At 39.0% G+C, this 137217-nt stretch overlaps 5 protein-coding genes across 7 annotated transcripts; 1 reads left to right on the forward strand and 4 right to left on the reverse strand.

The window, feature by feature from the left end:
• Nucleotides 1-3222: 3222 nt before the first annotated feature.
• Nucleotides 3223-8451, reverse strand: LOC140233455 (transmembrane protein 64-like). Its single transcript, XM_072313572.1, has 4 exons — nt 8104-8451; nt 4463-4825; nt 3863-4012; nt 3223-3459 (listed from the first exon to the last, which is right to left on the reverse strand). Exons 1-4 carry the CDS (start codon nt 8449-8451, stop codon nt 3223-3225), a joined length of 1098 nt encoding a protein of 365 aa, XP_072169673.1.
• Nucleotides 8452-23331: 14880 nt separating this feature from the next.
• LOC140233037 (tRNA-dihydrouridine(20) synthase [NAD(P)+]-like) lies at nt 23332-40139 on the forward strand. Its single transcript, XM_072313145.1, has 12 exons — nt 23332-23463; nt 23994-24039; nt 27843-27978; nt 30552-30660; nt 31159-31224; nt 31816-31973; nt 32723-32891; nt 33635-33756; nt 35310-35456; nt 37424-37514; nt 38566-38639; nt 39779-40139. Exons 1-12 carry the CDS (start codon nt 23341-23343, stop codon nt 40137-40139), a joined length of 1602 nt encoding a protein of 533 aa, XP_072169246.1. The 5' UTR covers nt 23332-23340.
• Nucleotides 40140-41474: 1335 nt separating this feature from the next.
• Nucleotides 41475-73370, reverse strand: LOC140232689 (neuronal acetylcholine receptor subunit alpha-6-like). 3 transcript variants are annotated; one of them, XM_072312804.1, is made up of 9 exons: nt 73285-73370; nt 70240-70314; nt 64897-64984; nt 62723-62838; nt 61966-62010; nt 60659-60768; nt 50556-50688; nt 46790-47278; nt 41475-44177 (listed from the first exon to the last, which is right to left on the reverse strand). In XM_072312804.1, the coding sequence occupies exons 3-9, from the start codon at nt 64955-64957 to the stop codon at nt 44058-44060; spliced, it is 1074 nt and encodes a 357-aa protein (XP_072168905.1). In that variant the 5' UTR covers nt 64958-64984; nt 70240-70314; nt 73285-73370; the 3' UTR covers nt 41475-44057. The 3 variants fall into 3 exon arrangements, with proteins under 3 accessions (XP_072168905.1, XP_072168904.1, XP_072168903.1); XM_072312803.1 differs by having other exon boundaries at nt 70240-70343; nt 73285-73357; XM_072312802.1 differs by lacking the exon at nt 70240-70314.
• A 2009-nt stretch (nt 73371-75379) lies between these two features.
• LOC140232798 (UDP-glucuronosyltransferase 2C1-like) lies at nt 75380-85532 on the reverse strand. The gene is made up of 5 exons (XM_072312914.1): nt 84307-85532; nt 83878-83934; nt 83399-83564; nt 81941-82160; nt 75380-76824 (listed from the first exon to the last, which is right to left on the reverse strand). Exons 1-5 carry the CDS (start codon nt 85279-85281, stop codon nt 76545-76547), a joined length of 1698 nt encoding a protein of 565 aa, XP_072169015.1. The 5' UTR covers nt 85282-85532; the 3' UTR covers nt 75380-76544.
• A 14072-nt stretch (nt 85533-99604) lies between these two features.
• LOC140233282 (UDP-glucuronosyltransferase 2A3-like) lies at nt 99605-100498 on the reverse strand. Its single transcript, XM_072313389.1, has one exon. The coding sequence runs from the start codon at nt 100496-100498 to the stop codon at nt 99605-99607; it is 894 nt and encodes a 297-aa protein (XP_072169490.1).
• Nucleotides 100499-137217: the final 36719 nt, after the last annotated feature.

Below are 137217 nucleotides of genomic sequence, written 5' to 3' on the forward strand. Positions count from 1 at the left end.
AGGCATCTTTGCTTTCTTAGATATTGAAACAGTCACTAAAATACAAGGGATTGTTTCAGCAAGTCTCCTTTGGTTCAATCTGGAATGTCAATGCATGGAATACAGTTAAAACAATAAACAGGAAGTGATCATGTAGGATCATTATTTCAACAAGCAAGACAATAAATCAAAACACAACAAATGTGACTAAGCAGAAAACCTACTAATGTTAGTATAGTACATTGTATTTAACCATCACTTTATCTTTTTTTTTTTCACTCTGGTTTTAAACCTTAGGTCTACCATGCTGTTTAGAGACTCACAGTCTTTGCCAATAAATTTTGCTGCCTTTGAAATGATTAACAATCAAATTTTTTCACATGTGGATTCAACAAAGTATGAGAATTAGAAATGCCCCACACAATTGTGCAACTGCGATCTCTCAATTCAATTCAAGATTTGCAAAGGTTTTAGCTAAATATCTGATTTATATGAATCTGTAATGTGATGCATTTATAACCCTCACAAGGCTTTTCAGCGTTGGAAAACCCAAGAAGACGATACTATGAAAAGTGATTCAACCATCTTCAATGCATCATAAAAGCCATGTTAAACACAAGTGAAAGCTGCATTGGTGTTGAATACAATGCCAGCGTGCACTGCCTACATTGCTTGTTTACTATCATCTTGTACCCAACACCATTTGACAATAAGTTAAAGGCAAGGCAAAAGAAAAACTTGATAGCAATTTAACCATTTTTCCAGATTTAGAGCTCAATCTGGAGTTCTATCAGTGTGTACGAATGAAGCAATGTAATAATTGTTAAAAATTATCACTACTGCCAAGTACTTCAAAGACGTGAACAACCTGAGAGTGACCAGGTTTACCATACCCAATAGTGACCACTGGTAGTAGTGTTAGATAAACCATTCAGTAGGTGGTTTCTATCTCCATAGCAACATTTGTTCATAGATAAAACTGCAGACTGATAGTGGCATCATCATTTTCAAAACTTCCCCAATCTTCAGTGATCTTGCATCCATTTGAACATCAGTTTACAGCTCAGCATAGTGCAACTATATCTAAATTGAGCCACCAGGATGGGAAAAAAAAGGAGTGTCTTCATGCATTTGTAATATATACAGTGCATATAGCTGTTTGTGAACAAAATATCAACTTTGGATAAAACAACATTGGCAATCCAATATCAACTTTGGATAAAACAACACTGGCAATCCAAAAGACTAGTTGAAGAGTACTATAAGTAGCAGGATACATTTTTTCCAAGAATATCAAAGAGACCATGAACATGGAGTAGTAATGAAGCTGAATTCAAGAGGAGATCACTTCCTCAACTGATCACACTGAACTGATGAAAAATTTCATAAATGATGTTTCTGAGATCATACATGCACTTGGTATAAATCTTTTTATTTCTAGTTAGCTTGTTTTTTCATGGAGGAAACAACTAGATGATATCTTTGGCATCTCATTTCAAATCATTCTTTTTTTAACACTGAAAAGGGGCAATTTACTGTGTATAAAACATAAAGATGGAAAGCTATTCCTTTTTATTTGCAGCAAATACAAACCTCTACAGAACTGCCTAAAGACTACTTTTATTTGCACATCTATGATCTTTATCATATTTTGAATAAAACATTATCTAAATCATATTTCTTTTGTGTACCATGGTTGATGAAGTACTGTCCAACACGACTTGAATCAATGCGTAGAAAATTACATTCCAAACTTTGCCATGACCTTTGAGCCTTACCTTCATAGGACTTGACCCAATTCTAAGAAGCAAGCTGCATGGTAGTACATGATCAAACATGTTCAAAGTCATACAAAAACAAAACAATACTAAAAAAAAAAAAAAAAAAAAACCTCCCACGTAAATGTTTGCGGAGATTGCCACACACATATATATCTTTACACCTTTGTAATAGTGCCAGAAGCTTAGAATTTGAATGTGACCAATGTCTTTCAAACTTCTGTTGTTTTTTTCCATAAACTCAATAGTAAGTAGGACGAGCAATATCACATTTCAACCTTATAACAAGCTTTATGAAAAAAAAAAAAAAAAAAAAAAAAAACCAAACTACCTTCATGAACCATGATGTAATTCAGAAAATATCAATCACAGACACATGAAAAGCAGTGCAAAAGCTTCAAATGAAATGTAGCATGATACTAAAATGTAGCATGTATAATAGCTTGCAATATAAATGTCCAGCTTTCAAAGCATTCCTTCATGGGACTCCAGCACAACAAGAAATACTAATGATAATTCTTATTCACCTCATGCACTGCTCAGCGCTGACTAATGTAATATCTTGACAAAAAAAAAAAAAAAATCACTCTTTTGTTCTAGCTAGGCAAATTCAAAATGTGTTCTTCATTCTCCAGTATAATGACTTTTAATGTTTACTCAAAGGATTATTTTCTGACAATTCATCAATATCTTTTCACTGAACATGGCAAGGCCATATTTCAATCAATAAATCACCGTCAGGCACCTATGACAACACTGAATAATACTGTTTGAAATTCCATTAGGCAAATAGCCCTGTCAATATTACAGGAGCCATTAGCCCACCATAATCATCTTCTCAGTGATTAACTCTTAAAAATATACCCTGATCAGATAAGTAGATCATTAAATTTGCAGCAATTAGTCTGACACACTCCACTACAATCAGAATTCAAACAGACAGACAGACGGGCAGGAATACAGCCAAATGACATCATACATTCAAGATATGAACCCAGGTACAGTACATCCACATTGTTATGATGTGAAAACATAAGCAGTTTTACAAGTACTTGCATATATTGCAATGTAAGAGCAAACACTGCCCCTTGATTGCCTAAACAAAGTGAGGGCTGTTGAGCCCTGAATGCCGGAAAGGAAAATAGTGAGACAGAAAATTTATGATAGATTGTTGATAACATTTTTAAAATGACAGTGGTGCCTGGACGGAATTCTACACTACCGCAACTCTCCACCCTCAATACATTGTGAAAACATGCTAAGAGGGTGAATCTGAGAGTACATTTATTGCAATCACTACCAATTGAGGAAAAAACAGAGGAAAGGGGAATCGATAGTCCTGTTCATAAGAGGATTAGGGTAGACTGGTAGTAACACTTTTATTTTGTGATTTTTGCATTAATACTTCACTTCACTGTGGATGGGCCAATATGAGGTTCTGGCTGAAATTCCTGCCACAATATTTTCATACAATGTACACCTCGTGGGGTATACTGTGACCTGAATCTGCAGTGGTCTTTATTATTGCTGACAAGCTCTCCGTGCGCTGCTGGCATACTGGCTGGCTGTCCAGGCTGAGGCTGGCTCTGCACTGGGGCTCGGGGAGCGCAGCCTTCTCTGGGCAGTGTCTGTGGAGGCGATGTTGGAGTTCTCGTTGGGCCAACTTCAGGACGTACACTGATAGAAGGAAGCTGAGAAATACCTGCACAAAAATAACAACGCAATCATACAAACAATATTGCCTCTACAGGGAATGTAAACATTCTTTAATTTTTCTGTTTGATAGGATTGTAAAACAGTACTAGGTTATGAAAACCTCATTTACAGCTTGCAAACTGACAGGCTGTCTCAAGTTGCATTTAAGCATTATCTAGTTGCTGAATCTTTGATACTATTAGACAGATGTTAATGTGAACATGCTTCTCTTTCTCTATGAAAAGGACAAATACAATTGTGCGCTATAAAAAAAGGATGAATATTGCAAAAATGTATCAAACAAGTCAACAAAACACAAGTAAAACATGAAGATAGTGTGCCAAGAAAGGAGCAGAAAAAAAAAAAGAGCTAAGAAACAAACAAGCAGACAGACAAACTGTACAATGTACCTGAGCAATTAGAAGGAGAGAAGATGACTGTTGCTGCTTAATGTCCTGTACGGATCGCAGGGAAGAACCCATGTAGCAGTTTAGGAACTGAGTCGGTAAGAGGCCAATGGACGATGCCGACACAAAAGTTGACAACTTCACTTTCGCTAACTACACACAAAAAGAAGGATAACCAAAGACTCTCTCTAAAATGTTACTTGTAGAAACATTCTTGGTATCAGATCCACGAAATGGAAGGGGGGGGGGGGTGTGAAGGAAAGGGTAGACGAAAGAAAAATTTTGGCATGACAGAAGTGATCACACAAGCTACATCATATCAAACTGTGCTGTACAAAATCTAGCATTGCAACATCTAAATTGACAAAAGGTTTGGCAGTACTCTGACATTTTGTTTCACAAAGTTCTGCAAAGCGTCATTAGACACACTGATGCACGAAATAACCTACTTGATATAGAGTCTGACACTTCTGCAAGATCCTGATGAAAAACTAATACAAGAAGGGGTAGCGGGTAACAAAGAAGACAATGTAGAGTTTATTATAAACAAAGTAACATCATGTGGATGATGACATGCTGAAAGATACAATTTTCTCCACTCACCGCAAAGACTCCATTCTGAATCCCAAACGGTATGGGGGTCAACCTAGTGAGGGCGATGACCTGGAAACCATGGCTACTCTCCACCACACCCACGATCATCTCCAGCCGCTCCGTCATGAGGCTGCGGCGGATCCAGGAGCTCAGGAGGGTGCGGCAGACGAGGAAGGCGAATGCTGAGCCGATCGCCACGGCGATGGCCACCACGAAGGTGCCAAAGAGGGGGCCAAAGCGGTAGCCAGCCACGACGTTGACCAGGATGTAGCCCCAGGTCATGGGGAAGGAGAGGAAGGTGAAGAGGATGAGGAAGACCAGGAAACTCTCCGCATCGCCAGATTCTAACAGCCACGCAAGAATGAACTCAACCTGGAAATTAAGAAGCAGCAGATTTAAACATCCACTATAAATACATACATGGCCGTCATGAATAAGATACGACTAATATCCAAGCACACATATTTTATGAAGTGCTTGTTAAATTCAAATATATTATATACAGTGTATGTTCCACCATGCCAATGAAGTTTTAATTAATAGAATTTGGATCTTATATGTAAATGGAATAAGTTGTACAATGTAGTGCTAATGATGAGAATGATTATCAAATAGTAAGAAAATTGATAATAACAATATAAAAAATAATGATCAACATTTATTATCTGCTTCACACACCATGTTTCAATGTGTGTAATATCACAAACAATACACTTTATGCTTCAATGATATACCGGTATGATATTATTTATGTTTGCAAACATACATACAAGATTTATAACATAATACAGTGTATGTACTGTAGCTACTTTAAAACATTTATAAGTATACATTCATTGTGTCTACTATCTAAATAACCCATAATATCAAAGACTAACAGATGGAAACTGGAAATGGAAGGTTGTTCCATGTTTAAGGAGTGCAAACAGAATATGCTCTATCACAATAGCTGGTACTATAATAAAAGCAAAAGACCAGGAGCAAGTTTACGGTGGATTACAAATCATAACTCTTCATTCATCATTCTGTTCATCCCTGTACCATATTGGTTCCTTATCACCTTAAAGGTCCAGTTTACCTTTGGGAGCAGTGATTTAAAAGATGTCACATTTGATGCATATGTATAGGTCTGTTGCATCACAAAAACATCCATATACATTTTTTTTTCAATAAAGCCTAAAATATAAGGAGATATCAGTATTTTTCTCAATAAACCACAACTGTAGACGGTTTAGTCTGGAAGCATTCTTATTATTGTTCACATTTTGTGTATTTAACAATACTTAAATCAATCATACAGATTCAAATCTTTACAGTGGTTGTTTATGTCCCAAACTCACATTTAAGAACTATTTCAAAGCACTAATGCTGGGTTTTTATTTCATCTGCAAATGGTAAATCATGCCTTTAAGGGGATGGTATAGTATTGGTTGAGGTGAGGATTCAGCCTTTAACTTTTTGCAAGATACTAAGAATGACTTTATGAAATGTTCAAGAGCATACAATTATAAGAGGAGTTAAATGTTTATTTGATGAAAATCTGTTTTGAAATGGCCGAGATATCCAAAAACAAAGTATTTTAAAACAAAGAGATCCTAATAAAAGGTTGGTCCCACATTTTATTTGGATTGCTTTGTCAGCCATTGATATGTCAGCCATTTTAAAATCAAGTTTCATCAAATAAACTTTGAGTTCCTCTTAGAATTCTATGCTCTTTCATATTTCATATTAAAGAGGTTTCTCATTATCTCAAAAAATAATGACCAAAAAATGTTGGAAACCTGTAGTCCCATCTCAACCAAAACTGTACCATCCCTTTAAATACAAATTTCTTGACTAATTGCTGTGATTTCACTTTGGATGGGTGGTTTTTAACCTTTACTGGACTTTATTCACTAATCTGCATAGCTCTTCTGGAACTGTCAATGAAAAGAGATCTAATACAGCATATAATCCTCCTAATCGTTGTCGGATCAAAGGGGCATTTGTGTAGAGCACATTGCAATTTTACTCCCCTGGGTTGTCTCATTTACAAAATGGAATTTCTTTCTCTTTGGCATATAATGTGTGTGTGTGTGTGTGTGTGTGTGTGTGTGTGTGTGTGTGTGTGTGTGTGTGTGTGTGTGAGGAGGGGTGTTAGGAAACAATAGTACCAATAACCTCGGTGGAAAAAATGCCCTCCATGGTCTCAATGAAGCCGACAGATAAACAATTTACAGCAAAATGAGAAACAGTACATACATTTATGAACAAATGTCATGAAATATTTACATGGTGCACATACACTGTACACAATTTTGGTGATACAAAACAATCTTTTCTGGTTGCCCAATTTCAATCATTTCATTGCCAATCATGGCCAACAAAGTGTCCACAAATTTTGATCCTGACATGAAATTACAACATACAGCAGATCTAAGAAAAACACTTCATACTGAGATGTTTGAGACATTGCATAATGCTGAATATCAATTAAGAGTATTAAAATCTGATTTGACATGATTATCAAAGCAACAGGAACAAGGCAAACAGAAACTAAGCACAACGTACATGAGTTCATTCAAAAAAATGAAGCCCCTCTCCCTTGGTTCCGCAGCCCCTGACAATGCCACATTACCTATTTCATGACATGAACTACATGTATCAATGTTCTCAAGGTCATAGAAACATAGAAAGAATGATTTCCTATATTTTGCAAATTTACTAGACAGTAGATTGACTTTGTATTTAACAAATGGTTTTACAAATGGCACTACAAATTATGACATTACAAATGACTTTCCTAACACAGAAACTAAAAAAAAAAGGACCAATAACAACAACATCAACAACATCCAACTCCAAACCCATCCTTTGGAATAGTTCTACAGTGTGACTGATATCTTATCATTTCAGGAAGCCATACAGGGAGATTCAGCAAGGGTAATTTCTACAAAGTCTGGTCAGACTACGGCAAAGAAATCTTATCTTCATGGACACTTACTCACTTCAGAAGTCTTAAATGCAGTATCTATCTACTTTTTCAAATGGCATTGAAGTCAATTGACATTGTTGGTACAGATTACATGATAGCATAAACTGCACTCTGCAGTGTAGGTGAGATATTACCGTAATCAAAGTTTGTGAATGCACTCATGCGTTGTACGCTGATATGAACACACAAAAACAAAGAATAGTACATGTATGTGGGGAGTAATTTCAACACTGCAGGAATAAGATCCCTTTATAATTGAGTTACAGTGAACCAAACGTGAAAAACCACCTAACAAAATGTTGAGAAGGATCTTTATAGATCTTTATAAAACATTCAGATACATGCAGTCATTTTGCATACTTATCCTTAAGTTGTTACTATAGTGACATGCCAACAAGCATCATATTCAAGAACATGTCTATATCATATCACCTTACATACTTGTACTTACAGAGGACTGAGTTTCAATTACGAATGTAAGCTTCTTAATGGTATCTAATCAGGAACTTATTCACTTCCAGGTCTAAACTTGTGCACCATCTGAATCTTCACAATATAGTAGTTAAAGAATTTCTACATTGTAATTTCTCTGAATATGATGGTACACTCTTCACAAGGCATTTTATAGGCATTCACACCTCATAATAAAACAAAATATGAGAACAAGAGGACTCACTTCTTGATGAAAAAGCAGAAAGGTGGACAATCCGACCAGCGAGATGGCAGAAATGGTGGTTGTCCTCGGGCAGACAGTAAAACAAGGCAGACTTCCAGGGCTGGTGCAGCAGCATGACCCCTGACCCACTGCCCCAGCCCCAGTGCTAGACCCCACAGCTCCACAGCAGCGGACCAGGCGGCTACAGCAGGCCAGTTTCTCGCAACAGGCTAGTCGTCCGCAGCAAGCCAGTCGGCCGCAGTGACAGGCAGTACCCGATGCCCCTGCACAGCCGTGGCAGGAGGGCTGGAGGCATGTCTGGGAACACTGGCTCGCCCCCAAATACAAGCATGCGCCCTTGAGTACCATCCTGACAAGTTCAAAGGTTCAAAGGTCAACTCTCCGTTGCCAGTCCTGTCATCTCAGAGGCATGGATGCTGGCATTTAAACAGCTGCGCCCAAGCCAGCACTTATTAGCAGTCTGCTATCCCTATAGATATCCTACAAGCACGTCAAAGGTGTCCAATTTGGAGATGTGCCAGCAATCAATCAGCCCAAATCTGTCAAGGCTGTAGTCCAACAACACTTGGTAAATGATTAACAGTCAGCACGGCATGTAGTACAAGCCTCAACACCCACATGTTGCGTTTTGCTCCCTGCTATCCACTCCTATTGCTCTGGAAATCGTGCACGATAGCAGTAGTCTTCAAGCTCACTGAAAGTAAATTTGTAATTGGTGTGATGCACAGCAAAGTATGCTGAAATCACAAGTCATGAGAACAATAAATGGCTACCATGTTCCCTGTGGCACAGAAAAGGTGGGTGAATGCACAAGCCCTCAGAGAAAGAGTTTAATGCTGAGGTGATCAGGTTAGGAGAAGCCAGCACAAAACAGCGCATTCCTTCCTGTGGTGCCCACATTACATTTCACATTTCGGCATGAGAACACAACACCATGTACAATGTAGCACCACAGTACCACAAGGAAACTCTGAAAGTGGGTGTGCAGGCTCTAACAACTGGCACTATGATGTCGTGATGTAACACACAGTCTGCGGCAGTCTTTTCAAAGCAAAGAAGAACCTGAAAGAAACAAAGGGAACATACAAGAATGTACAAGGAAAAGAGAGTCGACGCCAGTTGTGCAATGAATTGGAAGAGCTAGACAACTGAAATACCCCAACACTTCACTAGATTGCTTTACTGTAAAAGTTGTTGTTTTCATGAATGAGGTCACAGACATTATCACGAGACATTGTTTTCAGATTTCGACTTCAAGGCTATTGCAAGTGCTCTAAATAATGCCTATCCGTTCATGATATTTTTGCAAGTTGTTAAATTCATGTCCCAACCGTGATTTGCAAAATTCATGAAAATCAAACCCTCAGAAAAATAACAGCTTTTACAGTATTACTGGTATTGGTCATACTTTTATAGCACCAGCAATCACAGTACAGGGGAGACATTGTATCATAAACTGTCTCCTCAGCACCATCACTGAAGATAAATGTAATTGACACGCCTTATGACACTATAATGTATGCATCATACTGCACATACCAGTATACAAAATATATCTCATGCATCCACTTTCTACTTTGGGGTTGTTGAAGACTTTATTGGTCCCCGTGTTACACTTACGTTGTAGCACTGTATGTATGTTCACTATTATGTGACTCATCCAAATTTGGTTACAGTGTATCTAAATTTTATGTCGCCCGAGTTCCACAAGAGCATTCATGCATACTGTGCGTTTGTTGTGTGTGTGCGAGTGTATGGGGATAAATGGGGAGGAGCATGACATGAAATACCATAGTACAATCACTTTGTGCAGGAGATCCATTAACCCTTTTCGTGCCAGTGTGTTTGAACAGTGTGCAATGCTATGGGGTTTCCTGAGCCAATCCACACTCCAAAGGGTTAACATCATTGCTATTCAATCATGTACATTTTTGTACATTGTACACACACAAGTTTGTAAAATACCAACTATAGAGCTTGAACAAACATGATCACATAACTTAGGAATCCAAATCATTTTGTTACTGTATATCCTCCTCTTGAGAAGACTATTTTGCTACATCTCCCACTCCCACATGAAAATGGGTAAATGGCAAAGGATACCAAACATTAAAAGGATGACATCATACCAGGAACCTTATTTAGGGAAATTGACAAGACAAATTTATCTGTCCTATTCAACACAGAAAAGAAGACCCATGAATAATCAGAAACCAATGTTTGATTTTTCAACAAAAGGTACACTAGTTTGTAGTCACAGATGCTGCATCATAAAAGTGAAAGTCTTCTGAGTGTCTGAAAGCAATCTCTACATCAGCCTCTGAAGCATCTATAAAACATGGTTCAAGTGACTTTACATATCGACCAATTCGGTTTGGGTACAGTGTTTTTTTTTTTTTTTAAATGGTAATTTCTAGCTGGGATTCCAAGTAGGGCCTATGCCTAACAAATGCACCTGGCTCATTGAATAACCCATTGAAAGTGCTTAAAGGGACTGTACAGTACTGGTTGAGGTAGGGATTCATGTTTTGAACATTCCTAAGTGAGATAATGAAAAGCCTCTTATGAAATATGAAAGAGCATGTAATTTTAAGAAGGATTCAACGTTTATTTGACGAAAATTGGTTTTCAAATGGCTGAGATATCTCAAAAAGTGCTAATAATAAAAGGCGACATGCCCCAACTTTATTAGTATCTCTTTGTTTCACCTTGTTTTTGGATATCTCAGCCATTTCAAAACGGATTTTCATCGAATAAACTTTTGATACCCCTTAGAAGCACATGCTCTTTGACATCTCATAGAGTGGTTTCTGAATATCTCACAAAACGTTAAAAGCTAAATCTTCACCTCGACCAGAACTGTACACACCCTTTAAAATTGATCTTCTTTGGACCCCCCCCCCCCCCAAGTTACGACTGCTATAGGTTACAGTGCTCGGAAGTCAGATTCATTAATATTAGCATGGTACAGTATGATAAGTGTCATGTGTTGCACGTTCAATATATCTGCAAACAGTGTTCAGTGTTCTGAGCGTTATGGTAAGGGTGTCCTGAGTCATGAAAAGTTCATCAAACCATGTAAATACCATACACAATGAATAAATTAAGCATACAATCAAGTTCTAGCTTATCACGCACACACACACCAAGGCACACTCCAGTTGTTGTTTTTTTAAGTCTTTTTTTTTTTGTCACATGCTTAATCCACTCCATTGTTTCAGTCGAGAGCAATTGCAAGCTGAAAGGTCAAGCTCTCTGAAGCCTAGATAAATGTACAGTAGGAGCTAAAGGGCAAGCATGATACACGTTACTAATCCTAAACATAAACAGCTGTTTGATCTCTGATTGAGAGAATTCATTGATTACTTTTGCAATGTCCACAGACCCTGTTTAAAGGGGAAATCCAGTCCAAATAAAAGTTAGTCTGATAAAAAAAGGATAAAATCTTACGAGTTCAACGGTAGAAAATTGACTGAAATCGGATGAAAAACATTACAAGAAAATTATGACATTTTGAAGTTTTGCTAATTTCTGCAATGATAGTTCTTGTACAGGGGACGTGAATATATGCAAATGAGTGAGCTAACCATGTCATAACCTCACAATTTTCTATTGATCATGTACAAAAAAAAAATCTGAAAATTCAATATTTCTGTCACTGAAGTCTGAAACATGATATCATGTCCTAGTTGAATAACTTCAGAATAGTGTTCAGTTAGATACCAGGATTTGAGCCTCGGGCATAATTACGTTTGACTGAAAAACTGGAAATTTCAAAATTTTATGTACAAACTATATGGCAAGTTTTGAGGGGATGACATGCTCACCTCGCCATTTGCAGATTCACGGTAATTGACTGTTCAAGACCTGTTTTCTGAAGAATTAGTGAAACTTCAAAATGTTATCTAACTTCCTTATTTTTTCACCAATTTCAATCAAAATTTTACTGTTGAACTTGTAATATTTTACTCTGTTTTTTATCAGACTTAATATTTGGGCTGAATTTCCCCTTTAACATCATGGTATCTCACTTTTACTGATAGTAGAACTTGATAATGGCATTAAAAAGATCAAATGGATTCAAACTCTCGAATACATTCAAGGAGCTACATAAGCACTTGCCCGATTGGCCTGGGTAAGTGAAAATCAGTCTGGCAAGTGGTTTTAAGGAGCAATAAAATCAAGAGACCCGCGGGTCTAGCGCTCACCTGAGTATCGCAAGTTCACCTTTCACGCAGTCACTAATCTAGATTATTCGCAGCTCTACTAAAATTTGACCAGGCATTCTCAAGTAGAGGATGAAAATGTACAATAAGGGCCCAAATTTTTAAAGATTCCTTAATTTGGGGGGATTCGGGCTCCCTGGGGCCCTCTGGGTGGGGCATGGTGCCCATTTTGATACATTGAGATCCTGACCCCCTATGGATGCTACCTGCCAAGTTTGACGAAAATCCATCATGAGGTTTTCAGGAAGAAGATGAAAAAGTACAATTCAGGCCCCCATTTGGACTTTCCCAACCCCCCCCCCCCCCCCACCCCCAAGAGGGGCACCCCTGGATCTGCTATGAACAAACTTGAAACTACAGTCATTAATGTACTCACTCATAGTATTATCCTAGCTCTATAACTTCTGATTCTAGAGAAGATTTTTAAAGATTCCTTCATTTCAGGAAGTTTGGGCCCCCTGGGGGCCCCTGGGTGGGGCATGGTGCCCATTTTAACAAATTGAGATCCTAACCCCCTAGGGATGCTAATTGCCAAGTTTGGTGAAAATGGGTCATGGGGTTCTCAAGAAAAAGATGAAAATTTACAATTTAAGCCCCATTAGGACCCCTCCCCACCCCCACCCCTGGGTCCCAAGGGGGGCACCCCTTATTCTGCCATGAACAAACTTGAAACTACAGTCGTCAATGTACTAACTCATAGTATTAACTTAGCTCTATCACTTCTGGTTCTAGAGAAGAAGATTTTTACAGATTCCTTAATTTTGGGGGGTTTGGGCCCCCCTGGGGGCCTCCTGGGTGGGGCATGGTGCCAATTTTAACAAATTGAGTTCCTAACCCCCTAGCGGTGCTACCTGCCAAGTTTGATGAAAATCGGTCTTGGGGTTTTCAAGAAGAAGATGAAAATGTAAAAAGTTTACGCACGATGGACGACGGACGCCGGACGAAGGGCGATCGCAATAGCTCACTTGAGCCTTTGGCTCAGGTGAGCTAAAAATGCTTGCAAGCCCATATATTGGGCAAGCAAAAGTTTTGAAGCACCTTTCTTTTTCACTTTCTCCTCCACAAACCCACAAATTCAACCTTGGTGTAGAAGTCCAGAGATAATAATTGTTTAGTGCAGCAACACACTTTAATTTTATTTCAACAACTTTCCAATACTTATGTGAAGAAGCCCTAATGTAATGCAACACAAACACTTGATACAAATGTTCTCCAATGTGTTTAAGTGTGGGAATGAACATGTGCCGCTTGTTCAAATTATTGGTGTATTGGTGTTACCAAACTTTTATTCCTGATGCCCCCTAATATTCAATAAACTGATCTATGCACTTTACATCCAATACACTATACACTGTAATATGGTCTCACATTTACAAAAATTGGGAATTCATCACGCAATCGGAGCTGCACTTAAAGGGACATTCCAGACGATTTTCATAATTTCACATCATGCAGTACATAAGTCGACAACTCCATGTATAGATTTGTGGAATTTATTGTTGTTCTTGAGCAGAGAAACAATACTCTGAAAAACCTTAAAACAAATTACACTGAACAAGGATGATGACATAGGAGGTTCACATATTTCAAAAATGTAGCAGTATATTTCCATTACAATACTATTTGGTTGCGAGTTCACCTGTGTATAATCTATGCATGCCTTCTTCTTTTGTTCTACTTCCTTGAGCTCAAACTTATGCATTCTTATGGTGACTCTGCCATGTCATCATCCTTGTTCATTGCAATTTGTTCTAAATTTTGAAAATATTCTTATTCTTCATCCCATTTATCACAAATTCTGAAACTCTGTCCTCAGTGTAGCTAATTCATAGTTGTTCAAATGTCAAAATCTGAAAATCATCCGGAGGTCTCCTTAAAGTGCAGCTCAGATCGCATGAACTCCCGATGTATTCAAAATGGCTGTCAGAGCAAGACGATGTACCGTTTGCACACGCTTCATATAATCTTCGTTTTCAATAAGTTGTAAATTGCGTATGTCAATATCGATAATGTAGAAATGAAATCTAATTTATGATTGTCTTTGATGAGTTTGAGGTGACAAAAATGATGTGAAGTATCAAAACTCAATGCGATCACCATGTTCGCTAGGTGTGTTTGCTTTGTGTTGTGCACCACCCTGTCGCATTTTTACAGCAACTGGGCTGTGTATAGTTATAAAATGTACATTTGTATTGTCAATAGAGGGTGGGGGTGTTGGTTTCAAAATACAGCGCAACTGAGCGCGTCAAAATAACAACCCACACATTTGAAGCAGTTATCTCCAGAGATGCCAAGTTCAAAATATTTTTATGAGTGAGATTTTCATGACTTGACGCCTCAGTGCACGCGCATGCGCGCAATCAAGGGAGCAAAGCGACCGAGCAGGGGGAGGGTGTGGGAGAGGGGTGTCCCCCCTCCGACAGTAGTTGCAGACTTCGCCATCTTGAGTAGATCTTTGCCCGGCTCAAAGGTGTGGGCAGGAGCTCCATAGGCCAGCGTGACGGTGAGTCAGTGAGGATGCTGGAGAGCGTTCTATTGGGGTTGAGCTTTGGTCTGAATGCCGTCTTATTTTTCCTCACCATCGAAGAGACATATTCTTCCTGAGCATTCACCAGTGCCAGTGCCACCACTTTCGCTAGGCGTGGAAGAAGGGGGGTGTCATCTGGGTATCAACGCACGATCCATGGCCATACGTAGGCCTACATTAAGAACCATGCGATGCGCGTGCGCGGTTCATCATACTAGTATATCATGTACGTACCGTGTACATACCGGTAGTAGCTGATATGTGCATTCATTGCTGCTGCACATTGTGCGTCCTCGATTTGTCACGTGTGCAAGGCTAGATGGCTCGTGCGAAGGCGGTCAGCCAGTGCATAGTCTAGGGGTTACGCCATTTCCTGACCCACTTTATCTGACACACTCTTTCTGACACACTTTTTTTGCCATTCACTTTGTACACGGGGCAGTTTTCATGAGACGGCCTCTGTTATTGGCTACTGTGCTAATGAATATTCAAGACTATGGTATGGCTTGGAAGATCACGTGCACGCGGCAGGTTAAGCAACGCTATACAACGTAGTACTCGTAGTCTACGTACCAAAGAGATTTTTCTCCTCACTACGGAAAATCTCTTTGGTATGTACAAAATCCGCCGCTGTACAGTATCTGCCGTAACTTATCGCGGCAGATTTTAGCCCATGTCGGAACGATAACTGCCGATTGAAACGATAACCGCCGGCGGATACTGTTTTAGAGCAAAAAACTGCCGCTACACCGGTGGCTTGTGTGTGTTTACAACATGTGTGCATATGGAGGAAGCATGGGGTTGAAAAAACAGCACACGTGCAACGTGGTGAGGTAAAAAACAAATCGGACGTAAGAAGTCGTACATTCAAGAGCTAAACAGACAAATAGCGAAATCAAAGTCCACTGAAAAGGTCTTGACACTGTAATGTACTAGTATGTTCCAAATTCATGTCTGGCTTAGTTTCGAGAGAATTTTCTGCACTTGTGAAGGTTTTCTTTGCAAGAGATCAGGAGTGAGATCGGTGAAGTAGCTAAACGTGTACTCTATGTGACTGTTGCATGCATGCGTGTACGTGGCTGGGAGAGTGCGGCAAGAACGCTAGGAATGCACCACCAGCAGGTACGGTGGGCGGCAAATTCTTGGAGCAAAATTAGCCTTCATTGTTCAGCCCGTCTAGTATTTATATATTCATAATAATTCTAATTCTTCATGAAATCACAATAAAAATACTTCATATATTCATGATACATTTTAGAAGCGTAATATGAAATATTTTGACTTTTTTTTTTGCAATCCAAAGAAAAAATATTTTGAATAAAAAATTAATAATAAATAATAGTTCTTGACTCAAGTCTAAACTTCGTGCGTCTTCTTGCAGTCACCCCGCAGTTGCCCATGGATACGACGCATAAATAATCAGCTGTTTGCTGAGTCATTCCTACCCTACTGCCTCTGTTCAAATTGAGATCGATTGTGATTTTATCGGTGGCATATAGTTTCATGACCTAATCCAATAAAACTAGACAAATTTAAACAAAAATCCCTATCAATATCACTTTTTGCCACGATAGTTTTCAGATTTCACTAGCTTCATTATCGAAGCTGTTCTGAGGCTGTTGGACATTTGAAAGAACTGCTTTGTAAGAAATCACCTTTTATTTATTATCTATTTTCACACACAAGAATTTTGATGACTTACATAATCTTTTAAAACTATTCTAATGTTATAATATTTCATGATGGTATGTATTCTGTCTTTACATGGCAAGATGGCATTTTTTTTTCTTCCATCCAGGGTCAAAGAACTAGGAAGTGACAGGAAGGAAACCAAAACAATAGGGAGGAAATGATAAGGATAGAATGAAACACCTGCTCAGCGGGCTCTTTTTTATTGATACATGTATTTACAATGGTGAATGCAGTACATCAGAATTTAAGTACAGTTCTAAATAATTTATTATTTGAAAAATGAGCAAAGAAAATGGGATATCATCGAGTTCTAAATCTAAATGAAAACTAAATTAGCATCACCATTTAGATCTAATATTTACTAAAGAATAGCCCTGATGCAACCTTTTCGTTGAGTTTCTTTAGAGAAACGAATTTTTGGAGCAGTAACCCAAGTGAACAACCAAAAGGTTTAAAAAAAATGATGAAATGCAGGTCTCTAGACCACTCCTGTGCATGAGCGAGCAACAGCCCCCGTGGACAGTGTCACTTTCGTCCTTGGCCTAGGGCTAGGCTACTCGTGTCGTTCTCGCCATCATCAACGTCATGGTCACACGAAATAAATTGCATCATCAAAAGGGTTCGTATATCATCACCAGAATCATTGTGATCATCATCACTATCATCTCAACCACAGCAAAACCCTGAATATCATTCCCACCATAGTCACTCCCAGCTCACAAAAACACATCATCAGCAAACGTACAGACATTGCAGACTTTGTAGCTAACTACGTTAGACTTTAGATCAATGTTGGTTGTACACAAAATGAAACGGAGGTGGAAAACTAGTAATGAATACACGGAGATCTCAACGATGGCATTTTACCGTAGAAAAAATACACTGAATATCTTGCACCGCAAAAAAAAATTGAGGTAAAAAACTACGTTGAGGGAAACCAGGGTGAAAACCCGCTGCTTGGAAGACGAACGATGAAGACACTGTACGGTAAAAATGCACACGGAAACAAACGAGTGGGTACCATACAAAGTTAGCTACACGCAGCCGCTGTAGGGACAGTTCGCGACAGCGGCTGCGTGTCCTACAGCGGCTGCGTGTAGTTACATACAAAGTATGAATGTTCTCTCACACACGTAGATAATCTACATCGTGTTCAATAAAAAAAACTCAACAAACACTCGAACAAAAACTCACCTCTAAATTGTTGCAAACGAGATAATCACTTCAAAAAACGGGGGAAAAACACTTGTGGTAGTACGATTGTACTCTAAGAATAACAGAGATGAGATGATACGAAAGCAAAAGAGAGAAAAAGAGAGAGAAATGGACAGGAAACCTGCAGAAGTTATGCCACACTCACTGGCACCATGGACCTACAAAACGCAATTCGACACATACAGGTAATCAGATATCGTCATGGACCCCCTTCCTTCAGGAGATCTATCACGATACCACGCGTAAGTCAATAGCATCAGACCGAGTGACTCATTATGAAAAAAAAATCGTAAGGCTGTTGAATATTCATTAGCACAGTAGCCAATAACAGAGGCCGTCTCATGAAAACTGCCCCGTGTACAAAATGAATGGCAAAAAAAGTGTGTCAGAAAGAGTGTGTCAGATGAAGTGGGTCAGGAAATGGCGTAACCCATAGTCTAGCAAATAATGCTACTTTTTTTTTTCCCCCCCTGTCAGGTTCTGATCACTAATCTCAGAGATCAGTGGTCCCCATGCATGAGAAAAAAGGGTGCCATGTGTGAGATCGTGACACGGACCCTAAGTAAATGCGTGAGACTTGGTAACTCTGTATCTTGGAGTGTGTACCGCAAATCGCATTTTCATTGCGTGCTTATGAATTCAGTGTTGATGCCTATTTTCTTTAGACTCTACATGCGAGTAAAATTTCAGACAAATTGTGTGATATTTTAAGTATCTGTTGATAGAAAAACATTAGGCCATAGAGTGTCGATGTTTCGGACACCCAACTACAAACTGGTAAGACTAGCCTTGGAGAAATGGTTTCTATATTCTACTAGACCTTTTTTATTCGGTTAGTTTAGACACTTTGGCCTTCAGGGGCGGATCTAGCTTTTTATAAAGGGGGGGTTGGGGGCGGTATGCGAGGGAGCGTAGCGACCAAGCAAGCGGATTTTTGAAAATCTGTGTGTGAAAATGGCGTTTTCTTGCATCTACACAGCCCAGTCGCCGCATGGCATCTAGTTGAACATTTATCATAAATACGGGTACACAGCCAGAAAATTTGTATAAAAGTAAAACATCAATCTATCAATGCGGACATCAAATCTGGAAGTGGTTTGTGAGAAGACTCTAGATTCTAACTGTGGTCTAGAGTAAAATTTAGACTGTTCGTACGTGTTAGATAACTAATGTTACTCAGTAATTCTAACTTGTTAAAGAACAACGTGTAGGCCTATCACTGTAATACTATTAACATTGATTAACGTTACCGTTGACCGATAACTTGGGCGACAAGTAAATTTATGTCTAATTCCGCGAAAAACTTTTCATTTATAGTACCATAATGACATTTGCTGGGTCAGCAAAGCGAAAAAACTGACCCAGCAAATGTCATTACTATAAATGAGAATTTTTTTTTGCGGAATTAGACATACTTGTCGGTCAATCACTACTGGAGTACTGTATCCACTGCACTGTCCTCCAGGCTCCAGCCTTCTTGAAATTCAGAATTCTTTAAATGATGTGAAGTCTACACAAGATTCAATAAAGGTCAGCTCAGCTCCACATTACCTCTTGACCGAAAGATCGGTCTGTATCTGGTGGTCGGGGAAATGTTCCGCGGAGACTGCGTCTGGCTTCACCGATCCCCTCCTGAGGAAAGCGATAACGGGGTACCTGGTAACGTCAAAAAAATAAAAGACTCCTCCGCTGTCCGGACAGACGGATTTTTCTGTCTACGTACAATAAACCACCACTCACACCAGCCACCATCCCACCAAGCACAGCACAAGACAGCCGCCTAGTCTGAGTTTTACGACAACAAACGCACTAAATATTCCATACTCAGATACTGTACTGAGTAACATTATAGAAATAGTCTTTGGACCTACCTCCAGCAGCGGCCTGCTTTGTTTTCCAATACCAAATTTTGGCTCAACAAGTGCGACGACAGCAAGGTTCAATACGTAAGTCGTTATCGCTCCACTGACTTCCCGAGTCAGCTCTCCGCACACCGTACCGTGTCACATACCCAGTGTCGGCGATCCGACAGGGCAGGAGCCTGCCGGGATACTTATCTGCGATCCAACAGTGCATCCGACAGGAGCATCCATGCAATGCGCGCGATTGACTCGCCTCTTGTGTGGTGCAACATAACAGTACAGAGTGCAGTGGAGATAAAAACAGTGCAGTCGGATTGTGTCGCAATCGTATCAATATCTGACAGCTTAGCCTATTGTCATACACGTGGATATTGAAAATAAATGAGACAGCTCACCCCTGCAGCAGCGCGCAGGAACCGAACCGTCGTCTCACCGCACAGCACAGCTCAGGCGAGTTACAAGTAAATTTTACTGAGTTAAATTTTCCGTTCTTCTGTGAGTATTGGGTGATTTGTGGGCGTTAACTGAAACTTTGTCGTCTGCATGTGAGAGTTAAAACACATTTTATTCAATGCCACGTACCACGCACGTTACTATCATCCATATTACTGGAGTATGTATGCATGCTGGGACTGGGTAGACTCCTTTATTACAGTCCGACGTATTGTTATTTGTGTTACATGATTCTGAATTTTATTTGATTACGTTTTTATAGGGTGGCACATCCAATTACCGGACGCTTTCTTTCGTGGCTTTGAATTCCGTACTCAGAGGATGAAATTTGGACTAAAAATAACATCACTTATTCACAGACTCCTGGAAATTACGAATTCAGCCAACTGATGTCAATTATTCACTCCAGTTTTTAGAAAATATGCTTCAAACATAACCCTCTACAAAAGTTGTCTTTTTGCGCGGTGCAAAATCGCATTGTATTACCGGACACGATTTTCGCAATGAAATAATCGACATCTTTCGCACCTAATCCTTGCACAAGAATCACAATTTATCCCACAAATCATCGTACACATTATCACTAAGCGGATGACAAAGAAAAAATTGGCAAATGAGGCTAAAATTTCGTATTTTACGGTTAAATGTCTGTCTTGAACATTTCGAACAGTTCACAGAATAAAACCTTGTGAAAAAATCGACAACTGGTTAGACTCTACTTCTAGTTTACATGCTTTGTCTATGGGAGCTGCACGCGCGGCTGATGAGTTGCGGGCCCCTTAGCGCACAACTATTCCGCATCGTTTGCGTTTGAGGACGATAGCTACAAATTTCCGATATCGATCAGTGAACTTTTGGTTCTATTGGAATCTTCAGCATTTTTCCTGTATGTGAGTGGGATTTCATAGAATTTCAGTCGCGAAATGTGATTCAAACATGCATGCATATTAGCTATCTCGAGGTGCGGGTCACTCAACTATAAAATTGAGGTAAAATGTGAATTTTTTCGTGTTTTTACATTTTTATGTGGCGTTTTTTGCTATTTCGGTCCACACAAAGTTCTGTGAGGCTAATCTAGGAAGTCTCGCGCGCACAGAATGTCATTAGTACGCAAAAATGTGCGTGTCCGGTAATACCATGCGTCCGGTAATACCATGCTTGCCCCTACTCAATGAGTCAGTTAGATTTTATACATTTTTTTTTATTTTATTTTTTTACAGATGGTGGAATGTTATGTAAATCTATCTGAATTACTTCTACATGAATTACCTAGATTTCCTGTATGGCATCCTGTATATTACCTATTTTTGCTATTTAACAATGTTTAAGTAAGTCAAAGACTCGTATCATAGATTAGACCTTATTTAGGCCCCCTAGAGGTGTCGAGCTAAAATAAAAGAAGGCCCGCCCTCAAGTCAGATGCTCAAGGGCCATTTTACTAAGGGAGGTTTAGATTTGCGGCTTGGACATTTGAGATGACGAGTGCGTCGGCCGTTCTCCTCGCTCTATGCGTCGTGCTGAAAAGTAGCTTTAGATTACACTGTGACGCAACATATAAAAAATAAAATGGCGCCCCCATACCATGCCATATGATTGGTGGTGCATCAGTAGATGGCTCTCGACACTATGTCGTGAATTGAGCGGACGTTCATGTAAAAATAGCCCAGAATGCGTAGTGAAAAACTCAGATGAGGCGAGCTATAAATAGATCGACTTGATCAAGTTGATGCGTGCTTTTGCACATGCTCAGAACACATATTTTTCTTCTGTACTGTATCCCTTGGGTGGCAAAAATCTAAAGCTCCCTATTAAACATGGGGCATATAATTTAGTCAAGTTGATTGTAACTGTGAATGTATAAAGTAGGTCTATGAAATACCGTAGTTATGGGTAAACTCGGCCTAGTGGTTAAACTCGGGCCCCCAGCGCGCACAATAAAATTACAGCTAGTTGCAATGCGCGCGCTGAGAGCCAAGTTTACGCGCTAGGCCGAGTTTACCCATATACCATAGAAGCCTTTAAGGGTGCACTCCCATCACTCAACCACTAAATGATGTGGCCTTTTTTTACTTGCACCTTGTACCATAAGCACCGTCTGTCTGCACTGCACGGGACACTCACTGGTCCCCTCGACGCTACATTCAGAGTGATGGATCCTGTCAAGTACCGAAGTAGAAGTAGATCTAAAATTTATATCATGAGATGTGATCTAACTCCTTAGAGGGGATAAACTAAAGAGGCTGACCCTCCCTGTGCTTGGGCAGATGATTTGCTGGGAGGAAGGGGGTCATGTCACAATGAAATTTTCAATTTTCAGTAGCAGTAGATTCTAAGGTGTCTTCTGCTATTATAAATTTCATGACATCACAATATCATATGGGCACAGGCTAAAGGTGTTGAGTATGAAAATTTGTCATTAAACATGTCCACAGGCACAGAACATTCCACAACTGATGGCACAGTACAAAGATAGAAGGTAAATCCAGCTCAGGATAGAGGTTTAAGGCCATGTTATCATCACATATTTTTTTAGATATATTTTTAGATCCTACTTTGGCTGTGAATATCAAGAAATTGTCAAAAACATTGCCAGATGCATCATTGGGAAGCAGTGCTCTTCTCACTCACTTGAGTTCTCCAGGTGTTTAGGAGGAATGTCTACCTTAAACTAGTCACACTCACAGGGAATTGGGCCTTTAAAACTCTAGAATGATGGATGAAGGCAAAAGCTTCCCATATTGTCTATTCTTCTGTTCTTATTTCCTTATTTCTGTCATAGCTACAATGAAAAGACAGAAAAATTATTAAACTGTAAAAGTGGAAATTTTTTGCGGTGTTGAAATTTTTGTGCATTTTGCGCAGTCAGAAACTAGCGCAAATATTTTTGCTTGCCATAGGTCCCTGTAGTTTTCCCACAGGGTCCTGCCATTTTTATTCCCAAGCATTAATAGGTACTTGTTTTCACACCTGGGTCATTAGGAATATTGTGCCCAGGTGTTGTCCTGGTGCATATTCAGGGGTGTTATTTTTCATGAGTAGATTGTGTAATCTCTCTTCTTTCCATGGCAGTGTGGTCTGTATAGCAGCCGATTGTTGGAGTTTTGAAGGTAAAAACCTTGGTAGATGATCATTAACCCTCTGCTCAGAATTACAACAATTGAGCAAACACTATTATTGTTCTGTTGTTGTTTTGTTTTTGTTTTTTTTTTCAATAAAATGACCTTTTATTGCTGTGTTTCTCATGATGCAGATTTTGATCAGCATGGCAGCCGCAGGGAGACTGAGTTATGCCAACAAAGTCATCTTGGCTCCTATGGTGCGGATCGGCACTCTGCCAACCAGGCTGCTAACCCTAGAATATGGTGCTGACATTGTTTACTGTGAGGTAACTTCATCCGTTGCTGCTGCCTGTAGGAATGTAAAAGCATATAATTTTATTTTTTAAATAATTACATGGATGATGTACTGAAAACCCATCTATGCTGTAGTGAATTAAACTTTGTCTAAATAGTTGCCCAAGTATACTCGGGCAAGTGTCAGTGGGAAATGTGTGTTGTAGCAAAATCAGCCTGTCCTCACTTGGTTAAATAACATCCTTGCATGCTATTATTATAATAATTATTTATAATAATAATAATTAGACAAATTTGTATAGCGCAGCTACTATGTAAATATACTCTACTGCGCTGTGATGTAACAGAGCTCCTGTCACTGATTAGACACACGAAAAATAAATAACAAATTAATCAAAGGCTTCTGAAAAAAGGTAAGTCTTCAAGAAAGATTTGAAGACAACAAGTGATGATGCCTTCCTCAGTTTCTCAGGTAATTTATTCCAAAGTTTTGGAGCAGCACAGCTTTGGAGCAGCACAGCTCAATATGTGTGATATTGTCATTTTCCTGCCCATTTATTAGGAGTTGATTGACTTCAAGATGTTGTCGTGCAGGAGACAGACAAACGGTAAGTTTGTAGAAACTGATTTGAATAGAATATTTAGTATGCAAAATGTTGAACAAATTAAAGATAATAAAAAAGTTTTGGTACCTCAAAAGTTCTCCTGAATTTCCTTGTCTTGGTTTGTGTTTCAGGTTAAAGTACGTTGTCTGTGAGAATTACTCGCCCCAAAGTGCTCTCATGTCTTAGTAATCATGCAGTAATGGTTTCGTACCAGGGCCGTCGTGGTGCCGCGGCGAAAATTATAGTACAATGCATGTATGTGTATTGTACGAAACCACTGACTGCGACCAGCACCGTGCAGCCCCATACGCATAGCTAGCAGCGACCAGCAGCCCCATACGCATAGCGTAATGGGGCTTCGCATTGTAGCATTCAGGATCATGAAAGAATTAGTATCGCGGGTAACAGTCAGTTTAAAATCCACAAATTTCTTCAATTTGAAGACTTACCAATTAAGTTGAAGTATTGAAAACAGGCTTCAGACAACGTTTGGTTCTGCCAATAGTCCCTTTCTGTTCGAATTGATGACTGAATGTGACTCGGTCGAGAGGACCTTGGGAGAGCTACATATACTGAATACTACGGTTAGCGCATGCACACACAAACATCTTATCCGTTCATGGATTTGAAATCTGTGTGCATGCATGTGATGTGTTCTCATGCACTGGCTGTAGTATTCAGTGTACGTAGTTCTCCCAAGGTCCTCTCGTCGACCGAGTCACATTCAGTCATCAATTCGAACAGAAAGGGACTATTGGCAGAACCAAACGTTGCCCTAAGCCTGTTTTCAATACTTCAACTTAATTGGTAAGTCTTCAAATTGAAGAAATTTTGGGATTTTAACTTGACATGTACCCGCGATACTAAATCTGTCATGATCCTGAATGCTAGAATGCGAAGCCCGATTACGCTATGCGTATGGGGCTGCTGGTCACTATGCGTATGGCGCTGCTGGTCGCAGTTAATTGCATGATTACTAAGACAAGAGAGCACTTTGGGGCGAGTAAGTCTCACAGTGTTAGTTATATGAAAGGTACTTTAACCTGAAACACAAACTAAGACAAGGAAATTCAGGGAAACTTTTGAGGTACCATAACTTTTTATTATCTTTAAGTACCAAAAAAAAATAGAGATTGTAATTTGTCATCACTGACAAATTAAGGTGATCCGATTTTTTTTTTTTAATCAGTGATTCAAGTCCTGATCGCAATAGCCATGACCATGCAGGTTTCATCTGTGTTCAGAGACATTGGCCGTGTGATGTTTGGATTCTCATTTAGAAAAGGGAGTCATATCTGCCATATTTGGTACCAAATCTGTATACACTATAATGAAGATACAGCAATAAGTACATATGACCTTTGACCCCACTTTGCACAACCTAGATGGCATCTGAGCAAAAAGTGGTTATTTTGTGAAATGATTCTTGTAACATGATCTTTGCGTGTGTAAAATATGGGAAAGATAAGACATGTATTCACAAAGATACAGGATAAAACATTTATGACCTTTGACCCTAATTTACATACCCAAGATGGCGTCTGATCAAGTAATTGTTATTTTATCAAATAATGTAAGTGACATGAACTAAACATGTGCAAAATATGGGGGTGATAGGGGCTGTTTTTCTTGAGTTATTGCAAAGAAAGTTGCAGAAACATAGAAATATCTCAATACATCGAAGATAAGCTGTAATTTCAACCAAGTATTTTAACATGATTCCGACATCATATGAAAAAAGAAAGGGCACGTAACGATAGCGCAATGTCTCAGTTACAACATATTGAAATCTGAGAAAAATTCACCGAAGGGCAAGTGAGCTAGTGCTCCATAAAGACAATCATGTCAATTTTCACATCTAGAAAAATTCCCTCCCATAGAGATAACACGTCATAACGAAGAAACAGAAAGAAGTACATATGACCTTTTGACCCCACTTTGCACAGACAAGATGGCATCTGAGCAAAGAGTGGTTATTTTGTGAAATGATTCTTGTAACATGATCTTTGCGTGTGCAAAATATGGGAAAGATAGGACATGTATTCACAAAGATACAGGATAAAACATTTATGACCTTTGACCCTAATTTACATACCCAAGATGGCGTCTGATCAAGTGATTGTTATTTTATCAAATATTGTACGTGACATGAACTAAACATGTGCAAAGTATGGGGGTGATAGGATATGTTTTTCTTGAGTTATTGCACGGAAAGTTGCAGAAAGAAAGAAATATTTCAATACATCGAAGATAAGCTTTAATTTCAACCAAGTTTTTTGACGTGATGCAGACATCGTATGAAAAAACAAAGGTCACACTTACGATAGCACAAAGTCTCAGCTACAACATATTAAAATCTGGGAGAAATTCACCGAAGCATAAGTGAGCTAGTGCTCGATAAAGATAGTCATGTCAAATTTCATTTCCAGAAAAACTGCACTCCCATAGAGATAACACGTAAACTGGTCAAATTTGACAAGATTACTTTTAATCCATTTTTACGAGGTGATGCCGTCATCTAATCAAAATATTGTTATCACATTAATGAAAGAGCATTTAATAAGCTACAACATACTGAAATCTGGGTGAAAATTGACAAAGGATTAGTGAGATATGCCCGAATAAACTTGAAATTTGATGACGTCATTTTGAAAATTTACTTTTTTTACTTTATTAAGAAATTTGATATCTTTTAATCATTTTGCCAGCATTTCCACCCCATGAAATGACATGTACAACTCATCAGCTTTCAAAATATGTAAAGAAAATTGGGGGTCACCGTCCATCCCGACGAGTAAAATCGGATTTAAAATTGGCGGTTTTTTGGCATAGTTGCACTGTATATCGCCATTGACGCGCGCGCGGAATTTCAACTTTGACGGGCCCGTATGACGTTATATTGAGTCGGATTGACTTGAAACTTGGTAGAAATATTCCTTGACATTTCAGACATCCGATCAAAGTGTAAAAACGGGAAATTTCTATTGCATATGAGCTGTGCGTGTGTATATGTGCGCGCGCGTACGCGTCCGTCCAAATTTTTCAATTTTTCAAAAAATGCTCCAAATGGTCTGAAACGTGTGCAAAAAAATTTTGAGCTCGATTGGAGCATACAAATATTTCAACGCGCGCATACGCGCACGTTTTAAGGGTATATATGAATTTTGAGAATATGTGTAGAATTCACTTGACTTGAAATATATGTGACGTAAATTTCATTGAAAAATTCCATTCCATTAATGAGATATGAATGAAAATGTGTTTTCATATAATGACGTCATCGTGACGTCACGGTCGACTGATCACAATGATTTCACTTGATCTGTCGTCTTTGGGACACGATACATATATGGTATAAGTTTGAAATTGATAGGAAGAGCACTTTCTGAGCTAATCGAAACACAACTTTTGTCCAGAAAGAAAGAAGAAGAACAAAGAATCCGTACAGATACAGAAGGTGATCCGAGAGGATACTCGGATCACCTAAAAAGGTACCAAATCGCTTACATGCAGATTGCAGTGTGCTTTCCTGATTCACAGGAAGTTAGGAAATGATAGTTGGATTGAATAATTGATGTAGACATCACTATTTCATGAAGTACTTTACAGTGTTATCTTACTATTTGGATTCTTTATAACAAGGAATTGTATGGTCCTGAAATTTCGTCCTGAAATTTCAGTTCATAATGCATTAATGATTATAAAATATTTGCTGTCAAACCTGACATTTGTTTTGTGTGTGACGCACTAGTGCAGATTGCATCAGCCAAGAAAGGCCATAATAGATCTTTATGTACTTCTTCTAGATATTCTTGGGACTGTAGATTACATCACTAAAGATGACATAGTGGTCTTCCGCACCTGTGCAAGAGAGAAGGACAAACTTGTCTTCCAGATGGGCACAGCTGATGCCCAGAGAGCCTTAAGGGTGGCCAAAATGATGTAAGTTAACCAATGGATTGATTCTCTTCAAACCCTGTTCCATGACATTCGCTCCTGCAACAATTGCTCCCACAAAATATCTGCATGCTAAGCTGCACAAATTCTGCCCGCCAACATAAACCTAACCCTAATCCTAAATCCTAATCCTCACATCAAACTAAACCTAAAACCCCATCCTAACCCTCACCCTAAGTCCTTGGAGAAATTAAGACTGGAGCAATTGTCGCAGGAGCAAATGTTGTGTCACCTTCAAGCCCACACTATTCCCCTCCTGGCAACAGTGGTATAGATTGGTTCCTTAAAGTGACCTATTACGTTTTGACTTTTCTTTCAAAGTTTAATGAAACCTTAATCATTTTGTCCATCTGATTTTTGTCCCCGCCGAACGAGTTCGAGCAGGGGACTATGAAACGGGCTCCGTACGTGTGTGTGTCCGTCCGTCCGTGTGTCCGTGTGTGCGTCCGTGTGTGATCAAAATCTTCAATTTGCTACTTCTCTGTCATTTATGAGCCAATTTTGATTCTGTTTGCTTTATATGATAGCACTACATGGGAGCTTTGAAACGTCTACACAGAATTTCAGTCGTGACCTTTGACCTTGACCTTTGACCTATATTGTACATTTTGCTACAAAATGCTACTCCTTCGCCATTTCTAACCCGATTTCGATTCCGTTTGCTTTATATGATGGCACTAGGTGAGGGCTTCAAAACTTCAACACAGAATTTGGACCTTTGACTTCTTTGACCTTTGACCTTGATTTTTGACCTATATTGTACATTTTGCTACAAAATGCTACTCCTTCGCCATTTCTAACCCGATTTCGATTCTGTTTGCTTTATGTGATGGCACTAGGTGAGGGCTTCAAAACTTCTACACAGAATTTTGACCTTTGCCTTCTTTGACCTTTGACCTTGATTTTTGACCTATATTGTACATTTTGCTACAAAATGCTACTCCTTCGCCATTTCTAACCCGATTTCGATTCCGTTTGCTTTATGTGATGGCACTAGGTGAGGGCTTCAAAACTTCTACACAGAATTTTGACCTTTGACTTCTTTGACCTTTGACCTTGATTTTTGACCTGTATTGTACATTGGCTACAAAATGCTACTCCTTCGCCATTTCTAACCCGATTTCGATTCCGTTTGCTTTATGTGATGGCACTAGGTGAGGGCTTCAAAACTTTTACACAGAATTTTGACCTTTGACTTCTTTGACCTTTGACCTTGATTTTTGACCTATATTGTACATTGGCTACAAAATGCTACTCCTTCGCCATTTCTAACCCGATTTCGATTCCGTTTGCTTTATGTGATGGCACTAGGTGAGGGCTTCAAAACTTCTACACAGAATTTTGACCTTTGACTTCTTTGACCTTTGACCTTGATTTTTGACCTGTATTGTACATTGGCTATAAAATGCTACTCCTTCGCCATTTCTAACCCGATTTCGATTCCGTTTGCTTTATGTCATGGCACTAGGCGAGGGCTTCAAAACTTTTACACAGAATTTTGACCTTTGACTTCTTTGACCTTTGACCTTGATTTTTTACATATATTGCACATTTTGCTACAAAATGCTACTTCCGGTGGGGACATATATTACACACCGCGTAATTTCTACTTTTCCTTGTATTATTTGTAGTGACATAAATTTAAGTCACTTTGAGAATGGTGTGAAATGACTCTTTAATGTACTGCATTGCAGAGTCAAACAACAAATCCTTTTCATTCTAAGGTGCTAATGATATGATGCTAAACAGAGTCATATTATGGAGAATGTATTAGTAAAATTGAAGCGTCTTAATTTGATGAGGATTTGTGTAGAATATAAAGACAGTGTAAACAATTACAAGGCTGATTACTATTTTCCACTACTAGAGTATGAAATGATTTTAAAATATTGGATGTGCTACTCTGTGTTAATACATCTAACCATGTCCACACATGATTTTAAGCAGAAACATAGGATGTAGTACGGGCATTTGAGAATTACATTCGGGAGATTGTTTTGTGTCAAACTGATGAAAGAAAAGCAGTAGAGCAGTAAGATAGCTTAAAAAAATGAGCAGTTGAAATTGAAATGTTGCAAGTATATAGTCCTGGTAAATCAATAAAAAAGTACACATAGGAATGTAAGAAAACATCCCTGTCCTATGTGACTGCCTGGGAGCTTGCATCTTCCCAACAAATAGTAAGCTTTATATTTTCTTGATGTGGATGTTAGATAAAAAAAAAAAAAACTGTTCTGTGCATGCGCAAAATCACTTATTATTTTTGCATCCACTTAAATTCACGCAGCAGAGAGGTACTTGATGCAGTAATCATATGGGGGTGACATTTTACTTTGTATATGCTGCATCTTCATGAAATCTAAAGCTACTTAGCAACACGATGCGGCGAAAGAGGAGAACAGCCAATGCAGTCGTCGTCTGAATGTCTGCGTTGCAGATTCAAAGTGAAGTGGCGCTCCCTATTGTGCAATCTCTCCCATCCCTTCATCTCATCTCACACCTTTCTTCCACTGGCCTTTAGCATTGCTTATGAGTTGCATTGTGTTTCCTTCCATCAGAGAACAGGATGTATCCGGAATAGATGTCAACATGGGCTGCCCAAAGGATTTCTCTCTGAAGGGAGGTATGGGAGCAGCACTCCTTACTAAGCCTGACAAGATACGAGAGGTAACTCAGACCAAAATTCTTATGTCTACCAACAGAAACATAGATAAATGGGGCATGATATTTTAACAACAACAACAACAACAACAACTACTACTACTACAACAATAACAACAACTACAACAACAACTAAAACAGCGTAAAAGTCTTGCAGTGTGTTATATTTATAAGAGATGTATGTGACGGTTTCACAAGTGAATCATTCAGGCCTTTATGATTAGAAATAAGATTGTGTTCATGCAATTTATTTCTGATGAAATGTTATTATCCAGAATCCCTATTTGATATGTTTTCATGGTGCTTTTCTTCTTCTTTTTTGAGGGATTAGTTACCACTGAACAATATCCATGAGCCTAACTATCATTAGATTGATCAGGTTTGTTACTGACAGAAAAGAAAAGAATAATTCTTAGTTTCAAGGAAAGCTTTACTTATCACGCTAACGTTGCACTTTACCTTCATGCCAATTTTGTATTTGTTTTTGTTTGTTTGTTTGTTCAGATCTTGACGACATTAGTCAAGGGGGTGAAGATACCAGTCACGTGCAAGATCCGTATCCTGCCAAAGGTAAATGTTGAAGTCATCCTTCGCAGCTGTTCAATGCAATTGCACCTTTGCTGTAGTATTGTGTGTAGTGTAGTGTTGAGTGAGTCGGTCAAATTCATGTGGACAGAAAAGAAGGCTTTGACTGGAATGCTTTGTGACATATGTGCTTTTGGTTTGTTTGTTTTTTCGAAGTACAACTCAGAGATTGTTAACTTGACTCTTTTTTTTCTTTTTTTTTTTTTGCAGTTACTGTACAATTGTATGTAACTTAAAGGAAAGCAATTCATACCAGATCAACCTAATTCAAATGATGGTGCTATTAAATCTACTTTCAGAAATGCAGAAACAATTGGTGATTTGAAAATACTCTACATATCCAAGTTGACCTCATTCAAAAGAATCAAATCAAATTAAGAGAATTATGAATTTTTCACTGAAATCAGGTTAAGAAGTTGTAAAACTTAAAGTTTCAAGCATTTTCTCAAGACAGTGATAATAGTCTAATAATCACATGTACAAATTAGATGAGGCTTTGATGTCATTGCCTCACAGTTCCATAACTTCCTTGTCTTTTTAATAATTACAATGACACTTTATTTACATGCCATGCAGTTGGAGGACACCATATCTCTAGCCAAAATGATAGAGACGACTGGTGTTGCTGCCCTCGCAGTCCATGGTCGACTGAAGGAGGAGAGACCTCGTCACCCGTGTCACTGTGACGTCATCAAGGCTGTAGCGGAGAGTGTCAGCATTCCTGTGATTGCTAAGTGAGATTTGTTGTTCATAAAGAGAGATCCATTTGCTCCTAAATGTTTGCCATTAGTATCTTGTACAGTGTTGTGTTCCTCTGTAAACACTTGTTCCTTCTTTTGAATTTTGTGGTGTGTATGACATGCAGGTAATGGCTCTACAAAATCAGTCAGTTCTTCATTGCATTTTTTGAATTATTGCTATCATGCATACTGCCACACTAGGTTTTCCCATTGCCCATGTTACATACAGTAAGGATACATTTTCTACTGTAGACAAACACACACACACACACACACACAACACACACACACACACACACACACACACACACAAAATACCACTTTGTTACATTGACCTATCATCAGAAGGTGATAAGAGGGTAAAGTAATGTTTAAAAGGAAAAAAAAATCATTCTGGATTATAGTTTTTGTGTATATTTGATGGATCATTTCATTGTGTGTTAGGTTGGGGTAGGGTTGGAAGCTGAATGACATTGTCATTTAATAGAGTGATACTGCTAAGTTGGAAACATTCATAGCATGAAACCTTTGCAAATTGGAGCCGACGTCCTTTTTGGAGTGAAACTTTCGTGAATCGCCTCTGGCATTTAATGTATTGTGTAGAAAAGCACTTCTGCATGCATTTTACTTTTGTAAATCTTTCCTCCTCGTGACCTTCATGAAAGTTTCATGGATGTGGAAATGTGTGGTTTTCCAGTATACCAAGGAATGTCTGGCTTATTTGTTCGTCTACTTCTGTCCAGTGGGGGCTCCCTTGATATCCTGAAGACCTACGAAGACATTGAGCGATTCAAGGAGTTGACCGGAGCCTCGTCCGTGATGATTGCCAGGGAGGCACAGTGGAACCCATCCATCTTCAGGAAAGAGGGCAAGCTGCCCATGGAGGCAGTCATCAAGAGATACATCCAGTATGTGAGTATCACTATGGGGTTTGTGTCACATCCATGGGGAATGATTGCATACCTTAAACGGCACTCTGAGGTATATCAGACCTACCAAGTCTAATACCTACGGTATGAGTATCATGCCCCTGCCAGCAACTCATCTCACACTCACCCACTCAGCAGTCATTTTCTCACTGGAAAAAAGAAAACACAAAAAAAGCCCAAAACAAAGCCAAAAAACAAACAAACAAACACCGCACATAGATCAATAATAAACACTGGATGGGAAGTCTGTTAGTGCTTAACTGAGTAAAGTTATTACTCTTTGCTTATTTAATCTGTTGGTTAGACCAATGCGTCTCAACCTTTTATAACCTGAGTCCACTTTGGCTCATATAAGTTTCTTCAGTGCCCAGTTAGAATACAAATATTTTTGAATTTATTTTTTTGGCCAACATCACAGCCCACCTGAGAGAACTTCATGGCCCTCCACTTAAGAAGCAGGGGGCTAAAAGATACCTACATGGCTATATCCTTCCAATTACACCTGTAAGTATTTGCTATTCTAAATGAATAATCTAAAGAAGTCTTTAAAAATTGTGACATCCACTTAGTCATGTCAGTCATACAAGACTGCTTTGATGCCCAAGCTTTGTTCTGCTTTCTGTATCTATACATGTACACTGTATGAATACCTATATCATCCTTCCTTTTGATATGTTCCTGTAATATTTTTACTATCCCTGCATTCCGGTGATGATGGTGCTCTAGGCGGTAGACTATGACAACACGTACACCAACATGAAGTACTGCATCCAGCAGATCCTACGGGAAGAGGTGCAGTCGGAGCAGGGGCAACACCTCCAGCACTCAAGGAGCGTGCAGGAGATCTGGTGAGGGACACCGTTAATAAAGGAACTATGCAATACCATTGCTTGTTGACTTGTGTGGATTCATGATGCCCTTAGCATTATGTATGTGGCCAAATGAATACATAAATAGGTGTCATATATTTTATTGCATGTTCGTATGTTACTAATATGATTAGCAAAGACATTGCAGGGAAACATAGAAACATGCAAGTTATGCTCAGTCTAGTGGGAGGTGCAATCCCATGTCTTCTGTTAATGATATTAATACTTTACTAGTGTAAGACAGATGATGTCATTGACAGAATCTTGGTTTGGTAGGTTTTTTGTTGGCATTTCTAAGTAATCCAAAGAAAAATAGTTGGAAAATTATTATAAGATACATGACAAAAATTTAGATTTTTTGGGGGGATGCAGTGGTGATGGTCAGAGCATTATCCTGTAAAAGTGGATATTTTGGCGCGACTAATTTTTCGCGCTCGGCGGGGTAAGAAGAGTTTTGCGTGTTTTTAATTCCGCGGAATCAAGACTTCTACTACTGGAACATATGGCAACCAAAAACATCCGTGTGCTTCTATTTTCATGCCAGCTTTGGGTTGCGCGAAATGTGCGAAAATTTCGACACCGCAAAAATTCCCACTTTTACAGTAAATCAATACAGGTCAACATGCTTTTGTGTTGCACAGACCCACTAAGCCCAGACAGAGATATATGTTGGCTTGTGTCTCACATTTTGATGTAAGGGAATATCAGTCAACTCATGTTTATGAAAATGAATATGCCATGAAATGTGTAGCATGGACGTTAGGTTGATTGATTGGTAGAAATTCAAGTATACCGTAAACACTCATTTACATGTATAAGGCACACCTTGACTTTGGACATCAGGCAGAAAAAAACAAACAAACAAACACAGACACAGGTACTTGCATTAGTGAATAAGGCACACCCCCAACTTTTGATATTTTTCAGGAAAAAAAGATGTGCCTTATACATGAGTGTTAGTGGTAAATAGATAAATAGATTGTTGGATAGGTAGGCAAATAGAGAGATCTGTAAGGTTGAATAATAGGTTGATTAATTACATAGATTGGTAGATAAATAAATGGATAATGGATACATATGTGGATAGATAATAATCGTGGAGACAGATCTCATTAACATTTTTGTTTCTTTCCATTGAAAGGAAATCATAGAGTACCAAACTTTGATGTCATAGCTATTCATCGCCATGAAAACTGGTTCTAAACAACTTCACATGTTCCAAGTGTTTATGCTCGCACCTTGTTCTAAACCAAGCTATAACAAAAGAATGTGACATCATCACTTTGGTACTTTGTAGATATAATGTGACAGTGACGCAGTATGAAATAATCACTCTCCTCCACTGTATTCAGCAGGTGTTTTTTTTTTTATTGCTATGAATAAATACACACAATATCTTTTCATAGAACTGAAATAGAATTCAAGAATAAGATTCAATATCATTCAGTTATGTGGATAGTCTGAATGTTGCCATTACTTCCCATTAGTTCTGTCTCATCTTTGATATTCTGTATGCTTTATTATCCCACCAGTGCCATTTATGGCTTGTCAGACTACCATGACCGCATCACTGCAAGTCGTGGTGCCAAGTCTGAGGAGCTGAAAGAAGCCAGGAAACCCAAGAGACGCAAGCTAGATGACGGCAGCTACATCACTGAGGCTCCTGTCAAAATTGATAAGTTAGTTTTACTAATAAATTAGTTCTGTTGATAAGTTCATTCTAAAATGAAATAGTTCTGTTGATAATCAGTTTTTTGTCCCCGCCGAACGAGTTCGAGCAGGGGACTATGAAACGGGCTCCGAACGTGTGTGTGTCCCTGTGTCCGTCTGTCCGTCCGTCCGGACGACCCTCACGGTGATATGCTTGTGTGTCTACCCCTTTGTTCTCCCTTTTGTTAAAATAGACACTCAAGCAAAAATTTTAGCCACACAAGCCTGACGGAATAAAGGCCATCTATTGTGCACTATTGTTCTCCTAGCCACACAAGCATACTCTCGTTAGCACGTCTGTCTGTCTGTGCGTCCGTGTGTGATCAAAATGTTCAATTTGCTACTTCTCTGTCATTTATGAGCCAATTTTGATTCTGTTTGCTTTAGCACTACATGGGAGCTGTGAAACTTCCACACAGAATTTCAGTTGTGACCTTTGACCTTGACCTTTGACCTATATTGTACATTTTGCTTCAAAATGCTACTCCTTCGCCATTTCTAACCCAATTTCGATTCCGTTTGCTTTATGTGATGGCACTAGGTGAGGGCTTCAAAACTTCTACACAGAATTTTGACCTTTGACTTCTTTGACCTTGATTTTTGACCTATATTGTACATTTTGCTTCAAAATGCTACTCCTTCGCCATTTCTAACCCGATTTTGATTCCGTTTGCTTTATGTGATGGCACTAGGTGAGGGCTTCAAAACTTCTACACAGAATTTTGACCTTTGACTTCTTTGACCTTTGACCTTGATTTTTGACCTATATTGTACATTTTGCTACAAAATGCTACTCCTTCGCCATTTCTTACCCGATTTCGATTCCGTTTGCTTTATGTGATGGCACTAGGTGAGGGCTTCAAAACTTCTACACAGAATTTTGACCTTTGACTTCTTTGACCTTTGACCTTGATTTTTGATCTATATTGTACATTTTGCTTCAAAATGCTACTCCTTCACCATTTCTAACCCGATTTCGATTCCGTTTGCTTTATGTGATGGCACTAGGTGAGGGCTTCAAAACTTCTACAAAGAATTTTGACCTTTGACTTCTTTGACCTTTGACCTTGATTTTTGACCTATATTGTACATTGGCTACAAAATGCTACTCCTTCGCCATTTCTAACCCGATTTTGATTCCGTTTGCTTTTTGTGATGGCACTAGGTGAGGGCTTCAAAACTTCTACACAGAATTTTGACCTTTGACTTCTTTGACCTTTGACCTTGATTTTTTACCGATATTGTACATTTTGCTACTAAATGCTACTTCCGGCGGGGACATATTTTACGCACCGCGTAATTTCTACTTTTCCTTGTATTGATAAGTTACTTCAATTGATAAATAGTTCTGTCTGCAAATACAAAACTTTGATTCAAATTTCTTTTGTTCCTTTTTATATTTCATCCAAGTTGTATCACAACCTGTTTACATGTTTAAGTTTTAGAATATCTAATGCAGATTAATTGGTCCAACAAGCAGGCTCAAAGCAATACCGGAAATAGTTATTGCATGTTATTTGTGCGTGATGCAAATAATAAGATATTTCAGTTTGTACTGTTTCTTTCCCACTGGTTACATGTACTCTTCAAAGACTTGAAGGAGTGCAACTTGTATCTTGGTACGTGCTTTAATAGATGTGGGAGACAAAGATACAATATACAAGAATTTTCTGTCAATCCTCAAGTGCATTATGTATGCTCCTTGCTTGTGCCATATGCCCTTGTAGTAAAGATAAATCTTCAAGTCATCCCACATCTTCAATCATGAAGGGATGCAAAAAAAAAAAAAGAACAAATGAACAGATTAGAATTAGTTGCATGAAGAAAACCTCTGTGCATTTTAAACTGTAGCCTTTGGAGACAGTTTAGACATTACGATAAATGTGTATTAAACTGTTGTACCATGTCTGGCGATGGCAACTCTTTTATTGTCCAGGAAAATGCTGCGTTCAGCCAGAACATCTTTCAAGGGGCTTCTTCTGGAATACTCCCATGCTATGCACTGGCCTCGGCCCAGCTATGTCACAGTAAGCAAAAACTTAAGCAACAACAACAACACAAAATGAAACTAAAAAACTGTGCAATTTTGTGGGGAAGTTTATGATGCGAAATCCCCCTTTTTTGCAATTTTTGTATACAAATTTATGCTCTCCAATGGGAGAGTGGTCCCAAAAATTTTCTGTATAGTTGCATGCCCATGAATAGATGAGATAATATTAAAAAAATGGTCTGCTGTTACATGATCACTTTTATCCAATCACTGACTGGTATTTGACTGACCTATGTCATTTGATATACAAAAATGTTCAGCTGACTTGGGCTTGGAGGCAATACAGCTTTGCCAAGTCTTTTCATGTCATAGCAGTTTTATGATATCTGGAAATTAATTGTTTTATATTGTAATTGGTGTAACTTTGATGTGACATTGTATGTTATAATTATGCTATTGCTGGTCTTCTGGATAATGTGACAGTAGGAAATCCTGATGTGATTCACAAAATATAAGTATATGAAGACAATGCTATGTCATTCCCAATAAGATTGGAACAAGTATTATTTAGGATTGTCACAATGAAACCCAGTTGCATTGTTGGTTCCAAAGCAGTACTGCAGACCTTGTGGTATGTGTAATGTGTATAAGCTATGTATATGAAAAATTTGAAAATCTGAACCTTTACCTGGCACAAACCGGTACTGCTTGGAGAAAGTTGCATGCTATCTCTATTGTCATGGTGTTAAAATACATAACAAAACAATAAAATAAAGATCACATGGAAGGTGAATACTCGTACAGATCACAGAGTAATGCAGTAGTTTGTGTTGTATACAAAGGTATTTAGGGGTTGCACCTCGATGAAAAATGTTTTCAGCTATACTTGCTGACTTTGGATTTGTACTTATTTGATCAAGTCATTTGTGTTTTACAAAAACGACATGCAATTTGGTGCATTTATCGAGTGAAATAACAAACAACAAGTAGAATCTAGTTCTTTTTCATCTTAACCTGACAGTAAAACCAGATGAAGTTTGTAATCAAATCTGAGGAATTCTTCTTTTTCTTTTTTTTTTCTTCGACAGGAAGAAGAACCTGCGATGCGTGTGTACAAATCTGTTGTCACAATGAACTGCGTCCAGTATACCTCCAGTGTGTGGTGAGTGGACATTTCACAGTGTATGCCTTGGTCACATGACTGATAGTCCCGGGGTCACATGACTGGTGATTGGATAGCACACACTGTGAATGCCTCAAACGCATTGTGCCATTTTTCTCTTTGCTTGAAGCATGCCATACCGTAAGCTTTCAATATCTTAGCATGAGTAGGGAATGGGAAAATTTATAATTTGGCATTTGGCAAATGACTAAAAAAAATAGCCAGTATCCAGTCTTAATGGCAGCTGGATAAATGAACTGTTGCACTTTTTTCTGATCAAAAAAAAAAATATTATTCTTTTAAAACTTGCCTGTATTTGTTGCTTTGTATTATTCATTTACTACTCCATAGAAGAATCTGGTGATCTTAATATTTCATAGTGCCATGTACTTTCAAATATGCCTTATGTAGACTATATTTTAGGGGATCAAATGAATGATACAGAAAAATAGAAATTACATGGTGCGCAGTTTGGAGGTGGTAGCTCAACTTGTTAATCCTCTGGAGACACCATCCTAATATTTAATGACATTGCATAGTTATAAACAATGCTGTCTATTGACCTAGACTGCCCCCCCCCCCCCCAAAAAAAAAAAAAAAAAAAAAAAAAAATGTTCTGCAGCACCCTGCTTTGTAGTCTTACAATGGGGATTTGAAGCAAGGTTTAAAGGAATGGTATATTATTGGTAGAGATGAGGATTGGGCTTTAAACTTTTTGTGAGATACCAAGAAACCACTTATAAAATAGCACAGAGCATACCATTCTAAGAGGAATTCAAAGTTTATTTGATGAAAATGGGTTTTATAATGGCTGAGATATCCAAAAACAGAGTAAACCAAAGCGATTCTAATAAAATGTGGGTCCCACCTTTTGTTAGGATCACTCTGTTCTGGAAATCTCGGCCATTTCAAAATCAATTTTCATTATATAAACAATTAATTCCTCTTGGAATTACATGCTCTTTCATATTTCATTAGAGGTTTCTCTGTATCTCACCAAAAATGTTTAAAATGTGAAGTTAGGTCTTAACCAAAACTAGATGATCCTTTTAAGTTATATGCCTTGGTACTTAAAGAGGTAATCAATCATCTCCCATCCAAAATTCAGACCACAATGTCTCGCATGTCACCCTCTGTAGGGAGAAGAGCAAGAAGAATGCAGAGCAGGCCGCTGCGGCAGTGTGTGCCATGGAACTGGGGCTGTCCCTGGAGAGCCCAGCGAAGTCCGACAGCCGAGCGGAGCCGAAGGAGATGAGTGGAATTTGCGAGATGGCGCTCTCCATTGGCACCGATCCCACAAGAGGAGAGTCGTTCGGGGACGACGGAAATGAACGATCCAGTGGAGGAGCGGGGGAGGTTGGGAACAAGGAAAACACTCTAAACGCAGTGCTGGCCGGAAACTCTTCCAAAGATTTAGGGTGTGGAGACTCACTCCAAACGCCCAAGACAGAAATAGCTGAAACAGACAAATTTGAGGGACAGAGTGCAGAACAGAGGTGACATGCCGCGCAGTGGCACATACTTAACCTTTTCTCATGGAATTATTTACTGGTAATTCTATAGCATATAACCTTTTATTATACATGTATGAAACAACTATTTTTACAGTATTATAACTTGTAGCTTGTCTTCATGCAAAATTTTGTAACTTGATTACATTTTCCCTCTCGAGATGTCACTTCTTTTTTGTGTGTGCTTTTCTGACAAGTGATGTTGCTGACATTAATTGTCATATTGGTTAGACAACTTCCAAACTTTATTTGAATGTTACTGATAATTTTTTAACAAGGAACTTGGGGAATAGTTACGTGCATTAAGCAATGAGGAAGATGCTTAGCCTAAGATATGAACACTGGCTTCTCACGTGAAGTAGGCAAGGCAGACTAGGCAATGATTGAAAAGGCCCTGCGAAAGCTGTCACAAGTGTTGCAACCATTTTTATGAGTCTTCACATACATACTTTGAATACAATTTGTGGTGCAATAGGTGAATTCTTTTGTTGGTTCACATCAGTATACTTTAAGTATACGTGCATATACAGGTGTGTGTTGAGGTGGTCTAAACAAACTGTGATCATGATAGGATTCAATGAGGGGTGACATTTTACTTGTATATGACTCCTTACTAAATTCAACAAGTGCTTTCGTTCCCTCTGGTGAAGTACCCTAAACAGAAAATGTCCACAACATGCGTAAATCACCCATAGAACCTCTCTTGAATGAACTGCAATACATTGTTATTCACATAAGTTTGGTTTTGTGGGAGTTTTTTTTTTTTTTTTTTTTTTAATATATATATAGAAGAAGAGTAGAGTGAGCTCCAAGGTATCGTGGCCAAGGCTGTGGATTTGTTGGGTTTGGGGTTCAAATCATGATGCATTCATCTTCACTGTCAAGTATATTTGCATAATCATAATTTTTCAACAAAATTACTGTGATTCAAAGTGTGATTTTTTCACCATTACCATACTGGTACTTTTAAGAATAAAAATTTGTGCATTACCATATTCTGGAAGACAGGTAGACACACTGGAGTGTATAACCTTTCCCTTTCCTACAACAATTTCCTTTACACGCGAATATGCTGTGTGCTCTAAGAAGTAAATGAAAAGTGTGTAAATATGATGTCCTTTTAATATCGTCATGCAAACATTACTATAAACTGTGAAAGGCTTGATGCTATTCATATTCATTAATTCATCTTTGAACTCGGCAGAAAACAGTCATAATATCAATCATTACTGTAATTCTGCTTGCAGTTAAGTCATGAAATTACATATCAGCATTTTCATTTATTATGTTCAGTCACAAATGACGAGAGACAGTAGTTGAGGTTCATTTGGGTGAAACATCCATTTTATTCACAGCAATTCCAGCCAACCAAGATAAGGCACATTATTCCTGAAAGCATATACACCAGAACTTCCTTAACACCTGCCACAGGTGGCGCTATGCATCAAAACACACTAACAACCTTTAGTGATTAACATTACCCAAACACTGGCTAATATCACAGATCATCATACTAAATGTTATAATAGCAAGTTCTAAAGTATGTATGCCATATCTCTTATTGTTTATGTGCTTACAAATGAATGGATGCAGATTATAATCATTCTTACTCTCTGAATAAGAAAAAAATGAAGACAAATATTAAATCATTAAATATATGCAACTGGAGATCTATATCTTTACCTTTTTTAATGTTTTTACAAAAGAACTACATAATTATGAACGACAGAAATATGAACTACAGAATTTTCAGACTGCTATCGTTAGTGAATATGTAAATTGGTGCATCAAATGCATTGACTGATAACTGTTCCTGTTTGCCAAGTTTTGACTGTTGAATCTATACTGTCTATGTAATATGTACATGTATTTGTATTTATAAATGATTGTATAAACATATGGTGCTAGAAAGGAATGTGATCTGTACTTTGAAACTCTGAGGTGATGGCATCATGTTGGACTGGTATGTTAGTGGATAAAAATTTACGTACAGCAATCAGACACTGCTTTAAAGGGATGGTACAGCATTGGTGAAGATGAGAATTGGGCTTTTAACTTTTTGCGAGATACCAAGAAAACACTTATGACATAGTACAAAACATACCATTCTAAGAGGAATTCAAAGTTTATTTGATGAAAATCGGATTTGGCATGACTGAAACATTCAAAAACAAAGTAAAACAAAGCGATTGTAAAAAAGTGTGGGTCCCACACTTTATTAGAATTGCTCTGTTTTGGATATCTCAGCAATTTCAAAACCAATTTTCATCAAATAAAGGTTGAATTCCTCATGGAATTAACATGCTCTCATAAGAGGTTTCTCATTATCTCGCCAAAAATGTTAGAAACCTGAAATTAGGTCTCAACCAAAACTATACAATCCCTTTAAATCAACCAAGAATCACAAACACAGTCGAAGCACACAGTAATTAAAATGAAAACATTACATGTACAATAATTTCTTACAAACCACTGAGATTTGATTTTCTCTTTGTCAATATAGTAAGATTAACTACAGTAGCAATTTTACCACAATCACTATCCATAGAATCCTGAATAGATACACATAATGTGTGCGTCTAAAACAGGTATGACCTGCACAATCTGTGTATTGGACAGTGGTAAGACACTGCCATATTTTGAACAGAGCAATGTGATAGTTTTGCGTGTTCACACGTCTTCAAACGAAATTAGCATCAACAGGTGATTCCAATTCTGTCCTTTAGACTTGCAATTTTCTTTCATTAAATTAAAATTCATTATATAATGATTTCATGATGATTATTTTAGGACCTGGGGGTGTTTCATCAACGCTTGCGCCGACAACTGTCGGCGCTGACCAATTTCAGCAAAATCCTTGGTTTTGATTGGCTGAGATGCTCTGGTCACTGACTGTTACTATGGTGATTCAAGTTGTCAGCGCTGACAAACGTTGATGAAACACCCCCCTGATTTTTTACTTTGTTGTAGCAAAGTTCTGTTTACACTGCAATAGTGTTCATTGTAATGGGAGCACCCTATATCTCCATTGACAGTTCTGCATTGAATGGAATAAATACATTGATAAAATGAGCATATAACTTGAAGTAACAGTGTAGTACAAGATGTTTAATGTTTGATGTCAGATATTTCTACTACATTGTACTTTGTCTCATTTCTTATCCATGTTTCATTGTGCATGCATGTTTACTTTTGTCAAAATGATCAGTCATAAGTTCACAGAGATACGCACCATGCAGGTCTACATGTTCGCTTGAATTCTACTTTCAATTCTGAATATGAATAATGATATAAGTGGCCCATTAGGAAGCACTGTATGCTATACACACACTATAATAATGTACATTGTACTCACAGGCTCCCACAGTCCCTTTCAAAGGACTAGGCTATGAGCTAAAGTGTCATGTCAAAGGTCAGGGGGCATTTCATGAAGCATTTTGTCAAGATTTATTTTTTTTTTTCCTATTGACAAACTGTTATAGGCCACTGAATTCCTGTATCTGATTGGCTGAGAGCAAATTTGTCAGCAAAAATATCAGCCCTAAGTGCTTCATGAAATGCCCACAGGCACACCCGGTACTGTAAAGAAACTCAAACCAGGGACCTCAATGTTGGAAACACGTGGCTTATCCACCGAGACAAAACGGCTCTCACTATTTTATTGATTGCTGGTACATAACATCTTACCTATATATACCAATAGGAAACACAGCATGACCCATGCACTAACTTTTATGCATAGAATATTTATGTGTCAATGGAGAAACTAATCTAATTTGGCTAATTACACACATCGTATAATAATTTTAGTCATGCATAGTGAAATGGAAGATAGCCCATACACACAATGGAAGAATCAGACACAAAATACGCCCGTAAAATCCCACGGTATCATCATGGCATAAGCTCAGGAAAAGAGGGCGCCCGTGATTATCGCCAGAAGGATCATGGAGATGAACAGGAGGCCGAAATTGACGATCAGGAAGAATCGACGTCGATCCTGATTGGCTGGAGCCTCCTGTATATCCTGTCAAAGACAATAATGTCGGAAGAAAAACAGTGTTGTGTTAATTTTACATCAGACATGCATAATTTGTGTGTGTGTGTGTGTGTGTGTGTGTGTGTATGTGTGTGTGTGTGTGTGTATGTGTGTGTGTGATTTGCACAACATGTAAGAATTATTCCTAGAGCGTGTATGACAATTTTTAGCTCAATTGCATAATACTGCTTTTGTCAATGCAGAGGCATGAAAAACTAGAGATTGTAATTTGTCATTACTGACAAATTAAGGTGATCCGATTTTTTTTTTTATCAATGATTCGAGTCCTGATCGCAATACGCATGACCATACAGGTTTCATCTGTGTTTAGAGACATTGGCCTTGTGATGTTTGGATTCTCATTTAGAAAAGAGAGTCATATCTGCCATCCTTGGTACTAAATTCTGTATACACTAGATAACGAAGATACAGCAACATTTTATACGACCTTTGACCCACCTTTACACTCCCAAGATGGCACCTGAGGAAAAAGTGGTTAATTTGTGAAATGATTCTTGCGACATCATCTATAAGTGTGCAAAATATGGGAAAGATAGGACAGGTATTCACCGAGATACAAGATGAAACAGTTATGACCTTTGACCCTTATTTACATACCCAAGATGGCGTCTGATCAAGAAGTCGTTATTTTATGAAATAATGTAGGTGACATGAACTAAACATGTGCAAAATATGGTGGTGATAGAGCATGTTTTTCTTGAGTTTTTGCAAAGAAAGTTGCGCAAAGAAAGAAATATTTCAATACATCGTTGATGAGCTTTAAGTTCAACCAAGTATTTTGACGTGATATCGACATCGTGTGAAAAAAACAAAGGGCACTGATATGATAGCACGAAGTTTCAGCTACAACATATTAAAATCTCGGAGAAATTCACTGAAGCATGAGATAGTGCTTGATAAAGATAGTCATGTCAATTTTCACATCTAGAAAAACTCCCTCCCATAGAGAGGTAGCACGTAATAGCGAAGATTGAGAAAGAAGTACATATGACCTTTGACCCCATTCTGCACACCCAAGATGGCATCTGAGCAATTAGTGGTTATTTTGTGAAATGATCCTTGTAACATGATCTTTACGTGTGCAAAATATGAGAAAGATACGACATATATTTACCAAGATACAGGATGAAACATTTATGACCTTTGACCCTAATTTACATACCCAAGATGGCGTCTGATCAAGTAGTTGTTATTTTGTGAAGTAATGTTCGTGACATGAACTAAACATATGCAAAATATGGTGGTGATAGGGTATGTTTTTCTTGAGTTATTGCACAGAAAGTTGGAGAAAGAAAGAAATATTTCAATACATTGAAGATAAGCTTTAATTTCAACCAAGTTTTTTCACGTGATCCCGACAACATATGAAAAAACGAAGGGCACACTCACGATAGCCCTACGTCTCAGCTACAACATATTAAAATCTTAAAGAAATTCACCGAAGCATAAGTGAGCTAGTGCTCGATAAAGATAGTCATGTCAATTTTCATTTCCATAAAAATTGCACTCCCATAGAGATTACACGTAAACTGGTAAATTTTGACAAGGTTACTTTCAATCCATTTTTTCGAGGTGATGTCGTCATCTAATCAAAATTGTGTAATTACATTTGTGAAAGAGCAGTTCATAAGCTACAACATATTGAAATTTGGGTGAAAATGGGCAAAGGACAAGTGAGATACGCTCGAGTAAACTTGAAATTTGATGACGTCATTTTGAAAATTTACTTTTTTTACTTTATTAAGAAATTTGATATCTTTTAATCATTTTGTCAGCATTGCCACCCCATGAAATGACATGTACAACTCATCAGCTTTCAGAATATGTAAAGAAAATAGGGGGTCACCGTCCACCCTGACGAGTAAAATCGGATTTCAAATTGGCGGTTTTTTGGCATAGTTGCACTGTATATCGCCATTGACGCGCGCGCGGAATTTCAACTTTGACGGGCCCGTATGACGTCATATTGAGTCGGATTGACTTGAAACTTGGTAAAAATATTACTTGATATTTCAGGCATCTGATCCGTGTCAAAAAACGGGAAATTTGTATTGCATATGAGCTGTGCGTGCGTATATGTGCGCGCGCGTACGCGTCCGTCCGATTTTTTCAATTTTTCAAAAAATGCTCCAAATGGTCTGAAACGTGTGCAAAAAGATTTTGAGCTCGATTGGAGCATACAAATATTTCAACGCGCGCGTACGCGCACGTTTTAATAATGAATATGAATTTTGATAATATGAGTAGAATGCGCTTGACTTGAAATATACGTGACGTAAATTTCATTGAAAATTTGCATTCCATTAATGAGATATGAATGAAAATGTGTTTTCATATAATGACGTCATCGTGACGTCACGGTCGACTGATCACTATGATACATTAGATCTGTCATCTTTGTGACATGATACATACATGGTATGATTTTGAAATTGATAGGCAGAGGACTTTCTGAGCTAACCTCTGCACAACTTTTGAGGAGAAATAAAGAAACAAAGAAGAAAGAATCAGTACAGATACAGAAGGTGATCCGAGAGGATACTCGGATCACCTAATTATCAATGCGAGAGACAACCCACCTTTGATGGCGAAGGACTGTCCCGCCGATAGAAGCTGAACAGCACCGCGTTGATTAGCGTGATGATGGCAGTGAGAACCATGCTCGCCAGTAGATACCGACCGAGCCGAGTGGTCATGTACGCTGGCACCTCGCTGCTCAGCGCCATTGCCTGGACGACCAGGGCGATGAATACGACCCCGCCGAAGATGACTCTCTCCCCCGATCCCTCGGGCCTCAGGACGAAGACGACAAGGATCAGCCAGGCAGTGATGACAGCTGGTCCGATGAGGGAGCTCGAGTTCTTGCGGGCGATCACGACGGTGGCTTTGATCTGATCGTAAGATTCTTCACAGCACGCATACTTTTTCCGATTCATTTCGAGCTTGTAGTCGATCACATCCCAGTTTTTGTTGTCGAGGATCTCGTCGAAGCCAGCCAACTTGTTGTGAACTATGAGCGCGATGTTTTCAGTGTGGTGTGCCCACGAGCCCCATATTAGCTCACATGTCTGCAAATAAATACATAATAATGTACTGTAAACGATTCAGAGAGATACAAACCCTCGCAGAAAAACGTCACGACATCCTCAAAAACAAAACAAAGCAAAGCAAAGCAAAAATCAAAACAAAACAAACGCTTGGTGTAAATAGCTGCAAGTGAGTATAACGCCCATTTAAGTACGGAAATTGAATGCACTTAGGTTATGATAGAAAACCCATTTTCACGACAGCTGAGAATTTTGCCCTAAACATTCAAAGGAAGCGATAGGTTTGCAGGGTCAAAGCAAAGGGTCTAGGCTGCTGAATGAAAGCTTTTATGTTCATGAAATAAAATGTAAATACATGTAGCTTGTTAATAAGTCCTATAAAACTCTAAGAACTTTATACTTCTTACAGTGTCGACTCCTACTACCTTGGTAAACTTTTCAGCTGCATCTGATGGAATTGACAGTGAGTTATGCAACAAAATCATTCCTTTTTCAATACAAATAAATTTGACCAAAAGATTAGATGCATGGAATTATGAAAATCTTCATGGAAACTTCACATACGAAGGCAATAAACAAGACATTGTGCTGCAGACGCAAATTGATAATAATCAAAGAAAAAGTGAAAAATTGAATATAGGTCCGCAAAAACTCACTGTTCGTTTGTTTGTTTGTTTGTTTGTTAGGACAGACTTGCAACAACAATTGATAATTCTGTGCTGTTCCATCTTTGATGTTGTTGGATTGTATTGTGAATATAGAAAAGAGCGACTGCGGAGGTTATGACATGCTAGTTTAAGTATTCAGATGAGTCAATTGGGGGAAAAGATATTGAGGAATTTGAGAATTGGAGAACGCAGCTCGATGACAAATGTTGGTTTTGTTGAAATTCAAATGTGATTGGTCTCTTTCCTTGATACTTTAATCCCAAAATGTAGAAACAAATCTTTAAAAAAATAGTGAAAAGATGTGATACTTAAAGAACTGTGGAAAGTTTAATGGAAGCTACATATAAACAATACAATTGAAATGACGAAACGGAATTGTATTTTCTTTTTCTATAATATATAGTAAATAGAATATGATTGAAAGATGACAATTCCAAACCCCGATAATATTTCATCAAAATTGAATTACTGCGGAGAATGCAATACTGTACCTAATTCGAAAAAAAAAATACTTTGCAATTAGTTTGACTTCTTTTTTTTTATTCTTTTAATTGTTTAGTATGAGTATGAGTACTAACAAAACACGTGGTCATGTTTTCAACTGTGGCATTATGTCACTTATCTTCTGGTATTTTAGATATTTTGTGTTCATCCATGCTTTCGCCTATTTAGATTATCATTGCAACATATCACATGCTTACTGATCATGTCATTATTGTTGTAATCCAATTGTTAATTTTCAGTAGTATCTTTTCATCTTCTATGCCATGCGCTATTAATGTTTCGTTGCGATGCACATGTCAAAAGAAAAGAAAAAAAAACCAAACGGCAAATTTCTTGAGGTCATCTTCCTACATTTTTTAAATGGGCGCACATTCGACAAGAATTTGAGAATTGATTTATTTATTGGTGCCACACTTTCAAGCTATGCTGAAGTGTCAACCCCTGTAATACTATGAAACATTTTGTGACATAAAATATAATTCAAGAACTTGTATCATATCAGAATGATTTGTATCACAAAATCAAAACAAGGAAAAGCAGAAATTACGCGGTGCGTAATATATGTCCCCACCGGAAGTAGCATTTTGTAGCAAAATGTACAATATAGGTCAAAAATAAAGGTCAAAGGTCAAAGAAGTCAAAGGTCAAAATTCTGTGTAGAAGTTTTGAAGCCCTCACCTAGTGCCATCACATAAAGCAAACGGAATCTAAATTGGGTTAGAAATGGCGAAGGAGTAGCATTTTGTAGCCAATGTACAATAAAATGTAGGTCAAAAATCAAGGTCAAAGGTCAAAGAAGTCAAAGGTCAAAATTCTGTGTAGAAGTTTTGAAGCCCTCACCTAGTGCCATCACATAAAGCAAACGGAATCGAAATCAGGTTAGAAATGGCGAAGGAGTAGCTTTTTGTAGCAAAATGTACAATACAGGTCAAAAATCAAGGTCAAAGGTCAAAGAAGTCAAAGGTCAAAATTCTGTGTAGAAGTTTTGAAGCCCTCACCTAGTGCCATCACATAAAGCAAACGGAATCGAAATCGGGTTAGAAATGGCGAAGGAGTAGCATTTTGTAGCAAAATGTACAATACAGGTCAAAAATCAAGGTCAAAGGTCAAAGAAGTCAAAGGTCAAAATTCTGTGTAGAAGTTTTGAAGCCCTCACCTAGTGCCATCACATAAAGCAAACGGAATCGAAATCAGGTTAGAAATGGCGAAGGAGTAGCATTTTGTAGCAAAATGTACAATACAGGTCAAAAATCAAGGTCAAAGGTCAAAGAAGTCAAAGGTCAAAATTCTGTGTAGAAGTTTTGAAGCCCTCACGTAGTGCCATCACATAAAGCAAACGGAATCGAAATCGGGTTAGAAATGGTGAAGGAGTAGCATTTTGTAGCAAAATGTACAATACAGGTAAAAAATCAAGGTCAAAGGTCAAAGAAGTCAAAGGTCAAAATTCTGTGTAGAAGTTTTGAAGCCCTCACGTAGTGCCATCACATAAAGCAAACGGAATCGAAATCGGGTTAGAAATGGCGAAGGAGTAGCATTTTGTAGCAAAATGTACATTATAGGTCAAAGGTCAATGTCAAAGGTCACAACTGAAATTCTGTGTAGAAGCTTCAAAGCTCCCATGTAGGGCTATCATATAAAGCAAACAGAATAAAAATTGGCTCATAAATGACAGAGAAGTAGCAAATTGAACATTGTGATCACACACGGGCCCACACACGGACACACGGACACACGCACGGACACACACACGTACGGAGCCCGTTTCATAGTCCCCTGCTCGAACTCATTCGGCGGGGACAATGGACCATAAGTTTCATATTTTGTATAATATATATATATATATATATATATATATATTTTTTTTTTTTTTTTTTTGGGGGGGGGGGGTAAAATTATTGTCATAAGAAAGTTCCAGAAACGTTAAGTTAAATTAAATTAAATCAAATCAAATCAAAATGGCATTTGAAAGTGGAATTATTAGAGTCAAGCAAGAGGGTCAGGTCTGGTGACTTTGTCCGATCCCTATACCGTGTTATTCTTTAAGTGATTTTAAAATCACTGTACATTTTTATCTTTGAAAGACCCAAATGTGTTCCCGCGTTGAAAGGGTCGATACATGTATTCACCTGTTCGTCGTATGGATACCTGGAGACATCCATGGCACACTGGGCTTTGATATTATGTGGCTGGATGTAGAAGATTGTTCCATCAGCGTACACCAAGGCTAGGATGTCGGTCACACTCTGTGTCGTCTCTACACTGTTATCCGGGGGAGGAAAAGAGAAAAGACACAGTTTATAGTCTCAATAGCCATGTGCAAGTGGATTATACATATATAATACATGTATATATAAATAATAAATATATACACTGTATATATATATATATATATATATCAAGGCTTGACACAAACTCTTCTCTTGTAGCCCATTCGGCCCATTAAAATCTGTCAATTTAACATTTTTGTATAACAATTGTGAGATATGAGAAAGGAAGGAGAAATCGGTGCGTAGCTTTGACATCATTATTCCTCTTACTGTTCCTCCTTCTCGGAAATGCACAAGAGCTGAAAAATTGGGAATCGAACCCGGGTCTTTGGCATGGAACGCCAACGCCTTAAACTGCTCGGCCACGGAGACGTCATAGCGGTTCAGGCAGACCCAAGCTCGAATACTAGTACCCGATGGTCCAACCTTTCAACCCTTTATGCGCATGTTCCTTTTTTGAGGCAGAGAGTTATAACTCTAATTAATTCAGGAGAAGTCAAAAAGCTGTTGTAGAGGTGATTTCTTTCTCGCACTAGATATATAGGCCTATATATATATATATATATAGACTGATTGATTGATCGATTGCAAAACAGTGTCTCTCTCACTCGAGAAAGGGTAATTTGTATTCATGTTATCAATAAGTCCTTATAAAGTTTTTGTAGAAATCGGAGTACATCAATGAAAATTTGGGAATTAAATTGGACACATAAGAACAGTTTTGAACTGAATAGATTTAGAGAGTATAATTGATTGGGAGCTCTGTGATTTAGAAGTTGACCAGCTCTGAATTTGTTTGGTACAAAACATTTTAATAATTCTAATTTCTCTCTTTCCCTCAAAAAGGCCCTATCCGCTTACAAGAAGCATGTTACTCTGTAAACAGGCATGCACTTTATACCAACAACTTGTCTAAATTAAAATATATAATAAGTAAAAACAAAAAATCGGTAGAAAAGTGAAAATTGGTAATCTTGTGTGTACAAACCCAAAGGAAAGCTGCTCAACGATAATCGACAAAGAGTTCTTAGTTTATCTGATTCCCTAAACTTGTTTACAATTCATATCTTCTCTCCTTTTCTTTTCTTTTTTTTTTTTGGGGGGGGGGGGATTCTATATCCCGAAATTTTTGCTGATCTCCTGTAATCTTTTTGTTTAAATACATGTAAATATAATATTAGAATGGGATTTCTTAACGAACGACTTTTTAACATATTCTTCGCTAAAATACGAATTATCCATCTAAAAGAGCACCGTTGACTGATCCAAATGGCGGGGAAACTCCTCTCTCTTTTCGCTGGTTGCCATCTGTCAAAATCATATTAAGTCTATACGCTATGACCATAAGGCCCACCTTATACCACATGAGATGGAACGATCCGTAAGAAAACGACAGCGGATAAGTGCAATGTATAACCATGCACATTGTTTCATGTTTTGTGATCCCACGCAAGGAACCATTTTTTCAGTATGACGCGCTCACAATTTTTCTTGCAATATCTGATCAGACGTAGAGCACTGAAAATTATGGTGAAATATTTCAAAGAGGCTCCGTATGACAACCCTGTCATGAAACAAATCTCCTTTACAACATCTTGCTATGTTGGTGAGGTGTATGAGGCGACAGAATATCTTCTTCAGTTTTATGATAACGAAGGCATTTAGCAGAGTACACCCACCGACAAACTCACAAAGGCTTAAACTAGTATCATCACAGGCTACAGCAGGGAAGTCAGAAATCTTCCATCATTTTTATCCCTCGTCTATTTCAGGCATTATTGAGCAAAGATGACTTTCCTTCAAACATTCTGCAGATTACAGTTTAAAAAATTCTCAGTTTGGACTTTCTGGAAAGCAGTGTGATCAGAAAAGTTGTTTACGAAATTCTAAACGTTGCATACCAGATCTCAATGTTCCCTCTTATGACGCATTATACGGCTCAGTTCCTTTCGCAATGTACATGTGTATAGTGATATGCAGGGTGTTTAATGATGAATTATTGGCATACATACAAACAAGACATATACAATTCCTATACCAAAAAAAAAGAGAATTGTATCTTTACGTTGGTCTCTTTCTGATGTGCAAAACGTCAAAAACTAAGGGAATTCATAAATAGCAAGTAGAAAAGGCAGAGTAACGATTCCATATGAAATGTAAAGCCCGCCGCTCATAATATACGACTCACGACTATACGACTGATAAACTTTGGATCCGAAATAGACGTGAATAAGAGAGACGAATTCATCCATGCGATGTTTAACTCATAAGTGGTATTATATGGATCATTTCAACGAATAATACCGCAGTACACACCTGAGATCAAGAGGACGTTATGGATAGATTAGATATATAACAATTAATAGAAAAGGAGGAACGAAATAAGTATTTACAGGCAGCAATTGCTTGACATCAGTGGTGACAATGAATGGGTAAAGTAGGACCTACTAGAATAGGAGGAGTAAAGTCATACTTCGTACCATTCCACGACCCGGTAACCTCGAGTGTGTTCGCTCTTTTTTGACCTTTCCATTCATCCGGGGTTGACAAAAGGATCCCTTTTTATTCGTATGTTGACAGTGGGTTGTTTGCATTGTGTTTGCCCATCATAATTATGAACTCAAAAATGAGAAGAGAGGTTCCCCGTCTTCTCTTCTTCACGGGAAAGAAATAAATCAGGACGGAAGAGATGCCTGTAAGAGGGAAACTGTTTTTCTTTTTTTTTTTTACGATACTAAATTCCTTACTCCTTGAATTGTTCTGTTTGTTCTATTCAAACGTCCAGTCTGTATATAATATGATAATACAGTTAAACAGTACAATCATGGTGTGAGGATCCCGACAAAAGCGTGTCCTCGTTTGTAACCGTGTATAGGTATCCATGTCACACGTACTCTCAGGAATTCGAATATACCATGTTCGATTCCTCATTCTCATCGTATTAGTTTCTCAGGAATTTGCTAACACGATGCTTCTCTCTATTTCTGGCATGTTGAATTATCATCCCCTGCATATGTCTGACCAATTCTGGCCAATAACAATCGATTGACGTCTTCTGTCTGAACACCACTGGTGCTACACGCTGAAGCAATAGTGATGTTTTGCTAAGGATCGATGACATCCGTTATTTTCATGAAGATTGTAGGAAAAAAAGTAAAGCCCTAAAGTATTGTACGTGGGAACAATTGGCAGTATGATTCATCCTCCCCTTGGTCGCCATAGGATGGTTTTTATGAGTACCAGACTTCTAATTCTACATACTTCTTCTGATACATTCCACCTGACTCGCTATAGTATTTTCATGGAAATGGACTCTTGTAGATTTGATGCTTAGACTTATTAGAAACAACAGAACAAAAAGGGGGAGAACCGCTTCATCAGTTGGTAAGACTGAGTGTATTTGGAAATGAAGATTCAAACATAGCAAGCTATAACAGAAGGACTAAGGATTTTGTCGCCAACTATGATATCTTCGTCTACGTTATACCTTGCCTATGATAGTGCAGCGTTCTTGTATATACGGGAAGTGGATGAATCATAAGACCCAGGTCCCGTTTCATAAAACTTTCTATCAGTGATAACTGCCACATTTCAGTGACAAATTTGCTCTTAGCCAATCAGATGCAAGGATTTTAGTAGTTTATAACAACTATGACAACTTGTCACTGATAACAAGCTTTATGAAACGGGGCCCGGTAAGTTATGAACGATATTGACTACCCCCTTTATTGATCTTAGTCCGCGCCGACTAGTTATTCTCAGGCCTTTGGAGAGTGTGCAATCTCTTTGAAATTATTATGTTCTGTATTCATAAGACCGCCGATTATACAAACTGCAATATTATATTCTCTCTGTGTGCAAAGCAGCATACAATGACACACTTATTACAATACAGTGTCGTTCTGTACCACTTCGAAAGACACTGTTTGCGCTCAAATTGAAATTGATATATTTCCGTGTCTTTCAATCTGGCGCACCTTTATTGCTTGTTACAGGGACAGAAGCATGGTACACTATTTTCCTGCATGCCCCACCTGTATTCTGAAGGGCTGTGGAGCCGGGAAATGTGCAAACGCCGGGAAATGTGCAAACGCCGGGAATTGTGCAAACGTCTCGCCGGGAAATGTGCAAACGCCGGGAAATGTGCAAACGTCTTGCCAGGAAATGTGCAAACGCCGGGAAATGTGCAAACGTCTCGCCGGGAAATGTGCAAATTTCATCAACGGGAAATGTGCAAACGTGACGCCGTGAAATGTGCAAAAGTTCAATTTTGCCGGGAAATGTGCAAAACGTCGCCGAAATTCTTCTTGTATTATATAACCAAATAAGAATGAGCAAGGATGGTTCTTTAACCCTAAAGGGGCCGGGCTTTTTTGGCTGTGCTCAGACCGCGGGGGGGGGGGGGGGGAGGGGAGGGGGAGGGGATGGACTCCGCCCCCCCCCCACCCCCCCCCACCCCCCCCCCCATGAGATCTCGGCCATTGGTGGTGCGATAGCGATAAAATTTCGCATGCGTGAGACCCACGTCATACTCTAGAAGATTGTGTCATAAGATTTTGTGAAACAATCAATTTTTAATTTTAATTAATTAATTATGCAAATTAAGCTCAAGATGATATTTTAGCCTAATTAAAAGCATTGAGAGTCTAATTTTTGATCTGTAAATCTGTTTTTGCATATTCAACAATTTTACCTCACATAAACTTCCAAAACTCATTTCAATTCTTATTTATTTCATTGTTTTCAGAATTTCTTATGTATTTCCTTGTTTTTTAACTTTTGGCTTTTTTTGTTTTTTCATTGGAAATTGTCACTGACCACTCTTCTACCATAATTAGCACAAAATTGATAAATGAAAGTGATTAATTGTAAAAATAATCAGGTTTTTATGACTTTCATGACAGAACATTATTTTCCATAGGAAACGTACACAAAATCACAAAATTGTGCCCGTTTTGGGGCGACATTCCGTTACAAAAATGGGCGTGGCTTCGCAAAAGTATGCGCGGACGTTGCAAATTTGGTCTCAAAAGTTGCGCGAGACTTGAACAAAGAAAATGAAGAAGCCTCGCGACGAGGCCTTCTCGCGTTACAGATTTATAGCGCGAAACGTCGAGGGGGGCGGATTCCGCCCCCCCCCCCCTCGCCCTTTTAGGGTTAAAGATATTGATGACAGGAATTCACGTTTAATGGCAGATCCAGGGAGGCAGGGCACGGGGACATAAGTGGGGAGGAGTCTTCAAATTGAAGCCTCAGAGTCCCTAAACTAGTGCTATGAAGACATTAATGACTGAAATTGCATGTTTGATTATGACGGATTCAGGGGTGTCCGGATCGCGGGGGAAGGGGTGAGGGGAGGAGAGGGATTTTCTACATTGTCAGTATCTTCTTGAAAAGTCTAGGACAGATTTTCACGAAACTTGTCAAATAGCCTCATTACGATGATATGATTTTATGAATTGAAATTGGCCCCCAATCCTCCCCCCCCCCCCCCCACCCCCGGCCGAAAGGGGGGGGGGGGGGGGAGTTGAAGCCTCAGAGTCTCTAAACTCTGGATTTTTAGTAGTCTTTTTCTGTCGTAAAAAAAAGAAGAAGATAGAGCTAAGTTAGTGCCTTGTATGACTGAAATTTCATGTTTGATTATGGCAGATCCAGGGGTGCCCTGATTGGGGGTGGGGGGAGGGGAAGTGATGGAGAGGAGGGGGATTGTACACATTTACTGCATCTTCTTGATAAATCCCAAGAAGGATTTTCACCAAACTTCGCAGATACCATCTTTACGGTGATATGGCCTTATATGGTAAACTGAGCTCCACCCCCTCCCACCGCCAGAGGGGGGGGGGGGGGGGGGGAGGAGTTGAAGTTTTAGGTCCCTAAACTCTGGAATCTGTAATCTTCTTCTGTTGAACCGAAGAATATGGAACTACGTTATATGAAGACACTACAGTTACTAAAATTTCAGGTTTGATTATGACGGGTCCAGGAGCGCGCTGATAAGGGGTGTGAGGGGGATTTTCCACATTTTCTGCATAGTCTTGTAAAATATATGACGGATATTTGCCAAACTTGGCAGATATTATATTTATGGTGATTCGGTCTTATTTTTTTTTTAATTGAATCCCCCTCCCCCCCTCCGCCGACGAGGAGGGGGGGGGGCAGAGTCCCTATTCTCTTGATTTTTTTTTTTTACTTCTGTCGAACCGAAAAAGTTAGTGCTGTAAAGACATTAATGACCGAAATCTCGTGTTTGATTATGGCGGGTCTAGGTGTGCTCTGATCGGGGGTAGGTGAGGGTGAGGGGGAGGGGGTGCTGTTCGTTATTCCGAAGGTTCGCTGTTCCGAAGGTACGTTATTCCAAAGGGTCGTTAATCCGAATTACGCAAAGTCCCTATACCCAGAGGTTCGTTAATCCGAAAATGAAAAAGGGTTCGTTAATCCGAAAATTTGTGGCGTTATTCCGAAGGTTCGTTATTCCGAAGACTGGTTAATCCGTAAATGAAATTCGGAACAATGAACCTTCGGAATAACGAATCTTAGGAATAAAGAGCCTTCGGAATAACGAACCTTCGGAATAACGAACTGTAACCAGGGGGAGGAGGGGGATTTTCACAATTTTCTCCATCTTCTTGAAAAATCTATGACGAATTTTCACCAAACTTGGCCATAGCATCTTTATGGTGATAGTACTGTAAATACAGTTAATGCATGATGTAGGCTCAAGTTTACAATGACAGATGAAGGAATGCCCAAAAAAGGTGAGTGGGTAGGAAGGAGGCTTAATTTTCACAATTTTTGTCTTTTTCCTGAAAACTCAAGACGCATCCCTCGGATAATAAAATCATATATCAGCTTAAAAAAAAAAAAAAAAAAAAAACACTTCTGCACAGAAATAATGGAGCTAATAGAGTGCTGGTGCCTGTTATGGTAAGTTAATTAATGAATATTAATGTTAAGTGCGGCGGAGGCGGATTTGTCACATATTCAGCTTCTTCTTGAAACCCTTATATACTAGATATTTGCCAAGCTTTATCTGGTGATATGACCTCAATTTGTCTAAATGAGCACTGCCCCAACTCTAAAGTGGGCATGGTGGGAGGAGATGGAACCCCCCCCCCCTCATCTCCGCCCCTTGAACTTGAAAGGGACCAACACGAGGGGCGTGGGGTCGTTCGGGTGGAATTCAGAATTTTATTGAAAACCCTATACATATGGAAAAAAAACGGAATACATACTTTTTAAAGAAATTTTCTATACAAACAAGAGTAATAGAACACAATCTTATCACATTTTTAGAAGGTAGATCTATACTTTGATGAAATTTCACTTCTGCTTACTAAATGACGTGGGGGCTACCCTGGTCTTATCCCTAGCTTTGGGGAAGGGGAACAACTTGGACTTGTTGCCCCTTCGAACAAAGTGGGATTCTATTACCCTAGAGATGCTACCTCTCACGTTCCGTGGAAATCCGTCAAAGATTTCTCAAGAGGACGCAAAATATGTGAAAATCCCCCTCCTCCCCCTCAACCCCCCCCCCTCCCCGATAAAGACACCCCTCGATCCGCCACAATCAAACGTGAAATAAAATTTCAATGTCTTCATAGCACTAACTAAGCTCTCTTTTCCGGTTTGACAGAAGAAGATAAAAATTGAGTTTAGGGACGCCGAGGCTTCAACCCCCCCCCCCCCCTTAAGCAGTGTGTGTGTGTGTGTGTGTGTATGGGAGGGGGCTCATTTTAACAAATTTAAGAAACCGTAAAGAGGCAATCTGCCAATTTTGGTGAAAATCTGTCGTAGATTTTTCAAGAAGGTGCTGAAAATGTGGAAAATTCCTCTCTTTGCCCTCACCCCCTCGATCTGGAGACCCCTTGATCCGCGCCATAACCAAACACGAAATTTCATTCATTAACGCTGTGTCTTCATAACACTAACTTAGCTCTATCTTTATCGGTTTGACAGAAGAAGATTAAATTCCAGAGTTTAGGGACGTTGAAGCTTCAACCCCCCCCCCCCCCCCCCTTCGGCGTTGGGGGAAGGGGGGGGGGGGGAGGCTCATTTGAACAAATTAAGATCATAATTATTACCATAATCTTGCTATCTGTCAAGTTTGGGGAAAATCCCTCATAGATATTTCGAGAAGATGCTAAAAATGTGGAATATTTTTTTTTTTTTTTTGGGGGGGGGGGGCATTGAAACCTGGCCCTTGACCCTTAACCTTTGACCTTTGACCTTCTGGCTGGAAATTTCCCGGAAAATCTCCATTAGGTAATGCACGTATATATTAAGTTTTAAAACTAATAATGCAAGCATTGCATATACTAGTATATGAGGGAAATAGTAAAATTTTGAGGAGTTGACCTTGACCTTTGACCCCCTGACTATTGACCCACGACCCCTAAATTCCCTAGATAATCCCTGCCAGTCAGTACATGCGTATGCACCAAGTTCCATGAAGATACATTGAACCATTTGCGAGAAAAGTGATATTGCAACATTTTCACTCACCTTTGACCTTTTGACCTTTGACCTTATGACATGAAACTCTCTTTGGAGAATCTTTACGCAGTAGTACATGTCTACACTAAGTTTGAAGAAAATACCTTTGGGCATTGCATAGATATGGGGGAAATAGCAACATGTTTAGCATTTGACCTTGACCTTTTGACCTTTGACCTCTTGCCAATGTCACTAAGATCTACTCAACTAATTGTCTCATCATACATCATCCTTGGACCAAGTCTGGTGAAAGCTACTTCATCCAGTTTTGAGTTATCACGTAAACAGATACATTTTAGGATTTGACCTTGATCTTTGACCTTTGACCTCTGTCCGATTTCACTAGAGTACTTATCAAGTAATTGTCCCATCATACATCATCCTCCGACAAAGTTTGGTGAAATTTGCTCGATCCAGTCTTGAGTTATCGCGTAAACGGATACAATTTCATGATTTGACCTTGACCTTTGACCTCTGACCTTAGGCCGATTTCACCCAAAATCTTATCAAATAATTACCCCATCATACTTTATACTTGGACCAAGTTTGGTAAAATTCCAGTCAATATTACTCAAGTTACCGCGTAAACGAAAGCGGACGGACGTACGGACGGACGGACGGACAACCCGAAAACATAATGCCTCCGGTACCACTTCGTGGCGGAGGCATAAAAAGACAGATGGTCGCTAAGACAGGTGGTAAAGATGGTAATGGTTCGTGCGCAGCTTTGATTGAGAGTTTCTCTTCCATCTCTACATAATATAGGTGAAATGAATGGTTTGCACATTTCCCTGCGACGTTTTGCACATTTCCCGGCAAAATTGAACATTTGCACATTTCCCGGCGTCACGTTTGCACATTTCCCGTTGATGAAATTTAGAGATTTGCACATTTCCCGGCAAGACGTTTGCACATTTCCCGGCGTTTGCACATTTCCCGGCGAGACGTTTGCACATTTCCAGGCGTTTGCACATTTCCCGGCGTTTGCACATTTCCCGGCTCCACAAGGGCTCGATCCTTCCCTAAAATTCTTTCTCAAACTTCCGCCTTCTGTGTGTCAAAGTGGTGCTGTGTTCCCATCCATGTAAAAGTTCACGGATGGGATATTTCTGGCTTTACCAGTCGTAACTTAAGATAGACTAATGTTACCTCAGAATTAGCCTTCACTACCATTTCACCAGTCTATCTCAGTCAACGAAAAAAGAAAGAATGCTCATATTTTGTTTGATTCCATGTTGCATGTCTGTTCTGTATAACAGAGGGAAATCGCCTCTCCCCAGTCTGTAATCATCCTTCATAATGATAAATTTGGTAACATGCTATAATTCTGCATAATGTCATACTCATACGTTTGCAAAAAGTAAACAAGCAAATAAAAAAGCGAAGCAAGTGTGCTTAACGGTTCAACACAACTACAAAAAAACAACAACGTGATGTGATCAAGAACCAATCATATCTATCTTATATACCTGTTGTACAAAACGACATCAGGCTTCCACAAACTAGAGATGGGAATCCTCAACACGTCCACGTTGCTGTAGTCTTCCGGATTCCACACCAGGCGGGAGTCGCTCCACATCTGGAATCATCATTAGTGTTGTGAAAAAAAAGATGGAAATTTGGAGTACTTGCAGGGGGGAAATATTTTTGTTATGATCATCAGGCTGTCTTCAGCATGCAGCAATTGCATAGGATCTCTATTTTGTTACTGGGGATATATAAAGACTGTATGAATTATCATGTGCGAAGATATATCATTATGTGATATACATAAAAGATGTTATTCATAATGATCAAGATTCCATGTGTTTAGATAGATAGATTAGATAGATTAGATAGATAGATAGATAGATAGATAGATAGATAGATAGATAGATAGATAGATAGATGGGTAGATAGATAGATAGACAGACAGATAGATAGATAGATAGATATAGATTGATAGATAGATGGATATATAATATGTTTGAATTATCATGGGGAGGGAATTGTCTATAGGTTGGCTGTATCAAGTTTTTCATACCATAATCTATATATACGAGTTTTTTGCATGCTTCTGTATACCATTATTCTCTCTCTCTCCCTCTCTCTCCAATGCAGCTCATGAGTCTCATCGAATACAATCAACCAGTAGCACACAGACACATACATTTTGAAGCCCCAGGCAGAGACTCTAACTCTCCCTCTTTCGACAGGAGATCTCCCGCCGAAAGCCCATTTTTGCAAAATCTCCTGTTCTCCCGCTTGAGATCTAATTTCTCCCGCATGAAATAATTTCTAATACTTAGTGTTATCGTATATTTAAAAACAAGCCTTAGATAGCACGAGAAAGCATCTAGAACCCTAGAGCTGGACCCCGGCCACAAGGAACTTCGCGCACATGAGTTGGAGTCTCCCGTTTGCTAGGGGTTTCAGGCGGGAGAACCTCCAGATCAGAAGGTGCTTGGGGTTGGAGTCTCTGCCCAGGTGCACATTGCCACTAGTGTAATTTAATGCCCTGCAGGGAAAATGAGTACAGATAGAGGGCCATCACGCGAGAAACAACAAGAGACTCACTGCTTGACTTTCTTTGTTCTTGAAAGACAGTAGTAAAAATATCCCAAGGGTCTTGTAGTAAGACTACTATTGAAGGTACGAAGAGAGCTACCGAAAAAAAAAAAAAAAAAAAAAAAAACAACAACAACAACAATGAAGAATCTTGGAACGTCAACATTTTCCAATAAAATTATTGTTTGGTTTGTTGTTGTTGGGTTTTTTTTTTTCTTTTTTGACTCACCAACGTCTCCCACACATCAATTTCAATTCTGCCTTTGAATAGTTCCTGCAAAATCAAGAAAAGGAAAAAAAAAAAACAATCAGGTTAATTTCTGAATTGTAAGCGCAATTACACGTTAAAAAATAAAACAAAACATACGTTTATAAAGATAACAAAACAGTCTACCAAATCAGTTATATTAAGACCACAACTCTATAGTACAGAACACTAAATAAACTAGATATCTGCTCAACAAACAACATCAGCGAAACTGTGAGAAATTTAGTTCCGTTTTTCGACAAAACATAACACACCAGAAAAAAAATGACAAAATGATATTTGTTTATTTGCTAAATCGTTGTAAACTCTTTGTCTTTCGCAATGTGCCGTTTACAACATTTTTTTTTTACTCACAGAAAAGAGAATGAAGTGTATGCTATGTTCTGTCGAAAAATGAAAATTAATCTAAAGGGAATTGAAATGAACTGTTGATTATTCACCCTAAAGTTTCCAATAAACTTATGGAGACTCAGGGAGGTATGCAGGACTATATGAAGCTCAGGTTATTCATAGATATTGAAAACATTATTTCTCAGTGCTCTCGAATGTTTTGAAATGCAGCGCCACGTTCATGATCGCATTACATCAGGCAACTGATAACAGCCTTTTGGATTTATGCATAGTAGACATAATATTGACATGATGGGATCTATGACCATAATAATGATGATAATAATGATGATAATATTATGTTCTTCAATCAAATGAAAATACTCACAACATCTGCGATGGCTCGCAATGTCGGTGAAAACGAAATGTTGTGCATTTTGTCAAAGTGCGGAATGAGATCCTTGTCATAGTTACTAAAGAGATCATCTCTCAGCCGCTTGTGGTCTGCAGGAATGAACGAAGGGGGAAAATCAGACGACGGGGCGGGGACAATTATTTAAGATCATATTATTATTGTCACAAAGCTCCCATTTCACGAATATCTTACTCGCAGCGACAATTTTGTCACAATGATGACAGTATGCATGCATCGAAAAATGTTACCATTTGAAGACTACACATTTCTATCGAGAACACAGAAGCGAGCTCCTCCCCGCTAGTGACTAGTATATGAAAACTTAGCATAAATACAATAATTATCTTATGAACAAGGTTTCATCTCTATCTGTACTCTTCAACATAGCTTATATACTAAGGTCTTAAGTGAGTTTTCCATAGATTCTTTTTCAGAAATGTCATAAAAATATGCTCCATTTTTTTTATCGCATGTGATTCTTCTGCAAATGAAATAACAGATCCTGTTTTATATTACTTTTTCAATGAGGTACGTTTTATCAGTATTGGAATTTATGTAAAATCTAGTGTGTTTTTTCTACAGTGTAATCTCTTTATGAAGTAATCATTTGAGTTCAGATTTCCCTCTATATTAACAATATGGTATGATGAAGCTTGAGCAAACTCAAAAATATTTTTCTTCAAAAACACATTTATCCATTTAATGGCATACATATCATCAAAGAGCATCTCATGCTTTCTACAATTTTCCTCAATAGTCACAAGCATTCTTTCAACCAAAATTCAACCAATTCTGAAGAACAAATTGAAAGTGAAAGGATCTATGAATTCAGCGTTGTATTGCCAACTTTGCTGTAGAATGCTAAAATTCTAAAACTTGAACTTGAACCTGAAAAAAAAAATGGTTACAGTTCGTTATTCCGAAGGTTCGTTATTTCGAAGGCTCTTTAGTCCGAAGGTTCGCTATTCCAAAGGTTCGTTATTCCGAATTTCATTTTTGGATCAACGAACCCTCGGAATAACGCCACAAATGTTCGGATTAACGAACCCTTTTTCATTTTTCTGATTAACGTACCTGTATAGGGAATTTGTGTGTTTCGGATTAACGAACCTTCGGAAAAACGAACCTTCGGAATAACAAACCTTCGGAAAAACGAACAGCACCCAAAAAGATAACCTCAGTATCTTACTCATATCTATTACTTAAGCAAACGTAATTTCCTTTAAAAACAAAACAAAACGACACACACACAAAAAAAGGTGTCATATTGACTCAAAGGCATCCGGCCAATCGTCGTCATTTCTTCGAGTTTCTTTCTTGACTTTACCCAAATCCATAATGACTTCCATTTTTTACCAAATTACCAATGAGAGAGCACCCCCCCCCCCCCGTGTTCTCCTGATTGGCATTGAAAGAAAGAAGACTACAGCTGGGGGGGGGGGGGGGTCGTAAAAGAAGAAAAAAAAAAGATGAATACCTATCCCGTTTGGTCGCTTCAAAAATATCTGTTTTCAATTTTGAACCCCCCCCCCCGCCAAAAAAAAAAAAAAAAAAAAAAAAAAGAAGTCCTAGCTACGTGTCTGGACTTATGGACGCAGTTATTCTCTTCACTGCAGGCGACATGTTATTTCCCCCCTGAGTGCTTTGCTTGTTATAACACACTTTAGCACTTCCCGCCATCTTTTCCCCCCATTTTCTTCGTTTGTCCGTGTGTTTATTCGACCGTGTGATATGCAAACGCGACGAGTGTATCTTTCAAGCTGAAATGAATGCTCTGGATCAAAGGTCCATTTGCACCAGCAAGTTTGACTGTCTCCCTTTCTCACACAAATAGTAACACACGAAAACGTGTGTAAGAATTTCACAACTCTAGGTGGACAAGAAAATAAGAGTATGATACAATGTACGGTTGCCGCTATTGAATCATGAGCACCGAGCATACGAATGAATTCCTTACAGAGAACACTGCATCATTATCAATTAACTTAAACCAATATGCTTCTAATCTCCCAAAACTACACAGAAACTAAGGACAATTCTACAGTTGAACAAGACTACAATTATTGCCAAAGGAGGGAACAAAGTATAGGCCTAGAAGATATTTAAAATCTCGAAAGGAGGATGGTGGAGGATTATTAAATACAAACCTTGGCAGGTGGCACCACTCAAAAGAGCCAAACTAATAGCAACAGCACACAAAGACATCATCTTGATGGAATGTGTTTGATGTCACGTCTGAAAAAAAAAATCGAAATATAACAAGAATGGCAAGATGATTGAACTGCCCATTGCACCTTGAGTTAACAACAACAACAACAACAACAACAACAACAACAACAACAAAGGCATGATGACAATTTCTAAGCAACCACTGCTGGTACAAGAAGGAGATAAACATAAAACAGCAGAAACCCCAAAACAACAAAAACGCTCTTTATCGAAGATTTTATTTTACTTTTTTTTTTTTCAGAGAAATAGAGGAGTATGGTTATAACGGCAATGAAAGGAATTCTGAAAGTTTGGCAATGCTGATAATTAAAACGATGGTATGAATACGGATCACCAGTTGTACTATATCACCATGAGTGTTACTTCATCATTAATATTGCGTCATCGCTCTTTCATTTGCCATCGTTTCCACTGTTCTCTTTGACTAATAGTAAAAGACGAGTTCACAGTATTATATGCATGGATTGAGTGAATGCAGTGGTATTAGTAGAACACACCACTGACAATCCCTTCACAAGTTATCAATTTTTAAAGTTTATATAAACACGCTACAATTAACTATATGCAGATGTCAATGACATTCACACATACTGACAGACAAATCATTTGTGCAAACTTGATACGAGTCATTTAGTGATGAAATTCGCAACTATATAGCAAAATAGTCGAGGCAAAATGTCATGCCGTACATCGAGCATGAGTGTTTGGAAGTCAAATCGACTTCTTCACATCTACACATGCTTTTTTGCAGTGACTGTTGAAAGTGTATACATTCTAGTACTGCTTAAAGGACAAGTCAACCTTCATATACATAAGGATTGAGTGAATGCAGCAATATTAGTAGAACATATTAATGAAAGTTTGAGGGAAATGGGACAATCCATTAAAAAGTTATGAATCTTTAAAGTGTCTGCGCAGTCAGTGCTGGATGAGAAGACTACTACGGTGTATGATGTCACATGCGTACAACGATATAACGAAAATAAGAAGAGAATTTCACAAAACTTTACTTTTTGAATAAAGTGCACTTTTCTTCGACTTTTTACTGACGTATGTTAAGGGTTATATTATTCCCCCTACCTTCTGAAAGACAGAAGTCGAGTGTTCTTTTGTGATGCGAGAAAAATGAAAATTTGTTGAATTTTCTTTATTCTTTCTTTATATCGTTGTACACATGTGACATTACAAGCTATAGTAGTCTTTTAATCCAGCCGTGACTTAGCAGAAATTTCAAAAATTCATCAATTATGAACGGATTGTCCAATTTTTCTCAAACTATCACTGATGTGTTCTACCAATACTGCTGCATTCACTCAACCCACATGTCTATAAAGGTGAACTTGTCCTTAAACTTAACCTCACGTGTGGAGTCGGTCGTTGACAGGAATTGAAACTAATGTCTTTCCCTTACTTCTCCCAACATGTGCAGCCTAACATACATAAAACGTGGTTTCCAGCAGTGCAATTACAGCTACAAGCAATTCCTTCTGCCGAGAGGGACAAAGTGGGTTAAACATCTTGCTTATAGCGATCATGAGAACCCAGGGCTTTTGAAAAGGGGGGTGATGGTCAAATATCACTTGTAATGTGGATCGAGCGAATGCAGCATTATCAAAAAAAAAAAACAAAACACACAGGCGAAGTTTGAGGGAAATAATTGCATGATATGCTCAAAAGTTGTTAATGTTTAAAGTTTTGGTGCTGCCAGTATAGACTACAGTTCGTGACATCACTGCAAAACAAACAAAGGAAATTCGACATGATAATTTTCTTTTTCTTTTGAGCATAATAAATGAGCACTACGACTTTTCTCTTTCATATCGCATGAGGAATAAATAATATTTCCGTAACATGATTTTGGTTGTAGCAAGACGAGGAAATGTGTACGTTTCATTAAAAAAAAAAGAAGAAAGAAAGAATTATGTTCGGATGTCATTCCCCTTTTTCATAAAGTATGAGGCCTCCAAACTCCACCACATTGCTCCAGTTGCATGGGCACATACGTGGGTATTGTTCTACCTCTACCGATCTTCCAAAGTTGTATCTTCCGATTATTCCATAGTTTCTTTGTTGTTGTTGTTGTTGTTTTTTTTTTAGTTTTTTCGCTCCATCTTCCATCTAAACATCACAATCACAGAACCAAGTCATTAAAGCGTTGTTATGTAAATGTTATTATTTTACTTCTTCTTCTTCTTGTCTATATACCCTGCATGCACAGTAGTGTTATTGACTCCAAATGAAATAGAACACTTTGTGTACACTGATAATGATCTACATAATGTTTCACAAGACACAACTCCATTGTTTGCATTTCTTTCTTTATCCTTTCTCTTTTACATGAATCAATAAAGTTGAAGGATACATTAAATCAGCCTACACAGTATTGTTGTATCCCCTTCTTTGGAAATAATATATGGCCAGAATCTGAACAAAGAAAGAAGACGAAAAGAAACAGATGCTTGTTAATGTGGGGGCTATAGTATTACCTAGCGAGAGAGTGAGAGAGGGAGGGGGGGGGGAGAGAAAGAAAGAAAGAAAGAAAGAAAGAAAAAGTCATCATCACATAATATACACATATTTAAACACATACACTAACATGTATAAAGATTCCACCCAACCAAGTACACCTGGGCCCTGTTTCACAAAAGATATTTATAGGATAACAGCTCTTGCTGGAATGGCAATTTCCAATGGAAACAACCAATCAGGAAGCTGGATTCTTGACGTTACCATGGCAAGAGTTGTTATCATAGCAACTTTTTATAAAATGGGGTCCTGAGGCCGACAATAACACACAATAAGAGATGTCAATTTGAGACGCGTCCTGTTGAGGAGGGATGGTGGTGGTGATGAGGATTGAGCTTTTAAGTTTTTGCGAGATACTATGAAACCACTCACGAAATGTTACTCAGCATACCATTCTAAAGCAGAAGAAGAAATTCAAAGTTTAATTGATGAAAATCGGTCTTTACTGGCTGATATATCCAAAAAGCAAAGAAAAACAAAGCGATCCTATAATAAAAATGTGGGTCCCACCTTTTAGTAAGATCGTCTTGTTTTGGATATCTCAGCCATTTCGCAACTAAATTTCACCAAATAAACGTTGAATTCCTCTTTGGATTACATGTTCTTTCATATTTTCATAACAGGTTTCTCATTATCTCATAAAAAGGTTAGAAATCCGGAGCCAGGTCTCAACTAAGAACTTTACCTCCCCTTTAAAATCTAAAAGCAGGCATGGGGGGTGACCTCCCTGATGCAGGGATGATTGACGCTGGTGTAGATCCCGAGTAAGGATGGGGTAATACGAGAATAGCACGAGCTTGAGGGTCGTAAGGTCATGTTATTCCCACCGACTTGAAATTCAATGCGAGTGCTGCAAAATAATGGTCATTCCCACGGGTTCATGTCTATATCTGTGACACAGCTTGGGCATATAACCATATTAAAATGAACATACAGTTTGTTACATTTCTAAAAACGTCTTATCTCTCGAATTCTTATTTAAAAAAATCCCTCATAACATAATCAAATAATCAAACAAGCCAAACTAATTTCATGCATTTCATAATAGGATTTTGTAGTTCGCGTCGTTCAAAAGACGCAACAACAGCAACAATAAAGAAAATCACATTAAGCTCCCAGACGCACTGCAATAGATGGACATTGCATGGAATCTGAACGTAAACAATATTTCAGCCACAATAGAAAACTCAATTGCGATACTACCACAGATAGGCTACACGGGGTTGTCGTTTGATTGTTTGTTTGTATGTATATGTATGTATGTTTGGTTGTTTGTTTACATGTTTTGTTGTGTTTTTTTTTTTTTTGTGGGGGGGGGGGGAGGGGGTGGGGGTCAAAGAGATTGCGTATAGCGTTGTTGAACAATGTTTCCAGCCTGGAAAATTCGGGCTGCTTAGTCACTGGTGCAATCCGTGTCTGTAATATTCTGTACATATGGGTTCTGAAAAAAAAAAAAAAAAATGAGGACTGAATATAAACGCTAGAATTAACGCTCATGATTGATTAAATATGTGAAAAGCCTCTGTGGCGGGATTTACCATGCTCAATATTTCCCGTAGACACCAGCATGAGACTAACTATTCAGAAAACACTTTATTTTGTAATATATATATATTTTATACATATATATATATATATATATATATATATATATATATATATATAGCTATATATGTATATATATATACATATGTATATACGTACATACATATATATGTTGCTAGATATCTTGATAGTGACAGCATGATTCTAAAACATTTTTTACACTGTATAATGAAAGTGTGCAAACGAGTTATCTCCCCTATGCTGCAGAAGCACGCAAAGAACACGAATGAAACTATGCTGCAAGAAATGAGAGTCGTTTTCAAACCTCTCATTGTTCCTTTCCAAGTTTCGCTGTTAGAAGGTGTAAGCCAATTTCGTGGTTATTGTTCGTTTTAAAGGTTCGTCAGTCTCAAGGTTCGCTATTTTCAATTCAATTCAAATTTATTTTTCATTTCCATCAAATAAGCAGAGAAAATTATATACAATGTATAAACAGAACATATTTGTAATGATTGCAAAAACGTAAACTAACAAAGTACATGTGATTATGAGTAACAAAATGAAGAAAACATAGTTATATATATATATTTAATGCATAGTACAAATTATATAAGAATGGGAATGGAAATGGAGGGTCCCACTAAAAAGCAAAGCTTGTACGATATGGAACCCTCAGAAAATACGAAAACGAATACTGAACTAATGAAACTACGAATAAATATAAAACAAAATCAAAGGAACCAATGTCAATTGACATTCCGAAGGTTCATTTAATAGTCCGAAGGTCTGTTAAAACGAATTAATGATTCCGAGTGTTCGTTAGTAAGGGCCACATCCATATTCTCTTCATTTTCTGATTAACGAACCTCATTTCATTTTACGATTAACGAACATTCGGAAAAACACCACAAAATAATGTTTGGATTAACGAGCATCTTATAGGTATAAGGAATTTGTGTGTTTCGGAATAATGAGGATCTTCGGAATAATGAACCTTATGATTTCAATTTCGGATTAACAAACCTTGGAAATAACAAACATCATCCAATTTCGTAATGCACGACTGGAATGCGACAGAAATGATGAAATGAAACTCATTTCCGAGAGACTTCTAAATGCTGCCAGTATAAAAGCTATTTCCCTCCGGATGGTTAACGATGAACCTACCTCTGTCATATCTCTTTACTGACCTGTTCAATTCTTTGCGACAAGGACAACCGTGTTGTTACGATGGTAACCTACACTTCCTTTGTAATCGCTGTCGGCTTCAAAAGGAAGAACGAGAGACAGAGATCTGGTATCAAATGGAGACCAAAAAGGAAATTAAACGAATCAAAATGCCGTCTATGTTTTCACTGGCACGTTTCACAAGGTGTTCTTATTATGTCTGCATGGTGAGACCTGAAAGATGGAAGTTACCCATCTCCCTGTATGTATAGCGTGCGAGGTTGTATAAAAAAAAGAATGCGCCTGTTTGTGCTTGTGTGTGTTTGTGTGACTGGATTTTTTTTTAATGTTTTATACATTGTGTGTGTTTATTCAAGCAAGCGTTCCGTAGACCAGCGGAATCGATTTACAGGTGGATGCTAACCCCAGAGGTTATCGTTCTAGTTTCGGGTGTTGTTGTTGTTGTTGTTTTTTTTTTTCAGTTGACATTTCCTGGCAACATAATACACAGGGCTGCCTTGCTCATTACAGACTAATAACCCGAACAACATGATTACTGTAGTGAAGCCTGCCTACACTCTAGATACACGTATAGGTCAGGTGTGTATGTGGTGGTGGTGGTAAGCGGGGGTGGGGGTGGATATGGGTTGGCCAAGAGGCAGTGCTGGACTCCCCCCCCCCCCCCACACACACACATTATGGACATAAAAACAACAGAATTTGATGATGATTCTTTGAAATAAAATATGAAAGAGTGTAGCAGAAACTTACATTACAATTGCAATCTAGTCAGACAAGCATAGTATGTTTTCTATTCTTAAGCCCCCCTTTTTTTCCCTGTCTCAAAGTGCAAGGTGGTATAATATTCTTAAAAGAGATCATTTACTTTTGGAGTAAAGGCAGATACCCACTCCCTCTATCAAGGAGCTATCTTGTTATATAGCACTTGATACCACCGTTTGATATTATAGGTTTTCCCGGCCAATTTCGTAAGATTGTCATTCCTTTTCATTTCTTTTTTTTTTTTGTCATGTCATCACATTGATTTCTCTATCAGTAATTTATATCTTTATTTTCATTAAGATCATTATTATTGTGTTAGTAGTCTTCATTTAACATCTTTAAACCTTTTTTTTTTCAATTATGATCATCATGTTGCGTTGTGATCTTCATTTTACATACTTATTTGTGATCCAAAACGTAGACGTTTTTAACATGCAATTTGAAACGCACCACAAATGATATACTTTAAGATGGACGTCGTACAGGCTTAATTTGAATGCTCCATTTAGGAATTCGTTTGCTCATTTATGCGAGTTTAGATACCCGGAAAGAGATAGCGACAGGTGGAGACGATGTTGAATAACCATTTCCAAAAAAAAAAAAAAAAAAAATGTACGCGCATTACACCTAGAATGCGGCAACGCGCAAATGCGAAATCGGTTGCCAAATTAGTCAATTTTAGAGAAGAATAACGATTTTGAATGACGACATTTTGACGCAAATATGACGAAAATGAGTGCTTCTGATATGAATTTGAATGACAAAACAATGAAATTTGCCGGAGAAAACCTACATTTTGGACTAGCTGACATAAAAAAAAAAAAAATCCATGTACTGTGGTCCCCTATAAAGGTGACAGAGTGATTTCTCTTGTGCCCTCCCCCCCCCCCATCTCTCTATCTCTCTTTCTCTATGATATACCTCTCTCTCTCCCTCTCTCTCTTATGGCATTAAGGTGTAAAGGCGTCTTTTATGATTTTAAATCGTGGAATCCCCGTGCAAACCCAAATAGGAAGCCCATTGCACAAAATCGATTTCCATTCGCTTGGTTTCAAATCCCCAAGGTCTAGCCCTTTTCAACTCCTGTAGCCGTCTTTTGTGGTGGTAGTGATACAATGTTGGCACTCCTCCTCCGTTTTCAATAGGCTGAGTTTCTACACCCCTGGGCCAGTTACCAGAAACCAGTAAGTATGATTTTGCAAGAGACCAGCACCTAAAAACCAAGGATGTATGTCATTACGCGAGCCGCCATTTGAAGCAATTCAACTAATGCTTGCCGTTTGAAAAAACTAGCCAAATTTGTCAGAATTATTATGTTTCAGTTCTCTTCAATACCAGAAAGAAGAAAGACAGTAGTTTTGTAGAAAGTAAAGTAGATGTGAATGTTTGTACACGTAGTGCATGGTAGAGTAGTTAAACGTCCTTTACGCCTTGTTTTGTAAACATATTTATTTATATCTGTTATTTTCACATGTACATGTACATCATCACTTATATCTTTGTATTCATATATTGTAAATATATTTGTACTCTCATACCCCGAGAGGGGGTCGAAAGAGTCAATAAAATCTTACAAATCTTACAAAACCATGGATATTCTTATGCTACCAGTCTCTATTACCCAGTGTTTTTCGTGCCTTAATTTTGAGGCGTATAATCAGTATGAGAAAAAAAAAATTGTTTCACTCACACTGTTATGCAGCAGTTTTCCTATCAGTCGTTGCAAATGTATCAAAAGCAAATCATCATCTGGCGCGCAAAGATCCTTATAGTGTAGGATCTTTGTGGCGTGTTAGAATCTGGGTAGTCTTCTTAGTATATCTTTTCAACTTGTGTAAATACACACTAAAAAGCACACATATACGCACGCACACACATATGGCATATATGTATGTATATATATGAGAGAGAGAGAGAGAGGGGGGGGGAAGAGATAGAAAGAGAGACTGTAATCCTGTTTGACTACCAATGAAATCACGAATCTATTGACAAAGCAAAATGTTATCGTTTGCATCCGATCGAGTCTTTACTTTTGGCATGCACAGTGACAATGTTTCGTAGACTATGGTAGATCAATCCGAAGGATGGGACCTAAATATTATGTCCGGAAAATATCAGCGAACTACAAACGTCTCTTACAATAACAATATCATGGTCTTGAAGGAAAAAAGTTGTAAAACACGAAGCTACATGATAACCGCAGCTATGATTACCCTGTTCTAGAGAAGAAATTGTAAAAGAAGAAGAAGAAGAAGAAGAAGACGACGAAGAAGTTATGTACTTACCTCGTAAAAAACGGACACTCCGCAGAGAGCCACCGATCCAGACAAGCGATCCACAGCTTGAACTGGATTCTAGATTGCACTACTAAAAGCTTTAAACCTCTTTCGACACGCTCTTTTTACATGATGACCCCGTGCTCTCAACTGATCTGCCCAGGTGCGCGCACTTAGGCTATGCACTCATTGCTCAAAGCACTGACGGACCTCGCAAGGAGGGTTGAGATGTTGTCGTGGTTTTTTTTTTTTTTTTTTTGGGGGGGGGGGGGGGTGGGTAGGGCTTGTGTGCCTTCTCTTTCAGTTTAAGCTTTTGTTAATTTGAGAGGGCGCTATGATAAATAAACTTTTGATAACTTCCTTATGATCTTTTCGAGGTCAGCAATGACTCTTCCTACCTTTTGGAGGAAGCTTTGTGTGTGTGTGTGTGTGTGTGTGTGTGTGTGTGTGTGTATAGGGGCGGATCCGGGAATTTTGTAAATAAACTAATATTTCTGGTACCACTTCCGGGTTTCATATCATTTTTTTATTTCTTTTGTTTTTAACGAAAAATAAAGGGGGCGTGCGCCGGTTGCGCCCCCTCTGGATCCGCCACTGGTGTGTGTGTGTGTGTGTGTGTGTGTGTGTGTGTGTGTGTCTCCTGTGATGAGATAATCTGGTTACAGTTGTTCGTCATTCCGAAGGTTTGATAATCTGAAAACGAAATTTGATTCGTAATTTCGAAGGTTCGTTAGTTTGCACCTTCTTTTCACCTTCTTTTCACTGTACAATAATGACAATAATACATGTAATAATAGTAATAATAATAATAATAATAATAATAATAATAATAATAATAATAATTATTATTATTATTATTATTATTATTATTATTATTATTATTATTATTATTATTATTATTATTATTATTATTATTATTATTATTATTATTATTATTATTATTATTATAAAAACAAGGTCTTATCTACCCAGGGTTGCCTCTTCAGTGTAAATTGCCACTGTTCTACCAGCCTGGAGGGCTCTATCATTATTATTATCACCCTAGCATTGCCATACAGGTACCCATTGTACACCTGGGTCGAGAGGGACATAGTGGGTAAAAACAACTTGTCCATGGACGTAAGCACTGGGCGGGATTCGAACTCGGGTCTTCCGATCGGGAGTCGGGAGTCTTATCCACTATGCCACAGCGCCCCAACATTAACGAACCTTCATAGAAAAGACGAACCTCATTTCATTTTCGGAATCACGGCCCCTTGGAATGACAAACCTTCGGAAAAAACGAACCTCATTTCATTCTGGGATTAACAAACCTTCGGAATCACAAGCTGTATTCGACAAGACGACATGATTTTCTGCTCGTACGCATCGCTTTGCCCGATTGCCCTGCTCGGTAGACCTGGACGACCCCGATATGATGACCACATGCAAGTCTTTGGGTTATCCTGTCTGGCGCCCTCTTGAACTACATGTATAACAGTGTTCGATAAGGGCACGAGCTGCCCTGTGTGGCATTCGCAGAGATGCCGTCATTCATGCATCAAATACAGACGATGCCAAGTAGCAATCATGAAGACATACACTTGCGCGCTACATTCATCTCCAAAGGTACAAACCGATTCCAAAGTTGGGGATGGTGGTGGGGCTTGTACATCTTGTATTTCTTGCCAGGACAAAACAGAAAAAAAAAGACGTTTACGTTGTCAGAATTGTGCCCTTTTCAAGGGAAATTGGCAGTTATGTTTTTGAGTAGTCTTGCTTTGCGTTAGACATGGGTAATATTTTCAGTTCCCACATCTACGAATAAACATGAACAAGGAATTTATTATTATTATTGTTATTATTATTATTATTATTATTATTATTATTATTATCATTATTATTATTATTATTATTATTATTATTGTTCTCATTGTTGTTGTTGTTGTAACTTTTGTTACCATCATTATCATGTTATATCATTAAGTTATGAAATTCCATTAGGATAGGGGCTATGATATACGTGTTCTCTTCACACCTATGATTCTCCTAGATAATGCATTAAAAATATGTACACACACACAGATAGTTTTGCAATTACTTAGTAAATGAAATACATGTACTTTATTATAATTGCATAGTGCAATCGTGAACATACATTGAAACTGCACTGAAAAGGTTTCAAAAGATTTCACAAATCTTTTAAGAACACATAAAATATACAGTATACATTGACATGACTGTGTAGTACATGTATTTCAGTCTTAATGCAAATAGTCGTCCACATTATTTACATAAAATGCTCATAGAATTGATATTCATAAAACATCAAATGGATTAGATATTCAGTTCTCCCTTGATAGTCCATGGTCTCTGAAAACACAAGCATTCATTATCACTGCCGTTACACCACACACCGCAGACGACCAGTCTCATCTTACCAGGGAGCAGGGAGAGAATATTTTTGTGCCCTCTACGAGCAGACAATTTTGTTTGATCGAACTCCTACACCCAGGAGGATATTTAGCACCGTTTTTGTTATTACTACAGTGTACTCCCATTACAACAAACATGGTTGTAACAAAATTTCATTACAAGGAAGTAAAAATCCAGGTCCTAAAATCATTGGCTATACATGTACAAATGTATATCTTTATGCACTAAATTTCTTCTCGTACAAGAAAATTTCGATATAACAAGAAATCTGCCGATTCCAAGAACTTCATTATAACGGGAGTCGCTGGTTGTACAGACGCATTGTCTGCTGTTCGCCAGTAACAATTATGGCTTATCACATAACTGTATCCCCATCGTCAGTGTACAGTTAAATAGGCCGACAAGTCTTTCAGATAATGTTGCAGGAAATTCCTTGATACTTATCACTAAATCTTCCCTCACAAAATTAAAATTATGCAAGACATTTGCAGTTTGGATTAGTCCATCTAATTACGAGGAAAATACAGATAGCTTGAAGACATGCCCTTTTTTACGCCTTTGGAGCTTGTCTCATCTTTTACTCCCACGGAAATGAAAGACATTTATTATAAGGCAATCGATTATCATGAGTGCTGTCGACGGTAAAAGCTTGTTCTCACAAAAATGATTGCCCATGGTTGGTTATAGATTGAATTTTCACATGCATGCTTTACATACTGCATTTTGCTCCAGTCTCTATGACGTCACATTACTTTGTCCCGGATGTGCACGTACATATCAAAGAGTGTGGAAGAGTTCTTCAAAAAATAAAGTTGAAAAATACACCCAGCTAGCTGCCTGCATTCAATGCTATTTCACTCCGCCTTCAACTTTGATTTCTTCTTTGAGCAACACAGTCTGCAGCACGTCCGAAGCACAAGATAATTGATATAAATTGCGACGACCAAAACGACGATCATGAAGGCGACCACGTCCACAGAATTCAACACGATAAAGCTGAGGTCACTGCCTCTGAGGCGTAAGTGGCTCCCGCCAAAATTCAGCACGTGCTCTATCCAGAAGACGGCAGTGTCCAGCGGGCTAGCAAGTGAGTGGTGATGAATAGCACCATAATGCTCCACATTGACCTTGTATCTAGCACAAAAGACAAAGAAAAACACATAACAATTAAAATGAGATTCTTGATGGTGATGAAACTACAACAGGTCAATGATGATACAATGTAACCACAACAAAGTTCACGGCGACATCATCGAGTACATGCTGCCACATACCCAAATAGCACTAAAGCAATAACATATTGTTCACATTTATTTATTTATTTATTTATTTATTTATTTATTTATTTATTTATTTATTTATTTATTTATTTATTTATTTATCTATTCAGTCTTTTTTCAACAGGGTAGCCCCATCAGTAGGCAAGTACTGTTCTTACTGGGGGCCCTGCACAAACAAACATTACAGTTGACAATACAGAGACATATACATCAAATACAACACACTGTATGTGGACAGGTACAATTCTTCCACTGAGTCCCCTACATACAGTCACACAATAACTATACACTGACAATTACACGCTTACTAGTCAAACAAGCAATAATAACATGATGATGGGCCTACGTAACTATCATAACCAAACAATTAACCATAAATTTCATCAAGAATTAAAACTTTCACTGAGAGTGATAAATACCTCCACCCCAAGCAGGAAGAAATGAACCCAACCAGCAACCATCTTATTATATTCTTACTAATAACAAACTTATGAACATGTTACTCAACATAGAATAAGAATACGAATACACTGCCCACTGGCATTCACATATTCAGCTGTATATCGTATCTCTTGTCTAATGCCCAAAATCTGAGAAAAATAAATATATCGGTAATTTCTGTGTTTGTCAGTGAAAACGCTGTTGCCATAGTAACACAATGTATAACATGAAAAAAAATCTACACAACTATAATATCATAGAGCATATCATATCCCAAATTTCAAATCAAATACTCAAAAACTAAAAAAAAAAGCAGTATTATTCTATAATTTTCATTCAAATGATGTTGTTAACATGGCAACGCACTTTTCAACTACATAACATAACACAATTTATACATCTAAATCATATAATGATCGCATATGCCAAATTTAAAACCAAATACTCCAAATCCATATTTTTAACATGATTTTTCATTCAAAATGTACTGTTACCATGGCAACACATTGTACAATAGTTAACCAGAAAGCCTATCTCATCCCCTGGCAATTTGAATGACCTTCAAAACAGAGAAAGGAAAAAAAAAGAGAGAAAAGAAGAGAAGAGAAGAGAAAAGAAAAGAAAAGAAAAGAAAAGAAAAGAAAAGAAAAGAAAAACAAAACCTGTCACCACAGCACATACTCTCCGACAACTACCAAAGGTGGATCTGCATTCCTACAAACTTGTACATATCATAGAAAACACATGTGTGTATATAACTTCAAGTCATTACCAAAACAATATTGCTTGTGAAAAAAAGACAAGAAAAACATATACATGTACCAAATTATCAAATGTAATCATGTATATGATAATCACCAATACAGCATCTTAATATTGCCGACTTTTCAGAAACTGAGTACAAAATGTTTGCTTTGTTTGAGCATTTCTCACTTCACTTGGAAAACTATTCCAAAGTATTGCACCATCAAAAGAAAATGCCTTTCTGCCACTTTCAGTTTTTACTTTGGGTACAACTAAACCTCTACTTTGAGCGTTTCTCGTACTATATCGATGTAAACTCATGGCAGCTGAAAACATACTCTGCGAATATACAGGGGCAGAATCATTCAGAATGTCAAACATAAGTTTTCCTTTCTGAAATTTCCTTCTCTTCTCCATTATATCCATTTTAGACGTGTGAACATTTCATTCGTTGAGGTTCGAGTGTTTGTCTGCAAAACTATTCTTGCTGTTTGTTTGTGTTGCTTGATTAGAATATCCTGTATTCTTTGACTTGAGTTTGTCCACACACTAAAACTTGAGCAGTAATCATAGTAAGGTAATATCAGAGCATTTGCTAATAGCCTGGCGCTCTCTACAGTCAAATACTTTCTTACTCTACGGAGCAAAGCTAGCCTGGAAGCAATTTTGGCAGATACCTGGGCAACATGTTCATTCCAGGTCAAGTGTTGATCCAACCAAACACCAAGATATTTGACCGTCTTCACATGTTCTATCGACACACTTTCAATCTGAATATCGATGTTTTCCCTGATACCATTTACTCTCTGTGGGGTGCCGACTAACAAAAACTTTGTTTTTTCAGTGTTGAGTGTTAAACGATTCGAGTTCAACCACGACTCTACTCGCCTTAGATCGTCATTCAATACAGTCTCCAATTCTTTGGGACTCGAAGCGCTATACATAATAGCAGTGTCATCTGCATACAGAACAATTTTGCTGTGTTTGACAACAGAGGGTAGGTCGTTAACAGAAAGCGTGAAGAGCAGGGGTCCTAAAATAGAACCCTGCGGTACCCCTGATTTGAGTGCCAGTGTTTCAGATTTTTCCCTTGGATCATTGTGCTTTGTTTCCGACCCATCAAGTATGATTTGAACCATAATATTGCGTTATCACCTATACCATATGTACGTAGCTTATGTAACAACAGGCCATGATCCACGGAGTCGAAAGCTTTCCTTATGTCTAGGAATACCAAACCTGTCAGTTTCCCGCTGTCCATATTCCTGAATACATAATCACTGACATAAATTAAAACTGTATTTGTTGAGTACCCTTTCCTAAAGCCTGATTGCTGTGGTGTTAACAGGTCGAGGTCAGCCAGATAATCATGCAACTGAGTGTGAACAGCTTTCTCTAGCACCTTCATTATTGTTGGAATAATTGAAATAGGACGATAGTTATTTACACTGTCCTTATCCCCTCCTTTGTGAATGGGGGTGACGGTGGCCAGTTTCCATTCTTGGGGAATTATCCCAGATACAAGGGAACGATTAAAAAGGTCAGTAAGCGGTTTGCTAACAAGAGGTGCAGCCAGTTTGAGAAGGCGGGCACTGATACCGTCCAATCCGGTTGACTTGTCAGTCCGAATTGATTGCAACTCCTTCATAACAAAACTCTCAAAACATTCGAGTTTGAAATAGTGATAAAGGCCCTGTCACACCTCTCCGGGTAAGCTACGCGGGCTTGAGAGTAGGGATTTCCCAACACGCACGAGAATTTTCTGCGGGCGGATAAGGATGTTGGCGAGTTCCATATACAGTCAAACCTGTCTATAGCGGCCGCCCAAGGGAAACGGAAAAAGTGGCCGTTATAGACAGATGGCCGCTATAGACAGGTAATCCAACTTTGTGTACATTGCCTACATGTACATGTATCATCGTTGTATACATCTATAAACACTTACATGTACATGTATGTGTGTACGTATGCACACGTGTGTATCATGCATAAAACAATGCCGGCGTTATGAAATTGTTGCACAGTACCGCAGCATGTGCACAGTCATGAAGAAAACTTAACACTAGTGCATTATTGGGACTGAATAAGTGACGAATGCAACGGTGGCGATCACTGAATGTTGCCCAGGAATGACTGGCACGGCTAAAAAGCAGAAAAACACGCTGAATTATCGGCTCGGCTACGGCTCCATCAGGTTTTTGGCCGCTATAGACAGGTTAAAATCTACCACGGGAAACAAAATTTGTGGCCGCTGGCCGCGTTAGACAGGTGGCCGCAATACACAGGGTCTTTAACATGGCTTTTCTCTCGGGGGGATTTTTCAGTGGCCGCTATAGAGAGGTGGCCGCTAAGGCAGGTTTGACTGTACTTGCGTCTTACTGCTAGACGCGTGCTTTTTACCTGCTACTTGCGTGTATTCTGCGTAACCTGCGTGAGAGCTTTGAAACCGATCCATTTTCAGCTACATACGGGTATTGCGAAGTACCTGCGTGACAGCAGCGAAGTACCTGTGTGGGAATTGCCTGCGAGGTGCTGCCGCTAAGGGTCTCCTACTGGTGTTTTGCATGTACCTCTGTTGGCAAACCCCCGCGACTCACCCGGAATGTGTTCTGAGCATGCTCAAGGCCTTGTCACACCGTGTCTGGGGAGGCCTTGCGGGTTGACTTGTGGGGATTTTTTTTTTTTTTTTTTTTTTTGCTACCCGGACCTCCCAGCAATATGTCCGCACCTGATCTAGTACCCAGCGCGTATCTCGCCCGTAGTTGCCCGGAGGTGAGCACGCAGGTCAGATTTACCCGCAACCAAGTTTAAAGCATGACCAAAACTTTTTCCGGGTGAGTCGCGGGGATTGCCCGCAGATATCCATGCAAAACGCCAGTAGGCGGCCCTCAGCGGCAGCATCTCACAGGCAACTCCCATACAGGTACTTTGCAGCTGTAACGTGGGTACTTCGCAGTCCCGGTATGCGGCCAAGATAATAACATTCTGTGGGACTTCTGCCATTCCTTCAAAGGGATTCCTTTACCGAGTTGTCAGCTCTCATTCGCCACCCATGTGCCTGACACGCAGGTCACACGGAAGTAGAACGTAAGTAGCACGGGTCTGGCAGGTAAGACGTATGAGGAAACTTGCCCAAATCCTTGTCCGCCTGAAAAAAAAAAAAAAAATTGTCCTGCGTGCTGGCAAATCCCCACACGCAACAAGCCCGCCTAGCTTGCCCGAAAAGGTGTGACAGGGCCTAAACGTGACATGACCCCAGATATATTGATATAAACAACAATCAAACATAATACAACCATGACATTAATACTTTTAATGCTCCTGATGATAATAAAACAAGATTAGTAACGTTGTGAATTTCGAATTATTTATTACTGGCATTAATTAACAGCAAAATTTTGTTTGAACCTCTTCATTTCTCCATTGTATACTTGCCTGTAATCTTAGAAAAGTTTTCTCTTATATACCAGTAATAGCAGTAATATGTGGAACAATGTCACAATTAAGCTAATCATAAACTTATGCTTCGTATGGTACCTTTCTAATCCATGCATTAATTATTTGCATTTGTATTGCAGTATTCTTAGCACCATTAGAGGGCAATCCTTTAATGATATGCCAATCAAAGCTAAACATAGGCTACCAGTCATTCTCATTAGACGCACCATAAGCTTGTATTGTTACGTACTTTATTAGGACAGAAACCAAAAAGCTCACAGACACGCATGAAAGTAAAAGCAAGAAGGAGACAATTAAGATAATGGCATAGCGAGCTCCCAGCATACTTTGTGTCGTGGATGACTTCCTCAATGGCGCCTTTGACAGTGGCGTAAGTGAGAGTGGCCCGATCAAGAACCACGCCCATTCCCTTTTTTGACACACGGGCCCCTATGGCAGGCTGGTCGGCAAAGATAGGCAAGAGGACCATTGGAACCTTGTGATAGATTGCCTCGTACACGCCGTTGATACCGCCATGGTATATCAGTAGTCGCGTCTGCGGGTGACCTGCATGGAGAATGGACAGAGGAAAGATAGATGAAGCACATCAAGATTTTTGATTCGCCTCAAGTCTTTAATACATGTATTACTGTTACTGCTAAAGGAACTAAGATAATTATACCAGTTTTCTGTTCCTATGGTTGATTCTGGAAGTGTTCCTCCTAATTTTGTAAGAGTTCAGTTGAATTAACTTTCCGTTGATAAATAATGATAACGATGATAATACATGCATAAAGGCTGTTTGAAAATCAGCAAATCTTCTCATGGGCGAGTTCTTGCAGGAAAACCCCTGAATTCCCTGAATCATTGTCTAAAAGCGGTGAAACATGTCATAGGATATTCTAAGCCCATTACTTTCAAGCAAGATATTTCTGTGGCATGAGATTTTTGTGTGGGTGTGAATTGGAGCCAACGGCCTTTTCCGCAGCATGACATCATTTTTTTTTTTTCAAATTGACACTGGTATTCAGTACATAAATAGTGTAGACAAAAACTTTTGCTTGTAAACATGTATTTCAATTTCGTGAAACTTGGCTCTCACGATATTAGCAAAATTAAAATACTGGCATTTCTGAGTTTACAGTAATCAATGGTTACTTCTTCACCTTGGAAAAGTTCTTACTGTTGTTTTTTCCTGTTATGATCTTGTACTGATTTCACACTGGTTATTAGCATTCCTGCAATGACTGTCATACAATTTATTTACTTTTATCAACATCAGCTAATAAGGCCAAGGCAATATCTTTCAATGTGCCTGTGTGTGTGTGTGTGTGTTTGGGGGGGGGGGGGTGGACAGGCCCAAAGAAGGGGACGGGGGTTCATCTTCTTCTACTGATGGGATCAAGGGGCACTCCCCCTACTCCTCCCCTCTGTCTCACCTCTTCCTCCTCGAGATGGAGCCTGGTGGTAAAATCGCTGGAAAACCTGGATTACAGTGGTTTATTTTTGCGCATAAGCTACACTGTAAAAGTACACATGTGCATGTTATGATATGTGTGTGTATGCATGAGTGTGTTTGTGTGTGTGTGTGTATGTGTTTGTGTGTGTGTGTGTGTGTGATATGGGGGCCTACAGGACCTCCAGCACCCCATGCCATTACCAATTTCACTGCCACTACTAGTTAGTGTTCTATACTTCTCTACCTTTACTGCATGATTATTAACAGTTGTTACTAGTAAGTTGAAATTAAATCCCTTTGATGAACAGATAAACATCGTTGTTGTACATGGGGGCAATTTTTTTACCTAGCAAATCGTTTTGAGGTAGCCACTCCATGAGACGCGTGTTGTTGCCAAGTTTACGGGGAGGCGGTCCTACGAATCGCCAGATCACTCTCTGGGGTAGGTCACTGAAGACTTCTGCAAAGAGCTCGTTCAAATCCTCTCGCATGAGTGATGTCACCATGGAACCCTAGGGGATGAGAAAAGGCATCATCACCATTTCATTATTCATGCATAAAAATATTATTGAACATCCCATAGCTTGTTATCACACACAACACTTGCACTAATAAAATTAATACATCTGTACATTGGTAATAGGATTTGGGAAAACAAAAGATAAGTACATGTAGTATGCACGGGTAGTAAATAACCATAAATTACAATTCATTCTTTCATGTGTTTATTTTCAACCAAGCAGATAAATATTTTGTTTAACTAACTTGTCTGCAAATTGATATATCATTAAAATGGAGTGGGCCGAGTCTGAATCTGCGACTTACCAGACTAAACACAATGACCCCGTGGTTACCAGCTCCCTGGATGAACTCATTAAGATCCTGTAAAATAACAAAAGGCAATGTTGAAATTACATTATGTTAAGATGTATACATATCCTTATATGGAACTGCCTACCACCTCAAGCAGTAACAGCAAAAACCTTTGCTGCTTCCCAGGAGGCTGCCCTTCCAGCAATTAGAAGGATGAAGTCTCCCGTTGGTGCCAGGATGCTGTAGTTCGATAACATCTGTTACTTGCACATGCATCACGTTTTGATTGTATATCTTGGTATAACACATGCACCGTTACATACTGCAACTACACCAACCCATCCCAGTCTAGCTGTGTTGCAGCTGCTATAGGGATTATTTCATCAAGACTCAAGATAGAAGATGGTCTGAACTGCATTGATTTGAAACAGACTTATATACCTGTGATAGCAGTTTTGAACTTTCCCTCAATAAGCCACCGATTTGTACCACATTTGGAGCTAGTGGTTTGGCAAAATCAAGTGTTGCATCCCTGTTGGCCAACCACAACAATGAAGAGCTTGACATCTGAGTCCAGGAGTGGCCGACGGACACATTGTGCTTTTGCCTGATGATGTCAAAGGAGGAGAATGCGTAGGACGTCAGGATTGGGCGGACAAAGTTCCAGCTCAAAAAGTTCACCAGACGCTGCTTGAAGGTCATCTCATCAGTGAAGGCCCGACCGAGGTCGAACGGGACGTACGAGGAGGGGGCAGGAATGGCGTATGTGGCCTCGTTTGCATAGTAAAACCGGATGGATGTTGTCATAGTAACATAAGGGATACCAAGATACGTTCCAATCAGGAAATCGCATGGGTTGAAGGCGTCGTGGAGTAGGAGATCAAATTTTGTTCTTTCCAAGCGACCTAACGACTCTGAGTCGCTAAAAATACCATCGCAGCTCTTCACGAAGAAATCCAAATACCGGTTAAAAATCAACAATGGGTTACTTTTAATGGGCCGAGACATTTGGTCAGCAAGGGATAAATTGCCGGCAGCACGCACACCAACAGACGAGGACAGGTAGTCGACTTTGAGCCTATCAATGTCAGCTTGTTGGAAGACCACGTCGTAACTGACGACTTTGCCGGAATCTCGCACGTCGGAACCTCTCACGCCTATTGAGGAAGGGTCCTTGTTAGCCGGTATGAGATAGGTGATCGAGTGACCTCGACTACCAAGTGCCCGAGCTATGGCAGCCATTTGCTCGGAACGGCTCCTCGTACTCGTAGGGTCGCTCATGGATACGAGAATGCTGGCGGGCTTCTCTGCAGCTCCAGAAAACGACTTGTGCTTGTGAGAAAGAGCAGCGGCCATTTGCATGCAGACGACAAGGCCAAGGGATATCAAGCACGATTCGCTAAGCCTGCCAATCATGACGACGGGAATTGATGCCAAAATTCTTTGCTACTACAATGTATTCCAGGCCGGATGTACGTTGTCTTCAATTGTTGAGCCTTTCGATCACTCAACCACACAAAAGGCCCAACCTTTGGCCTTCCCCTTTGCTTACAATTACGGTAGGCCTATACCAGAAAATCCAACGGTCTGCGCTGAGCTGCGGCATAGCCATTTGCCTCACACGGGACTAAGGACACCACGTGATTATTCCTTATCACGTGCTCATCGGTCACCTGTCTGTTTTATCTTTTTTTTTTTTTTTTTTTTTTTTTGCTAACTCTTCGACACATGGGTGAGGGTATTTTCAGCTGCATACGTGTTCGTATATCATCTCGCAAAGTTAAGAGTCTTTCGCGGTGATTTAGAAGTCATTTGGGAGAAACACTTTGTCGATACCGTCAGGCATAATTCTGACACCTGAAAATTGAGGAAACCGATCTGGGCCTGAAGCATATGAAAGAAGCTGAAATACTTCGGGGGAGAGGGAAGGGGGGGGGAGGGGTGGGGGAAAAGAGGGAGGATGACAAGAAATGCCAATATTACATTAACTAGTAAACTGTGATCGATAGAGGTGAAATCCTTTGCATAATACACCCACCTGTAACTGACAGTTTACCATGGTTTAATTTCAAGTTATGAAAGTGCTCCTATTTCCAGTCATGAACACCAACGCGTGACTTTATAGACACTATAATACCATGATTAAAGGAACACAGAGGGACAAAGAAGAGAGAATAAAAAAGCAGCAAGGTTGTGTACGATGAAGTTGTCTGTGCCCTAATGGGTGTATAGGGTGTGTTTGTATGTGGCTTTCATTTTTATTTTTTTTTTATATTTTTTTTTTTTGGTGGGGGGAGGGGGAAGGTGTAGGTGTACGGCACGTTACGGAATTTGATGAGTTAAAGTTGATAGCTATGATCCACACTATCACCAGTGACCACTAGAGTTGTCTTTATATGACGTCATTGACCTATTGGATAATTTTCCAACGAAGCAGTGTTAAAGCACTAATCATTGCCAAGATTTGTTTTCAGGTTGAAAGAACAACAACAACAAAGTGTGTATATATATATATATATATATATATATATATATATATATATAGTGAACGCAGATACCACAATATTAAATGAACTCGACCCTATAACCCATCAGATGTGACCTATACTCCAGTTATTTGTGTTTGTGTGTGTGTGTGTGTGTGTGTGTGTGTGTGTGAAAACCTCACGTGCAGTAGGCCCATTGCGTCTATTTCAGAATTTTAAATTTGAGCAGCAGTAGTTATTGGTTATACTGGGTACAGAGTCACTAAATTTAAAGTGATCAGGATGAGGGAAAAGAATGTTTTCAAAATTTATGAAAATCACAGTGAGCAAGGATGTTAACACGGCAGCATCACCATGCATGAGTGGGGGCTCAAGGAAGAACAAAACAAAAGAATAAAGAAAGAAAGCAAGCACAAATTCTTCATATGTGAACTTGCTAAGCAAGTCATTTATTGTAATTGAATTACATATATAGCTACATTTCTGAAATGTGTGAGCATCTATGTCATTATCCTTGTTCAGTGTCATATGGTGTGTGTTTTTTTCTTCAGAAAATTTATTTATGTGCTCAAGAAATCTATACATTCATAGCTATCAATTTATCTATCAAATTATGAATATCGTCTGGAACTCTCCTTTAACTCTGTCTCCGACCTTGCCCTTAATTGCGTCAGTTACACTGGTACGTGAGCTCATTACCAAACTCAGATGAGTACGATCGAGAGGCAAAATGTTGTCTCATTCAGAATACAATGGCTGAACAATGAACAATGATTCTAGCCTGGCCTTTGAAATTCTTCAGCGGAGTGATTTATTTGTGTGTGGGGGGAAGGGGGAGGACTGGGGAGGGGGGGGGGAGAGGCGAGACTTGCTCCTGGAAAGTCCCATCAAGGAAAGGAAGTACTGTACATGTACTCTGTACCTCCTTGGTCCTTGGAACGCCCTACAATGTTATACCTCTTTCTCGTTCACGCCTACACACACTCATATTACCATGTCAGTGGCTTCGTTCAAGCACAGATATTTAAAACGATAAATATGTAGGTTAATAATTATGAATAAGCAAATAACGTGGATAAAACCATTTACAAAAGTTTTATGCGATGGGACAATGACATCCTGACGCCATGGTATAGCTTACTTCCCTCATGAAACCAACAGTGGAAGACATGAAACATGACAACATCAAACGATATTATGTCAATATTTTTGTTCATGGTTGGCAAATCATACAACAAACATCATAGCTGAGAAAATACAGTGTATATGCTAATTATTGCCTTTATACAAACACGATTCTTTCGCACCGTAGTTGCTGCCCTTCAAAATCACTATAGAATGAATATGAATGCATTTTCATAGAAAATTGTTCGTCACCAAAACAAACATTAACAATATTTACGGTAAATGATATAATATACATGTTTCTACTTTATATCCATTGATGATTTTACGAAGGATGGGGTTGCAACCACGGTACGAGGAATCGTGTATGCAAAGTAATAATGAAGAGTTAGTCTATAATTTTCTCAGCCATGCATAATGTTTGTTGCAATTTGCCAACGTTTAACAAATATTGATATTTCATCTGACTGTTTGGTGTCATGTTTCATGTCTCCACGGTTGGTTTCATAGTCCACATGTCATGTTCAATCGTATAGAACTTTTGTAAATGGTATTATCTTCCTTTATTTGCTTATACATATTAGCCTATGTATACGTAATCGTTTAAAGGGGCCCTGAAATCCAAATGCATGTTGATTTGGTTAATACCCTCAACATCACTTTTGCGGTGAAACGAATATCTAGAAACATTCCATATATCTGTTAAGATCGCAAATTTCATTTGTAGAGGGAGACAAACTGAAGAAACTCAAACATGAACCTTCATCCCTCTGAATAATATCTTTCTTTCATTCCACATATTTTTAAGGATTTTTTCTTTAGATTACTTGGGAACGCCCACAAAAAAACAAAAAAAAAATCCTTCCAAACCAATATTCTTGAGATGACCTCATCTGTCAATCATTGCTAAAGAACTGAAAAGTTTAACAAAAGACAATGGAATGCACCTTCCCCTCGACTCAGCATAACTTGCATGTTCCCTCGCCATGTCTTTTGTTAGTCACATTAATATCACAGAAACATGCAAGTTATGCTGAGTCTATAGAGGAAGTTGCATTCCAATGTCTTTCGTTAAACATTTCAGTCCTTTAGCAATGATTGACAGATGAGGTCATGTTAAGAATATTGGTTTGGACGGTTATTTTGTGGACGTTCCCAAGTAATCTAAAGAAAAACAGAAGAAAAAATCGTTAAAAATAAATGGAATATATTCTTTTCACCGCAAAAGTGATGTTGAGGGTATCATAAATCAACACAAATCAACATGCATTTGGATTCAGGGGACCCTTTAAAATAACTGAACGAACGCACTGGCATGGTACTATTCTGTGTGTGTGTGTGTGTGCATGGACGAACAAGAGGTACATAATAGGGGCTCCATCCTGTTTATTCGTGAAATGCTGACAAAGATAACCCTATATCTGCATAAGAAAAAAAAAACAAAACAAAAACATCACCTTTATCCGAAGAGAGAGGGGAAAAAGATCTGAGGCTACCTGTATACGGACGGAAATGAAAATACAGGGTACATCTCTTTTGATGGTGAAAGGAAGTGTGTGTGTGTGTGTGTGTGTGTGTGATTTCATTTATCTGAACTTCACTGTTGACAAAAATACAATTGCAATAAGAAATTTACACATATATAGTTACATACAATCAGCAAAATATTGTAATGAAAGGAAAACGCTGGTGAACGGAGGTTTCACATGCTGTGATTTTTATGACTATTCAGAAACAAAGTTGTTGGAAATGGAGGTGACTGCTGTAAAGCAGGGCTGGTATAATTTGCAGCCTCCGCATGTTTAATTATTGCACTTACAAGAATGTTCGTGGAAAATTGCTTTAAAAAAAGAAGAAAAAGACCAAGAAATAACTAGAAATGTCGCTATGGCGACTGATGCCTCCGCCATAATGCATGATTCTCCCAATAGGCGTATAGTACAATGTCTTCACAATGTGTGATCCATGAGAGTTTCACATAACTGGCAAAATATTGAAATGACAGGTTTGTCAGAAATGTTTTGAACTGGGTTTGCTATAATTTTCTAAGAGTGCAGGTACACCAAGGTACGAAGAAAGAGTGTGATGACGGTACAAAATAGATTTTTTTTTTTGGGGGGGGGGGGCATTGAAACCTGGCCTTTGACCCTTACCCTTTGACCTTTGACCTTCTGGCTGGAAATTTCCCGCAGAATCTCCATTAGGTAATGCATGTATTAAGTTTTGAACCTAATAATGCAAGCATTGCATATACTAGTATATGAGGGAAATAGTAAAATTTTGAGGAGTTGACCTTGACCTTTGACCCCTGACTATTGACCCATGACCCCTAAATTCCCTAGATAATCCCTGCCAGACAGTACATGCATATGTACCAAGTTCCATGAAGATACATTGAACCATTTGCTAGAAAAGTAATATTGCAACATTTTCACCTCGCCTTTGACCTTTTGACCTTTGACCTTATGACATGAAACTCTCTCTGGAGAATCTTTACGCAGTAGTACATGTCCACACCAAGTTTCAAGAAAATACCTTCGGGCATTGCATAGATATGGGGGAAATTGCAACATTTGTAGCATTTGACCTTGACCTTTTGACCTTTGACCTCTTGCAAATGTCACTAAAATCTACTCAACTAATTGTCCCATCATACATCATCCTTGGACCAAGTTTGGTGAAAGCTGCTTCATCCAGTTTTGAGTTATCACGTAAACAGATAAATTTTAGGATTTGACCTTGATCTTCGACCTTTGACCTCTGTTCGATTTCACTGAAAAACTAATCAAGTAATCATCCCATCATACATCATCCACCAACAAAGTTTGGTGAAATTTGCTCCACCCAGTCTTGAGTTATCGCGTAAACGGATACAATTTCATGATTTGACCTTGACCTTTGACCTTTAACCTTTAGCCGATTTCACCCCAAATCTAATCAAATAATTGCCCCATCATACTTCATACTTGGACCAAGTTTGGTAAAATTCCAGTAAATATTACTCAAGTTATCGCGTAAACGAACGGACGGACGGACAACCCGAAAACATAATGCCTCCGGCACCACTTCGTGGCGGAGGCATAAAAACACAAACACACACAAACACGAGGAAGCTCTCTTATAAAAAAAAGAAAAAAAAAGAAGGAAAAACACGTTTGAAAGAGATAAGTGGCAGAGAGTTAAAAGGACAGGGAAAGGGACGAACGAAAAAGAGTTGAGTCTTAAAACCCACGCGTTAATAACAATACCAACGAGACACAATGTACGTGGGATCACAGCGGCATTGGAGGAGATTGTGTTATATGAGATGAATCACAGCTTTTTAAGGAGAAGAAAATAAGGACTTTATGACAAGAGTTACGAGGATATAACTCTCTTGCTATATAAGAATTCATGAAAAAAAGAAACTAATACAAAAGTAAAAGTAAAAGCAATGATAGATTGTCAGATTAATTTCAAAATTAAGGGTCAGGAAAGGAAAATAGAGATTAAAATGATCCCAGTCAATGGCAAGTGAAATTCGTCGGATTGCCGGGTAAGCGTGTGAACAAATAATTTTCTTTTTAACCGACACGGAATCGAACAAAAGTGAAAAAAAAAAAATAACGTGTAGTAATTCTGTACCAAAAAAGTGCAAACGATACAAATTATCAATATTTAGAATGTTATTGTGAAATAAAACATAGATATGGCATGTCCATATGATTCACTACAGATTACACAAAGAACTTTCATTTTTGTAATTATTACATTTTTCTATATGCAACTAATATATATATATATATATATATATATATATATACGTATATATATAGGCTTGTGCGTATGTGTGTTTGTGCGTGAGTGTGGAGGTGGAGGTGGAGGTAGGGTGGGGGCGGCAGGGGATCAAGACTGGGAGGGGGAGGCAATTAAAGCTAAACGGGGGTTTCCCTTCGTCCGTCCCGCGGACGGGAGAGATCAGAAAACACTCTGACATTGAGCCGTTGGAGACACATACACGACTAGCATAAACTTTTACACCATAAACAACAGCACCATAAAAAACAATAAGTATTTCATGTGTGCCGTAGTCTATACACTTCAGACTACTTGTATCAAATATTGAAATGTTTAATGCCCTGACTTTTTAAGTAACATGCCATAATCATAACTGCATAATCCAAAAAACCATGAGCGTGCTATATACCCCTCTCGATTATGCCGTCGAGCTCTATCCAACTAGAATGGTTGTGAAAGTTTGGTGAATTTGACGAAATAATAGAAAATATCGACAACATAGAACAAATAATTTTTTTACTTTTCATGACTGTTGCAACTTGGTTATACATAATATATGTATATGTTATATGTATAACTGGATTATACATAACACATACACACACATATATATATATATATATATATATATGTTATGTATAACTGGGATATACATAACATACATAACACCAGTGATAACAGAAATACAGAAGAAACACAATAGGCTGCATCTGTATTTTCATTCTTTCGGGTCACTTGCAACAGTAACTGTTGTAATTTCGAACTCCCAAATAAGGCGTGGTTCTGTCTCATTATGTCACAGTGATAAACAAACCACAAAAAAGGAAGAAATCACTGTTTGAATAAGCGACAGCATTTTCATTTTTTTTTTTTTCGTCCCACGGAGTGACTGCGGCTTTGATTTCAAGGAGACTAGTGATGACAAAAACTTAAGTGAAAGACCTTACTAAAACAAAAACAAAAACAAAACAGAAACAAACAAACAAACAAACAACAACAAAACCTAGCAACATGCTGCTTCAGTTTGCATTGCGTTACTTTCAGTGAATACTGCAGAGAATGAGGATCGTAAACTTGAAATACTAATCGTGTTTCTTGTAATGTGTTTTTTTTTTAATAGATAAGATGCGCCTTAAATCGACAATACAAAGGACTAATTCGCTGAGACATTTTGATCATGGAAAACGTTTTTTTTTTCGGTTTTTTTTTTTTCGTTTTTTCGGGTGACGGAGTTTAACCTTTATAATCTAAGGATGCCAGCTGTCTTAACTGTGTCAATGTCTACGGCTTCGGAGAGCGTAAATCTCCAGTTCACAGTATGCAAACAATTAGAGGCCGAAGTAACAGACTTTGCATTTTGCAGAAAGTATCACGCAACAGTTCCCTGGTGTAGCCCGAAAGACAATGGAAATGTTTCGTGCTATAAATATAAAAGTTTGGCCATCTGCTCTTAGTTTGGCCATCTGCTCTGCACAGCAACGATATTGATCTCACTGGAATATAGGTTAACTTTATTTGAGTCCCGAAGCATTTACAGCCGTTGGTACAGAAATGATTTCGGAAGTAAAAGTAATTCTTTATTCAGTGAAAATATATCTATAAAGTAATCAATTACGTGATCATTCATTTGATTCATGTATTTTAATCATGTAATTAGTGTATTGAGAATTATACGAGTAATCATAAAGTCATTATACGAGTAGTCATAAAGTCATAAAGTAATCAATTACGCAATCATTCATTTGATTCATGTATTTTAATTATGTAATTAGTGTATTGAGAATTATTATTATTGTTTTGATTCACGGATCAGCAGAAAAACAATCGTTTCCAGTTGTGCTAAACTACAAAATCAATGATGGATCTTTAGTTCTTTAGTGGAGAGCCAGTGGAGATTTGAGCAAAGTACCATGAATAAATGAAATGAAATGGAAAATGAAAATACAGTAAAGTTTAGTCTATAATATATGCCTGCTCGATTTAAGTAAAATCAAACAAATTAGAAGCTATAATAGTAGATTAGTTCATATACTGACCACTTATATGGGATCCTAATTATAGAGATGTTGCTATAACTTCACAAATGTAATCCTTCTTGTTTATGGAATGAATTTGAGGCTGAAGTTTCTCTATACTTCTTCATTATACTCTCCACTAAAGAACTAAAGATCCATCATTGATTTTGCAGTTTAGCACAACTGGAAACGAATGTGTTTGGAATATTTTAAGAAACAAGCAAACAAACAAACGAGTGATATAATACTTCTGACTTTTCCTTATTTAAGATCCAAATTACCTCTTGCTCTTGAGTCTTTGCTACCATGAATTAGACCCACTCTCTGTTCATTTCAATATATGAGGCGGGCCACCAAATTTGCCCTTTTTTGATATCTGGTGGCCCGACTTTCATTTTTGGTGGCCCCGGGCCACCGGGCCACCGTTAGTGTCGAGCCCTGTATATATATATATAATAAGGTTTTATAAGATAAGACGTAGACAAGGTGACGCTAACTTCAAAACACATTCACTTATACCAAGGAGCTGTCTGTAGTAGCTCCTTGCTTATACACACAAAATGATTTTACGTGAATTGCCCCGCCCATATTCAAATTGTCAATACAGCACCCTTACATATGCAGATGTTAACATAAAGCAGTTATACGGAGGCACGTTTGTCAATTAATGATGGTTACTTCTTTCGATGTAAGTCCTGCGGAGTATTAAAAAAAAAGATGATCAATGAACACCTATATAGATGATTTAATGGAAAGTTTCTTTGTTTTAGGCGTTTTTGTAAACATTCTTTTGTGCCACATTAATTATAACCTATTTTGTAATATTGTCCTGTTCTGTTAGGATCGTATTTGCACAAGATCATATTCTCAGGCTTAATCCTTAAATAGTTCAGTGTGGCAAATTAATAAAACGAAATAATAACAGCGACGATATCTTCAACAATAATAGCATGGAGCTACAACAGTATAGCTCCTTAGTATGGTTACAGTTCGTTATTTCGAAGGCTCGTCATTCCGAAGGTTCTTTAGTCCGAAGGTTCGGTATTCCGAAAATGAAATAAAGCTCGTTATTCCGAAGGTTCGTTACGAACCCTAATTCATTTTCGAGCCTTCGGAATAGCGAACCCTATTTCATTTTCGGATTAACGAACCTGAGGAAGAGCGAACTTTCGGAATAACGCCACAAATTTTCGGATTAACGAACCCTTTTTCATTTTCGGATTAACGAACTTCTAGGTATGGGGAATTTGTGTGTTTCGGATTAACGAACCTTCGGAATAACGACCCTACGGAATAACGAACAGCAGCCCCCCCCCCCCCCCCAAAAAAAAGCAACCCTCTTAGAACATGCCTCGCCGAAAGGAAGGCTCTGCGTAATCGTGTTTGTTACAGCCATTAATATAGTCCTAGTGATGATATTATGTTTATCTCAATACTTGTTATTTTTTGTACACACCTGATAATAACTTTTTTTAATGTATACCCCTGTCATATAACATGACATGTACTTTTCTTTTGTCTCTTTTTAATTTAGTTACCAGTATGTTTTTTGAACTCTTTACAACAATGTAATTATACATTGTTTTGACTCGAGAAGCAGAATATATGCAAAAACAAACAAACAAACACACAACAGCAAAAAACTATTTCATCTGTCTGTAGTCATGTTTGTGTCTGGTATGTGTGTGTGTGTGTGTGTGCTTAGCTATTGCTACCGCTTAAAGATGTATGATTGTCTGTCGGGGAAAGATTCATTTCTATTTATAATTACGATGTTACTAAGTTATTTTGTAAAGCACACCAATTCTATATGGAGATTTTGAAGGCCTGGCAAGAAATATTGAGTACCAGATATGAGGGTGGGAAAATGGGTGCTATTCGTTATTCCGAAGGTTCGTTAATCCCAAACAAACAAATTCCCTATACCCAGAGGTTCGTTAATCCGAAAATGAAAAAAAACAAACAAAAAAAAAACCGTTCGTTAATCCGAACATTAACTTAGTGGCCTCATTCCGAAGGTTCGTTATTCTAAAGATTCGTTAATCCGAAAATGAAATATGGTTCGCTATTCCGAAGGTTTGTTGATACGAAAATGAAATAGGGTCAGTAACGAACCTTCAGAATAACGAGCTTTGTTTCATTTTCGGATTAACGAACCTTCAGAATAACGAACCTTAGTTCTTTTCTGGTTTAATGAACCTTCGGAATAAGAAACCTTATCACATTTTCGGATTAACGAACCTTCGGAATAACGAATCTTCGGAATAACGAACCTTCGGAATAACAAACCTTTGGACTACAGAACCTTCGGAATAACGAACCTTCGGAATAACGAACTGTAACCGGGAAAATTAATCATATTATTTTCAATGATTAGGATTATGTTACACAAATGGAAAATTACTTTTTTATGCTCATTCATAATATTAATTATGATCATGAGATTCATCGTCTGGACCACATAATTTTGAATAAGGAAATATTAAGTCATTTTAATATTTTTTTTTTTTACATTTGAGTTTAAAAAGTGGAAATATTACAAAAATTTGAAATTGTGATACAATTATGAAATGTGGGAAATATGACGTAACAAAACCCATTTGGCACTTGGTGGATATGACCGAATACAATTTATCGATATAATGTCTTAGTACAGTTAGCTATGTGTAAAGATATTACATCAAGAACAAAAAAGAAATATTCGTATTTTGTATTATAGTTACAAAATTCCTTCTCTCTTATAGCATTTCGGAGAGAGAGAGAGAGAGAGAGAGAAAAGAATGTTGATTTCAATGAAAAGAATATTAGAGATATTTTTGTTAGACCTAGCACTGCTACACTCGGCAGAGATGTTCAATACACGATATGGGACAATTTACACAAACAACCATCTCCTGAAGTTGGTTTTGTTGAAGATAACATGTGTTCTTTTTGTAATCAATGCACAGAGACATGATATTATTTACACATAAATTATTGTGGTTGTTGATCAAAGGCCTAAACCTTGTGGCAGGAGGTTTTTGTGAGTTTTGATTTCAGGGAACTCAAAAATGAAAACTGGCATTCTATACATGTACAATTAGGCATAAAAAGGACCTCTTTAAGAATAAAATTACGCAATACAGGCATTCTTATAATCACATACATTTTATTTCGGGTGAGTACAAAATCAGCAGTTCCTTTAGTGCATGAAGTCAAAATAGCAATAAAGTTGTTTAGGGAAGAAGAAAAATGCTGCTATTATTCTACCAAAGGTAGAAAATTAGGAGTTCATTTTGTTGTTGTTGTTGTTGTTGGAATGGAAAGGTTTAAAATTTATTTGAGAGCGCATATCCTTGTTAATCATTTAGGTCTTAAAGAATAGTATGTGCGTGTATATTATAACGGTACCTGTACAAGTGTATAATCTATGTGTGTGCATAATCATAATACAGGTTTGTATTATACGTATGGGTGTATTTACACAAGATGTCATACTCTGTATTGTAGGCAGGAATTAGAGTCTGATACATTCCATTCTATAATATTTGGTGTTTGGGTCGAGGTACAAGAAGCACATGCATGTGTGTGCTAGGAATAGGGAAGGAGATAGAATAAGGGTGTGGTTGTGTGGAAGTATGGGGGTGTGTGGTGCATTGCCGGTGATGCTGGGGAGTGTTTGGTGAAGTGTGTGTTTTGATAGTAAAAATAATTGTTTACGTGTGTGTGTGTTTCTCGGTGATTGGGGTGGGTATTGATAATAGCATGTTTCCTTTTTCTTTTTCTTTTTCTTATTCTTCTTCTTCTTCTTCTTCTTCTTCTCCTTCTTCTTCTTCTTCTTCTTCTTCTTCTTCTTCTTCTTCTTCTTTGTAGATCCCAAGTAGTATGTTTCTTGGTCTTTTTAAGAATTATTTTTGTGTTACGAAATTATATTGTAAAAAGCCTATGCAATGAAATGAATTTATATACTGCAGGAAATGCAGTGGTTATAATTGGCTATATGATTGATTTGTTGTATCATTTGAAGGAAATCAAACAAAGATTTCAGAAAAAAAAAGAAAAAAAAAATCTCGACGGAGGCCGAACTCGGCATCGGACAGCCAGTATAGGTGTCTACCTATATACCTGTATCTAGTACACCTCTCCAGTGTGCGGTTCATACAGAATAGCGTATAGGTGATTGACTGAAAATTGCCAGCTTTATGAAGCAACCCCAGTACCGTTTCCACTGGGTATAAGCATAAAGAGAAGCAAAACCGAAATAAAACTAAACATGATTTGATGTCGATTGTTCACAGTGATTGACGTCGACGTCCAATACTTCACGGAGAAATTCGAGACCAGGGCTGACCCGGTCATGTTAGTGTTGTTGTTTTTTAGTACAGTTTGGTTGTTTTTTTTATGAGCAGAATGTCCACGTCTTCCTAGTTTCATTCTCAGTACCTCCCCTCACCTAAAATGTCCCACAAATAGAACACTCCTCAATGCATATTCGTCAAAGTCGGTTTCCCTTAATTCGATCGACTACCAGTAGGCCTACCTGTATTACAGTGCGAAAAGATCAAAATGCATATTATAATAGGCCTATGACTGCGATTCGACATACACTGTCGCTAAACTTTATATGGCAATAACTATAGAAGGATGATAAACAATAGCAAATAAATACCATAATATATATATATATATATATATATATATATATATATATATATACACAGTATGTCAAAAAATACAATCGGATTTCCTCATTGATAACTTTCAATGTTATTGAACTGTCTGAATTCTATTTCAGGGTCTAAAATATAACATCTTGCCTATATTTTGCAGAAAACCTCATTCAATTTGGTTAAGTGGTCACAGAGAAATGTTGATTGTTGTAAAGCATGTCATGGGTCTGTTTCTTCCAAGTATAGCACTAACATGCTCTTGGAACTGCATTAATGTGTAAAATGTGTGAACACAATGAACAGACTTTGGGGGAAGGGATTCCTGACATGCTCTACATTAACTCTACAAAGATCCTCGTTTCTCTTTGACCACTACATAGCAAATCGGATGGGATTTTATGTAAGATGTGGGTAAGAAGTTATAGTTGTTGTTGTTGTTGTTTTTGGTTTTTTTTTTTTGGGGGGGGGGGGGGCATACGGTATATATCTATATATTTACAGCGAACAGTCCTTAAGTACATTCAGCTTTATAAAGAAGAAGAAGAAGAAGAAGAAAACTCAGTTCCAATGTCGTTCTTTCTCATAGGACAATACAATCCACGAGGTCTATGGACATACTAACAACAGGGTCTACACTAAAATAGTTGTCTGAGAAGTATCTATCTCTATTTACAGGAAATGAATGACAATATATTATTTCGAATGGACGGGGGGGGGGGACGCAGAGACTATCATTACATTCAAGCACGATTTGCGTCTGGCATGCAGTGAATGGAAAACGCGAATCTGATTTTTTCGTTATGATAGAAAAGGAATGACTACCCAAAAATCCTGTTCGTTTACCCCCCCCCCCCCCCGGCTCTGACAAAGTTGATAATAATGTAACCCACTTTCCGATCACCTTTGCACGCCTTTATACGACTGAGGTCACAATATTAGTCTACGTATCAGCTGATTGGGTGACTGAAATGCGATTCAGTATGCCTCATTAACATGCGCTCTGATCCATTCGGAATAATCTGATAATAAGCAGGACTTCCAATCCCGCACAGATGAAGAGAGAGGGAAGGGGAGAGAAAATAGGTCATGTCGTTTCATCCTTTTTATGGAAAATTTTCATCAGCCATAAGTATGACCCGTATCCCTGCATTTTCTGTCTTCAAGCAAAAACACACAAACGCACACATCCCTAAAATTCTATACAAATGCGTGTATACAAGTTATTATGTTTGCTGTGTGTCAGAGGTGATGTTATGGGACTGCGGAAAATATTTGTATCTATTATCGTAACTCAGCTTTTCACCATCTTTTTAGTTTAAAAAAAAATCTGTAGGCCTACAGGCAAGGCGGACCAAAAAAAAAAAAGAAAGAAAGAAAGAAAGAAAGAAAGAAAGAAAGAAACAGTGAACAACAGAATTCAGTACTGTTTTCCTCTAAAATTTCAACAACACAGATATTACCTGGTACGCATACTTACAATCTTTTTACATACACTAAGACGTGACCTGTTGATAATAATTATGTTCAGAGAGATTACATCTTTTCTTTCATGTCAAATATAAAATGAATGATTTTGATTATAATATAGCTGTTTGTAATGAATGAAATTGATTATGTGAATCTGCGTGGACCTTTGAGAAAAGATGATGAAGTAGACCAACAAACTAGAATAATTACACATGTATTGTCATACCTGCTGTAATGGGTCTGGAGGTTTGGCCAAGAGACCGCCGACGGGCACCCACGCCGGCGCCGTCGGGCGAGGGAAGTCGAGGGCGAAGTTAGTGTGAGCCAACCACAGCTGCGTCTTTCCAAGTATCTCCCTGATGGTCAACTTCGTCGAGATGTTGTGTTCCATTTGCAGGGCCACGAAAGGCTTGGACCAGACGTAGGTCAGATATTTGACGAAGGCGAAGCGGTAGAAGAGGTTGTAGAGGCGTTGGAGGAAGGTCATTTCGTCCGTCAAAGCTTCGTAGAGCGGGAACGGAACGTAGGCATTGGGCGTCGGGATTCCGAGCAGCTCTTCGTTGAACGTCTCGTAGCGGAAGGTCGCCGTGAAGGCGATGAAGCTGATGTTGAGGTACTCGGCCAGCAGCGCGTCGCAGGGACAGAAGGGAATCCCGATGATCGCATGGAAGGATCTATTTCGCAGTCGTTGCAGATGGGATGGTTGAGCAAAGAGACTCTTGCAACCGGCTGCAACAACGCCGAAGAACTCCTGAGCGACGGGGAGCACCTCGGCATAATCCAGGATGGACTGCTTCCGGAAGGACACCCTGGTGAAGGAATCTTGCAGCGCGTCCGTCTCCTCCCGGGTGTAAGGGATGGGGTAGATGATGCTGTCGTTGTGAGATGACTTCCGGAATCCCATGGTGCCTTTGTTGGAAGCCGCGAGCACGGTGACATAGTGCCCCCTCTCGATGAGTCCTTCGGCTATCCTGGCCAGGCTGTAGCTGTGACTCTTAGTGCTCATGGCATTCGTGAGTGAAATCAAAATATTTGCACCAGAAGAGCAGCGGATCAACACACCGCAGTGCAGAATTACAGTCATCAGGCCAAAGTGGAGTACCGACCAAGTCATCTTGATAGTTCCCGAATATTATTTCAAAAAATAAATTAATAAATAAAGGAGGGAAGAGAAGGAAGATTTCACGAAATTATCCATATAACTGCCAAAGTCACATACTCCCCAGAAATATTTTGAATCATCTCTCTCCACACCTGGGAATTAAAAATGTCGAAAATTATAACTACATACGCCACTTTGCCTGCATGGTATTGCTTCGTGCTGTTCACCTTTCCCTCAGATCTGTGTCGTATATCTGCAATTACCCCAAATCCACATTCTTCGTCTGAGCTGAACACAGGTGCCTGCCGATCTTCCCGTGGACGCGAGGGAACTGGCAGTGTTAGCTTCCGAACGACGCTCTCGCAGCGAAACCTCGATCAGTCTAATTTTTAAGGAACCCTGGAGCCAGGAACAAATAGTGCGCAGCGCCCGACTTACACCACGTCTGCCTTTGTTATGCGCGATTCATCTCAGCGAGTCAGGTGCATTGGGCACGAGAAGGATTCCATCAAGACAGTGACATCGCTAATGTGCGATTCAACACGATACTGATGAGATAAACACACCTCCCTGGATCACATCGTAGTCATACACCCACACAACCTATTTCGTTGGTAACTCGTAGTCATTGAAAAACCCGTAATATGCGTTAGGCACTAAACTGTTTCGGCAGAGTAAACAAATCTGCAATGCATATCATCCCATGTAAGTAGAGCATTGTGTTCTGCTGAATACAACTGGAATTAAACGCCGAATGAATGCACCACGATAGTGCATAATAGCTCACTACAGGCTATACGCAAAACTCACCTTGAATGTTTGAACTCATTGGTTGATAGCAGTGTCTTGCAACGTACCAGCACTGTATACAGTTAATTCAGTCATAAACACGACAATACTCACTCATTGAAATGGCATTGTCATTATAACAGAGCACTCAAGGAGGGAATGAGGGGGGATCGGCGGGCCTCTGGTTCTCCTTCTACTTTTATACATCTACCCCGCCAATATCAATGCAGCGACCAATCACAAGCTTCTTTTGGAGGAAATGATAAGCAGTCAAGCAGTTATACGCTGTTATTATTTTCCTATTTTCCAATAATCTTTAACATGTTTGCATGTAATTGTAATGTTCTAATTTTTTGTTTTATCATATTTGTTTGATATGTATTTTCCCTGGATCATACGAGATGTGTATATTCAAGTTTGTAAATAAGTTCATTTCATTTGGCTAGTTCTTATCTTTTCTATAAAGTATGAATCTAGACTAGATGAGATAAAAAGGAGGACCTGACAAATCTAGCATTGACAGGAAAGACAGACGGAAAAGTGACAGAGGAAGGAAAATGATATTTTTGATGACCAGATAGTCTAAATACATGCATCAGAGAGATTTAAAAAGGCATCAAGAATTGGAACTGATTTCAGCAAGGGTAAAAATAGAGATTTGTGGGACACCATGATTGCCTGCAGTGTATCTCGGGATACGGCACAGAGAGAGAGAGAGAGAGAGAGAGAAGGAAAGATTCACCCATTCGCAATGTAAATGTTCAAGGGTTAGTAAGGTTCTGGAATCTTGTCACTAACTCACAAACTCTCGCCACGCGGCTCATTTCTGATTGGTTAAAGTTATTCGTTGCGTCATCTCGAAGGGTGCTTCGGGCGATATGCTATTGGTTGGCTTGTGCGCACGTCTTGTCATGGCTCAGGGGGTGAGATGGGTTGTGAGGTCACACTAATGTCAGAAGTCATGTTTATATCACGCATTTCGATGGAGCCATAATATCTTGTCTATAATCGCCTCAGCCAAAGCATCAATAAAGCTGTAAACGAGAATATAATTGTGTCAATCGAAATACAGTATATATACCTATATTCAATATTAGTTTGAAATCTTTAATAGTATATTCATGGAGCTACCAAAAAGACTTGGTAGCTCCATGGTATATTCGATCGTGAGATAGGCTTGCTAAGTGACGACTTGAAAGCAAATATGATTATTCATGAGAATAAAATTTAGCCGTCATGAATGTGGATGACTACAGAAAATTATTGAACTTTGCAGCTAATTATATTTCTCTGGATGTTTCATTTTCTCTTTCTTTCAAAAGTGATTTATGTGATTTCATCGCATATAGATTCTGGACACACATAAAGCACGCACAGTACAGCCTGTACGATTATTTGAGTGGTGAATTAAGTATAACTATTATCTAGTGATTACTTGAAATAGTTAAAATCTAATGGTAAATGTAGCTAATCATCAGTTTTATCAGCTTTTTTTCTGAAATGAGTATGATGCAAGAAAAAAAAAAAATGTAAGCCAACCTTGGGACATTCATGCATAACCGTCTGATATGCTATAAGTTAGTGTATCATGTAGGTTGTACGTCCCCAACATCAAATGGGAATTGTTCGTAAACTAAGCTCGTAAACTTAAGTCACATATAACATGACAATGTTATTGCTAAACAAAAGGAGCAAAGAAAATGACATGTCGTGTTATGGAAATTATCATGATTCTCATTGTAAAAAAAAAAAAAGAAAAAAAGAAAAGAAAATGGAGAACAATATATCATCGCTTCGGTGTCCTGTGAGAATGGTAACGCACAAAATGTAAAAAAAAAATGCCGAAATATCATAACATCAAATTGTTTTCACATCTATAGCATCATGGCGTTCTCTGTTTGTGCCAATCTATATAAGGACTGCCGACACAGAAGTAGGACGGTGCGAAAGAGTCATGACAGAGAACACTATCCAAAGTTTGAGCTGCTCGACACGCTTTGAAATCTAGGTCACGTGCACTGGTGAACTCGTGTGTTAATTTCCCTTTACGTGACGTTTGTTTTGCTTTCTCATCTCAAGTACTCTTAAAGGGCAAGTCCTTCACCTTAAACAACTTGAATGGAATGCAACAGACGGATGGTAGAATTTTTACTAAGATCGGATGAAAGATTCAGTTCAATTCAATTCAATTCTTTATTTCATTTTTCGACAGAAACAGATACACACCATTCTTTTTTTTTTAGGGGGGGGGAGGGGGTAACAGAGAATAAGGCATAAGTAAAATCATTTGAAATGAAGAGTATACAATAATTGTCGAACTTTTTGATAATTATATATTGTAATGAAAACTGAAGTGATCAGAGATAGGTTAACAATACGCAAAATTCTAAAAATGAAAAGACAAAGCTTGATATAGAAGAGAAGAAAGTTTGGAAAATTAAAGGTTTGACATGTTGCCGCATTTCTTTTGGTCACTGCCATGGTGCAAAGAAGATGTGTTGGTGATGTCACAACATGATATAAAAAAGAGAAAAATCATGATTTTTGGTTGAAAATCTATATCTGCTATCCTTCCCCGAAAGAGTCACCATTGCCAGGTATTTCTAGGGACACAGTTTACTTTCCGAGTTCATGTCAAAACAAAAGCAAATTTAGGTCAGTGGGAAATGTGCGAGGATATCACGTCACTTCATCTCATTTGCACATTATGCAGTTCCTCCCTCATCACTAGTTTATGACATGTGACAGGGGCAGATCCAGAAATTTTGTAAAGAGGGGGGGGGGGGTTACAAAACTAAAAGGGGCGCACACCCCTCTTTTTTCTTTTTATTTCTTTTGTTTTAACCAAAAAATAATAATAAAAGGGGTGGCGCCCGGTGCGCCCCTGCCTGCTTAGATCCGCCACTGTGTGAAACTTTAAAATTCCGTAACTTTCTACTTAGATTTCTCCATCATTGTTACATTCTAATGAAACCTCAAGCCATTCCGTTTGTTCGATTTTTTTTTTGCCAACTCAAAAATTATGGCGTATATAGAATCGCACTTTAAACCGCAGAAACTCGTTATATAATACTTGCCTTCGAAGATTTAATGAGGAGAGCAGGAAATGAGGAATGGTGGAATGCCCGCTACCATGACAAAAATCAAACAAGCAGACACACTGAAACAAAAAACAAACAAACCAAAAGTCTCCGCTCTTTGGTACACACTTCACTTCAGTTAAGACTGTTACAATTTGGACTGCCTGCACATGTTCCTCCCCCCCCCCTTAAAATTCAATATACTCTCAAGTGCAGGTTGGCATGGAGAAATACGGTGAAGTAAAACAAACTAAATGGTATGCGAAGATCCGTCAACATCGGCTGTTTGTTTTTCTTTTGTGTTTGTTTTTTTCTTTAGTGGGGATGAATTTATAGTGGACGGTAGTGTATACAAGAAAATAAAAAAAGAGAAAGTTTTGTTTGTAGTTGATATACATTGTAGACCAAACATAAGATAATTGTGAAGGAGCTAACGCAATTATGTCGTTATTTACAAATCACTTTCTATCACCATATTTCTGCGTCGGTGCAACCAATATCAGTGTTTCGTGAAAAGTTGAAGTTAAAATATTACTCTAATGATTTTATCGTTTTAAGTCCGGTTTTAATGAAATTTCGCATTTTGGTTTCCTCGATATTGCTAGTCTTTAATAATTATTATAATACATACCAAAACCGTGAACATGGCGCATCAATGAAGTTTTATTCTTTCTACTTCCGCTGTAATAATATGCAAAGTTAAGCAATTAAAACATACCAATCCTTGCCGTGTTGTTTCCTGTATCAACCGAGCTATTGTTATGACTATATAATCAGTATATCGCTGGGAATATTAGATATTAGCAAAAAAAAAAAAAAAAATACATGTATGGCGGTTTCACATCACAGCAGCGAGCAGGGTCCGCTTGAACAAAAAATATACCCCTCCCAGAGTGAGACCCTATCCCGCTTGCAGGTCCACTATTTCCAATTTTGAACCCCCATAAAAATCCTAGTTACGGGCCTGCTTCATTTAAATCCATCGCTCATCAGCACTTATCAGAATACTGCAGGTACAACAAACCTTCCAAAGCCCGTTGCACATGTTGTTACATGAGAACAAAATTGCACACACAGCGATTATTTTAGGATTCACCCCCCCCCCCTCATTTCCTTTCATCAGTCCTGCTCTTGTTTTGGTTTCCTCCTGGGGACCGTTTCATGAAAGTTGTCGGCCCTGACAAGGTGTCAGTCTCTGACAGTTTCAGTAAAATCCTTGGTTTTGATTGGCTGTGAAGCTCTGCTCACTGACTGTTACTATGGTAACTGTCGGAGACTGACATCTGGTCGGGGCTGACAGCTTTCATGAAACGGTCCCCTGAATGTCGATGAATCATTCTCGATTGCATTTCCCGCATTAAAATCCAGAGGTCGGGATGTGTTACAGCTGTATAACATATTAAGTTGACACTTATTTTTTATGTCAATTTTCTGGAACTTTAAGAAGAAGGACAAAGACAAAATATCTTTTGCTCATAGAAAGTAGGCTTAGTAGTAATCTGGAGTTAATGCGTCTCAGCATGACAGGGGCAATGACGTGTGATAACATAAATGCCTATACCACAATTTGTGTAATAATGTGTTTAGAATTTAGTATATGATATTTCATTTCATTTATTTTCACTTTCATTTCATTTATTAATTTTTCAAGTAATAGAACATGGATACATAAAAATGTGACAATGGTATGACAAGTGTAACATGACAATGTGACAAAGAAAAAAAGCAAACAAACAACCAAACATATCAAGTGAAGGCAGTGGCGTATCTAGGGGGGGGGGGGCAAGGGGGGCACGTGCCCCGGGCGCCATTCCTTGGGGGCGCAAAAAAAAACGGGGAAAAATGAAGAAAAAGAAGAAAAGAAAGGAAGAAGAAGAAAAAAAAAGAAAAGAAGAAGAAGAAGGAAAAAAAAAAACTCGCCCGGAAGGGGGGTGGGAGGGGGGGGGGGGCAGAAAACCAAATCAAACAAGATAAAAACTAAATGTGGTAATGTGAATGATTTTCACAAATCTTACCAAGTAAGTTTAATGAATGGTTGATTGATTTTGCCATCCAGGAGCACAAGTAACAGAATGACAAATTTGTTTTATCTCTCATTAAGGAGAAATGATGGTTATATCTTGGGGAAGATATAATTGTGAGTTGTATGGAAACATAGTGTGCTCTTCATTTCTACACCTATATCAGTTGACTACTGAATTTGTGTGATAATATGAAATGCATGAATATTCATCATCCTCATGAATATGCATGACTCCCAGGGTAGTCATTCAAGTGTGCACATAAATGTTCATACATCACAACAACTAAGTTCTTTTGTTGTATGTTCATAGGTTTGTATAATTATTGTTTTGTAAACAATGATTCATCTATATATAATAGTTGATTTATATTACAGAGTTTATATGAAGCAGTGGAGTTTTAGAGTACAATGCAAAGAAGTTTAATTGTACAAGATGAACTGTTCACTCTGTGGAGTAATATGGAACACTGGGAGAGCTTCAGTAGTAGCCAAGTACTGAGAGGTGGAACCTCCCAGGAGCTCAGGAGAGCTGAGTAAGTTTTTGTAAATATTTCTTTTATTACTTCCACTACATGTGTGACTTGTATAAGAAATAAGCACAGACACATCCTGTGTGTAGTAGCCACATACCCAGAGAAAGGTATCTAGGCATGTAGCAATTTGTTTTTGTTGTTTACAGTAGGTTCAGCTCCGTTGTGTATGTAAGCGTAAAATGTGCCTAGTGTATACACACGCACACACAGGAATGTTGGTTCACTGCACAGCAGTCAGAGTGCATTGGCATAAATGTATCAATTTGAAATGTATCATTTTTAGATCTAGGCATTCTTGCAGCATGTGTGTATGAAGTTTGCAATACACTATACACTATATTCATAATCACAGATAGTATGTGAAGTTATGAATGAAAAGTGCAATGACAGTGTGGGAAAGAATTTGTGGCAATGTTTATGTTGACAAAAAGGGGGAAAGACCTATTGCAATGTTTATAGTATCATAGTGCATTGTTGTTACTGAGTATGTTAGGATGTATACACATTATGCATAATAGTCATACAACTTGCACATTGCTAGATATACGCTTGTCAAAGAATGTGTGATATGTGAATAATTTCTCAATAATTACTTTCTGTATAGATGAGGAATTAAAGGTAAAAAAAATGTAAACACAAGAAATATGTGTTTTGTAACAATGCATAGATTTTACACATAGGCTTATATGTAAATTGTTATCTTTTTGTAGATAAAGGACTTGGGTTACTCACTCAGCTGGTTGGAAAACCAGAGCGATGAGGAGACAGTTGGGTGAGTCAGGATGGCTCGATGTTCATATGTATACAGAAATTACTTTCTTGACAGAATACAATTTGTACGCTATTGTGTTTTGCGGAATGAATATGACAGAATGCAGAATATCAAAGCATGTTATTGTGAAATATTGTACAGTATTGATCACATTCAGAAATTAACAATTCAAAGGAAGCAATGTTGATTGTTGATGCATCGAATATCTAATTGAGAAAAAAGGATAAGTTTCACATTGTTTCACTGAAATTGTATGTACAAAGAAATCAATACTATTAGCATATTGTCATGCTGTTTCTTTGCCCTGTTTCTGATTTCTTTAAATCTCACAGGGGTCGTCTCTTGTAAGGTCGTCTCTTGTAAGTAGGTCGTCTCTTGTAAGGTCGTCTCTTGTAAGGTCATCTATTGTAAGGACAAGGTCTCTTCTCTTGTTTAGAGGTCATCTCTTTTACGAGTGAACAAGGTCTCTTTTAGATGATCATCTCCTTTAGTGGACGTGGTCTCTTCTAGTGATCGTTGTCTTATATTCGTCTTTTAGTGGACGAGAACTTTGGATGTCAACTTTTAAAGGACGTAGTCTTTAAATGAACGTCGTCTTCAGGTCGTCTCTTGTGTAAAGGAACATCTCTTTTAGAGGATCATCTCCTTTAGTGGACGTGGTCTCTTTTAGAGGTCAACGTGTTTACCATAGTGTTCAAGCGGTCCATTGCAGTCTTCGAAACAGACTTTACCACAGCGTTTACCAGTTCATATGTTTGACAGTCGTCAATACAGTCTTAGGTCTTTGTATTACAAGTTTTGATCCAGAGTTTGTTATCAAATTGTAAATAAATTCAGCTATTTCAGTTATATCCTACATTAGAGTGAAAGTGTAGTGGTTTTACCGTCCCACGTGAAAGCCGGACTACGACATTGGTGTCAGGAGTGGGATATACTGAATAGACTGGATTGGTTGATGAGACACAAGACAACGTTAACAAAGAGTTTGAACAAAGTGATGAACAGCGACCCTCAACTGTTGGAGATCTTCATTGGTGTTGACGATTGACGATAAGGAATCGTCAGGTTAGTCGTCGAGGAAGAAACTTTGTAAACATTGTTCAATTGTGACTAGTAGATACCTAAGTCATTAATTGTGTATTTGATACTCTGTGTATACAATTGTGTATTGTTATTTCTCTCCACGTAAATCAGCAGCATGCCTCGCGATACTGATACTGGAGGAGTAGGAGCTGGAGATGCTAACGGCTCTGGTATTTCTGAAATGATAGCTGCTCTCACTGGAGCATTTCAGAGTCTTTCTGCCACTAGAGTAGTTCCTGCAATCAAACTGTCCAAGTTCAAAGGTATTTCAGTGAAACCTGGAGACACAACGATCACTGAATGGCTTGATGAGTTCGAGGAATACTGCTCATTCTATAAGTTGCAAGGTAGAGAGAAAGTACAGGCATTGCTATCTCATTTGGCTGGATCAGCAAAAGATGAAGTTCTCTGTCTGGAGCAAAATGAGAGAGAGAACTACGAATGTCTGACATCGGCCTTGAAGACTAGATTCGCTCTTCGGGAAACGGTGCAGTCTCTTACGAGTCAGTTATACAGTCGTGTGCAACAGGAAGGAGAATCTCTTGCTGCATAGTGCACTGATCAAGATATACGGTCGAATGGAATCGGTTGCATCCACTGATGAGCGGGCAGCTTTGTGTCAACTGCGAGACAGTACACTACGAGAAAGATTCATCCAAGGTGTACGAGACAAACAAGTAAAGAGGGAAATCAGACGAACAGCACTGGATACCACAGGGAAGTCATTTCTTGTCATGAGAAAGGAGGTGCTAGAACTGTTCCAGGACGACAGCATTTCACCATCTAAAGTGAGGATCAGGGAATGTGAGGCAGAAGCGGCAAGGATCACATCACCTGATAACGTGTGCATACAACACCTACAAGACGAAATCTCGGGACTAAAGGAGACACTACAGGAAGTGGTGAAAGTAGTTGCCGAGATGAAGCAGAACTCAGGTGTTCAGCAGCGTCAGAAGAAACAGGAGAAATGGTGCTCCAACTGTGGACAGAAAGGGCATGTCAAGAGTGATTGCAAATCACCCACAGTTTGCTTTGGATGCAGAGAAACTGGGCATATCCGTCGTGACTGTCCAAAGGAAGTTAAAGATGAGAACAAGAGGAAAACAGAAGCAGAGGTGAAGGCGGTACATGACACAGGAACAGGTGATGTCATTTCTGACCTGATTGTTGAAAGTCCAACGATGGAAGCAACAATTGCTGGTATCGCTACTGGGTGCATACTAGACACTGGAGCAGAGGCCAGTCTAATTCCAGTCAGCTACTATGAGGAAAAGTTGAAGTCCTCCTTAGGTCCACTCGATGATACAGGCAGTGGAGTGAAAGTGACTGGAGTAACTGGAAATGTCATTCCCATAGTGGGTTATGTGAGAGCTCCAGTGGTCATTGACGAAAAGGTTGCACAAGTAGGATTCTTGGTAGTAAGTGATCAGGTCTGTTCCAAACAGAGAAGTGAATTTCCTGTAATTTTGGGATGTAATGCCCTAAAAGCCCTTATGGAGGACAGAGGGGTGCAGGACATGCCAGGTTGGAATCTGGTTGAAAAGACCCTCGAGACAGGAAAGAAATGTCACTTTCTTCAGGAGGAAGTCAAACGCCTTCATGTCGTCACATCACAGGGAATATCTGTGGATCCAGAGAAAGTTGAGAAGATAGTCAAATGGCCTGTCCCGACAACTGTGGAGGAATTGCGGTCATTCCTTGGTTTAGCGTCTGACTATCGCTGCTTTGTTCCAGGATTTGCTACAATGGCAGCACCTTTGCATGAGATAGTAGGTGGTTCACAGAAGTCTACGTCAAAGAAGGTCAAAAGGCACAACACAAAGGGAACGAGGATATTCAGATGGACAGATGAGGCAGAAATCTCCTTCGATGGACTGAAGAGAGCATTGTCATCTGCACCAGTGTTGAGTTATCCTAAGTTCGGTAAGGACTTTGTGGTTGAAGTTGATGCTTCTTTGAAGGGTCTTGGTGCTTGCTTGGCACAGTACGATGAAAATGGACTTCTACACCCAATTGCGTATGCCAGCAGAGGACTGCGGAAAGCTGAACGCAACTATCCAGACTACTCTACTTTCAAGCTAGAATTGCTTGGACTTAAGTGGGCCATAACGGATAAATTCAAGGAGTACTTGATGGATGGTCATGTAGTTGTACTGACTGATCACAGTCCATTTGCCAACTTACAGACAGCCAATCTGGGGGCTACCGAGCAACGTTGGATGGCCCAACTTGCACCATTTGACTTGGACATCAGATACCGGTCTGGACAGACTAACCATTGTGCAGATGCACTGAGTCGACATCCTGCTAATGAGGTGGATGATACGTCGGGTATCAGCATACAAGCAGCGATGTTGGGAAGTGCAGTATCAGTGGAGGTAGCAGCACATACAAATGAAGGGCATGAGGATCATAAGAGTGACTTTGTTCCTGGCATTTTTCCTTCACTTAGTTTGGATGAGTTAGCCAAACTGCAGGAGAAAGATGATGTCCTTCACGTTGTGAAGCAATGTGTTGAAACTCATTGGCAACCTAGGGATGATTTGCCTAAGGGGTCGCCAGAAGTGAAAAGCTGGTTGAGAGAATGGAGCAAACTTGTACTCGTCCATGAAGTGCTATATCGGCAGATACAGGCAAGTGATGGTAACACACTGACTCAACTGTTGGTTCCAAACGACATGCGAAGCATCATTTTGGAGGCAGTTCACGATAAATGGGGCCACCAAGGAGTTAGTAAGACAATTGCACTACTCAGAACAAGATGTTTTTGGCCTGGGATGTACACAGATGTCCATCATACATCTGTGAGTGTTTCACCTGCACATTTAATGTCAATACATCGTTAAGTGAAAGTAGTGAGGACGAACAAGACAATGAGTGTCCTTTTGTGGTCTATCCTCTGCCAGAATGGCAAGACATTAGAACTTCAGATGAAGTATCTACGAAATTTCTCAGGAGATCTAACAGAGCAACTAAAGGAAAGCATAGTAATCCTACAAGATTACCAAAGTCAGCTCTGAAATAAGCCTGTCAGTTATGTGTGTTATTATACATTTGATGATTCATTTGATATTGTACATATACTGACATTCGCGGACGAATGTTATTTGTCAGGATGGATTGTGGTAATGTGAATGATTTTCACAAATCTTACCAAGTAAGTTTAATGAATGGTTGATTGATTTTGCCATCCAGGAGCACAAGTAACAGAATGACAAATTTGTTTTATCTCTCATTAAGGAGAAATGATGGTTATATCTTGGGGAAGATATAATTGTGAGTTGTATGGAAACATAGTGTGCTCTTCATTTCTACACCTATATCAGTTGACTACTGAATTTGTGTGATAATATGAAATGCATGAATATTCATCATCCTCATGAATATGCATGACTCCCAGGGTAGTCATTCAAGTGTGCACATAAATGTTCATACATCACAACAACTAAGTTCTTTTGTTGTATGTTAATAGGTTTGTATAATTATTGTTTTGTAAACAATGATTCATCTATATATAATAGTTGATTTATATTACAGAGTTTATATGAAGCAGTGGAGTTTTAGAGTACAATGCAAAGAAGTTTAATTGTACAAGATGAACTGTTCACTCTGTGGAGTAATATGGAACACTGGGAGAGCTTCAGTAGTAGCCAAGTACTGAGAGGTGGAACCTCCCAGGAGCTCAGGAGAGCTGAGTAAGTTTTTGTAAATATTTCTTTTATTACTTCCACTACATGTGTGACTTGTATAAGAAATAAGCACAGACACATCCTGTGTGTAGTAGCCACATACCCAGAGAAAGGTATCTAGGCATGTAGCAATTTGTTTTTGTTGTTTACAGTAGGTTCAGCTCCGTTGTGTATGTAAGCGTAAAATGTGCCTAGTGTATACACACGCACACACAGGAATGTTGGTTCACTGCACAGCAGTCAGAGTGCATTGGCATAAATGTATCAATTTGAAATGTATCATTTTTAGATCTAGGCATTCTTGCAGCATGTGTGTATGAAGTTTGCAATACACTATACACTATATTCATAATCACAGATAGTATGTGAAGTTATGAATGAAAAGTGCAATGACAGTGTGGGAAAGAATTTGTGGCAATGTTTATGTTGACAAAAAGGGGGAAAGACCTATTGCAATGTTTATAGTATCATAGTGCATTGTTGTTACTGAGTATGTTAGGATGTATACACATTATGCATAATAGTCATACAACTTGCACATTGCTAGATATACGCTTGTCAAAGAATGTGTGATATGTGAATAATTTCTCAATAATTACTTTCTGTATAGATGAGGAATTAAAGGTAAAAAAAATGTAAACACAAGAAATATGTGTTTTGTAACAATGCATAGATTTTACACATAGGCTTATATGTAAATTGTTATCTTTTTGTAGATAAAGGACTTGGGTTACTCACTCAGCTGGTTGGAAAACCAGAGCGATGAGGAGACAGTTGGGTGAGTCAGGATGGCTCGATGTTCATATGTATACAGAAATTACTTTCTTGACAGAATACAATTTGTACGCTATTGTGTTTTGCGGAATGAATATGACAGAATGCAGAATATCAAAGCATGTTATTGTGAAATATTGTACAGTATTGATCACATTCAGAAATTAACAATTCAAAGGAAGCAATGTTGATTGTTGATGCATCGAATATCTAATTGAGAAAAAAGGATAAGTTTCACATTGTTTCACTGAAATTGTATGTACAAAGAAATCAATACTATTAGCATATTGTCATGCTGTTTCTTTGCCCTGTTTCTGATTTCTTTAAATCTCACAGGGGTCGTCTCTTGTAAGGTCGTCTCTTGTAAGTAGGTCGTCTCTTGTAAGGTCGTCTCTTGTAAGGTCATCTATTGTAAGGACAAGGTCTCTTCTCTTGTTTAGAGGTCATCTCTTTTACGAGTGAACAAGGTCTCTTTTAGATGATCATCTCCTTTAGTGGACGTGGTCTCTTCTAGTGATCGTTGTCTTATATTCGTCTTTTAGTGGACGAGAACTTTGGATGTCAACTTTTAAAGGACGTAGTCTTTAAATGAACGTCGTCTTCAGGTCGTCTCTTGTGTAAAGGAACATCTCTTTTAGAGGATCATCTCCTTTAGTGGACGTGGTCTCTTTTAGAGGTCAACGTGTTTACCATAGTGTTCAAGCGGTCCATTGCAGTCTTCGAAACAGACTTTACCACAGCGTTTACCAGTTCATATGTTTGACAGTCGTCAATACAGTCTTAGGTCTTTGTATTACAAGTTTTGATCCAGAGTTTGTTATCAAATTGTAAATAAATTCAGCTATTTCAGTTATATCCTACATTAGAGTGAAAGTGTAGTGGTTTTACCGTCCCACGTGAAAGCCGGACTACGACATTGGTGTCAGGAGTGGGATATACTGAATAGACTGGATTGGTTGATGAGACACAAGACAACGTTAACAAAGAGTTTGAACAAAGTGATGAACAGCGACCCTCAACTGTTGGAGATCTTCATTGGTGTTGACGATTGACGATAAGGAATCGTCAGGTTAGTCGTCGAGGAAGAAACTTTGTAAACATTGTTCAATTGTGACTAGTAGATACCTAAGTCATTAATTGTGTATTTGATACTCTGTGTATACAATTGTGTATTGTTATTTCTCTCCACGTAAATCAGCAGCATGCCTCGCGATACTGATACTGGAGGAGTAGGAGCTGGAGATGCTAACGGCTCTGGTATTTCTGAAATGATAGCTGCTCTCACTGGAGCATTTCAGAGTCTTTCTGCCACTAGAGTAGTTCCTGCAATCAAACTGTCCAAGTTCAAAGGTATTTCAGTGAAACCTGGAGACACAACGATCACTGAATGGCTTGATGAGTTCGAGGAATACTGCTCATTCTATAAGTTGCAAGGTAGAGAGAAAGTACAGGCATTGCTATCTCATTTGGCTGGATCAGCAAAAGATGAAGTTCTCTGTCTGGAGCAAAATGAGAGAGAGAACTACGAATGTCTGACATCGGCCTTGAAGACTAGATTCGCTCTTCGGGAAACGGTGCAGTCTCTTACGAGTCAGTTATACAGTCGTGTGCAACAGGAAGGAGAATCTCTTGCTGCATATAGTAGTGCACTGATCAAGATATACGGTCGAATGGAATCGGTTGCATCCACTGATGAGCGGGCAGCTTTGTGTCAACTGCGAGACAGTACACTACGAGAAAGATTCATCCAAGGTGTACGAGACAAACAAGTAAAGAGGGAAATCAGACGAACAGCACTGGATACCACAGGGAAGTCATTTCTTGTCATGAGAAAGGAGGTGCTAGAACTGTTCCAGGACGACAGCATTTCACCATCTAAAGTGAGGATCAGGGAATGTGAGGCAGAAGCGGCAAGGATCACATCACCTGATAACGTGTGCATACAACACCTACAAGACGAAATCTCGGGACTAAAGGAGACACTACAGGAAGTGGTGAAAGTAGTTGCCGAGATGAAGCAGAACTCAGGTGTTCAGCAGCGTCAGAAGAAACAGGAGAAATGGTGCTCCAACTGTGGACAGAAAGGGCATGTCAAGAGTGATTGCAAATCACCCACAGTTTGCTTTGGATGCAGAGAAACTGGGCATATCCGTCGTGACTGTCCAAAGGAAGTTAAAGATGAGAACAAGAGGAAAACAGAAGCAGAGGTGAAGGCGGTACATGACACAGGAACAGGTGATGTCATTTCTGACCTGATTGTTGAAAGTCCAACGATGGAAGCAACAATTGCTGGTATCGCTACTGGGTGCATACTAGACACTGGAGCAAAGGCCAGTCTAATTCCAGTCAGCTACTATGAGGAAAAGTTGAAGTCCTCCTTAGGTCCACTCGATGATACAGGCAGTGGAGTGAAAGTGACTGGAGTAACTGGAAATGTCATTCCCATAGTGGGTTATGTGAGAGCTCCAGTGGTCATTGACGAAAAGGTTGCACAAGTAGGATTCTTGGTAGTAAGTGATCAGGTCTGTTCCAAACAGAGAAGTGAATTTCCTGTAATTTTGGGATGTAATGCCCTAAAAGCCCTTATGGAGGACAGAGGGGTGCAGGACATGCCAGGTTGGAATCTGGTTGAAAAGACCCTCGAGACAGGAAAGAAATGTCACTTTCTTCAGGAGGAAGTCAAACGCCTTCATGTCGTCACATCACAGGGAATATCTGTGGATCCAGAGAAAGTTGAGAAGATAGTCAAATGGCCTGTCCCGACAACTGTGGAGGAATTGCGGTCATTCCTCGGTTTAGCGTCTGACTATCGCTGCTTTGTTCCAGGATTTGCTACAATGGCAGCACCTTTGCATGAGATAGTAGGTGGTTCACAGAAGTCTACGTCAAAGAAGGTCAAAAGGCACAACACAAAGGGAACGAGGATATTCAGATGGACAGATGAGGCAGAAATCTCCTTCGATGGACTGAAGAGAGCATTGTCATCTGCACCAGTGATGAGTTATCCTAAGTTCGGTAAGGACTTTGTGGTTGAAGTTGATGCTTCTTTGAAGGGTCTTGGTGCTTGCTTGGCACAGTACGATGAAAATGGACTTCTACACCCAATTGCGTATGCCAGCAGAGGACTGCGGAAAGCTGAACGCAACTATCCAGACTACTCTACTTTCAAGCTAGAATTGCTTGGACTTAAGTGGGCCATAACGGATAAATTCAAGGAGTACTTGATGGATGGTCATGTAGTTGTACTGACTGATCACAGTCCACTTGCCAACTTACAGACAGCCAATCTGGGGGCTACCGAGCAACGTTGGATGGCCCAACTTGCACCATTTGACTTGGACATCAGATACCGGTCTGGACAGACTAACCATTGTGCAGATGCACTGAGTCGACATCCTGCTAATGAGGTGGATGATACGTCGGGTATCAGCATACAAGCAGCGATGTTGGGAAGTGCAGTATCAGTGGAGGTAGCAGCACATACAAATGAAGGGCATGAGGATCATAAGAGTGACTTTGTTCCTGGCATTTTTCCTTCACTTAGTTTGGATGAGTTAGCCAAACTGCAGGAGAAAGATGATGTCCTTCACGTTGTGAAGCAATGTGTTGAAACTCATTGGCAACCTAGGGATGATTTGCCTAAGGGGTCGCCAGAAGTGAAAAGCTGGTTGAGAGAATGGAGCAAACTTGTACTCGTCCATGAAGTGCTATATCGGCAGATACAGGCAAGTGATGGTAACACACTGACTCAACTGTTGGTTCCAAACGACATGCGAAGCATCATTTTGGAGGCAGTTCACGATAAATGGGGCCACCAAGGAGTTAGTAAGACAATTGCACTACTCAGAACAAGATGTTTTTGGCCTGGGATGTACACAGATGTCCATCATACATCTGTGAGTGTTTCACCTGCACATTTAATGTCAATACATCGTTAAGTGAAAGTAGTGAGGACGAACAAGACAATGAGTGTCCTTTTGTGGTCTATCCTCTGCCAGAATGGCAAGACATTAGAACTTCAGATGAAGTATCTACGAAATTTCTCAGGAGATCTAACAGAGCAACTAAAGGAAAGCATAGTAATCCTACAAGATTACCAAAGTCAGCTCTGAAATAAGCCTGTCAGTTATGTGTGTTATTATACATTTGATGATTCATTTGATATTGTACATATACTGACATTCGCGGACGAATGTTATTTGTCAGGATGGATTGTGGTAATGTGAATGATTTTCACAAATCTTACCAAGTAAGTTTAATGAATGGTTGATTGATTTTGCCATCCAGGAGCACAAGTAACAGAATGACAAATTTGTTTTATCTCTCATTAAGGAGAAATGATGGTTATATCTTGGGGAAGATATAATTGTGAGTTGTATGGAAACATAGTGTGCTCTTCATTTCTACACCTATATCAGTTGACTACTGAATTTGTGTGATAATATGAAATGCATGAATATTCATCATCCTCATGAATATGCATGACTCCCAGGGTAGTCATTCAAGTGTGCACATAAATGTTCATACATCACAACAACTAAGTTCTTTTGTTGTATGTTCATAGGTTTGTATAATTATTGTTTTGTAAACAATGATTCATCTATATATAATAGTTGATTTATATTACAGAGTTTATATGAAGCAGTGGAGTTTTAGAGTACAATGCAAAGAAGTTTAATTGTACAAGATGAACTGTTCACTCTGTGGAGTAATATGGAACACTGGGAGAGCTTCAGTAGTAGCCAAGTACTGAGAGGTGGAACCTCCCAGGAGCTCAGGAGAGCTGAGTAAGTTTTTGTAAATATTTCTTTTATTACTTCCACTACATGTGTGACTTGTATAAGAAATAAGCACAGACACATCCTGTGTGTAGTAGCCACATACCCAGAGAAAGGTATCTAGGCATGTAGCAATTTGTTTTTGTTGTTTACAGTAGGTTCAGCTCCGTTGTGTATGTAAGCGTAAAATGTGCCTAGTGTATACACACGCACACACAGGAATGTTGGTTCACTGCACAGCAGTCAGAGTGCATTGGCATAAATGTATCAATTTGAAATGTATCATTTTTAGATCTAGGCATTCTTGCAGCATGTGTGTATGAAGTTTGCAATACACTATACACTATATTCATAATCACAGATAGTATGTGAAGTTATGAATGAAAAGTGCAATGACAGTGTGGGAAAGAATTTGTGGCAATGTTTATGTTGACAAAAAGGGGGAAAGACCTATTGCAATGTTTATAGTATCATAGTGCATTGTTGTTACTGAGTATGTTAGGATGTATACACATTATGCATAATAGTCATACAACTTGCACATTGCTAGATATACGCTTGTCAAAGAATGTGTGATATGTGAATAATTTCTCAATAATTACTTTCTGTATAGATGAGGAATTAAAGGTAAAAAAAATGTAAACACAAGAAATATGTGTTTTGTAACAATGCATAGATTTTACACATAGGCTTATATGTAAATTGTTATCTTTTTGTAGATAAAGGACTTGGGTTACTCACTCAGCTGGTTGGAAAACCAGAGCGATGAGGAGACAGTTGGGTGAGTCAGGATGGCTCGATGTTCATATGTATACAGAAATTACTTTCTTGACAGAATACAATTTGTACGCTATTGTGTTTTGCGGAATGAATATGACAGAATGCAGAATATCAAAGCATGTTATTGTGAAATATTGTACAGTATTGATCACATTCAGAAATTAACAATTCAAAGGAAGCAATGTTGATTGTTGATGCATCGAATATCTAATTGAGAAAAAAGGATAAGTTTCACATTGTTTCACTGAAATTGTATGTACAAAGAAATCAATACTATTAGCATATTGTCATGCTGTTTCTTTGCCCTGTTTCTGATTTCTTTAAATCTCACAGGGGTCGTCTCTTGTAAGGTCGTCTCTTGTAAGTAGGTCGTCTCTTGTAAGGTCGTCTCTTGTAAGGTCATCTATTGTAAGGACAAGGTCTCTTCTCTTGTTTAGAGGTCATCTCTTTTACGAGTGAACAAGGTCTCTTTTAGATGATCATCTCCTTTAGTGGACGTGGTCTCTTCTAGTGATCGTTGTCTTATATTCGTCTTTTAGTGGACGAGAACTTTGGATGTCAACTTTTAAAGGACGTAGTCTTTAAATGAACGTCGTCTTCAGGTCGTCTCTTGTGTAAAGGAACATCTCTTTTAGAGGATCATCTCCTTTAGTGGACGTGGTCTCTTTTAGAGGTCAACGTGTTTACCATAGTGTTCAAGCGGTCCATTGCAGTCTTCGAAACAGACTTTACCACAGCGTTTACCAGTTCATATGTTTGACAGTCGTCAATACAGTCTTAGGTCTTTGTATTACAAGTTTTGATCCAGAGTTTGTTATCAAATTGTAAATAAATTCAGCTATTTCAGTTATATCCTACATTAGAGTGAAAGTGTAGTGGTTTTACCGTCCCACGTGAAAGCCGGACTACGACATTGGTGTCAGGAGTGGGATATACTGAATAGACTGGATTGGTTGATGAGACACAAGACAACGTTAACAAAGAGTTTGAACAAAGTGATGAACAGCGACCCTCAACTGTTGGAGATCTTCATTGGTGTTGACGATTGACGATAAGGAATCGTCAGGTTAGTCGTCGAGGAAGAAACTTTGTAAACATTGTTCAATTGTGACTAGTAGATACCTAAGTCATTAATTGTGTATTTGATACTCTGTGTATACAATTGTGTATTGTTATTTCTCTCCACGTAAATCAGCAGCATGCCTCGCGATACTGATACTGGAGGAGTAGGAGCTGGAGATGCTAACGGCTCTGGTATTTCTGAAATGATAGCTGCTCTCACTGGAGCATTTCAGAGTCTTTCTGCCACTAGAGTAGTTCCTGCAATCAAACTGTCCAAGTTCAAAGGTATTTCAGTGAAACCTGGAGACACAACGATCACTGAATGGCTTGATGAGTTCGAGGAATACTGCTCATTCTATAAGTTGCAAGGTAGAGAGAAAGTACAGGCATTGCTATCTCATTTGGCTGGATCAGCAAAAGATGAAGTTCTCTGTCTGGAGCAAAATGAGAGAGAGAACTACGAATGTCTGACATCGGCCTTGAAGACTAGATTCGCTCTTCGGGAAACGGTGCAGTCTCTTACGAGTCAGTTATACAGTCGTGTGCAACAGGAAGGAGAATCTCTTGCTGCATATAGTAGTGCACTGATCAAGATATACGGTCGAATGGAATCGGTTGCATCCACTGATGAGCGGGCAGCTTTGTGTCAACTGCGAGACAGTACACTACGAGAAAGATTCATCCAAGGTGTACGAGACAAACAAGTAAAGAGGGAAATCAGACGAACAGCACTGGATACCACAGGGAAGTCATTTCTTGTCATGAGAAAGGAGGTGCTAGAACTGTTCCAGGACGACAGCATTTCACCATCTAAAGTGAGGATCAGGGAATGTGAGGCAGAAGCGGCAAGGATCACATCACCTGATAACGTGTGCATACAACACCTACAAGACGAAATCTCGGGACTAAAGGAGACACTACAGGAAGTGGTGAAAGTAGTTGCCGAGATGAAGCAGAACTCAGGTGTTCAGCAGCGTCAGAAGAAACAGGAGAAATGGTGCTCCAACTGTGGACAGAAAGGGCATGTCAAGAGTGATTGCAAATCACCCACAGTTTGCTTTGGATGCAGAGAAACTGGGCATATCCGTCGTGACTGTCCAAAGGAAGTTAAAGATGAGAACAAGAGGAAAACAGAAGCAGAGGTGAAGGCGGTACATGACACAGGAACAGGTGATGTCATTTCTGACCTGATTGTTGAAAGTCCAACGATGGAAGCAACAATTGCTGGTATCGCTACTGGGTGCATACTAGACACTGGAGCAAAGGCCAGTCTAATTCCAGTCAGCTACTATGAGGAAAAGTTGAAGTCCTCCTTAGGTCCACTCGATGATACAGGCAGTGGAGTGAAAGTGACTGGAGTAACTGGAAATGTCATTCCCATAGTGGGTTATGTGAGAGCTCCAGTGGTCATTGACGAAAAGGTTGCACAAGTAGGATTCTTGGTAGTAAGTGATCAGGTCTGTTCCAAACAGAGAAGTGAATTTCCTGTAATTTTGGGATGTAATGCCCTAAAAGCCCTTATGGAGGACAGAGGGGTGCAGGACATGCCAGGTTGGAATCTGGTTGAAAAGACCCTCGAGACAGGAAAGAAATGTCACTTTCTTCAGGAGGAAGTCAAACGCCTTCATGTCGTCACATCACAGGGAATATCTGTGGATCCAGAGAAAGTTGAGAAGATAGTCAAATGGCCTGTCCCGACAACTGTGGAGGAATTGCGGTCATTCCTCGGTTTAGCGTCTGACTATCGCTGCTTTGTTCCAGGATTTGCTACAATGGCAGCACCTTTGCATGAGATAGTAGGTGGTTCACAGAAGTCTACGTCAAAGAAGGTCAAAAGGCACAACACAAAGGGAACGAGGATATTCAGATGGACAGATGAGGCAGAAATCTCCTTCGATGGACTGAAGAGAGCATTGTCATCTGCACCAGTGTTGAGTTATCCTAAGTTCGGTAAGGACTTTGTGGTTGAAGTTGATGCTTCTTTGAAGGGTCTTGGTGCTTGCTTGGCACAGTACGATGAAAATGGACTTCTACACCCAATTGCGTATGCCAGCAGAGGACTGCGGAAAGCTGAACGCAACTATCCAGACTACTCTACTTTCAAGCTAGAATTGCTTGGACTTAAGTGGGCCATAACGGATAAATTCAAGGAGTACTTGATGGATGGTCATGTAGTTGTACTGACTGATCACAGTCCACTTGCCAACTTACAGACAGCCAATCTGGGGGCTACCGAGCAACGTTGGATGGCCCAACTTGCACCATTTGACTTGGACATCAGATACCGGTCTGGACAGACTAACCATTGTGCAGATGCACTGAGTCGACATCCTGCTAATGAGGTGGATGATACGTCGGGTATCAGCATACAAGCAGCGATGTTGGGAAGTGCAGTATCAGTGGAGGTAGCAGCACATACAAATGAAGGGCATGAGGATCATAAGAGTGACTTTGTTCCTGGCATTTTTCCTTCACTTAGTTTGGATGAGTTAGCCAAACTGCAGGAGAAAGATGATGTCCTTCACGTTGTGAAGCAATGTGTTGAAACTCATTGGCAACCTAGGGATGATTTGCCTAAGGGGTCGCCAGAAGTGAAAAGCTGGTTGAGAGAATGGAGCAAACTTGTACTCGTCCATGAAGTGCTATATCGGCAGATACAGGCAAGTGATGGTAACACACTGACTCAACTGTTGGTTCCAAACGACATGCGAAGCATCATTTTGGAGGCAGTTCACGATAAATGGGGCCACCAAGGAGTTAGTAAGACAATTGCACTACTCAGAACAAGATGTTTTTGGCCTGGGATGTACACAGATGTCCATCATACATCTGTGAGTGTTTCACCTGCACATTTAATGTCAATACATCGTTAAGTGAAAGTAGTGAGGACGAACAAGACAATGAGTGTCCTTTTGTGGTCTATCCTCTGCCAGAATGGCAAGACATTAGAACTTCAGATGAAGTATCTACGAAATTTCTCAGGAGATCTAACAGAGCAACTAAAGGAAAGCATAGTAATCCTACAAGATTACCAAAGTCAGCTCTGAAATAAGCCTGTCAGTTATGTGTGTTATTATACATTTGATGATTCATTTGATATTGTACATATACTGACATTCGCGGACGAATGTTATTTGTCAGGATGGATTGTGGTAATGTGAATGATTTTCACAAATCTTACCAAGTAAGTTTAATGAATGGTTGACTGATTTTGCCATCCAGGAGCACAAGTAACAGAATGACAAATTTGTTTTATCTCTCATTAAGGAGAAATGATGGTTATATCTTGGGGAAGATATAATTGTGAGTTGTATGGAAACATAGTGTGCTCTTCATTTCTACACCTATATCAGTTGACTACTGAATTTGTGTGATAATATGAAATGCATGAATATTCATCATCCTCATGAATATGCATGACTCCCAGGGTAGTCATTCAAGTGTGCACATAAATGTTCATACATCACAACAACTAAGTTCTTTTGTTGTATGTTCATAGGTTTGTATAATTATTGTTTTGTAAACAATGATTCATCTATATATAATAGTTGATTTATATTACAGAGTTTATATGAAGCAGTGGAGTTTTAGAGTACAATGCAAAGAAGTTTAATTGTACAAGATGAACTGTTCACTCTGTGGAGTAATATGGAACACTGGGAGAGCTTCAGTAGTAGCCAAGTACTGAGAGGTGGAACCTCCCAGGAGCTCAGGAGAGCTGAGTAAGTTTTTGTAAATATTTCTTTTATTACTTCCACTACATGTGTGACTTGTATAAGAAATAAGCACAGACACATCCTGTGTGTAGTAGCCACATACCCAGAGAAAGGTATCTAGGCATGTAGCAATTTGTTTTTGTTGCTTACAGTAGGTTCAGCTCCGTTGTGTATGTAAGCGTAAAATGTGCCTAGTGTATACACACGCACACACAGGAATGTTGGTTCACTGCACAGCAGTCAGAGTGCATTGGCATAAATGTATCAATTTGAAATGTATCATTTTTAGATCTAGGCATTCTTGCAGCATGTGTGTATGAAGTTTGCAATACACTATACACTATATTCATAATCACAGATAGTATGTGAAGTTATGAATGAAAAGTGCAATGACAGTGTGGGAAAGAATTTGTGGCAATGTTTATGTTGACAAAAAGGGGGAAAGACCTATTGCAATGTTTATAGTATCATAGTGCATTGTTGTTACTGAGTATGTTAGGATGTATACACATTATGCATAATAGTCATACAACTTGCACATTGCTAGATATACGCTTGTCAAAGAATGTGTGATATGTGAATAATTTCTCAATAATTACTTTCTGTATAGATGAGGAATTAAAGGTAAAAAAAATGTAAACACAAGAAATATGTGTTTTGTAACAATGCATAGATTTTACACATAGGCTTATATGTAAATTGTTATCTTTTTGTAGATAAAGGACTTGGGTTACTCACTCAGCTGGTTGGAAAACCAGAGCGATGAGGAGACAGTTGGGTGAGTCAGGATGGCTCGATGTTCATATGTATACAGAAATTACTTTCTTGACAGAATACAATTTGTACGCTATTGTGTTTTGCGGAATGAATATGACAGAATGCAGAATATCAAAGCATGTTATTGTGAAATATTGTACAGTATTGATCACATTCAGAAATTAACAATTCAAAGGAAGCAATGTTGATTGTTGATGCATCGAATATCTAATTGAGAAAAAAGGATAAGTTTCACATTGTTTCACTGAAATTGTATGTACAAAGAAATCAATACTATTAGCATATTGTCATGCTGTTTCTTTGCCCTGTTTCTGATTTCTTTAAATCTCACAGGGGTCGTCTCTTGTAAGGTCGTCTCTTGTAAGTAGGTCGTCTCTTGTAAGGTCGTCTCTTGTAAGGTCATCTATTGTAAGGACAAGGTCTCTTCTCTTGTTTAGAGGTCATCTCTTTTACGAGTGAACAAGGTCTCTTTTAGATGATCATCTCCTTTAGTGGACGTGGTCTCTTCTAGTGATCGTTGTCTTATATTCGTCTTTTAGTGGACGAGAACTTTGGATGTCAACTTTTAAAGGACGTAGTCTTTAAATGAACGTCGTCTTCAGGTCGTCTCTTGTGTAAAGGAACATCTCTTTTAGAGGATCATCTCCTTTAGTGGACGTGGTCTCTTTTAGAGGTCAACGTGTTTACCATAGTGTTCAAGCGGTCCATTGCAGTCTTCGAAACAGACTTTACCACAGCGTTTACCAGTTCATATGTTTGACAGTCGTCAATACAGTCTTAGGTCTTTGTATTACAAGTTTTGATCCAGAGTTTGTTATCAAATTGTAAATAAATTCAGCTATTTCAGTTATATCCTACATTAGAGTGAAAGTGTAGTGGTTTTACCGTCCCACGTGAAAGCCGGACTACGACATTGGTGTCAGGAGTGGGATATACTGAATAGACTGGATTGGTTGATGAGACACAAGACAACGTTAACAAAGAGTTTGAACAAAGTGATGAACAGCGACCCTCAACTGTTGGAGATCTTCATTGGTGTTGACGATTGACGATAAGGAATCGTCAGGTTAGTCGTCGAGGAAGAAACTTTGTAAACATTGTTCAATTGTGACTAGTAGATACCTAAGTCATTAATTGTGTATTTGATACTCTGTGTATACAATTGTGTATTGTTATTTCTCTCCACGTAAATCAGCAGCATGCCTCGCGATACTGATACTGGAGGAGTAGGAGCTGGAGATGCTAACGGCTCTGGTATTTCTGAAATGATAGCTGCTCTCACTGGAGCATTTCAGAGTCTTTCTGCCACTAGAGTAGTTCCTGCAATCAAACTGTCCAAGTTCAAAGGTATTTCAGTGAAACCTGGAGACACAACGATCACTGAATGGCTTGATGAGTTCGAGGAATACTGCTCATTCTATAAGTTGCAAGGTAGAGAGAAAGTACAGGCATTGCTATCTCATTTGGCTGGATCAGCAAAAGATGAAGTTCTCTGTCTGGAGCAAAATGAGAGAGAGAACTACGAATGTCTGACATCGGCCTTGAAGACTAGATTCGCTCTTCGGGAAACGGTGCAGTCTCTTACGAGTCAGTTATACAGTCGTGTGCAACAGGAAGGAGAATCTCTTGCTGCATATAGTAGTGCACTGATCAAGATATACGGTCGAATGGAATCGGTTGCATCCACTGATGAGCGGGCAGCTTTGTGTCAACTGCGAGACAGTACACTACGAGAAAGATTCATCCAAGGTGTACGAGACAAACAAGTAAAGAGGGAAATCAGACGAACAGCACTGGATACCACAGGGAAGTCATTTCTTGTCATGAGAAAGGAGGTGCTAGAACTGTTCCAGGACGACAGCATTTCACCATCTAAAGTGAGGATCAGGGAATGTGAGGCAGAAGCGGCAAGGATCACATCACCTGATAACGTGTGCATACAACACCTACAAGACGAAATCTCGGGACTAAAGGAGACACTACAGGAAGTGGTGAAAGTAGTTGCCGAGATGAAGCAGAACTCAGGTGTTCAGCAGCGTCAGAAGAAACAGGAGAAATGGTGCTCCAACTGTGGACAGAAAGGGCATGTCAAGAGTGATTGCAAATCACCCACAGTTTGCTTTGGATGCAGAGAAACTGGGCATATCCGTCGTGACTGTCCAAAGGAAGTTAAAGATGAGAACAAGAGGAAAACAGAAGCAGAGGTGAAGGCGGTACATGACACAGGAACAGGTGATGTCATTTCTGACCTGATTGTTGAAAGTCCAACGATGGAAGCAACAATTGCTGGTATCGCTACTGGGTGCATACTAGACACTGGAGCAAAGGCCAGTCTAATTCCAGTCAGCTACTATGAGGAAAAGTTGAAGTCCTCCTTAGGTCCACTCGATGATACAGGCAGTGGAGTGAAAGTGACTGGAGTAACTGGAAATGTCATTCCCATAGTGGGTTATGTGAGAGCTCCAGTGGTCATTAACGAAAAGGTTGCACAAGTAGGATTCTTGGTAGTAAGTGATCAGGTCTGTTCCAAACAGAGAAGTGAATTTCCTGTAATTTTGGGATGTAATGCCCTAAAAGCCCTTATGGAGGACAGAGGGGTGCAGGACATGCCAGGTTGGAATCTGGTTGAAAAGACCCTCGAGACAGGAAAGAAATGTCACTTTCTTCAGGAGGAAGTCAAACGCCTTCATGTCGTCACATCACAGGGAATATCTGTGGATCCAGAGAAAGTTGAGAAGATAGTCAAATGGCCTGTCCCGACAACTGTGGAGGAATTGCGGTCATTCCTCGGTTTAGCGTCTGACTATCGCTGCTTTGTTCCAGGATTTGCTACAATGGCAGCACCTTTGCATGAGATAGTAGGTGGTTCACAGAAGTCTACGTCAAAGAAGGTCAAAAGGCACAACACAAAGGGAACGAGGATATTCAGATGGACAGATGAGGCAGAAATCTCCTTCGATGGACTGAAGAGAGCATTGTCATCTGCACCAGTGTTGAGTTATCCTAAGTTCGGTAAGGACTTTGTGGTTGAAGTTGATGCTTCTTTGAAGGGTCTTGGTGCTTGCTTGGCACAGTACGATGAAAATGGACTTCTACACCCAATTGCGTATGCCAGCAGAGGACTGCGGAAAGCTGAACGCAACTATCCAGACTACTCTACTTTCAAGCTAGAATTGCTTGGACTTAAGTGGGCCATAACGGATAAATTCAAGGAGTACTTGATGGATGGTCATGTAGTTGTACTGACTGATCACAGTCCACTTGCCAACTTACAGACAGCCAATCTGGGGGCTACCGAGCAACGTTGGATGGCCCAACTTGCACCATTTGACTTGGACATCAGATACCGGTCTGGACAGACTAACCATTGTGCAGATGCACTGAGTCGACATCCTGCTAGTGAGGTGGATGATACGTCGGGTATCAGCATACAAGCAGCGATGTTGGGAAGTGCAGTATCAGTGGAGGTAGCAGCACATACAAATGAAGGGCATGAGGATCATAAGAGTGACTTTGTTCCTGGCATTTTTCCTTCACTTAGTTTGGATGAGTTAGCCAAACTGCAGGAGAAAGATGATGTCCTTCACGTTGTGAAGCAATGTGTTGAAACTCATTGGCAACCTAGGGATGATTTGCCTAAGGGGTCGCCAGAAGTGAAAAGCTGGTTGAGAGAATGGAGCAAACTTGTACTCGTCCATGAAGTGCTATATCGGCAGATACAGGCAAGTGATGGTAACACACTGACTCAACTGTTGGTTCCAAACGACATGCGAAGCATCATTTTGGAGGCAGTTCACGATAAATGGGGCCACCAAGGAGTTAGTAAGACAATTGCACTACTCAGAACAAGATGTTTTTGGCCTGGGATGTACACAGATGTCCATCATACATCTGTGAGTGTTTCACCTGCACATTTAATGTCAATACATCGTTAAGTGAAAGTAGTGAGGACGAACAAGACAATGAGTGTCCTTTTGTGGTCTATCCTCTGCCAGAATGGCAAGACATTAGAACTTCAGATGAAGTATCTACGAAATTTCTCAGGAGATCTAACAGAGCAACTAAAGGAAAGCATAGTAATCCTACAAGATTACCAAAGTCAGCTCTGAAATAAGCCTGTCAGTTATGTGTGTTATTATACATTTGATGATTCATTTGATATTGTACATATACTGACATTCGCGGACGAATGTTATTTGTCAGGATGGATTGTGGTAATGTGAATGATTTTCACAAATCTTACCAAGTAAGTTTAATGAATGGTTGACTGATTTTGCCATCCAGGAGCACAAGTAACAGAATGACAAATTTGTTTTATCTCTCATTAAGGAGAAATGATGGTTATATCTTGGGGAAGATATAATTGTGAGTTGTATGGAAACATAGTGTGCTCTTCATTTCTACACCTATATCAGTTGACTACTGAATTTGTGTGATAATATGAAATGCATGAATATTCATCATCCTCATGAATATGCATGACTCCCAGGGTAGTCATTCAAGTGTGCACATAAATGTTCATACATCACAACAACTAAGTTCTTTTGTTGTATGTTCATAGGTTTGTATAATTATTGTTTTGTAAACAATGATTCATCTATATATAATAGTTGATTTATATTACAGAGTTTATATGAAGCAGTGGAGTTTTAGAGTACAATGCAAAGAAGTTTAATTGTACAAGATGAACTGTTCACTCTGTGGAGTAATATGGAACACTGGGAGAGCTTCAGTAGTAGCCAAGTACTGAGAGGTGGAACCTCCCAGGAGCTCAGGAGAGCTGAGTAAGTTTTTGTAAATATTTCTTTTATTACTTCCACTACATGTGTGACTTGTATAAGAAATAAGCACAGACACATCCTGTGTGTAGTAGCCACATACCCAGAGAAAGGTATCTAGGCATGTAGCAATTTGTTTTTGTTGTTTACAGTAGGTTCAGCTCCGTTGTGTATGTAAGCGTAAAATGTGCCTAGTGTATACACACGCACACACAGGAATGTTGGTTCACTGCACAGCAGTCAGAGTGCATTGGCATAAATGTATCAATTTGAAATGTATCATTTTTAGATCTAGGCATTCTTGCAGCATGTGTGTATGAAGTTTGCAATACACTATACACTATATTCATAATCACAGATAGTATGTGAAGTTATGAATGAAAAGTGCAATGACAGTGTGGGAAAGAATTTGTGGCAATGTTTATGTTGACAAAAAGGGGGAAAGACCTATTGCAATGTTTATAGTATCATAGTGCATTGTTGTTACTGAGTATGTTAGGATGTATACACATTATGCATAATAGTCATACAACTTGCACATTGCTAGATATACGCTTGTCAAAGAATGTGTGATATGTGAATAATTTCTCAATAATTACTTTCTGTATAGATGAGGAATTAAAGGTAAAAAAAATGTAAACACAAGAAATATGTGTTTTGTAACAATGCATAGATTTTACACATAGGCTTATATGTAAATTGTTATCTTTTTGTAGATAAAGGACTTGGGTTACTCACTCAGCTGGTTGGAAAACCAGAGCGATGAGGAGACAGTTGGGTGAGTCAGGATGGCTCGATGTTCATATGTATACAGAAATTACTTTCTTGACAGAATACAATTTGTACGCTATTGTGTTTTGCGGAATGAATATGACAGAATGCAGAATATCAAAGCATGTTATTGTGAAATATTGTACAGTATTGATCACATTCAGAAATTAACAATTCAAAGGAAGCAATGTTGATTGTTGATGCATCGAATATCTAATTGAGAAAAAAGGATAAGTTTCACATTGTTTCACTGAAATTGTATGTACAAAGAAATCAATACTATTAGCATATTGTCATGCTGTTTCTTTGCCCTGTTTCTGATTTCTTTAAATCTCACAGGGGTCGTCTCTTGTAAGGTCGTCTCTTGTAAGTAGGTCGTCTCTTGTAAGGTCGTCTCTTGTAAGGTCATCTATTGTAAGGACAAGGTCTCTTCTCTTGTTTAGAGGTCATCTCTTTTACGAGTGAACAAGGTCTCTTTTAGATGATCATCTCCTTTAGTGGACGTGGTCTCTTCTAGTGATCGTTGTCTTATATTCGTCTTTTAGTGGACGAGAACTTTGGATGTCAACTTTTAAAGGACGTAGTCTTTAAATGAACGTCGTCTTCAGGTCGTCTCTTGTGTAAAGGAACATCTCTTTTAGAGGATCATCTCCTTTAGTGGACGTGGTCTCTTTTAGAGGTCAACGTGTTTACCATAGTGTTCAAGCGGTCCATTGCAGTCTTCGAAACAGACTTTACCACAGCGTTTACCAGTTCATATGTTTGACAGTCGTCAATACAGTCTTAGGTCTTTGTATTACAAGTTTTGATCCAGAGTTTGTTATCAAATTGTAAATAAATTCAGCTATTTCAGTTATATCCTACATTAGAGTGAAAGTGTAGTGGTTTTACCGTCCCACGTGAAAGCCGGACTACGACATTGGTGTCAGGAGTGGGATATACTGAATAGACTGGATTGGTTGATGAGACACAAGACAACGTTAACAAAGAGTTTGAACAAAGTGATGAACAGCGACCCTCAACTGTTGGAGATCTTCATTGGTGTTGACGATTGACGATAAGGAATCGTCAGGTTAGTCGTCGAGGAAGAAACTTTGTAAACATTGTTCAATTGTGACTAGTAGATACCTAAGTCATTAATTGTGTATTTGATACTCTGTGTATACAATTGTGTATTGTTATTTCTCTCCACGTAAATCAGCAGCATGCCTCGCGATACTGATACTGGAGGAGTAGGAGCTGGAGATGCTAACGGCTCTGGTATTTCTGAAATGATAGCTGCTCTCACTGGAGCATTTCAGAGTCTTTCTGCCACTAGAGTAGTTCCTGCAATCAAACTGTCCAAGTTCAAAGGTATTTCAGTGAAACCTGGAGACACAACGATCACTGAATGGCTTGATGAGTTCGAGGAATACTGCTCATTCTATAAGTTGCAAGGTAGAGAGAAAGTACAGGCATTGCTATCTCATTTGGCTGGATCAGCAAAAGATGAAGTTCTCTGTCTGGAGCAAAATGAGAGAGAGAACTACGAATGTCTGACATCGGCCTTGAAGACTAGATTCGCTCTTCGGGAAACGGTGCAGTCTCTTACGAGTCAGTTATACAGTCGTGTGCAACAGGAAGGAGAATCTCTTGCTGCATATAGTAGTGCACTGATCAAGATATACGGTCGAATGGAATCGGTTGCATCCACTGATGAGCGGGCAGCTTTGTGTCAACTGCGAGACAGTACACTACGAGAAAGATTCATCCAAGGTGTACGAGACAAACAAGTAAAGAGGGAAATCAGACGAACAGCACTGGATACCACAGGGAAGTCATTTCTTGTCATGAGAAAGGAGGTGCTAGAACTGTTCCAGGACGACAGCATTTCACCATCTAAAGTGAGGATCAGGGAATGTGAGGCAGAAGCGGCAAGGATCACATCACCTGATAACGTGTGCATACAACACCTACAAGACGAAATCTCGGGACTAAAGGAGACACTACAGGAAGTGGTGAAAGTAGTTGCCGAGATGAAGCAGAACTCAGGTGTTCAGCAGCGTCAGAAGAAACAGGAGAAATGGTGCTCCAACTGTGGACAGAAAGGGCATGTCAAGAGTGATTGCAAATCACCCACAGTTTGCTTTGGATGCAGAGAAACTGGGCATATCCGTCGTGACTGTCCAAAGGAAGTTAAAGATGAGAACAAGAGGAAAACAGAAGCAGAGGTGAAGGCGGTACATGACACAGGAACAGGTGATGTCATTTCTGACCTGATTGTTGAAAGTCCAACGATGGAAGCAACAATTGCTGGTATCGCTACTGGGTGCATACTAGACACTGGAGCAGAGGCCAGTCTAATTCCAGTCAGCTACTATGAGGAAAAGTTGAAGTCCTCCTTAGGTCCACTCGATGATACAGGCAGTGGAGTGAAAGTGACTGGAGTAACTGGAAATGTCATTCCCATAGTGGGTTATGTGAGAGCTCCAGTGGTCATTGACGAAAAGGTTGCACAAGTAGGATTCTTGGTAGTAAGTGATCAGGTCTGTTCCAAACAGAGAAGTGAATTTCCTGTAATTTTGGGATGTAATGCCCTAAAAGCCCTTATGGAGGACAGAGGGGTGCAGGACATGCCAGGTTGGAATCTGGTTGAAAAGACCCTCGAGACAGGAAAGAAATGTCACTTTCTTCAGGAGGAAGTCAAACGCCTTCATGTCGTCACATCACAGGGAATATCTGTGGATCCAGAGAAAGTTGAGAAGATAGTCAAATGGCCTGTCCCGACAACTGTGGAGGAATTGCGGTCATTCCTTGGTTTAGCGTCTGACTATCGCTGCTTTGTTCCAGGATTTGCTACAATGGCAGCACCTTTGCATGAGATAGTAGGTGGTTCACAGAAGTCTACGTCAAAGAAGGTCAAAAGGCACAACACAAAGGGAACGAGGATATTCAGATGGACAGATGAGGCAGAAATCTCCTTCGATGGACTGAAGAGAGCATTGTCATCTGCACCAGTGTTGAGTTATCCTAAGTTCGGTAAGGACTTTGTGGTTGAAGTTGATGCTTCTTTGAAGGGTCTTGGTGCTTGCTTGGCACAGTACGATGAAAATGGACTTCTACACCCAATTGCGTATGCCAGCAGAGGACTGCGGAAAGCTGAACGCAACTATCCAGACTACTCTACTTTCAAGCTAGAATTGCTTGGACTTAAGTGGGCCATAACGGATAAATTCAAGGAGTACTTGATGGATGGTCATGTAGTTGTACTGACTGATCACAGTCCATTTGCCAACTTACAGACAGCCAATCTGGGGGCTACCGAGCAACGTTGGATGGCCCAACTTGCACCATTTGACTTGGACATCAGATACCGGTCTGGACAGACTAACCATTGTGCAGATGCACTGAGTCGACATCCTGCTAATGAGGTGGATGATACGTCGGGTATCAGCATACAAGCAGCGATGTTGGGAAGTGCAGTATCAGTGGAGGTAGCAGCACATACAAATGAAGGGCATGAGGATCATAAGAGTGACTTTGTTCCTGGCATTTTTCCTTCACTTAGTTTGGATGAGTTAGCCAAACTGCAGGAGAAAGATGATGTCCTTCACGTTGTGAAGCAATGTGTTGAAACTCATTGGCAACCTAGGGATGATTTGCCTAAGGGGTCGCCAGAAGTGAAAAGCTGGTTGAGAGAATGGAGCAAACTTGTACTCGTCCATGAAGTGCTATATCGGCAGATACAGGCAAGTGATGGTAACACACTGACTCAACTGTTGGTTCCAAACGACATGCGAAGCATCATTTTGGAGGCAGTTCACGATAAATGGGGCCACCAAGGAGTTAGTAAGACAATTGCACTACTCAGAACAAGATGTTTTTGGCCTGGGATGTACACAGATGTCCATCATACATCTGTGAGTGTTTCACCTGCACATTTAATGTCAATACATCGTTAAGTGAAAGTAGTGAGGACGAACAAGACAATGAGTGTCCTTTTGTGGTCTATCCTCTGCCAGAATGGCAAGACATTAGAACTTCAGATGAAGTATCTACGAAATTTCTCAGGAGATCTAACAGAGCAACTAAAGGAAAGCATAGTAATCCTACAAGATTACCAAAGTCAGCTCTGAAATAAGCCTGTCAGTTATGTGTGTTATTATACATTTGATGATTCATTTGATATTGTACATATACTGACATTCGCGGACGAATGTTATTTGTCAGGATGGATTGTGGTAATGTGAATGATTTTCACAAATCTTACCAAGTAAGTTTAATGAATGGTTGATTGATTTTGCCATCCAGGAGCACAAGTAACAGAATGACAAATTTGTTTTATCTCTCATTAAGGAGAAATGATGGTTATATCTTGGGGAAGATATAATTGTGAGTTGTATGGAAACATAGTGTGCTCTTCATTTCTACACCTATATCAGTTGACTACTGAATTTGTGTGATAATATGAAATGCATGAATATTCATCATCCTCATGAATATGCATGACTCCCAGGGTAGTCATTCAAGTGTGCACATAAATGTTCACACATCACAACAACTAAGTTCTTTTGTTGTATGTTCATAGGTTTGTATAATTATTGTTTTGTAAACAATGATTCATCTATATATAATAGTTGATTTATATTACAGAGTTTATATGAAGCAGTGGAGTTTTAGAGTACAATGCAAAGAAGTTTAATTGTACAAGATGAACTGTTCACTCTGTGGAGTAATATGGAACACTGGGAGAGCTTCAGTAGTAGCCAAGTACTGAGAGGTGGAACCTCCCAGGAGCTCAGGAGAGCTGAGTAAGTTTTTGTAAATATTTCTTTTATTACTTCCACTACATGTGTGACTTGTATAAGAAATAAGCACAGACACATCCTGTGTGTAGTAGCCACATACCCAGAGAAAGGTATCTAGGCATGTAGCAATTTGTTTTTGTTGTTTACAGTAGGTTCAGCTCCGTTGTGTATGTAAGCGTAAAATGTGCCTAGTGTATACACACGCACACACATGAATGTTGGTTCACTGCACAGCAGTCAGAGTGCATTGGCATAAATGTATCAATTTGAAATGTATCATTTTTAGATCTAGGCATTCTTGCAGCATGTGTGTATGAAGTTTGCAATACACTATACACTATATTCATAATCACAGATAGTATGTGAAGTTATGAATGAAAAGTGCAATGACAGTGTGGGAAAGAATTTGTGGCAATGTTTATGTTGACAAAAAGGGGGAAAGACCTATTGCAATGTTTATAGTATCATAGTGCATTGTTGTTACTGAGTATGTTAGGATGTATACACATTATGCATAATAGTCATACAACTTGCACATTGCTAGATATACGCTTGTCAAAGAATGTGTGATATGTGAATAATTTCTCAATAATTACTTTCTGTATAGATGAGGAATTAAAGGTAAAAAAAATGTAAACACAAGAAATATGTGTTTTGTAACAATGCATAGATTTTACACATAGGCTTATATGTAAATTGTTATCTTTTTGTAGATAAAGGACTTGGGTTACTCACTCAGCTGGTTGGAAAACCAGAGCGATGAGGAGACAGTTGGGTGAGTCAGGATGGCTCGATGTTCATATGTATACAGAAATTACTTTCTTGACAGAATACAATTTGTACGCTATTGTGTTTTGCGGAATGAATATGACAGAATGCAGAATATCAAAGCATGTTATTGTGAAATATTGTACAGTATTGATCACATTCAGAAATTAACAATTCAAAGGAAGCAATGTTGATTGTTGATGCATCGAATATCTAATTGAGAAAAAAGGATAAGTTTCACATTGTTTCACTGAAATTGTATGTACAAAGAAATCAATACTATTAGCATATTGTCATGCTGTTTCTTTGCCCTGTTTCTGATTTCTTTAAATCTCACAGGGGTCGTCTCTTGTAAGGTCGTCTCTTGTAAGGTCGTCTCTTGTAAGGTCGTCTCTTGTAAGGTCATCTATTGTAAGGACAAGGTCTCTTCTCTTGTTTAGAGGTCATCTCTTTTACGAGTGAACAAGGTCTCTTTTAGATGATCATCTCCTTTAGTGGACGTGGTCTCTTCTAGTGATCGTTGTCTTATCTGCCCCCCCACGGAAGAAAGCAGTAACTGCATAACTGCTGAGCTGAGATAAATGCGATTTTGTGTTTTTTGCAGAATCTTTAAAAACACAGAAACATTCAAAAATAATTTTGTGGTATGATTATGCACCATACCTAGTTGTCTAACAATACCTAGGAAAAAATTATGTTTCCGTTATTTTTTAAATGTTATTTAGGAAAATGCAGTTACTGCGGTGGCTCACCCTTGATTCTGGGTAGTTTCCCCACGGAAAAAAGCAGTAACTGCAGACGGCCAGGAGTCTGCTGTTTTCCCCATGGAAAAAAGCAGTAACTGCACATGTCACATGACCATAGGAGGAGAATTGTTACCACCACCAGGTTATAAAGTTCTTCTACTTTCTGGTTAGTCTAGATCTATAAGATCTAGGACCTATCGCTAGACCTAGACTAGGTCTTGTCGATTGAATGGCATTCTGTGTAAAAATAAGGTAGACACCTATGTACCCTGATTGAACTTTGGAGTGCCCGGCCTGGCCCCTGACACATGACCCTGGACTAGACAATAAAGTCAAGTCTCTTCGTCTTAGATCCTAGTCGTACTCTGACGTTACACTTAAGCTAGACTACAGATCTATGCCCAATGTTAGTGCTAGACCTAGATCTATTACGTTAGATTAGGCCTACTGACATTTTGTCTAACACTAAACAGTTAACAATAGATTAGAATCTAGATCTACTCTGTAACGTTAGATCTGGTAGACCTATTCTAAACTTTAGGGCCTACATCTAACCTTAGACTAACATTAGTGCATTAATACTAGTGCTCATCTCCCTTCAATATATTTTCAGCTCACCTAGATTTTCTGGTTCTGGCCAAAGCCATGGCTACCATGACTTTTCCTCTGCAATTCATGATAGATTTACAGGCATGCCTGGACCGCAGAAACTGTGTGACAGCATGGTTAGCACTGGCATGATCACTCAGACTGTACCAGACCTGCAATACTGTGCATGCAAGTGATGACTGTGATGTGATGCAATGTTTAGCTAGTTACTGTATGCTGCAGAATTTATGCGCATGCAGCTGCTGCACGCGTATTCTGCACTCTGAGCGCGCGAGTCTGCCAGGTTTACTAGTCTCCAGAAAGAAGCTTTTTCTACAACTTGTCATATGATTCCCTGCGGGCAGAGTCAAGTTACTGGTGAAACAATCTTTTTATATCTATTCTCCTAAATTATGGGAGAAACTGCTGTTTACATT

This window comes from Diadema setosum, chromosome 9 (genome assembly GCF_964275005.1).
Source record: "Diadema setosum chromosome 9, eeDiaSeto1, whole genome shotgun sequence".
In the NCBI taxonomy this organism is placed as follows: domain Eukaryota; kingdom Metazoa; phylum Echinodermata; class Echinoidea; order Diadematoida; family Diadematidae; genus Diadema; species Diadema setosum.

Bases quoted from the DNA above. Each gene is read 5' to 3' on its own strand.
- LOC140233455 (XM_072313572.1), bottom strand. From the start codon at position 8,451: ATGGTACTCAAGGGCGCATGCTTGTATTTGGGGGCGAGCCAGTGTTCC. The intron at 4,826-8,103 runs GTGAGTCCTCTT...CTTAATTTCCAG, and splicing joins TTCTGCTTTTTCATCAAGAA to GTTGAGTTCATTCTTGCGTG. The intron at 4,013-4,462 runs GTGAGTGGAGAA...TTTTGTGTGTAG, and splicing joins TTCAGAATGGAGTCTTTGCG to TTAGCGAAAGTGAAGTTGTC.
- LOC140233282 (XM_072313389.1), bottom strand. From the start codon at position 100,498: ATGACTTGGTCGGTACTCCACTTTGGCCTGATGACTGTAATTCTGCAC.
- LOC140232689 (XM_072312802.1), bottom strand. From the start codon at position 64,957: ATGATGTCTTTGTGTGCTGTTGCTATTAGTTTGGCTCTTTTGAGTGGT. The intron at 62,839-64,896 runs GTTTGTATTTAA...TCATTCCTGCAG, and splicing joins GAGTGGTGCCACCTGCCAAG to ACCACAAGCGGCTGAGAGAT. The intron at 44,178-46,789 runs GTGGGTTGTCTC...TGTCTTTGACAG, and splicing joins ACAGTCCTTCGCCATCAAAG to GATATACAGGAGGCTCCAGC.
- LOC140233037 (XM_072313145.1), top strand. From the start codon at position 23,341: ATGGCAGCCGCAGGGAGACTGAGTTATGCCAACAAAGTCATCTTGGCT. The intron at 24,040-27,842 runs GTAAGTTTGTAG...TACTTCTTCTAG, and splicing joins GTGCAGGAGACAGACAAACG to ATATTCTTGGGACTGTAGAT. The intron at 31,974-32,722 runs GTGAGATTTGTT...ACTTCTGTCCAG, and splicing joins AGCATTCCTGTGATTGCTAA to TGGGGGCTCCCTTGATATCC.
- LOC140232798 (XM_072312914.1), bottom strand. From the start codon at position 85,281: ATGATTGGCAGGCTTAGCGAATCGTGCTTGATATCCCTTGGCCTTGTC. The intron at 83,565-83,877 runs GTAAGTCGCAGA...CTCATCCCCTAG, and splicing joins GGGTCATTGTGTTTAGTCTG to GGTTCCATGGTGACATCACT. The intron at 76,825-81,940 runs GTATGCTGGGAG...CTTTTGTGCTAG, and splicing joins GAAGTCATCCACGACACAAA to ATACAAGGTCAATGTGGAGC.